Raw genomic sequence first — 120,185 nt, forward strand, 5'->3', positions numbered from 1 at the left:
CGATCTGCTATGTACGGCACTGTTCATTAAATGGGTATTGGTAAAACTGGAAAAACGAAAATGTTCCTGTTTAAAATTCTTACAAACTACATATTAGAATCACATAAATTTAGGTACAATGTAGATAATTTTATGCGAAAATTTACTTATCTTTAAGGAGCCAGCGTAGATAACTATTGTTACCTGACTCTATTTGAATTACAAATGCATTTTCTACAGTTTTCTGAGAAATTTGCAAAAAAACGCGTTCAAAAATGATTATGATGCAGCGTCTTTCTTATTATGGTTGTCGATGTAAGGTTGCCTTCCATGGTGTTTTCCACTCTCCGCTAGGTTTCACTTCGAAAACACAATGACAAGTCGATGCGATCAATTCTGTCATTTTGATTTACTTTCATTTTTGTTTACCCTTTCCCTCAGACGCGAGAGGACGTGTTATTTACTTCCGATTTCTGTAGCTTTGTCAACGCTTTATACGATAGTTCGATCAACTCAGGAGAGTGTTTAAAAAGCTTCAATAGCCCCCGGAAGTGCCCTTATCTATTTGAAGACTTCCGCGATAAGGGAGATAACCTAGTTTCGGGAACAAACTATAGCGACACTCTATATCAACATCAACTAGAGAAGAAGGTCAAGAAGGGATTTCATGACAAAACCACATGACAGACATCGGCCAGGCATTCTGTTGGTATAACATGTTTACCATAAGTTATTTAGTTTCGTTCAACCAGATTTTTCTTGTCCACATACATGACGCCAACAGAGAGAATGCTCAAGGTCTGTGATGTGGTTTTGCAAATTACCCAGAGTTGTTGTTCCTTACAATGAGAACTTTGCGTAGAGAATTTTTTTTAATATCAAAGCGAGGCTTATCAGAAATTGACCAATCCACGTCGTTAAGTCATTTCTTTTACCAAGATGGCGGCCCTGAAATTTCTTTCAACGAGCACAGTCCAGCAGAGAAAAGTTGTAGCAGTACATGTATTGAGCCTATATAAACAAACGACTACTTTTCTTATTCTCGAGTATTCTTACACACGCCCATGCATACAGGTATATTATTGATCAATAAGAACGCCTTATATATTTTACATATCTTTGATGATTATGGTAACTAAATATTTGTTTCGTGCCTTTAATATCAAACCTGCCTCCCGTGGGTGCTGAGGTCACAATTCAACGAGTTGGTCCCAACACCTCGGGGAAATAGGTTTGACTATTGAATGATAAGACAATGTGTCCGTGATATCGCATGGCCATGACCACTGATTAATGTTACGAAGGAGAACAATGTAAATTTCAATAAGCTAGTCTTCTATATCATTACTTACTACTTTATACAAACGGATTTGAAACACGGGAAATGTACATGAGATGCTAAAAGAAAATGTCACTCACCGTGTAGTTTTTGTGCGTATTGTCGATCATAAGTGCGCGTGCAATCGAGGTCGTATCGAGGACAGACAACGTGTGCTTTTAATAAACACTGCTAACGAGGAAAAATGTAGTCTGGCTAATTAAGATTAAATTGAGTCTTAACTCATTTCTAAAATGGCCAAAATAAAATATAAGAATAGTTGCTTGTTAAAAGTATAAAATATCTTCCGGAAAAAAACAAAACGTTTTCAAATTCTTGTAAAGAAATGTTGAAATAAAGAATTTATGATCGAAAGTCTTAGGGGGTCGGGGTCTTCAAAATTCATAGTGTGAAAAAGACCACTTGGCCTTCGTTAACGTTTTGGTAAATCTCACAATATTGAGATCAAAGACGTAAATCCTATCAGTTTAATAGCGTTGAAAATAACTTTATGTTTTGCCCTAGTTTTAATGGACTAGATTTTGGATGACGAGTATGTTGCATGTTGGTAAATTATTTTTTTGTGTTTTGGTAGACCACATCCAACAGAATAGATAAATATCTTTAAAGTTAAATCTAAGACGACATTAACTTTATACAACTTAAATCCGTTATGATTTTTTTTCTGGCTGCTAGAAAAAAATATCAGTAGTGAAAAATTTTCTTTCTTATATACGGTATACAGTTGTGGCGTTGATGTTTTCAATTAATAGAGTTTAGTCAAATATCAGATTAAAGATATCAGAAAATTTAATGAGAACACATAGTTTGTTTGGTGACATTTGATTTCGTGAAATATGGTATCAGTTAAAGTTTCCATAGTAATATACCAGAGTTATCGGAGCAAATGTCTTACCTCATAAACACTAGTAAGTTTAAGGGGATAAAACAATGGAACAAATATTAATGACGTCATCAATCCTCCACCCACATAGCCGATAGTGCTGATATAGTACATTGTCCCCTGTGTGTACATCTCCGCCGGTACGCCTAGAAACAAGATGGCGGACTGAAAAGAAACGATAATTGAAATCGCTGCGGGAACAAAACCAATGTTCCGACTTCCCATTAGCAGTTCTCCTGAAGTTTTCTTTCCTCCTACAAAGGCGTGATAAGCTCCAATGACTACCGAAATGACGAGCACGGAAGCAAATACTACCCAATCCCAGACACCAAAGATAGCGGCCATCTTGATTTTTCCTGGATCCGGTGAAATCGGTTTCAGTGGACAATTCGGTCACAGCACAGAAACGGAAATCAGATAGGAATAAAACACTTGTTTTTATAAAATAACGTTAACTGAGCCACCTCTCTTTAAACTTTGCAGCACACAATCTGATAGTACAATATGTCTTTTTTTTGTTTTTGTTTTTTGTTGGGTTTTTTTTTTTCAAATTCACACGTAAGCACTGTCACTTGAACATTATGAGGTATATCAATCGAGTTATGACGGTTTTGTCCGATCACTGTGGGTAATCAAAGTTCGTGAGTGTTCGCTGTAAGTCCAGTTGTCTAAACATATACACGGTATGGTGCGTGAAACCTATTATATAGCCCCTGCGCTTCACCGCGGCACAGGGTTTTGTCAAGGGTAAGAATATTAGAAGGCGAAGTCTACATACAACGTACTGAAGATATCTGTTTATCTATTTATTTTCATTTACTTATTTCTTTTTTCATTTATTCTATATCTATTACATTAATTTATTCGAATGTATAACTTTTAGAACTCAAGTGGATAAACCACTCTGTGTGTGTGGGGGGGTGGGGGGGGGGGGGGGGAGGGGTGAGTGCGAGGGTGGGTGTGAGGGTGTGTGTATGTGTGTGTCTGTGTGTGTGTGTGTGTGTGTGCGTGCAATTATCTTAAAGTTATCATTTAGAGATGAATGACAGCACTTTGAAATACAGTTTTTTCTCTGACGGTTCCTACTCGAAAGAAACAGTTGGATTGAAGATGGCATCGGGAGGTTCCCCAGTCCTGAAGGAAGTAAATGGTAAGTTTATGCAAACCTGTATACTTTTTCTTTTTCCTTCAGGACTGGGGAACCTCCCGATGCCATCTGTCAAAAACACGTGTGTGAGTCGACGGAAGTAAACATTGCCGCAAAACAGTTCGGTCTTTGTCGTAATATCACAAGATGACTAAGTTGTAATAACTAGATAACAAAGTCGTAATTATGAGATAGTTAAGTCGTAAATACGAGATAACTAAGTCGTAATTACGAGACAGTATGTCGTAATTACGAGATAGCTATGTCGTAATTACGACTTTAAACAAATTTAACTCATGAAAAAAGTGGCACTAACTGGCTTCCGTAGTTTTGCACTTTTAATTATCTGGAATAGGCATCTCAATATTGACATCAGATAATAATATTTATTTATTTATTGTCAGTGAGTATACGTCGAATGACAAGCGCCGAAGACTTGCGGACGACAGCGAAAATGATTGGGCCGTGAAGTTTACGTCATTTTGTAAAACCCATAAAGAGATGCAAATCACCTCAATTGTAAACATATTTTCATCATTTACAATGTTTTCATGTAAAAATTACTCCAAAAATCCTCAAATTTACAATTATTCTGCTACTGTAATGACAATTTTCGAAGATTTTTTTTCTCGGTTTCCGAGGAAAAAATAAAACCGCGGAAAAAAGATACTCTGAAAATGAAATAAATACTGATGAAGAATACTATCAATAGATTTTACGACTTTCGCGATACATTCACCATTTTCACTCTATCAGCAAGCTTTAGATGAAACAGCGAAGATTAGAAACATGGAGAAAAAAAGCATATTGTTTAAACAAAATGCTTGAAATTTGCTTGAATAAAAACACGTGGTCTAATATTTATATTGATCCTGTGTGAAATGTAAATGACATGTTACTTTACTTTGTTCTTGGTGTACTGCTGTTTATATAAGCGTCCATTATATGGGAATTTTGAGCTTGTTTTATGAACAAGCATGAACCTTGGCGACTTTATCAGAAAATGACATAAGAATTTGTGTTTAAAGGCCCATCATTTGCAGGGGTCACTTAGAGCCAAACTTCTTTGTTGATATCTAAGAAATGTTCGACATAAAAACGTTGTTTTATTCATAAATGCATACATGTACATATAACACAGCAGTATGAATCACATTTGAATCGGAATCAGAAACAAGTTTTACAATTTATATAAATCTGTCTCCGTTTGTAACACATGAAGTTTAGGACGGCATCAAATGGGAAAATGAATGAATAGAATACTTTGTAAATTTGTGAAAAATAACAAAACAGTAAGTAGAAAGAAGGGATGTGAAATGTATGAAGGAAAAATAAGTGAAAAGAATAGGAGGAGATAGTATAGTCAAGGTATAATCTAAACGGGAAAAACACGTGCTATCACATTTGTGCATCAGGCTAAAACCATCAATCGGAACTCTTAGAACACAGAAAGTTTAGAACACAGGAAAAGATCTAGGAGTTTTCATAATTTGTAAGCTCGCTATTACCGAAAAGGTTTAGACTTCTAAAACAACGGACGCTGAGCTAGGCGAAAAGTCGACATGGTGAATCGGACCCAATCAGAAGAGAGAAAAGAAGTAAAATGTTTGGAACTAATGAAGAAGAATGTTTAAATTTCAAACAAAAAAAATTAGCTTACTGCTTATTGAAATAACAATACAGTCGAGCCTGATTATCTCGAAGTCGGCGGGAAAGTGGGAAAACCTCGAGTTATCCGAGTATTCGATTTAATAGAGTTCGTATTCACACGGCTTAGTGTGAAATTTGACCTGGGTCGACGGAATATTTCGAATTAAATGGGGTTTTCGATTTATATGAATTCGAGATTCTGAAGTTCGACTGTATATTGAATATAACGATACATTATCGTTCGAATAACGAGTAAGAACGACATCATTAAAGGTATATTTTCTATTTCGATAAGTAGACCTACCTTCTAGATTTAATCTTTTTCAAGTCCGTGGATTATCATATTCAAGATACATAATACATAGGAATATATATGTAGCGGTTTATATATCTTTGTACCGCAAAAAATCCAGTGAACTAGCCTTGCTGATTATAAACCATCTTTTCAAAATAAACACTTGAAAGCGTAAGAATTTTCAAATTAATTTGACAAAAACTTTTTGTTAACTTTTGATATTCATCAAACAAAAATGCATGTTTAAGCTTTTTACAATTGAAGTACCAACCTACATGTAATTTGTATGCCATTTTCAGCCCGAAAAAGATCTTAAAATCAATGCCATCGCTTTAATTTATCAGGTCAGGCCAGTCAGTGCGAAGTCCTCACTAAGATTAGATCACAGATATGATAAAGAAGATACTCGATGACGTCATGGCTCAGTGAACAAACGCAAAAGTAAATCATTTGGCTTCATCCATCCCTTCCTCATCCCTCATCCATCCTTCCCTCCACCCATCCATCCATCCATCCATCCCTTCCTTCCTTCCTTCCTTCCTCGTCCATCCATCCATCCATCCCTCCCTCCCTTAATTCATCCCGTCCTCCATCCATCCATCCATCCCGTCCTACCTCCAGCCATCCATCAAAATCTTCCGTCCTCTCTCTCTCCCTTCCTCCATCCATCCATCCATCCATCCCTCCTCCCTCCCTCCCTCCATCATCCATCCATCCATCATCCATTCATCCATCCCTAACGTCCTCCCTCCCCCCTCCCTCCCTCCATCCATCCATCAAACCATCTCTCCTTCCCTCCCTCCCTCCCTCCCTCCATCCATCCATCCCTCCATCCACCCATCCATCCATTCATCCCTTCCTCCCTCTCCCCATCCATCCCTCTCTCCCTCCATCCCGCCCTTCCTTCCTACTTCCCTCCCTCCCTCCGGGTTTTCTATCATAGAAATGTTTATAGTCGACAAAACAATATCCTGACTGTGACCTACAAGTCTGATGGAAAATATCGCAATGGGGTACCTTATATGATCCTGAGATACTTATTTTTCCTTACCTCCGAATTTTCTTCGTCTCTTCATTCTTGTTATTTTGCCTTCCTTGTGTTTTTATATACTCATTTTGTAATATAAGATCTGATGCGTGTGAGGTGAAAGTAGTAGTGTTAATTCATTAATTAATTCATTCATTTCGTTTGGTGCGTCCATTCGATTCATTCGTTCATATTCGTTTTATAAATACTTCATTAAATTATTTTGATGTGATTTATTATTTTTCGTTCATTCCTTTATTTGTTCATTCATTCATTCATTCATTTTAGAGAACTAACCGAATTCAAGCATATAGAAATAGTTCCTATGTAGCTCTTAAGTACCATTCCAAATTGATTACCCTTATTTCTACGTTAACTTTGTAAGGATTGTGATACTTCCTACGTATATACCATGACATGCTGTTTGTTATTTGGTTTGGTGGTTTAAATTGACAAGAACAATGTTGCTTTACAGACGACGCTCCTTTGAAAATTCCATAACCGACATTGATCGAGCATAATGCACCTGTTAGGTAAAATATTTACTCTTTAGAACTTGGGAGTCCTACTATACGGGACAGAAATATGTCGGAATATCTCAGATCAGGTGACGGAATCCGATGTGATGAAGTAGATGGTTGTAAGCTTGGATTAACACCAGCTTTTCAGAAGAATAGCCTATTGTGAGTATCAATATAACTCATATGACGTCACTTAATTCCGTTACCTTCCCGTCCCCTAATTCTGATAAAAGCTAAAAGCACAACTCATATTCTTAGTTTTACTAACCCTGCTTGTCCCTTATTAACTATTTTTAACATCTCTCTGCAATTAACCTAGTATTTGAGCTAGTTCACGAAACAATGAAAAAATACACACACATACAAATTAAAAAAAAATAAATAAACAAGCAAGCAAACAAAAACAAACAAACAAACAAACAAACTTTCGGACTATCATCCCGTTTTTATTACAGGAATCCTCCAATTGTCATTAACATGTTGTAATTTAAGTACTTATCATAAAAATATATCTCAACCCACGCCGTCGATTAAAAACCTTTGACTTTGTTTCATCTGAATAAGCAATATGATATCTATTATTAGTAAATAGGTTGTCTGTGTTTTTAAAGCTTAATTTACCTTGCTTGTTAACATATTTTTATTATTCTTCTGCCTCAACTTTTACACACCTCCGTGAATGGAATGCGATGAATAGTTTTCTGAAACAGACTATAATAATTTTGCACACCGTGTAATTTTTAATAAGAATATTTACAAACCGTGCATTCATGGTGAATTTGATACCATCTATGTTATGTTAAATCTTTTGAAATTATGTTTCCAAATTATGAATACTAATAACGCCAGTAAATCGTTCTTTATGTATATATTATTGTATATCGACCCAAGATATTTGCAAATTATCAAGATCGATATGGCCGTGGTATCAAATTACAATGATCCCAAATTCACCTTTCTGGCCCTGAGTAAAAAGACGTATTTTGAAAGTAACAAAATGTGGTAAGGTTTTTTTCAGTACAATTATTTGCCACAAGACAGATTTTTTAAAGCGCGTAACTACTTTGCTCAAAAACAAGACTGAACATGAAAACATATTGAAACAGCGATTTTTCAGTCCCTTCAATTGTAAAGCGGGTAAAAGTCATTCGTTATCTCGAAATTAAATTTTTGTCAAATCATCGGCACGTCTTCTACACAGAGTAGAAAGTCATCTGTGCGTAACACATGGCTAATTACGGTCTATTGGTCCATCGTTCACACAACACTGAGTCTCTGGTGATTAATTACCAGTTTAAAATTATCCCATTAAAGGTTGGCTTTTTAATTAGAGTCGCCATCCTGTAGCAATGACTAACATGTACGTTAAAAAGCAGTATGTTTACACAAAACACTTTAAAAAAAACTTGGTTGAGAGCATCTTCAGGAACGATAAAAGCGAAACCCTGAAACCAGTACGAACTTCTTGAAGAAATCAGGGCCCGTATTTATGAAACCATTCTCATGCTCAAGCATAAATTTTGTGCTCAAGCAAACTTTTTGTAATTCACTTATATCAAATAAAATAATACAAATGTCAAATATAAACATTGAATATAACTTTGACTTGAAGTCCATTCAATTTTTTTTTAAATCTTTGGCAAAATCATTCTTATTTAATAGTTTTGAACTTAAACAAGGCATAAGGCTTGCGCACAAAACTCATGCTTGAGCATGAGAACAGTTTCATGAATAACGGGCCCTGATCCTCAAAAGTCAGTGAGAGACTTTTAAGGTTGTTTACTAAGGGACTATGATTAGGCACTTTGTCTGGTATAGTGTTTGGACGATGAAGTGCTAAAGTATTTTTCGTTGACAGAGTCTATATCTGTGCGTGGTTTGTTAAGTGTAGTGCTTGTACAAGGTTTACTGTAAAAGATAAAACTTTATCGCATCACGTTTTTCATGTTTATTTTTTCATAATAAAGTCATATTGACATGATCTTTAGCTTCATACAACATTTCTTGTAGCTTATCAAAAGCAAATTTTAATTTCGTTTTATTGTCATTCCGTAAAATATGTGATGTATATGTGCTTAGTCAGTAAGAACACGTGTGCTGGACGGAACGACGTGAGTACAAATGTACTTGATTGAGTACAAATGTTTTGTTGTTTGGATGAATAGACAATAAAAGAAGAAAGTAAAAATAAATTGACTTGTTTATTTACTGCCATTCGAACAGATTAAACTACTCTATCTGCGTGCTATCGTAGCCCTACCTCGTTCAACAGAAATCAACGTCAAGAAACTAATATCGTTAACCTTATTTATACATTTCGTTTAATTCGAAATTCGGATAAGTCGAAATATTTTCCACGGTCCCTTGAATTTCGAGATAACGAGTTTCGACTGTATATTACATGTAAATTTATATATGTATACAATGTATGTATTAAGGCCAGCCAGACTGTGTAAAAAAGCTAGTTCTGATTGATTGATTGATTGATTGATTGATTTTATTCAAATATCGAAGAAAAGAAAGATATTTGCCTGTTTAGCAAATTGGCCAATCCGCTATATTTGTTTTTAATCTATTACAAAGCTAGCTACAGTGTGTATCCCGATGAAGCTCGGTTGAATACATTATTCAGTCGGTGTTCATGACCCGTGCAGTCGGGAGAACATTAAACAAGCAGACATCTTGAACGAATCTGTGTGCAACTGTAATAAAATTCGAATGTTATTATCAATATCATGAAAAATATCAAAGTCTGGCAGATTATTTTTCATACGATTATTTCACCTATCGACTAGGTTCTAATGTTAGAGAAATTTAGCACCGAATTCGACTGACGCATTGTTTAAACCATTGTAATTAACAAAACACGCGTTGAAAATTTAAATGTAGATTGATTTTGTTTCGTTCAATGCATGGATGATCTTACAGAAGTCAGTGTCTAGATAAGTATCTTTCAGTTTAAACTGTGCAGCTGTCAACAACTCTGATGGGTGCATCAGTCGTTATATTTTTTATATCCCTCCATTGGTCACGTGCCATTCGTTAAATTCTACCCAAATCGATATTTTTAACTTTAAACTTTGAAAGAGTTGAGTTCATACGATACGCAAAATAGAACTATCAGCATTCGTTTTAAAATGCAGACATATTTTGAGTAAAAAGAATATGTGCATATATTGTCTAGTTGTGTGGGCGTGTTGTCACGTCACAGTTCGAATGATTAAGCATTGTTAGCTTTGCACAATTTATCACGACAAACAATTAATCAAAAGAGGTTCTCGATGTTATCTGTGTTTTTGTTTTAGCCGTAAACATTTTGAATAATTGATAATGTCCAACTGCCAATCCTTACAGACAAGTCTTCATCCCATCGATATTATTACTCTGATTAGAAAGAGTGTCGTTCCACTTTGAAGGACCCGGCTGGCAAATCGACAGAAACATTTGCTGGACATTTAAATTTTATGATCATCATGCAAGGCCTTTAAAGCGATAAAACCGGTTTTCGGCGTAATGCATTAGATATTCCATTTCCAAAGATACCTGCCGTTTAGACCAACCTCACTGAGGTATTCAATAATATTTTAATAAGACGAAACACGGTTTTGTGCGTTACCATGACAACGCTAATTATCCCCACATGCAACTTGCTTCCCAGCTGCCTCGTTTTCATACGCTAATCTTTTGACGACAATTGTCCGAACAACCTCAAATGACATTGACCATTCACAGGGCTATAAACACAAACAAGCAAAATTTTTTTCGTGTAAACTCATGTGTTAAGAGTGTCCAAGGGATAAACGAAAATACATTACCACGGAAATGAATGTTTAAAAATGTTTTTATTATAATAAGAATTGCCACGTGACTTGGTCCTTACGTCTGCGTTTAGTATATTTATTCAACAAACGATGGACCCAATGCAACACGTGTTCGATACTTTTAAGATCTGGCCCCACTTGTATAAAATATCTCAATTTCAGATTTCCTCAAGCCCAGATTTTCCTCAGCTAATATCTCCTTGAAAATATCTTGTATGAAAATTCCGCAAGGAATTTCAGGACATCCTAGCCGATGCCTTCCTCCTTTTCCTTGAGAAAATTTTATACAAGCCGTTTTTGAGGAGATATCAGCTTAGGAAAATCTCGACTTGAGGAAATCTCAAGTTAAGATGTTTTTATACAAGTGGGGCCTGGTATTTAAATCTGAATTGGTTAGTATTTACACAACATGAGTTTTGTTTTCATATCATAATACCCCAAAATATACAGTACAACAATTACACGAATATATAGGTCTAAAATCGTGGAGCGATCAAGTCCACCTGGTCAGCACCTGTATTGACCACTGGTCATTGCTAACGTTATTATGTATATACCGACAACTAGGCTTGATCAACAGGATAATCCGATTCTCGAGACTTTTCCACTCGACAGGGTCAGATCTAACCTGCTGTTACACATAAGGTACAAGATTACCTCGTAATGAGAAATGGTATTGTAAGGGTGGTATGGTTTCTTGTGTTAATCAGTTTTCATATTTAGGAATTTTTACTAAAATATAATAACAAATTCAGTCGTATCCAGGGCAACTGGCTGTCCATGGACGTAAAGCTTTGTTTACTTTACTTTCCAAGTGCTCTTGTTTAAACCTTAATATGAAAACCGTGTTACATTTGTTTGATACTTATGTGGGTAGTATTCTTTCAAAGAAATAATGATTATGGAAGCGAAGTATGGGGTTCGTGTAAAGGGCTTGATGTCACTGAGAAAATGTGCATTTGGATTTTTGTTAAAAAATTTAAAAAAAAAACTGTAACAAGCATGAAGAAGTCAGCGTGTAACAAGTATGGTTTCTTCTGAAATGGGACGGTTTCCTTTCGAATTTTTGAGAAAAAAATAGAAAGATAAAGTACTGGTTTAAAATTAGACTTTATGATAACTGTATTGTATCCAAATTATATCATTTTCTGTGTAACAGAAAAGCTTTCAATTGGGTCACTTCTAGTGATATATGGATAAATCCTAACAGTGTCACTCGACCAAATTTGTTGGAGATTAATAAAAGAATAATTGATCAAGCAAGGCAATTAAATATGACTTCATTGGAAAATCTACCGAAATGCTTTATTTATATTTCGTGGATCAAGCTTTTTGTTTCCAGATTAACGTTATTAAATATATAACAATGAAATACCGTATATGTTTTACTAGAATCAGTACGTCATGTCATTCTCTTGCCATAGAGACAGGAAGATATAGACTGAATATTTAAAAGTCACAAAGATATTGTAAAAAGCGTAACTCTGTTACGACTGAAGTTGAAGATGAATTCCTTCCATTTTTACTTATATGTAGACAATTCCACCACAATTTTAAAGAACATTTTATTTTAGGTAAATTTATCAGAATTGCGAAATCCCTAATTCTATATAGAGTCTATAACAACAGTTTTCGTTCTGTACATTGTAACGTGTATATGTAATATGTACTGATGAGCCTAAGGCTTAAAGTTGTAATTAAAGTTGAAACATAAAGCCTTTCTCTGCCAAGAGAAGTAACTCTTATTTCCTTGTGGTAAAGCTGTACTCAACTTGAGCGGCTCGTTAATACGTCTAAAAGTCCTTGCATAAGTGTTAACTTTGGGAGCGTGACATTATGTAATAGGTAACTGGCCAACACCTGTACAACAGATGTAGTTGACGAAACGGAAGACGCTTACCTCTGGAATACCTGGTCTTACATGTAGGTATTCGTCTTGTATTTGGGATGCCCCAAATGTCTCCGTGTAAATCTTCCATTTTATTTTTGGTTTTGTTGGGTTTCTAGTTTTTTTTTGTTTTTTTTTTTTTTTTTTGGGGGGGGGGGGGGGGGGGGGGTGCCGTTTCAACGATTTTGAATTTGGGTTTTCCTCATGATTAAACTTGGACTTGCTGTATAACGACCCAGCTAAAACTCGTGATAATTCTTTATCAATCTTTATTTTCCACTATTACAATACTGGGGGCGGGAGGGGGTGAAATTCATCAGGGTTATGTAAATCATGAGAAAATGTTCATTGTCAATGCTCTCTAAGGCCAAGAAGCATCAGTTCTAAAACGCTTCATCAGTTCAAACATTAAGTCTGATCTATTTCCGATGTATGTTCACATGATGTAAATACGTGCAATATGACGTCACTCATTTCATGATGACGTCGTGTCATTTCGTGTTATGTATATGCCTAAATCTTCTGTTACGTGCCGAGTCTCTTCTAAAGGAACATGTTTTCACGACAGACACGTTCACAATCCTCTTCCTTTCCTGTTTGGAATGAAAATCACAAACTCTGAGGTACGGATCCGTAAGACTATACTGGGTAAGTATTGTAACGATATCGGGGATGAATCCTTTCTGACCTACGTTACTGTTGGAAAAGAATTTAACAACCTCACAAATAAAATCCGATTGATATTATGGTACATGGTACTTTCATAAACGGTGGGGGGATATTTTAAGAAAAATCCTATCCATTTGCTTATCTCGGCATCATTAGTTTTAACACCGAGGACTTTCCAACACACCACATCTTGTTATTTTCCTAAGATTCGTTGAAAGTTTTAGTACTTAATGCCCATATTAGACAAGGTGCCATCAGTGTTCGTAACCAAATTTGGACGGCAAAGCTACTATTTTGTATAGGTTTAATTTAACCGTTAGATTTATGTCACAAACGTACCTTTTCTCTGCTTTGTTACTAACTCCCGTTTGAATGGGGTGCGTCTTGGCACGAACACCCCAAAAATTAAAACGGAAGATTTATAGTTGCTGCATGAAGATTTCCATAAGACACATATCAAACTATCCTTGACACACAAGGGGTTACGACCACTTTCGCTCTCTACACCCCTGGAACATCCCCCGCCACTCCCCTCCCCCTAACGACGGATTGTTGACACCCATGACCTTGCATATTTGTCAAGGTTATTTCATTTGAACAAACTAGATGCTTACGTTCAAATTACTCTATATAATAGCCAAGAAGAAATCAGTGACTGAAAGACAATGGCTCTGTCCCCGTGTAATTGTTCTCTCTAAGGCGGACTAATATTGAAGCAAAACGACGCAGCATATCGCTTACAGTGTTATGCAAGTCAGTCTAACAATGAACAGCTCCTATCTTGTTCAGTAATCGTCCTTTGTTGTGTACTTTACAGCAGTAGATATTATGATAAATGCGTGCATGTCTGGGTAAACAGAGGACTCGCGGTATTGCTGTCGTTGTTTGAACAGGTTGGTAAGACTTCATATAAAGCACAAAATCAAAACACACTGATATAGCTTTATCCAAGTCCGTGATAAAAGTGTGTGATTTGCACTATATTGTAAATATTAGCATACTGTACACTTATCTATAGTGTATAGCAATATGTATATTAAGATAGCGAGGTGACATAGTGAACTTGTCCACCAATGCTAAATTTACCGTACAAAATCATCAAACTGTACTGTGCGCTCTTTATATTTCTCGTACTAAAACTAAAACGACATTTTCACCATAGATTGCAAATTGTTATTCTACGGAATGTTGCATATTTCGCTTCAGAATTTAGATCCAGGCATTCCATTTAATGGGTGAAATTTATAGTGATGTCGCATGCTTCGCCATAAATTTCTGTCTGTATTATAATTGCAAACGTGGAGTCCCCTGCCGGATCAATATCCAGTTTCCGGATAGCCCCGGCGACTTACCTGGGACATTCCCGATGGTATTTTTTTTTTATATCGCTCGCTGAAAACAATTTATCGCCTTAGTTTACTGACGTATAAGTACAAGATAAACACGTGTTTGTATGCTCACGCACGGCCGTGACATTGTCTAATGATATCGACATACTTTCTTTACGTGTTACTTAAGTTAAGTTTATTTCCGGTTCAGGACTAAGACAAGTCCTCTACACCAGACTCATATATGTAAATACATAATATACAGGTATAGAAAATACACATGTACATAAATATAGCTATAGTTAAAGTTTGATTGTTGCCCTATAGTTATAATAAAGTTCTTGATTCTTCCAGTGGTTGTCCAGTTTGTTTTTAAAAGAGTTTATATTGGGTGCCGATACTACTTCTTCAGGTAGACTATTCCATATTGATACTGTTCGTATTGAAAAAAAGTTTTTCCGTAACATGTTGTTGCTCCGTTTGGGGAATATTTTTTTTGAATTTCCTCGACTGCTGTGGCGATCTGCCACATCTCTCCATAGTGGTACAGACGTGCAACAATCTTTATCATAAACATTCAATATTTTATATAATTCAATCATATCACGTCTGATTCTTCTAAAGGCCAAAGTTGGTAATTTTAACTTTTTTAATCTGTCAATATAGCTTAAATTTTGCATCCCTGGGAGACTTTTGGTAGCTCGTCTTTGTACAGCCTCGATCTTGTCTATATGTTTCTGTAAATGTGGCGACCACACAGCACTAGCATAATCCAAATGGGAATGAACAAGACTTTTGTATAGTGGAATAAATAATTTAAAATCCATAAACTGGAATGTTCTTCGTATTAATCCAAACATAGAGTTTGCTTTCTTAACTTTCTCAGATATGTGTTCATCAAAAGCTAATTCGGAATCTATTACTACTCCAATATCTCTTTCTTTTTCTGTTGGTTCTAGAAATTTTCCTTTTAGATGGTATTTTGTTTCTGTAATCCCTTGCCCATGACACGAGTTTTTGCCGATTCTCATTTGTTTGCATTTCTCCGGATGCATTCTTAGAAGCCAGGTGTCGCTCCACTCACACATTGTATTTAGATCATCTTGTAACATTGTACTGTCCTCGGCTGTTTCCATAATTCTAAATATTTTAGTATCGTCGGCAAACAAGTACATATCAGACTGAACAGTGTCCGATAAATCATTAACAAATATAACGAACATCAGTGGTCCTAAGACGGATCCTTGGGGAATCCCAGATGTAACCTTGGTCCATTCAGAATCCTCACCGTTCATTGTTACTTTCTGTTTTCTTCCTTTCAGAAAAGTACATATCCAATCGACGATCTGTGTTGAGAAATTATAAGCGCGAAGTTTGTTGATGAGTCTGTTGTGTGGAACCGTGTCGAAGGCTTTTTGATAGTCCATGTATATGCAGTCTACCACTTTACCGTTATCAAGAGCTTCTGTCCACTTATCCAACACCTCCAAAAGTTGTAGACCCGTGGATCTCCCTGATATGAAACCAAATTGTTTTTGTGAGAAGTAATTGTTTTTTCTCATAAAACTAGTAACATGCTCTCTTATTATAGATTCTAGAATTTTACACACGACTGATGTTAGGCTCACCGGACGGTAGTTTCCTGCAACACACTTGTCGCCTTTCTTGTATATGGCACAAACACGTGCCTTTTTCCATTCGTCTGGGAGATTTCCTGTAGAAAGCGACTGGTTAAAGATTTTGGTTAGGGGTCGCGATATAGCTTGGGCAGTGTTTTTGAGGAACATGGGATGGAGCTCATCTAATCCAGGAGATTTTTCAGATTTTAAATTTTTAAGTTTTTTAAAAACAACATCTTCATCTACTATTAAATCGTTCATTTCTTCTATTAATACTCTATCACTTAAAACAGGTATGGAACCCTCATCCTCTGTTACGAAAACGCTACTAAAGAAGTTACATAGTATGTCTGCTTTGCCTTTGTTTGAAGTGATTTTTGGTGATGTTTTATCTTGGGGAACTGAATACAGATCTCCTATGTCCGACTTTGTAGTTGATTTTGATTTTATATAGTTCCATATGGCCTTCGGGTCTGTTTTAGCTTTCTTTGCAATGTTGGTTTCATAATCTTTTCTTAGCTGTCTTGTAAATTTTCTTACTTTATTCCTTATTCGATTATATTCTTTTCTTGTTGTTTCCGTTCCCTTTCCTAATGCTATTTTCCTGGACAATGAGTGTTTCATCTTGATTGCTTCTAACGTCACTTCATCACAAGGAAAACTGCGTTTGTTGTTTCTCCCAATCATGATTGTTTTCCTAGGGACGTGCTCGTCTTCTATGGATTTTAATATGCTTTTGTATGTTGCCCAGTTTTCGTTGATGCTATTTGATTCTTCTAGTACCAGATCCCAAGGTATTTTATCCAACTCTTCGTTGATTCGGTCATAATCTGCTTTCTTGTAGCACGTTTTCTCTTTCTGCTGCAGTTGTACTCTTGTATGACACAGTACGTCAAACAATAGTACACTATGGTCACTTTTACCGAGCGCACTTAGATATTCTATATTAGATACTAAATTTTCATTATTACTAATGACAAGATCTAGAACATGTGGGTTATCTTTCCCTCGCCATCTCGTCGGCTGCTGTATATGCTGGGAAAGGAAATTGTCTTGCAATGTTTGTATAAATTTAAATTCCTGTGATTCTGAGGTTTCCCCTTTTGTATTCCACGAAGCCCAGTTTATATCTGGATAGTTAAAATCCCCCATTATGAGTAGCTTATCGTATCCCTTCTTTACAGCTTCATCTATAAATAGTTGTAGGTTACTGTTATTATCACCAGTTCCGGAGTCCGATCTGTATGTGAGGCCAATAAGGACTTTTTCATTATTATTTATATTTATATAAATAAAAAGGTTTTCCTGGAATGGTGTTTCCATTTTGACTTCTTCGGCTATTAGGTTATCCTTAATAAAAAGTAACATTCCCCTACCTTCCTTATTTTCAACATTTTTGCCAAACATTTTATAGTTTGGATTTCCATCAATGTTAAATTCAGAGATCTTTAAACTTTGTTTTTTTGATTTTGCTTTAACCTCTGTAATACCTATGATATCAGGGTTCGTATTATTTACTCTGATAGAAAGTTCTGACATTTTGTTTCTCAGTTGATCAGCGTTTGTGTAAAAACATTTTAAGTTTTCTATTGATTTATACTGTGGAGCTGTTGTCTTTTTCCTACATTTTACTGATCTATTTGATTTCCTGATATTCGTATTTTTGTTATTTTCCTGGCCCACGGGGGTCCCCGTACTTTGTACGTGAATTCCCCCGATGAACTTTGGTCTCGTTTCTTTTTTGCTAATTCCCATAATTTTTTCTCCTCCTCCCTCTCAGCTTTTGTTAAATCATTACTGATTTTTAAGCTTTCGTAGTCCTTATTATTTCCTAGTTCCTTTATATTTCTAAAGAGCGCCTTTTTGGCATCTAGACCGCCTAGCGTTGCAAGTAGTGGTCTATCCTTCCGCTCATTCTGTGGTTTATCCTTGTCAAATTTTCCTAGTCGTACTGTTTTCAGCACGTCTTTCTCCTCAACTCTGCCGTTGCAGCTTTGTAGAAGTCCCGTTATTATGTTTTTATCGTGCACAATCCTTTCTTCTCTTTTAGGATTATTGCATTCGGGTGCCCCATATACAACGATATTGTTTTCTCTCGATTTCCTTTCGTTTAGTTCCGACATAATATTGGTGATGTTTGATGGAGCCTGTGTCTTAGTAGTCTCCGTTATTTTTGGCCATTCTGATGGATTTAACTGTTGTGAGTTTCTCTCTTCCTTTATTATTCTCCGGACTGTCTCCTCGTCGCATTTAGTTTTGACCGACTCTTCGAGAGCCGAGATCCTCTGCTCAACAGCCTCCATGATTTCCTGGCATCTTTCCTCGATCTTTCTGTCGGTTATAATGTTTTTCTCTATAATTTCTCTGCAGGCAGCGCAGAACCACATGTAGTCTGATGACTGCAGAATTTTATATTCTTCGTCTGGCTTGCCCAGGCATCTTGTGCAATATCTCTGAATAAAGTTACTTATGATCAATTACAAATCGAAGTTGATATATTCAGTTGTTAAGTACATTTATTCAATCTCGACTGGACATTTCCAGGGAAGTATTTTGTAAGTACACTAAAAAAAAAATAAATAAATAAATAAAACGAAAATTTTCCCCGCGGTCATTCTCGAGCGAAACTGAGTAATCGTAACCCCTCTAGCATCGAGAATGACACTGAGGCTTTTCGCTATATTTTTGTGGATTTCCACAAATGTCTTTTAATTGATGTATGATATGCATATGTTTCACTTTTAAAACTGTAACATTTAGTAAAACATCTTCAGATTTCATGGTTAAATCAATAAAGCTGGAATCATTATCAAAGACGTAGGCCTTTTTACGTTATGTTGTTCGTGTATTCCGTTGTCCGTGAATAACACGTTCTGGGTTGGTCAGTTGTTGTAAAGTGACGGTTTTTATCACCGTCAATCACACCAATCCATATCCACGTGTCTGAGTGCTCGAAGTTTGCAATTAAACATCTGTCCGTGTAACGCACTCACTGGTGTATTATTTATGCGGACAGTGATAATGCTTATTAGTTCCATAAAATACTTCTACTGTATGTCACGAAGTTTAGTACACTGCATACTTGACACACACCAAGGTCTAAGCTCTACTAACGCGTTCCGTTTTGTGTATATGTCCATTATAATTAAAAAGAAAGTTAAATCTTATATATAAATATTATTGTCCGACACTTCATTACCAAACGGAAGTGACCGAAAGGCTGGGAAAATATTTTACAACTCGTAAAATCCCTGCCGAAGGCGAAAGAAAAGGAATTTCTTTCTTTCACTCAAGCGTATAGGAGATCCTACACAGTAGTAGGTCACGTGACGAAAAACGCGGGTACAGACGCTATCCACATTTGGCGGCCATTTTGCCCAAGTTTACATGATCTGTGTTTGTTTTGAAGGTCCGATTTCTACTAATACTTGAAAATGGCAAGCAAAACCGGGACACCGACGAAAACCTCGAAGAGGACAGTAACTACGACAACTTATACCCAACGGTCATCAGGGGAAGAGACCCCTTCCACGAGCTCTGCCTCGCCGGGTCGGCGCGGCGTGCGATCTCCCTCACCGGCGAGGTTGACCCGTCAAAATGAAAAAGACCAACTGCAAAATCTGAATGATCGCTTGGCATCATATATTGACAGGGTCAGATTTCTGGAAGCAGAAAATAGTAAACTGACAGTGCAGATCAAATCCGTGGAGGAGACTGTGAACAGAGATAGGTCCAATATAAAAGCTGTATTTCAGACGGAGCTTGACGATGCTAGACGTCTCTTGGACGAGACTGCTAAAGAGAAAGCACGTTTACAGATCGAAGTAGGAAAGTACAAAGAGGAATCGGAAGACTGGAAACTCAAGTGAGTTAGATTTCCCCCTTCTTTAAATTCAATCATAAATAATATGGTCGGAGTACTGTCAATGGGCTGGACAGGTAAATTTCTAATGCACCTGTATAGTATTCTCGCTATAGGCTGTTTCAAAATTGTATTTGCAATTGCAAAACGAGTATCGTGAAAGTTTTGAGCCGTTTCAACTGAAGTGAATCAGATAAAAAAAATTATAATGTGTATAAATGTAAATTGCTATAGCAATTAGAAGTATTATTACCAAATGTCAGATGTAGAGTTGTATTTTCAAACAAGAGGTCCCAAATAATGGAGTAACCGAACTAGGATATATACATGTATCTACTTCCTACTGCTTTTCATTCATGCTACGCTGATTGAAACTGATGGGTATTAGAACGAAATCTGGAGAAATCAGGAGGAGCCTATTATAAGGGCCTTGGTCGGTGTTGTTGTGGCGTGGTCCCAGCTGGGATAACACGCTCCCTGAGTCATTGAGGCCTGACACCCGATACTCTTAATAACCATCTTTCAGTGTGTGTATTCCATTTGTTGTTGAGAGTTGTGGAGTATGTAAACTAGCAATGACTTTGATGTCGATTGATAGACAAGACCAAAATGTTACAGTAAATATAGATGTAAAGGTCTCCACTGTTATATCAGATTTAGGCAAAAATGAAAAACAAATCAAATTTCATACCATTACAATACATTGTTTCCTTTAATTGATAAATTATGTATACTTGTTGATGTTAAAATAAAAATTTTGTATTTGTTATCAATAATATATTTTTAAAAAAATATATCAAAATAATAAATATGTGAACATAAGATTGATATTTGATAAAACTCTTGAGTGTTGTATATTTATATTTTATTTGCATAATATATGTGTTTTTTTCTTTATAATCAATTTTAAAATTGATATCAGTTTTGTTTGAATGTTTATTTATCATCATGTCGGCAGACAGGTTTATCCTAGTGTCATTGTGACTGTTTGTCTTTTGTTAGCAATGTGTTGACACTAGACTTATCTGGAGTAAAACAAAAGCTTAAGCACCCATAAGCAGTAAATGTATTGCACATGTGTGGTTTTGGCCATAGTAGTGTGTTCTGCACTCCCTCCCACACCCACGCTCCACTGTAGTAAACTCGGTGATATAACATTACTGGGAACTTAGTCATTCATTCACAAAATCCTGTTGTAGCATTAAGTCGCTCTCTGTGCAGAATTCTTTGTGTGAATGGAAACTGTTTTTAGTTTTCTTTCCAAACACAGGATGCTTTTCTTAATCCTGATATACTTGTGTTTATGATTTATTGGTAGAAAAAAATTTTTGATGACTTTTAGGTCTTTAATTAGAGCAAGGAAATGTTTGCAATTCTCATTTTTGAAAATAATGCACAAAAAAAAGGATATATTTTTCTAGAAGAAAATGCTAGAAATCTTTCTAAAATTTGTTTGATCCACTTCATTAGCAAACATGCTTTGTTTTTTTTTCTTTTTTTTTATTTACAGGAGTTAAAAATAAATTTTTTGAGAAAAATTGACCTTCCATGTGTAATAGATCACTATATGACATTGATGAATGATATGAATACACCTGGTAGCAGGTCTAGGTTAGAAATAAATATATATCAATTATCAATACTATATTTAAACTAAGATGTTTAAATATTTATATATCATCCAATCTTTACCAATCAGCTGGTCAGATATTAGCGATTCTGTCTGCTATAGTACTAGAAGTTAATAGAACATATTTAGGACTAAGTAATGCATATTCATGATGTCTGATTTGGATGATGGTTTCACAGTCATAAAAGAAAACAAATTACCTTGTATAGCAAATATTCTAATGAACTTATTTTAAACAGATGAAGTGTTATTCTCGGTGTGTGAAAACAGAATTTTTAATATGTTGTATTAATTAAATGATTTTTTTTACTGCCAACTGAAATGAAAGACAGTGTTTTTGGTTGTTGTTTTTTTTTTAAATAGGGAACCAGGTACACATTTTCTAACCCTGCTACTCCCCCTATCTGTCCTATGTCCAGATACTACTTGTAAACAGCCCTGAAATTTAGGAAACTTATTAATAAAAGTTGTAATTTTGTATGATGATGTATCATTGTTTTTCCAGATATCACAAAAAGGATCGAGAACTGAGAGATGCGGAAAATCAGAATACAGCACTCCTCAAAGAAAACGCAGACCTGGAAAACCGAGCGACCAATGCGGAGAACCAGAGGAAGCAGTTGGAAAAGGAGTGCAATGTATGTAATCACTCGATGAACTCCTACTTCAGGATAACCGTCTCTGCTTATTGCTGTAGTTTTTCTCACAAATTTGTTATATGTGTGCATCCTTGATATGAAAACTAACTCTTGTTACTTGTAGCTTGAAGCTTGTGCTTCAGATCTGAAATCGATGGGGTTTTTTTCCTTCATGTTAGACAATGTTATGATTTGCTTCTCTCAATGGGTTTCATTATGGAGAAAATAAAAAAAAATATCCAAATATTTCATGACTTGCACGTAACATATGAAGCTGCATCATTTCTTGGCTTTTAGAAGTACAATCGTGGTGTGGCTTGCTTTAATATATAAAGGATTCTGTATTGAATTTTCCTTTTAGAAACTTCGAAGTGATTTGGCCGCACTGGAGAGACAGTTAGCCACAGCGAAGAAACAGCTAGAGGATGAGACACTACTTCGTGTTGACCTACAAAACCGTATTCAGAGCCTCAAGGAGGACCTCTCCTTCAAAACTCAAGTGTACGAACAGGTATGCTACCCTATCAAAGCTATCTTAGCTTCTACTGCTGCCTAGGTAAAACATTTGATATGTATGCTCATTAATGAAAATGCAATAATTTTTAATTGAACAACTCTGTCTTGCTCTTGCACAATATATAAAGCTTTTTTTCACTTTTTCTAATTTCTGACATTAAATTGGGGAGAATAACACTGTGTTGCTTTGAGACTGACGATTAGAAAAAATGTCCTTTGAAACAAATGTAAGCTGTTGCTTCTTGCGAAAGCCATATATGTGTTTATATGAACTGTGAAAGATTATAAAATATTTCTATAGTGCTTAATTATCTGAATTCAGGTTACACTGTTTCCATTTAAAATGAAAGAGAAATTTGAGCCCTGTATGTAATGTTTGTTATTTAAAGTTGTAATCAATTTAATTAATAAAGGAATTGAATGAGACCCGTGTAAGAACAACACAAGAGATAGAGGAAGTAGATTCGTCTGTGCGCATGGACTATGAGGCCAAGCTACAAGAAGCGCTCCAGAGTTTGAGAGAAGAACAGGATATACAGCTTCGAGAAGTTCGCCTTGAGGTTGAAAGTCTCTATGAGAGGAAGGTAATTATTTCATGTATATACACTAAGATTATTTCTACAGTGGATATTAGATTAAGTGTGGTGAATTATAAAATGCAAGAATTATGGGCACTATTAACAGACAAAATAACACTTCTAAGTAACCAATCTCATGATTTTGGATAATTCATCTACATTATCAGAGAGGAATTTTTGTAGCCATTTGGCTTCTTAGTTCAGAATATAGAATTTAATACATATTTTCATTTTTTTCCCCTCAATTTGGAACAAAGTTCTGCCTAGCTTCCTCTCTGAAGTTAAAGTTTTTGGTCCATCGGAAAATTGAGAGCTAGATGTGTGTAATTAGTTTCTTCTCCATTAATTACAGATCGGTGATGTGCAGTCGGCCCTCGACAGGAGCATGAATAGCTCAAATGTATCGTCACAAGATCTCCTGTCGACCCGTAAACGCCTTGATGAGATGTCGTCTGAAGTGACAAAGCTTCGTGCACAGGTATATGTGATGTTTCTGTTTCTCTTTTGTGCTTTATTCGTGTTATTAATGTCATGAGTAATCAGCAGTACATTGATAAAGGAACGTTTTCTGCTAATGCATGTATTGGAGGGTAATCAGAAGAGTATTATGGCCATTTTTGATTTTGAAAATGATCACTTTTCTTTCTTGTGGAAATATTCACGATTTTGTTTTCCTTCCTTTCCATAGAATGCTGCTTATGAGGCACGCATTGCTAACCTCGAATCCCAGTTGGCACGTGACCAGGAGGAGTTCCTTGAACGTATAGCCCAGAAAGATCAAGAGATCAATGATCTACGTATAACACTGGACGAACAGACACAGGAGTATGCTGACCTATTGGATATCAAGATTAAGCTGGACAATGAAATCATGGCTTACAGGAAACTTCTGGAGGGTGAGGAAGAAAGGTATGTACAAGTATTAGATATGGGATAGATAGGAAATTTGGACCTGTAACAGAGACAGAAGATCTTTTGTGTGATAACTATTAAGACAGGAGAGTTTTGGAATCAATATCCTGTTAAGTAACATATTTTCAATGAAGGCCATTCCAGGGAAACATCTACTTCACCCTTGGACTCAAAATATAAATCATATCCTTGTTCAGTTTGCTGTCATTACTTCAAAACATTTATCACTTAAATTCTTCATGTGGTATCACTAAACAAAATTGTAGTCCTGGGAGGATTAGATGATTTATTTACTGGAATAACCAAGAGGTTGAAAAGCTATGTTTTTTTTTTCTCTCTCTCTTTCTCTCTAATCTGCAATTATTGATAAAAGAGTATCAGGGGGGATAACAATTTGGGTGATGGGGTCTGTCTTCTTGGATGAGAATGAACTCTTACATGAAAAAGAAATTTTCTTATCAAATAATTTACGTTCCGTCCTCAGATTGAACTTGTCACAGACTTCTTCCACTTCTGAGTCAACTCCTGGACGATCTGTAGCACGAGGTGCCAAGCGCAAGCGAGTTGCACTTTCTGATACTGTGGAGGAGTTTAGCCAGTCATCTTCCAGCTCTGGTTTTGCTACAACATCTTCAGCTAGCGGCCATGTGGAAATTAAAGAAACTGATGGTGAAGGGCAGTTCATTAAGATTTTCAACACATCAGATGAGGTAAAACTATTGAGCATCTACATTTGTTTGTAACTAAGGTACTCTGTCTCCATCGCCTTCAAAGTTTTTCTACATTCTCTTACTGCTGTTAGTTCTTGCCATTACTTCAGAGTAGTGGACATATTGTTATAAAACTATTGTTGAAAGATTGTGAAATTTTTACAAAATCTGCCTTTAGCCTATCAATGTAATTTAAGAATAAAAGACAATTCAAGAAAGAGGCTTTGAAAAAAAAAAAGAAAAATTGTGAAATATGATTTCCCAAACAAAATATGTTGATTCCAATATAAATTATATACACTACTGTAATTCAACATCAAGGCATGTATTAAAGTTCAAGACTTTTGTATATTCTTACTTGCAGGATATTCCTATTGGAGGGTGGCAGCTGAAACACACAGCCGGAAAAGAAGGCAGTGAAAAATCTACTCTCTACAAATTCCACAGAAGTCTACTTCTACGAGCCAATCAGTCCTGTACAGTAAGTAGGAAAACAGAAATAAACAAAAGCAAGAAAGGAAGAATATGTCAGCTGTGGTAGAAATGCAAATATTTATTGTATTGTCTGATAAAAATGATGTTGGTGACAACCTAGCCATCTGATGATGTACACACATCACAAACATCAAAACTGTTTGACCAATAGAACGCATTAACATTCATTTTCTTCCTCTAATATTTTAGTCAAATCGCCCTGTATGCATGTTATTGTCTGTATGTTGTTATTCCTTGAACAACTCTTACTATGGCCATATCTTGATTTAAGTACTTGGTGGATCTTTCAAATTTCAGTTGTTGGTTTTTCTTGGCTCCATGTTTTGCTATTTGATTTTGGGGTCGGTCAAGAAAATAAAATGACAGATTGGTGGCCATCTTGGATTTTGTTCATAGAAGTTTGTTACTGCTATTTTTGAGAAATACAAGATGGATCCTTCTCAAATTTCATTTTAAGGTTTCCCTTGGTCCTTATGCCATTTGGTCCGTTATTTGAACTCTGTCAACCTTTACTTGACCTTTGTTTGAACTGTTGTAGGTATGGAGTTCTGGTTTAGGTAAGACACACAGCCCACCTTCTGATTTGGTGATGAAAACGCAGGAATGGGTTACCAACGGTGACATGAAAACTGTCCTCATCAACAGTGATGGCGAGGTAAACTTTTAATATCAAGATAGGGCTTCTTTCAAATCCAAGGGTTCACAGGATTAACCTTGTCTCACCATGCATACATGTATATCCCAAGCCCTAAGCAAAACGAAATTGGTAACACAAACAACAGGTCTATTGATGTTGAAATTTTTAATCCAGTCTAGATTTGACAACTCAGAACATCTAGATAAAATCTAAGCAAGGATTAAAAATAGCTTTGTTGAAAATTGATAAGACATGTCTAGAGGAGATATTGCTTTGAGTAGTGTAGAGAACAGTTCTTGCACTTTCTATTGTTTACAGGAGGTAGCATCAAGAGAAATGTCCAAGACACTAGCACGAACCACACAGTCCTTTCGTACAAGTCGAGGCTTTGATGATGTTGATGCAGGCGTAAGTTTAAACAGTTTAGTCAGCTATTGGTCGTTGCATCTTTGATATAAATAGTGTAATGTATAGTGATATGTATAGAATATTATGATACACAAAATATTGAGATATGTATCAGTTTCAGACATACAAAATTGTGATGTTGGAATTATTTTCACTTTGTATTTATCGAGGATTTTTCTGTGCAATTAATATGAGAATGCAGCCTGTATGAGATAATTCATTTGCTAGAAAACAAATTATTGAGATGCAAATAATGATTTGTTTTTACGTTTGAATAGCTTTCTTTTTTCAAAAAAAAAGTGTGAAAAAAAAATGGATTTTCTTTTAACAGCGAGGAAGTGATAGATGCTCTATCATGTAGAACAGCAGGCAGGAAAAGGAGTTGGATTTTGGGAGATGTGTAGACCATGGACCCCAGGATAACTGTACACCAACATTTCTTCAAAAGTGCCAAGGATGCACGCTTTCGTTCAGGGTGGAATGGTGTCGAATCTCGTTTTTCTATGTATTTGTGTTCTCCGATTGTTTTTTGAGCATCGTGGGAATTGATTCAACAAATATCTACACCAGGTTTTGCTTTGATTAAAATGCATTCAGGGAATTGTGAAATTTACTGGATGTAAAGTGATCCTGTTTACATGTCTAATTTATTGTTATAGAAAATTCAAAATTATGTTGGTGTGATATTGGTCATGTTTTGGTAGGACATCTTCCTGCTGAATATAAATCAACCATTTAAACTTAGGACACTGACAACTTGTTAAAATTTTCACTTTTAAGTGATTTAATTTCTTTTTGAGAAGTTTTGTTACTTCATTTCTGATTTGTAGCAAAGATCATGAAAACCCATCAATCCATGTTGCTGTGTTTATTTCATTTTTTTGTTTGTTTTTTGCACCAAGTTCTTACAAATACTTACAAATCTTAACCATGTGAGAGTAGTAGTAGTTCAATCAACGTCACATCAGTTGAAAAATTTTAAATATGTAGAATGTGTTGTGAAAAATAAGAACCTAGCGTGGATGACTGATTTATGGTTTATTAGCTAGGTATGTCATTTGCTGCCTTTCCTACCTCAAACATGTTTAGAGGTAAAATATTCAACAGGAACGACATTTGATTGCTGGCTCCATTTTTTCGAGTCGAGATAAGTACTAACAAAAACACCACATTTTGCTGTCAAACACGCTGCCATTTCTGTTCACTCATTTCATTTGTAATCTATATTCATATCACTGAAATTGTTATTCAAATGTCTTCCTGTGCAAGACTGTTAAATAGTTAAATATCTTAAGGTTTATTTCTGTTTAAAAATCTGAATTGAAAACCTGACAAATTGATGCCGAAAATCTGTATTGGATATGAAAGATGGTATCAAACTGACATGTTAATTCCACACCATAAATAATTAACAACACATGTGTTGATTAAAATAGTATGCTTAAATTTGCTTACAAGTAAGGCAGCTTGAAATGGTGTACATATTTCCTGGCTATATCTGTTATAGACACAAGGTGTACCAAATTTGCCTTTAATATTTAATTCCAGCATAATGTGACGTCACTTGGCAATTTCCAGTAATCACATCAGAAATGGATACAGCACTTAATATCGCAACTCAAATTTTATTGAATATTGTGGAAAGATAAAGGGTGTTTTATTTATGTTGGAAGATTTGAAACGTTTATGATAGCAACTTGTTATTGATAGTATTTATGTGTTTGTTGATCCAGTGGACGATTCCTGCCTTGTTGATGTCGTGTTATGTTAATGTCTGGTTGTGGTTTATTTTTGTCCATTCATAGGATTCATATTCTATAAAAACAGAAATTGTGTGGAAACTTTACATGTCATATATATAATTTGCGTATAATGTCTCTCATTTTATTGATATTTACATATATACATATAATTTTTTTCATTCGAATTCATAATATTGATTTTTCAAAGCTTTCTCACTTGAAATTTGATTTCAGTTTTGTCAATTTCGCAATTTGCGCCATTAAAAGTACATGGTTTAATTATATAGTAAAAGTTTATTTGCTAGATGTCTTCCATGTAAACCATAGCTTTTTAACAAGGAAAATCTTGTTTTTTAAAAAGTGCAATAAAAAGAGGTCATTGTTCGATGATTTCACAATTTACGAGGATTTTCTTGATGAGTTCCCTGTAGGTAGGGTACCCATTGGTCTTGCTAGATGGACTGAAGCAATCCTGATGAAGTGTGGTGTCAGGGACACCATACCAATTTTTATCACTTGGATCTTCTGAACAGAACAGTTTAATATAACCATGCTATCCTTTTAGTTTCTGAACAGGATATGTTCATGTGATTGGCTTTGATTAATCATTATTCCATGTCTTTTCACACTAGTCACTTCGGTGGTCTTCGGTAACAGTGGTTTTAAGTCCAGGCGTTTCCTCTCTTCATTGACTCTCATATCATACCCTCAATAGATATTGCCATTTAAAAGTGGAGAAAAGGCAGCTTATAATAAGCTGGGGAAAAAATTGTTCTCGAAAAAAATCTAAATTTGAAAAGACGGAAAATTTGCTTCAGCATTGGTTGAATAATTTATTTAGGCGTTGGTTGAATCATAAATTTTTTGACTGTAATATTTTGATATCTGTCAGAAAAAACAAATATGCTAGAGAGGAAGCGTTGTCTTAAAGGTGGACTTTTCATCATTATTATTTGAGAAATCTTGTATAACCCTGAAAAAACTTGCCTTACATGTGTAGTACATTGTTTAGCACTAATTAGTCATTATTTTCATTTATCTTTAATATATTAAGTGTTTTAAAAATATATACTTATACTCCCTGCATGTAGACCTAATGCACTATAAAACAGTAATTTGTCAATAGCAGTGTAAAAGAACTACATTTGGCAGATTTACAATTAAAAGATCTAAGTGTGATGATGTGATTAGGTAACCGTTACAAATTTGTTTGGTATGTTTAATAACATTTAAATGTGATGTTCTATAGATGATATAGGTTTACATGTATTTCGTCATAATATTATAGTCTGATATTCTATTCTGTAGAGTTTGCATGATATGGTATCCTGGTGCATCACATACTAATTTTCTGACCTTAAACTTTCATTGTAGGAATACTTTTGCTTGTCATTTGAAATTCCATTTCATTACCTTATGCTCAACATGGTAATTATGCTGTAATTATCGTGAATTTTTCATGGGTGCAAATGTCTTGTTTGTAGACTTTGCAGCTTTGTGTACGCTACTATTATTGGTATATGCAAGGGGCCATTCATAAATTCCACATATGGTAAATGTAATGTTTCTAGTTTCGTCAATTCTTGACACAATTTTCGGGAAATAATTACAGGTTTCGTGTACTATCTGCTTGTGAACATACATAGCCTGGCTTAGTTAGCAGCTTCAAGCGAGTGACATTAACACAAATTCTTGTACCTCTAAACAATAATGGTCTTGTAGTCAAAGTCTGTGTGATATAAATGTTTAGCTTAAATACAAATGTAAACAAAATATATATATCAAACATCAGGCGCTTTTCACAGAGAAGGGAAAATTTTTTTATGATTTATGTTCTGCAGAAGTGACAGTATTGTAAAGTATTTTAAAAACATGTTTTGGTTTGCATGTTCTCATCTTCAAGCTAATGAATATCAGTTGATTTGCTTTTTTGACCAAAATTCCTGAACTTGTCTAATTTTAGATGTGATAGTGATGATTTTGTGATTCATAGTATGGTTCTTGGATTATTGCATTTGCACACATCTTGATTTCGACCACAAAAATTCACGCATGCATTTATCATGTGAGAAATAGAAACAAAAGAATCATAAGTGGTTTTCACTTCCTCTCAAAAAAAAAAATTATATAAAAAAAAAAAGAAATAAAAAAGTTTTTTGTATATTTTTTCTTGTTTTCAATTCTGATAAGTGTATAATCATGGTTTTCTTTGTTTCCAAGTGTGTACCAGTGAAATGTCGGTGTTCTTTGATAAATATTTCTATTTTGCTTTCTCCATTACTTTGATGAAGATCTTGGTGTAATTATAATAATGATAAATTACAAATGTGTAAAAGATTGTTCCAGTGAATATTTCATTGTATACATTCAATGTGAACTCTGAAGAGCATTACAAGGTACTGTATGTTGTAATAAAGCCAGGCAGCCAACACATAAGGTCTCCAAAGGACGGGTTTCCTGGCACTGATACAGAGAATGAAAATAAGTTGCCGACTGAGGTTATTACTGAACATATCCCACAATTTAGGGAGACTCGAGAAAAAATACTGAACATGCACTATGATGTTGCTGAACTGAAAACTGACAGTATGTGATGTGGACAAGATGACAGAATTTCCTAAAATGGTACTTATTACTGGTGAATGTAGCTGATGAGGATATCACAGACCAGGAGAGATTTATGCTTCCTATCCTGCAGAAAGTATAATACCAAGATATGTCTGGATAATCTTGTAGCATACTCTACAAACATGTAATGCACATAAGAGCTACCACCCTTCAGTTCAAATAAATTTAGAAAAAACAATAATAAAAAAAAACCAAAGAATTTATTGATATAAAGACGGCATGAACAGACAGGTACAAAGCGATTTAGGATTTTTTGTTTACTTTTATTTTGCTCTTCCACTGTCGAACTATTCTGTTGATGGGCTCTGTGACGCTGGAGGGATTGTTATACAACATGTGGCGGTCAGCACTGTTTATCACTATGTGTTTCGAGTTTGGGTAATGTTTCGTCAGTAAAATCTGCTCTGACTTTGCCCAAGCCTGTCAAAAAAGAAATATTAATTTATATAAAACTCACAAGTTCATCGTGACAGCATATTTTTACCAAGAATATGTTCAGTTTAATTAAATTTTTTTTTTTCTGGCTACCTGTTTAAGCCCATAACCAATAATAAACCCAATTCATGACTATTACAGTTCATTAACAAGAGAGAAAAAACGGGATCTTGGCACCCACTACTGAATGACCTTTGTTGGATTGATCCAAGACTGATGTTTTCTCTACAAGAGAATCCTATGTATGGTATTTTCAGAAGATCTTGAAGATCTGATGAGCTTTTGGAAATAAAAGCAACAGTCAAAATCCAAGATAGTCCCAATCAGCCATCTTGTGTCACTGATCATACTCAAAATGAATGGGCACAACTACAGTTAACAGAGGGGAATCTAAAAACATTTACTATGAGTATTTAGTTTGAGAAATATCCTTCCAGTTCCAGTAAGAGTAATGACAAGGATTGTTTACAGGTGGACCAGAGACGAAGGGAAATTTTAATGGTTCATGGTTATGGATATGAAATTTAATTTGACTATTCTGCAATAAGTCCATCCATGCATTAAGTTATATCAGTCGCGATGTTTTCCCCTTGGGCTTAATACAGGATAAATTTGGTAGTAATAATTTTGGTTTATCTTCACACGATTTCAAAATCATCTCACTGTGATTGGACAAATTCTGACACCATTTTGTGTGTCATGTCATACTTTATACATTTCCATGTGATAACCTTAGTATGAAACACCCTATACAGTGACTATTTTTAGCACAATTTTGTCATAAATGTGAAAAAAATTTATTTCAATAATATAATTCTGGCATGTTCACAAAGCTGACAGCAAACTTGCCAGTCAAGTAAGATATTGCATTCTTTTACTAAGTAATCGAAAAATTTAATTGATGAGCGTTTCTTATACAGAAATTACTTATGTGATCCAATGTCATTCATGAATAAGTATAAGAATTCATGGTCAGTTACCTTATTTAAGTAACTTGGCATCTGTCCATCATAGTAATTTCCACTTATAATTGTGACAGAAATATTACCAGGTAATTTTTTAATCATCCGGACAGTTCTGAAAACAAAAGTGGAGAATTGAAAGTAATTTGATTAAAAGGGATATATGTAATATCTTGATTAAAACTGTTATGCAAATTAAATATTTTCAAAATATTCAGTTTTTTTGGATTTTGAGAAATAAAGATGATAGTATACTTTTTACTTCAAAACATTGTAATTAAAACAAAAAAACCCACCTTAGCTGAGAAAATGACTCATTGATGAAATGATGTTCATCTACCACAGAGCTTAGGTGTTTGGGATGACATAGCAGATGTTTCTGAAAAAAATTTGCATTTTTAAAGAAAAAAAAAGCAATGTATAAAAAAGTATGAAAATGAGAGCAAAATAACACATGTACAAATTTTTCTTTCAATTTAATAACTTCAACCTCTTTAGAAGTCTGATTAAAGATATGCCTGTTGAGAATAAAACTTATTCTCTAGATCTATCTGTAAGGTAAATATCTGCTCAGTTGAAATTGAGTTCAACTTTCTGTTTTTTGATAATTTGAACCATTTCTTTTCCTTTCCACTACAATACGGATCATCCAAAGAAAAAAAAAAACCAAACATAGGCCAAACCTATAATAAGAATGTTAGCATCTCAATAATCAATGCATGTGATTTTAAAATCTCCATCTCTTTAGAAGGGAGATAACTCTTTAAATTTTTTGTTTACATCTTTATGTCCATTCTTGTACTTTTAGGAAATTTACATTTTGTCACATGAAAGGAGTGCTGAATTCTACAACTAGGGTCCATTTAGTAGCTCTTATATACAGAGTATTGTCCTTTTCCATATCATACCCTAACTCTTCCATCTTTTGAGCATCCCACTTTGTTACAAATAATGGTCAGAGATTGAGACCCCGTAATCAATGTAGGACTCTCATGGTTGGATAATTTACAAGACCCGAAATACAAAATCTGCCAGCCGTTTAGGTATTAGCTGATGGAATTTCACATCCCTTCACAGTAATAACTGTATAAAGTAGGCAAGATTTATAAAAAGATAAAAATAATTCTTGTTTAAAAGCAGACACAAATGTCTATAAGGTATTCCATCAAGATTCTCTGATGAACCATATTAAATCTGATCTCTTAGACTCTAGAAATGCCTGCATTTTTTAGCAAGACTTAAAATCGAGATTCACCAACAAAGAATGTAAATAAAACATTAATACTTACCTGTCGATATTTAACATCTTCAGGTAACTCTGAATCAAACAGCGGCTGATGTAGGAACCCAAGGAGTAGTGCTAGCCGTGTGAGTCCAAGTGCTGCCCCAAGTTGTAGACTTTGGAACATAGGTACCATCTGACCGTACCTACAAATATCAAATGTAATCATTTCCATTTACTTTGTCAACGTCTCCATATACTTACACACAAAAAAATGTATATATCCAGAATCTTTGATAAAAATTGGTGGTGTTATTTTAGGGAATTTCTGAGGTGCTGGAACAACTGTGAACAAAAATACTTTTGAAAACAAAATCGAAAGAGAAATCTCCGTGTTAATTCTCATACCTCTTGTAAAATACACATCTGTTACATCTGCTTTGTGATTTTGATAAAACCACAAAAATCTCAAGACAAAAATACTTACAACATAATGAAGAGAAGGAAAACAGTGAGGCATTTGATTGGTCTTTGAAGATTGCAATAAAGGTCTGACACCCAAATTAAAGCCAATCATTTTGTCTGTTTCCTTTTATATTTATCAAAGATATCACAGGTATACATAATTCCACAATAGATTCAAAAACTAGTTAACTCATATCAACTCTTGATATACAGTCTTTGCTGCAGTATGAGTTTGTTTACACTTCTTTATACCAAATCAGGAACCTTTGAATGTCACATACATGTACATACACATATTTAGTACGGGAGATCTGAACTGGACTAATTCTCTCTGTGTCTATTATAAATAAAAAAATATTTCCAACACTTACAAAATTTAAAGATTAAGACCAGAAAAAAAAGCTGCAATAATGAATGACACAAAATCAATTTGTTATCAAATACTTTGAAACTTCTTGCACTGAATAATTTTTTTTCAAATAACTCCATTTTTGTTAATGAGGAAGGAGTGTTAAAGGATTTTGTGAAAATTCAAGTGAGAAGCTTTAGCTCATAAAATTCACATGATTCGTCAATATGTGTAATCTAGTACTAAAAATACACGTCAGTTTTTAACTCTTTGTCATGGATTTCTGAATTAAGAGTACATTCCTATGACACAAAAAGAATGAAAAAAACCCAAAGAAAATTCATACTTTTACAAAAATGCAATTTCAGTAGAATGCAAAACAATCCTATGTATATTGTTTTTGTGTCTTAACTCTACTTCCTTACTTTTATGATTTGGCAATTCTTTGGACTATATGCAAAATATTTAATTGTATTATATGAATTTAAAAATATGTGATTGATTTGAAAACATTACACTTACCAGTACTGGTTCCATGCCCCGCTGTCTTGTTCAAACAGGTCATCGGAGAGAGGATTGATAAGAACCATACCTAATATTTGACTGTAAACAGAATTAAACAACAGAAATTAACTCATTGAAACTGTCTTGAAATGATCAGATGATGAATTAATGACTAAATAAATCAGTGCTAGGACAAAGCAAATTAAAACTCTGTTCATCACTGAGAAAAAAAATTTGTTAGAGATCAGAATCCAAGTCGGTACTAAAATTTCATTTGCTGGGTTAACTGCCCTGGGAACAGCCAGGGTGATATTGAGGCAAGATCTTCTTGTGGATGCATGGTGAGTACCAAAATAAACAACTTGCAAAAGGTCTACATACGCTCACACAAAAGGACATTATAATGAAATCACAGAACGGTCCGTGCTTGATCTGAGCTTGATGAGAAACACAAGCTGACACAGATGGATAGTGTTGAACCACATCTTGATACAGGAGGATTTTTGCCCTCAGTTGTGTAAGCAGACAGAGTTATCATGTTTTTTTTAACAAAGGTGTCAGAAAGTAGGTATAAATTGACTTTATCTTACATACACATATTCCAATTAAGGAATTACCAATCCTGTACTGGACATGTACAGCCATGAATGTGTAAGCACAATCTATATTTTTATCATTTATACAGGAATAATATCAACGGTTGTAGATCAAACCATCCTGAGATCATCATATGTAGGAACAATACTGTCTCTTAAAAACCTTTAAACACCCAACAAACACCTGCAATAGTTCTTTGTTCATTCAAATTTGATATCCAAAACTTCCTTACAGCAGTTACACACAATCTAAAGACTTCAAGTATTAAAAGATATGAGACGTTTACAATTTCCTCCCATCTTCATTTTTTTGTACATGACTGAAAAAGCTGAGTAAATCATGCAAAACTCTCTAGCATTTGTGAATAAAACTAATAGTGAAAGGCATGGGTCTCCCTAAGGTTGGTTGGTTTGCACCATGATTTGTGCCCTTCAGGACTTGCTTGGTTTCATCTCACTGATAATAGTCAATACTTTGTCATTGTGTTTACATACTTTTCAAACATCTGTGAGTAGAACTGAGCGACCAATGCTCCCAATTCAGCCCCCACAAAGATGAATGGCTGGGGCTCCTGGCTGCTAACGGTCAACAGATGATTAAGGTCATCAGCCATTCTACAAATAGATAAACAAGTATCTAATCTGTATACTGGGTTAAAACTTCAAAAATCTCATTTGCAGGATTAATTTTCCTTAATTCTTTTTTTGGTTAATGAAGGAGAATAACTATTCATCTCACTATTCTACTGTGAAGGAGTCCACAGTGAAGGGCCAGTTGTCATCTGTTCCTATAAATAAAGGGATATAACTTTAAATATCACCTTTCTACAGTAAACGGCTGCCATCTTTTCCTATCAACAAAGGTGAGATAATGAACGTTCAACAACATCTAATAGTTACAGTTGGAAACTATTGACTGCTATGAGAGATGGGAGAAAACTTTAAATAACATTTTTCAGTAAAGGGTTACCATCTGTTCCGATTAATAAAGGGGAGATAATCAACATTAGATAACACGTTGCTAGAGTACAGGTTTGCCATCTGTTTTAATTAATGAAAGGGAGTTAACTTTCAATCTCACCTTTCTACAGTAAAAGGCTGCCATCTGTTTCTGTAATTGTTTTTAGAATCTTTCCCATCTTGGTCCGTCACATTCTGAAAGTTAATAATACCATAATTCTTACGCTTTAAAATGTCCAAACTTATAAGATTCCACTGTACTTTCAATTCAAAACAAAGAGTCAAAACTGACTGGGTTCCACAGTACACACTTTAAAAGTATCTACTGTACAAAGATACTGTAGTATCACAACAAAATAAGGAATTCTGATTAACAAGGTTCCACTGTACACACAATCCAATATGCCCAGACAAGTTACAATGCAAATACAAATAAAATTATACAAATGACACTTGTAACTAATACAAACAAGAGGCCCATAGGGCCTTTATTTCAATTTATGGCTGAAATTACTTCATCCAAACTTAAGGAAAAGGATTTCTAAATTTCCATGCACACAAAACAGTTTCTCCATTTGGCCCCACCGATAAGTCCTTAAGGAGTCAGCCAAACAATTCATGCTTCATATTAAATTGGGTCAGAATCATGTTATTCCAACAGAAGAGTTTCAAAGGTTTTCCTTAATTTCCCATTCAATGAGTCCTACCCCTCCCATTTCGAGGGGCCAAGACCCACTATTTATACAAAACTTATTTCAATTTACTCTAGGATGAGTCAGATGGAATTTAGGCAAAATTCATACATTCCTACAGAAGAAGTAGGATTTTAAAGAATTTGAACTACTTCAAATACCCTCCCATCACTCGGGCCCCTCCAATGACAAGTAGCCAAAACCCATCCTTTACACAAATTTATTCCCTGTCACTCAAGAATGCTTCGGAAAAGTATTTGGGCAAAATCTTATCATTCCTACAGGAAGAGTAGCATTTTAAAGAATTTGCTCTATTTCCCCTATTGGGCCCCAACCCTCAGGTCCGAGGGGGCTAAGACCCACCATTTATAAAACTTTGCTGTCTTCCCCCAAAGAAGGTTCTGACCAAATTTAGTTAAAATCTGCTTGGTCATCCATAACTAGTAGCCATTTGAATTAATAGTCGATAGATGGACAGTGGATGGACAACAGACACTGCAATATGACATAAGCTCATCGCTCCCTTTGCACCAGGTGAGCTAAAACTCCATTCTATACAACACCGCAGACAAACTGACCAGACCTAAAAGTTTCTGCTTAAAGCAAAGTCCTAGGTTTTTACATTAATGTCTCAATAACTCAAAACTTATATACCAATTTGCAAACATGCTGATTAACATTTTAATGTAAGCAATTTTTCATTAACTCATATTTACATAATCAAACTTGTATAGTTTTTATCACCTACAATTAATGGCCTCTCGCTGAATCCCAAACCAGCCCGATCATACACACAGACCTGAAAATTATAAACATTTTAGTATCATCCATGGACATAAATATAAGATAAAGATACTGTTAATGTGCATATTTTATTGGTAATCACAATTTACCACTTTTCATGCTGAAAATAATGCACTCAAATATTATTTTGCTTTTTGGAGTTTCTCCTAATTCATTATTGTGCTAATTTGTCAAAAGAGGAATTTGTACTAAAATTTTATCACACCAAATTAATTATGTTTACAGTAAGTATATATATTTTGTTTGACTTAATGCTGAATTCTAATCTACACACTTTAAGTAATATTACTATATGATTTACCATATAAAGCTTTCTGATATACAATCATTTTGCATTTATGGTTCTAAGGAAAGTATTTTATGTATCAGGAACAACAATAAAAGTGTATTTACTTTAATAGCAATAACAGAGTGGCAATGGCAATGACAACCACAATAGTGAGACCTACCCTAGCATTCTTAGCCACGTTTGGCCAGATTAATGCCCATACATCGGACGTCTGTCCTCCAGGTGCATCAAATATCACTGCAACCAAAATATATGTATACACAGTAATAACAACTTGTAAAACTAAAAGAAAAAGAGACATATGTAACAATTTTGCAATTGACTAAACTTATAAACAGTACTGTACAGTGTACATGTACACAAATTGAACTAGCTTTTTATTATACTGAATATTTTTCCAAGCTTAATTTCCTGTTAATCATTTTTCTATATCATGGAAAAATGAGAAACAAACAGCTCCTGTTTTGTTTACTGTTTCCTTACAATTTACACTTAACATGCATCTATCACCAAACCTCTTTATAATTTTATACATATCCAGATCATCTTATCTATCTATTACCAAAAGACATCATCTAGAACATTTACCTGTGGGAGGACCCTTCCCCTGACACATTTTAAACATCTTCTGTCCCCAACCAACATCATAAAGTTCTCCTGCAAAAATAAATATGTAATGCCAACTAAATCAATTTCACTTATGGTTTTTAATTGAAATGAAGGAGATGTCATAATATGCATAATAATGCTTCTGCAAATTAATCTGGGAACCTTCAGCTTACTAGATTATAGTGCTTCAGCAAAACAGTTAAACAGAAAATTTCCAAAGCTTTGTGTCTCGATACACAAGAAATAATTCTGTTTTTCTTACGCAAATAACACTTGTTCAGTATAGGGTAAAATGAAATCTGGCTGCGGACCACTCAACCCATAAGATACCACTCAAATCTCCCCTACATTTGCACTGATTTGATCTACCTGGTGTAGGTTTTAGTTCCTTGATTTCTTTCTGTAAAGATGCATAGTTCAACAATGGAGGGACAATAACTATGAGAAATAGAACTTGGAACACTTTGATCAAAATTCGACATCTGCGACTTTTCTCTTCAACCTGCTTTCCTTTCTTTGCCTGTACACCAGTCTGCAACGAAATGACAAAAATGTGAATAATATTATAGGACGATAGAGTGTGTACTTATCTGATATCAAAACGTTACCAAATATCAAAATAAAGACAAAATTATCTCCCTTCATTTAAATTAAATTTGGCAATTAAGTTTTCAGTACTTATTAAATCATCGAATACTTTAAACTCAACTTCACTCGTTGATGTATCATCTTTTGTCATTATCAGGCATTCAAAGGGAGTCGATGTCCAAGAACTGCTGCTAAGATCATAGGACATAATTTGGGACGTTTCACTTAAAAGATATTATCTTCTTACCAGTATACAACCGGCATAGTGATACACAAATTATCCCCCGCCCACTCTCCTCGTGCACTTTATAATTACCTTCTTTGGTGTTTTGTTGTCATCAGTATTAATGTCCTCTGATGATATATGAGGTGGTCGCATCAATGTACGCCGTTTCATTCTAAAAGCCGGTTAGATCTACCGCTTTGATCGAAAATGAACATGTGGATCACACTTCCTGTTAAAGTGAAAGTAATGACTTCCGGTAGTGTGGTGATCGTTTTTGTGACTGATAAGAACCAGACGCGCTAGTAATTGTGAAATTCAGGGAGATCGACATCAATATTGCTTAGTACGTACAGTTTTTTAACGACACAAATATTAGCTTTTTCAGGTCTTATAGTGTTGGATTAAATAAATGAGTGCTGAGCTTCCAATTGCTGTAGCGAGTAGATCCGTTCTTACATAGCCAAGTAACGTGTGACAAATAATTATTAATAGGAAATGATGGTTCCGGTATAATATTGTTTAATAGAACTGTTGTAATACACAGACAAGCATCTGTATGGTAAGTATTTCTTGTAGTGTGTCGGCTTCCGTAGCATGTATTGTAAACATCTTGGTAAGAATGTGAATACATTTAGATGTACTGCAGGACAGTGTATATACACTACATGTATTAGTCCAAATTATTCTGATGTTCTATCTGCTTTTCATATCGATCTGGAGTCGATCGTGAACTATGTTTTAAAAAAACTTGACAACTTGAGAATGATATCTAATTTTCCTCAACTGCTGTTGGTTCACATGTATCTGTTGTCCTGGAGAATATGTCAAATTGTATCTTAGTTTGCATAGCCCTGGAGGTCACTGTCACATAAATCCAATCAACCTTGGACTTTTTCTCCGCTACACATGTAGAATGACCGAGAGAGCCCAGGTCACAGGTGACTTTCTATCAGCAATGTTATTTTTTTGTTTTGGTTTAGATGTGGCAACCAAAACAAAAACTTGAATTACAGATAGGTAATAAGAACCAGTTGGATTAATTTTTAAGGGGATTTTCCTTTATTCAATTGGTAACCCTGTGGCTAGAGACAAATAGGTCACTAGTTGGAGTCCTTGAAAGAGAAAGAACTTTTTCATAACTCCTTCCTGTTACACATATCTGCCATTGGAATGCATGCATGAATGGCCAACAAAATACCATTCTTTGATCTGAAAAACAGAGGCCTAGCTACATTATCTCTTACATATATATGTTTAACTTCTGTCATTTATTTCATGTCTCAATTTGTTCTTATACTTACTGTTTTTCTTTGTTTTAGGGAGGAAAAATGTCAAAAAAACAGGAAAACTCATATTTAACAGCCATCGTTATTGGTGCAGGCATGCGAGGTTCCGTTTATGCTCAATATGCACAAATCTATCCAGACAGATTGAAGGTACATAAAAGGACACAGGGGCCTGCATATCATCTTTAGACACTAAAAATAGTGGGCTATTACAAGACAACACATTGTATTTTTTGTTTTCAGATTTTCTGAAATGACAGTAAATGTTGTGAGTTTATTATTAGACAAGAAGTTGCTAAAAAAAGTTGATAAAGAGGATCTCAAGTTAACTTCAGTTTCATGTCATTCTAAAGGGAGATTTATTTTTTATTTATGATGTGTAAGGTTAGCATACAAATATATCACTAAGGATTATACATGTGTATTGTATCTAAAACAAATCACCACAGCCGTAAGATAACAGAGGAAAGTAGACTTAAGTTATTTTTAGCTGCCCCTATGGATAGGAGAGCTTAAACCACAGTGTCCAACTTTTTCTAATTACCCCTATCACAGTCATGAAGACCAAGCAGATTTTGACTATCATGAAAGGTAGTCAGTTTTGGGCAAGTCCTTTGCCTGACTTCTCTCGTGGCCCCAACAGGGGAAATTGAGGTTGACCTTTAAAGTCCTTCTTCTAATGGGATGCAGGTATTTTGACCACATTATAATTTGCATTGGAGCATTTTTGGGTGAGGCAGAAATAATTGTGTATAAATCATGGATCTCACCCCACTAAGGCTTAAGGGGTAGTGTGCAATATTGGAAATAAAGGATTAAGCTTTAAATTTCTTTTTCCTCTATAAGAATGATAGGATTTTGTGAGATAATTGAGAGAGGCAGGGACAAATATAGAGACCATTTCATTTCAAAAATAACTGAGAATATTATTGTAAACAAAATATTTTGATGTGATTTTGGTAATATCCATGTGAACAATACAGGCCATATTGTTTTTTAAAGTTAGGTAATATTGTTTAAATGTGTCTTAAATGATTTATAATTTTAGATCATTGGAGTGGCTGACCCGAGGAAATTTTATCGCAGACAGCTTCAACAGCAATTCAATATCGAGGACAAGAACTGCTTTTCAGGTAAACTGATGATCTTTTGTTGCATTCATTATTTTCTATAAAATTCTATGATGAAGCTATTTTTTATTGAAAGAGTTTTTCCCAAACTCCAAAAACAGTAACCATTTAATTTAATAACATGTTTTGTCAGAGGGTTTTATAGGTTTTATGTAGACTTTCTAGATTGTATATAAGTAGTAATGACAATGTAATACCACATCAAACATCCGCTAATAAGCCCATCATATGTATTACTGTTCAGTAAGTAAATTTACATACCAGTGCTGTGTCAGTGCTCTTTTAGGGCGTTGGCTGATATAGCCTCAGATGAAATTCCGAGGTATGTGGCTTGACCCTCTCCCTACCATGGCCGTTTGTGTTTCTCAGGAAGCTGAGAAATGGACTGGTCTGTGCTGATATGGTTATGTCCTTTGACAAGACAGCTTACCCTAATTGCTCAGGATTCCATGGGATAGACCTCTCATATGTTGTTCAGCAGGGTAGATGCCAGCTGGGCTAAAAACAGCAATACATGGCAAACGTTTTTTGTAACTATTTTCTTAGATTTCCAAAAGAAATACTATTAGCATTTATGATTAGATGAGGTAATGAGAACAATTTTTAGAAAGTTTGAAGTTTAATCTGATCCCGCTTGTTTGCTTGCAAATACATTAATATGTAAATCATATTAAAAAAAGTATGAAAATATCTATCATGCCAACATTTTATGGTAATCTTCAAATGTGTGGGAATAACAGGGGTAAAAATAAAGATTATAAATTTAAAATAAATTAAAATTTGACCAACATAAAGATTTTTAAAATTTGTGTTAAAGACTTGCAATTATGTTTTTCACAGATTGGAGTGAGGCCAGTGAGAGAGATAAGATGTCGGACTGTGTTATCATTACCACCCCAGATCGTCTACACAAGGTACATATATTTCCTTCATGAAAAAAGTTGTTTACTTTTTGATGTAGGATATATCTTGAAGAAATACATTTTATTAAATTTATATTTTCTATCTCCTGATCTACAAAAATCAAGAATAAGAGGTTAAAAAAATATACTGTGGATTCATTTATTTTCGTTGGGTTCAATTTTGTTGTTTACTACAAAAAATCATAAAAGTGGATTTTTTATTCTGAGGAAAAAAATAAAAACGTTAAAAAAATATAGTAAAGTCATTCATTTTCGTTGGGGATTTGTGTTGTTCAGTCACAAATTCAAATGTCCACAAATTGTTGACATTGGTAGACTAGGTAGATTTATTACATTGATTTCCTGTGTACTGTAAATCTTCATGAAAAATTAACAGGTCTAGGAATTGTTAAAATAAGTATATGTAATTTTTTTAAACCACATAAATTGAACCCTACAAAAATGTATCGTTTTACAGAAGTCAGTCTTGATGTATGTACAAAAACATACATGAGAAATACCGCCCAAACGTAAGAAGCAAAAGGATATATTTTTCATGTATTAAAACCTGAAATGGACTTTTGGGCAAAGGGTAAATGATGACCTCTGACTCAAAAAGTTGACAAGAAAAACAACCAATTAAAAAGGCCTGTACTTTATAGGGATGAGGGGGGAGGGGCACAGACTCTCGCACATCTATGATCATATGTTGAACAAAGTTTAGCGGAATTGACTACAGTACATTGTTACCATCTTGTTTCCTGTACTCTATGATCAGTTTGCTATCCTGCCACACTTTTTCAACTTTATTTTACTCAGGATTATAGTACAGACAATAAAGATGGTTGATTCCATATCATCTTGTACAATACATATGTCAGTGCTAGTACACTCTTCACTGGTCATTTGTCTGATAAAGGTGACAGTGTAGTCATCAAAACGTCACACTCTAATCCTCTACTGGTTGTATTATAAGAACTTCTGTTCTTTTGACGTTACCAACCTGAAGAAATGGTTCCGGAAAAGAAAAAAAAACTGACTCAATGTCAGCAAATGGGCTTATTAAAAAAAAACAATAAAATAGGTCACATGGTAATCCTGTGAAACAATGCTTGATAGATAAGGTTATTACAATGACCAGACTTACTGTCATATGAATAAAGGTAAGTTGATAAGTAAGTGTGATGTCGTTAGGGATTATTGTTACCTATAATTTTGTCGTGTACTTTTATTTTCGAAGGATCCTGCCATCGCTTTTGCGAAGAAAGGCTACAACATTCTCCTGGAGAAACCAATGGCAGTAAGTGTGTTTATCACTCTTACCACGATTTACCACAGTGAATTTTCTGGTGCATGAAACTCCTTAAAGAAACACCTTATTCTGCCAACATCACCCAAAGTCTCTTTCCTCTTTCAATTCAGCTGGTGCATTTGCGTTGTTGTTTGTCTTTTCCTATCAGTGTATTAGTTGTTCATGTTTTTTTTCCAAAGCCATGGCTGATATTACATCATCCTATTTTTAGACATATGCTAAATTATTCCTAGGTCAACTTGTTATATTGATTTTGTGATATCTATATATACTGTGAAAAGTCGTTATCTCTAACTCATGTAACTCGAAGACCCCATTTAATTCGAAGTTTCGTATGGTCCCACTGACTTCAAGATTATGAGGTTCATAAGTACATGAATGTGTGTCTTTCTATTAAGTGGTATGGTTCAGGGTATATTGTCTTTCTTTGCGTTATTCTATTGTTTTTACCTTGTAGTCATGACATTTTTGTTATACTATTGAAAAGGTAAATGAAGAGGATTGTCGTGAAATTGTCAAGACTTGCCAAGAAAATAATGTGACTTTGACAGTATGTCATGTGCTCAGGTACACACCATGGGCCATTAAGTTAAGAGAACTGATTGACAGTGGCATCATTGGAGAGGTTGTCAATATCAACCATACTGAACCTGTGAGTTGAAATACTAGTCCCATGAAAACCTTTTTTTTTTATTCTGTTGCAAGAAACTTGTCAAGATAAATCACAAGAGATATTGGTAATTTGTAAATTAATGGTAATGTCATCTATCTAAGAATTGCATTGTTATGTTTAATACGTGTAGTTTGTCTATCAAAACTTTCCAAACTTGCTGAAAGTGAAATGCTTCATAACAAAAATACATGTTAAATAAAAAAATGCCTAGGATTATGTAGAAAACAGTTAATGATATAGGGACATAAGTTCCACAACGGCATACTGTAAAGTTTGTTTTGTGTTGATTCAAAATTTCACAGATCTACCATAAGCTTGAAGTAAACTTACAGATTTAACTTCACCAAGGTTCATAATCAGACTTTGATATTATTCATTAAATTCATTTTCAACATATCCATGGTATTATTTGTTCAAAATTGAACTGTTCGTACCAAAAAAAGGTTGGCTTCTGGCACTTTGCTCATTCCTTTGTTCGTGGCAACTGGCATAATGAAGCCAAAAGCTCCAGTTCACTGCTAGCCAAATGTTGCCATGACATCGATCTGATAAACTTCTGGATGGCAGGAAGACGATGTACAAGTTTATCCTCATTCGGACATTTAAGCCATTTCAATAACGAAAGTAAGGTAAGATAACTCAGTGTCACTTTGCAGACTCTGAGTTGCTAGATGTCACTTTCCTACAATATGTATCTTTGGTGAATCTGTCAAATGTGACAGATTTTAGATAATGGCTTGTTGGGCTTGCGTAGTTATACATCTCCTTCCCCCGTCGATCTAAATACCAGCAAAAACATGATGACAAAGAAGTGAAAGCACAACAGAAATCAAACAAAGGAGTGGAAACATTATATAACTTTCAGTTCTTCACTTCCTTTCCATTTTTATAATGCTCCTTCAAGTTTAGGCCAAGGGAGAGAACTGAGGTTCCAAAAAATTGAACATGGTTATAAGGAACATTGTAGACTGTTTTATCAAGTATCAGCTTATTGTTCAATTAAAAGAAGGCATTTTATAGCCTAATCATAAATTTTGGCTGGTTTGTGAAATGATGACACCCATCAAAGACTTATCAAATGGTTAGATACATCTTGTGACATGAGACAGTGACATCTAGTGAATAAAGTGTTTGTAAAGTTTTCAAGTGTAAAAAAAAAGGGCAATAACTTGTTCATGTACATGTTGTAGGTAGGGTTTTGGCATTTTGCTCACTCTTTCGTGCGGGGGAACTGGAAGAGAGAAGACGAGAGTTCGTCTGCACTCTTGCAAAAATGTTGTCATGACCTGGACCTTGTTAATTATTGGATGATCGGCAAGAAATGTTGCAGTCTGTCATCTTTTGGGTGTCTTAGTCACTTCAAAAAATCAGATCAGGTTAGATTTGATAATTTTCTATCTAGCATGTACCCTGGACTTCTGGTGAGAATTGTTTAATTTTCATTGCGTGCTTGTTGTCTGTTGTTTTGGTGGAAGGTCTATACTTTTCATATCATACTCTACAGATATGTTATATTTTAAATCATTACTAATCTTGGTATCGGTAATATTAGATACAAATGTGTTGTGCTTCCTCAAGTCTGACTGATCGCGTAATGGTTTCTTTACACCATTGGTTCTGAATTGATCAGTTACATTTTTTTTTGTCAGTGAATTATTTTATCCTGTTCCTTGTCAATTTGTGTGGAATATTTCCCAGGATTTATGTAAAAAATAGGTAACCAAATCAAACTGCAATAGTCAAGATTTATGGATTTATGAACAGAAGTCAAGATAATGCTTGTTTCTGATGAAATAGACACTTGAATGACAGACCTTTGTTTTTGGGAAAAGACTTTGATGCTCTCTGTAGAATATGACTGGAATTTTTATAAGATAAAAGATGATGGTGTGTAGTTGTGAGGCTGTAACATATTTATAAGGTTGTCTTCATGGAATAAAAGTTGGAAGTTGCATTTAATGTATAGAATGTTGAAGATGGTTATAGAAAAGTTGCATGTACCACTAATATTGGCACTTTTTTTTGGTAACAAGCCCACCCACATCAGCTGCTGTTCAACATGAACTGTACCAAGTATTGTTTCAGTATCCAGTTTAAGCCCACCCCCTTGACTTTGAGTCAGAGGTAATGCCTTGGCCCCTTTGAGGGCTGTAATAAGCCCACTCCCTTGACTTTGAGTCAGAGTTAACACCTTGGCCCCCTTGAGGACTGTAATAAGCCCACTCCTGAATTTTAGTCAGAAGTACTGCCCCCTCAGATCCTGTAATAAGCCACCCCCACCCCTGACTTTGAGTCAGAGGTAATGCTTTTGCCTCCTCAGGTCCCGTCATTACCCCACCCCTAACTTTGAGGCAGAGGTAATTCCATGGCCCCCCCAGAGGACCTTTGATAAGCCCATCCTTTGTCTTTGGGGAAGAGGTACAGATAATATGTTGGACCCCCGAGGTCATTTCAACTCTTTCTGTCTTTCTCACTTGTTTTTTTTCCTGTTTTATATCTACTTTCCATGTCTATGTTTTCATCTTTCCGTCGCTCTCTAACTCTGATCTGTTAATCCATTTATATTTTCAATTTCCTGACTTATTGGCATCTTCCTTACTTAGCCTCCTGGAGCAGCCAATCGTTGCATGGAGTGTCCAGCTGATGTAGAGTCCAAGTGTCCTTACTCGGCCAAAAAGATTTATCTAGACCAGATAAAACAGGTAAGAACTTAAACTTAAATAATTTCAGGAAAGATAAATTTTGACAAAATTCCACATAAATGCTAACTTTAGGAGGAAGAATTTGTAAAGTAAATGTGTGTAAGAGGATAGGAAAAATGTGAAAACTTCTAATTCAGTCTGTTTAAAGAGTCTCTAAATGCTCTTATTCTAAGTCCTTTGTCTGGTTTGATAAATCCAACTTGATGGCGGGATGTTTAAATTGCCCTTTGTCCATAGTCAGTGGTCTATTCATAAATATCCTTGTTTTTGCTTGTTTTAGAGAAGTGGTGGAGTGTTATTATTCAACTTTGTTATGTTGGTTTCACACAGTCCCTAGTTTGTACCCATGTGATTTTGAGACTATCAATAAAACAAAATGGTTGACAGGCCATCTTTGATTTTGACAGTTGAAGTTTGTTATTGCTATTTCCTTAGAAGAATTGGAGGAACATTTCTCAAACTTTTTGTTTCACATAGTCCTTAGTTGTCCCCATTAAATTTTGAGACAATCTATGAAACAAAATGGCTGACAGGTGGCTTTCTTGTATTTGAGAGATGGGGTCTGCTATCTCTATTCCTTGAGAAATAATGAAAGGATGTTTCTCAAACTTGATCAGTAGGTCTACTATTTCATATTGTGCACTTTCAGTCTTGCGTCTGATTACTGCTGTTATTGCTATTTTTGGAGTACTGTAGGGATATTTCTCAAAATTAGTATGTACATACCTGTGGTCCCTTTTTATGTTTCATTCAATTTTTGATCTGATCAGAAAAAACACACATGGATTTTGATGGTTGAGGACTGTTAACGCTATTTCATGAGAAGTACTGGAAATTTATTTCTCAAACTTGTTCTGTAGATTTCCTTGATCCTAAATTTTGCCTTCTGTGTCTGCTCAAGAAAACAATGGCGGACTGAAGACATTCTTAGATTTTGACAGTTGATGTTATCGCTATATTAAAGTTCTTGTTAGATCGATCTTAGATTTCACAGGTAGGATTTCTTTGTAACCAAGAGATTGAGAGAAAAAAGAAGAGAAAAATAAGTGAGAAAAGAGCATTCTTACTGAGAACCAGTAAAGATCATTCAATGGTGGGTGACATGATCCCTGTGAGATTTCTTATTGAAATCAAGTGTTGATCAATTCTTTTATAACTGTTCTTATTGTTTTCAAAATCAGAAATACAAGTGATCAACCAATGAAATCCTTTACTGTATCACTAACAAGAAAGAGCACCGATTGAAATATTTCTTAGTGTAAAAACCTGGTAAGGATGTTTATGAAAATACATAATGTTTTCGTCTAGGGAGATACAGGATTCCCCGTATGTGTGATTGCTGAAGAGCCAACGATGGAGAGTGTGACGGCAGCTCTCAAAACCGGACCTTATGGTGTTTGTGTCTATGACAATGATAATGATGTCATGTCCAACCAGGTGTGTAGGGTTTGGGCTTGATGATCAACCAGGTATATAAGTACATGTAGCTTATAAAGGGATGACTAACCAGGTGCCTGGAGGTAAGGTTGTGAGGGTAGTGGGGGATAAACACACAGGTGACTGGAGGTAAGGTGCCAGGGGTAGTGTGGATGAACAACCAGGTGACTGGAGGTAAGGTGGTGGGGGTAGTGGGGATGAACAACCAGGTGCCTGGAGGTAAGGTGGTGGGGGTAATGGAGATGAACAACCAGGTGACTGGAGGTAAGAAGTGGGGTGAACAACCAGGTGCTTTGAGGTAAGTGTGGATGAACAACCAGGTGACTGGAGGTAAGGTGGTGGGGGTAGTGGGGATGAACAACCAGGTGACTGGAGGTAAGATTGTGGGGGTAGTGGGGATGAACAACCAGGTGCTTTGAGGTAAGGTGGTGGGGGAAGTGGGGATGAACAACCAGGTGACTGGAGGTAAGGTGGTGGGGGTTGTGGGGATGAACAATCAGGTGACTGGAGGTAAGGTGGAGGGGTAGTGTGGATGAACAACCAGGTGACTGGAGGTAAGGTGGAGGGGTAGTGTGGATGAACAACCAGGTGACTGGAGGTAAGGTGGTGGGGATAAAATATATCCAGTCCCTGTCTGTTTGGTGGGTTGGGTACTTAGGTAGAAATCGATATTTTCACTCTGTAATCTGGTAAGAAGTCTGTGAAGGTATCACTTAAATGTTAATATAGAAACTTTTTATTACATATTTGTGGTGCACTATAAGAGTTTAAGGTGAATTATATACCAAGTAAATGGTACCTCCTTGTGGGAAATTGACTAGTTTTGATATTTTGATATCAGCACATTTTCAATGAAAGTATCAATTCTGATAGAGACAGACCAAGATAAACATAGGAAACTCACACTTCACTTTTGTGTATTGATATGTATGATTTGTGTTGGTGGAGTAATAATGCTTAGATATAGACAGAACAGCGTATTTAAACTGACAGCAATGGAAGGTGTTATTTCTCATCTTATTATCTCAATTGTATCAAGGTGGTCAACATGCAGTTTGAAGGGGGAGCTACGGCCACTCTGACCATGATGGCCTTCACAAAGTCTGTCTGTACACGAGAGGTCAAAGTTTACGGTACCAAGGTAAGATTGCTAAGTTATATTGATCTGGTTCAACTGTTTATAAAGGTCATTTGTCTATAAAGGTCACCTGTTTAAAAGGCCAGTGTCCTGTTCCAAATATAGCATGATCCATTGTTATCAAAACCTGTCAAATTACCGCAAATGCAAAAATACAGCTGCCGAACAGAGCAAAAATATATGTGGCAAGCATATTCCAACAATGGCAGTGCCATTTGCAGGATAAAACATATTATAGTGTCAGATTGAGATGATAACATGATGTCACACATTCCCTGACGGCAGACTGAGGTAACAAATGAGACTATATAGATATAGAGCCAAAATTACTTCAAATTTGAGGTGGTTTTGTCATAAGTTACATTTAAGCTTTAATAGGAATCTCAAAGCTTATAACTAATTTCTTTTGATAATTCAATAAAGTCACGACGCATAAATAACAAACTTTTCCCTGATAAATTCATAACTCATAGGTGCCTACATCATTTATTGTTTGTGTGCATTGTAAGATATTTTGATATTTTATGGTGTTGCAGTCCATTTCTAATTTACATTATTGACTGACACTGATTCACACACCAGGTGAATGTGTAAATAGATATTTCATTCATACGACAAGAAGTTCCATGCAACAGACCTGCTACCACATGGGGAGTTGCCATAGATGGACTCCCCTAATCAGGATTAATTAGGCAGAGCTAGTTTTTTAAAATCAGGAAATGAATAGAAAGACAGAAAGCTGCATTTTGTGTACCAACAGTAAAACATTTATTTCATCAAAGAGAAACTCATATTAGATCCTATATGTATTTCAGGGAGAGCTTTCCTGTAAGGCAACAAGTGCTCCAGTGATCCAGCACTTTGACTTCCTGACTGGAGTATCCCGTAAGTTTCCTTACAAATACATTGATTTTTATCTGAACATGAAGTCTTGGATCAAGTCAGTGTTAGCTACAATTTTATTTAACATAGATTCTACTTCAACAAACTCCTATAATACATGTACATGTGTATATACATTGCAGCTTCTAATATTAATAACTCAGGACATACCACACTTCGTAACCACAACACACTTTCCTCAACCTTTAGCAATAAAGCATTACACTTTGCTACTTCAGGCCACACTTGTATAAAACATCTCAACTTGAGATTTCCTCAAGTCGAGATTTTCCTAAGCTGATATCTCCTCAAAAACGGCTTGTATAAAATTTTCTCAAGGAACAGGAGGAAGGCATCGGTTAGGATGTCCTGAAATTCCTTGCGGAATTTTCATACAAGATATTTTCAAGGAGATATTAGCTGAGGAAAATCTGGGCTTGAGGAAATCTGAAATTGAGATATTTTATACAAGTGGGGCCAGGTGTAGATGTGAGATGGGTGTTTGATCCCTATCTCAGATGGTTTTGTGTGTTTCAGGAAGTCAAGATCAGCAACCATCCAGACCTTGGACCACTTTACACGAATAATGTTATTGATAGCATCCAAAACAAAGAAATGTTGACTAATTATTTGGGGTCCTTTTTCAGATGAGTACCAAGCAGAACCACAAATGGTCAAGGGAATGATGGGACATGGTGGGGCTGACTTTCACTGCATACATTCCTTTGTCAATAGTGTGGCTGTAAGTTATCATACAAATTTTCATTTGTTATGCCATAACATTTCTTTTTTATGGATATCCCTTCTTTTCGAAGACGAAATGAAACTGGAAAAAACGTTTTGAAATCTATCATGTCTGTTGCATGATTTCCTTGAAAATGACCTCCTCTTTGCTTCAAGTTTTTTTTACATACATAAAAATTTGAATCTTCCAAAATTCAACAATACAGTACAGTATTGTTATCATTTTAGATCAGTTAGGAAGAGTGACATAAGTAGAAAAAAAGTCCTCTTTTGTCTATTGTTTTTTACAATTTTTTTTCTCTCACTATATATTTCAACGATACAGAAAAATTCTCCTTTCATATTTGTGTAATAATTGTTCCATGTTTTTATGACATTGAACCACCCCAAATGAAATATAAAATTGAATCAAAACATTTCTGTTCATGTGAGATGCTTTTTTTATAGTGAAGCTGAGGCAGGAATATGAAAAGTTTCAAGCATAGAATAAATATGAATATTAAAATCTAACAAGAGAAACTATGGATATTTATACAGGTGAAAAACTGTCACTCTTCTTTCTAAGTATCTGTAACACTTCTTTTTAAGCAATTTAGCCTTCTGAAAACTAAATCTCTTCAGTCAAACTTGTGATATACAATTTGGGTCCAATATTGGTGTGTAAGAATTTTGTACTGTACAATTATCCTGATTTCGTTTTTCAGAATGGTGATAAGACAACCATCTCAACAGGTCCCGAGGAGAGCTTGGGTAGTCATTTACTGGTGTTTGCCGCTGAAAAGGCAAGGAAGGAGAAACGAGTTGTCATGTTACAACCTGATGGCACGTACAACTGACCAGATAACTGACCCGACAACTGACAAGATTATGGCCTGGCATCAAACCCATGTTGTTGGGGTTTTTTTTAATTCATATTTCTTTGCTTCACTTAACCATAATGAACAAGTGAAGCAGTTCCCTATTTTTATACTAATAAACCTATTTTCACCAACATTCTTTTCAAATTAACCCGATTCATTCATTTAAACACAACATAGGTAAATAACAAAAATTTATGTCAGGGATGGGGATATTTTAGGGCAGGGCAGGGGGCTTCACTTTACCCTGGCCAAGGTAAAGTGAATAATTTCACTATTTTCTTACTAATCAACTATTTTCTTTAAACACATAAACAATAAAAAAAATATTGTAATGATAAATTGAAGCCCCCCTGCCTCATCCTAAATTTTCTAGCCCCAGACATATTTTTTTTGTTATTATGTGTTTAAAAGAATCAGTCTTAGAATTTGAAAATGAAAATTGTTGAAAAAATGTTAACTAGTAAAAAGAATAGTGAAATTCTTCACTTTACCATGTCCATGGTAAAGTGAAGTCCCTTGCCCCACTCTGAATTCCCTTGTCCCACTCTGAATTCCCTTGCCCCACTCTGAGTTCCCTTGCCCCACTCTGAGTTCCCTTGCCCCACTCTGAATACCCTTGCCCACTCTGAATTCCCTTGCCCCACTCTGAATTCCCTTGCCCCACTCTGAGTTCCCTTTCCCCACTCTGAGTTCCCTTGCCCAACTCTGTATACCCTTGCCCCACTCTGAATTCCCTTGCCCCACTCTGAGTTCCCTTTCCCCAAACTGAATTCCCTTGCCCCACTCTGAGTTCCCTTTCCCCACTCTGAATTCCCTTTCCCCACTCTGAATTCCCTTGCCCCACTCTGAATACCCTTGCCCCACTCTGAATTCCCTTGCCCCACTCTGAATTCCCTTGCCCCACTCTGAGTTCCCTTGCCCCACTCTGAGTTCCCTTGCCCCACTCTGAATTCCCTTTCCCCACTCTGAGTTCCCTTGCCCCACTCTGAATTCCCTTGCCCCACTCTGAGTTCCCTTGCCCCACTCTGAGTTCCCTTTCCCCACTCTGAATTCCCTTGCCCCACTCTGAGTTCCCTTTCCCCACTCTGAGTTCCCTTGCCCCACTCTGAATAAAGTATATAAATATAAATGGCATATAATACCACCATAAGAGAAATTGATTTAAGTCTCTGTAATTATTAAAAATTGTTGACAAAGAAATATATGTTTCAGAAACTGAATCAATGTGAAATCACATTTCCATGGTGGCACTTTGGTTCATCATCTTACTCAAGAAATGGACGAAAATATTTTTAAAAATCACAGAAATTATGGATTTTTCAGTATCTGACTATTCTCTATTCAGAAAGACAGTTTCCATTTTCAGCTGTTTAATTACATATGGTATGGTTTCTGATACAGTCATATGAAGTATATTTGATACTGAGATATGATGGGGATCATTAACTGACATAGAAAATGTAAATTTCTAGTCAAATTTTGATTCTGTAACAATTCATATTTGTGTTTGTTCATGTCTTTGATGTTTCTTTCATTAAAATTACATTTAAACTTACAGTCAAAGATTTGAGTAATCTGCAATATCATAACCTTTACTTTTATTTTTTTTCTTACATTTCACTGAGTGATTCAGTCTCTTATATACAGCATTCTCTGGTCATATAGATGGTAAATCATACAGTTATGAAAAAGATATACCCAGATTGTCAGATTATTTAGAAAAAGACAGGAATTGAAATATTTGTATTTTTGTTAGACTCAAATTTTGTGTGTTTTTTTTAAAAGTCCTTTTGTGTGGTCATATGATTAATTGTACTGAAAAGTATTTAACAAGATCAGTAACACTTCAACCATTCCTAGACCTATGAATTCATGAATTAAAACTATCCAAGTCAAAAAAACAATGATAATAAAAAATTTCATGAATATTCAAGAGTTCTACAATATTCATTACTTATCAGGTGTTGTTTGTGATGTTCTCATTTTACCTGATTTTAATTATTTTCCTATTTATTTATTTGTTGATTGTATTTAAATTCTCTGTAATTGTTGTATGTTTAAACCAGAAGATATTCTAGTGATCTGATCTAGTCCTGCCTAGTACATTCTCCAATAATCACAAATTTATTTATTTTTATATCTCAACATTTCAAACATAATCTTTTTGAATTTTGCTTTTTGTGAAACATATTGTTAAAAAAGTTTAAATTTTAGAATGTGCAAATTTATTGCTTCATGTATACTGAAACATCTAGTTAGAAAGAACACAGCCTTATTTACATTGATTTAAATAATATTACATATCATGAATTAATGTCATGTCAAATATATTTTACAAAAGTTTATTTTTGTCTGTTACAATACATGTATTTAATTTTAGTGAATATTTATTTTCAAAGATGACGTCAGAAATAAAAGTGAAATTGATTGTTTACTATGAATGTTAAAAAAATATTGAGAAATAGCTGTAAGCAGTAAATAGAACTGAATAAATGCCAAATGATTTTGTGAACAAAAGTATTTGTCTTTAAAATAAAATCCTAAAGGGCCGAAAAAATTGTAAACATACGTCAACTTAAAATATGGACATCAGGCACTGCTGGAAATATGGATGTGATGCTGTTGGTTTAACCAAATTAAACCATGTCCATCAGGTAAATGTCCAGCAGGAGGTCTGTGACTCTCGTTATCATTTCAAGGCAGTTTTTTATATTACTGGGTTCATCAACCACTCAACTGCCAGGTTCGTTTTGAGACATGAAATCCTTACAGTGGCTAGTAGCTACCTTGCTGAAAGTCATGCTGGAGGCCCGTCACATGCCATTCAAAGCATTTACGGGTAAAATGCTAAACCCAAGGATATAACCCTTGCAGTACAAGGAGTATGTTTACCCGGCTTAAAAAACATGTAAACCCTAGGAATGATCATCAAACCATCCACCTGTGACCTTTACCTGAGGGTTATGAAACCCGATGCTCCATGAACTTAGCTATTGCTTCCCTCTTAGTTTTGGAACTGTTTTGCTGAGCATACACTTGTTACACTTGAGAGTCCTCCTATGCAAGTCTCATTTTGAGATCATTTCTAGTAGTAATAAGTGGCACTTTATTTTTCTTAAAACAGTTTTCTGGTTTTGTGTTTTTTGTAATTCTTTTTCCGTGATATGAAGGGAGATTATTCTCATTAGTAATGAAATATCATCATAATTTTTTAGGTAGAGAAACCATATTAACACTGATGCAAACTTTAGTTGACTAGGGGATTCTTTCAATCTTTTTAATTTATATTAGCCATATTGTAATGATCCTGCTATGCTCTGTAATGAAAGGTTACGTGAGAGTGTTAGTGCAATTTGTTCATGTTATATCGAACAAGATCCAACTTTGTTGAAAAACAAAAACTTTTCCTCTGTTTGAGGAAACACTGGTACAGCTTTGATGTAGCCGACTGCTAGGAAATGATGATGTCAGACATCTTTGATCTTTGATTGTTTTCTGGACAAGTGACAAACCAGAAGGTTGATTTTCTCCTACATATGCAAAAACTTGTCTGGATGAAGTGGCAGTTTCAGAAACCCCTATTGCTTTTCAGCAATCATGACTTCGCTTTTAACATGTTCCTTGCCATTGCAGTATATGACTGTTGGCCATTTTGGAAATACTACAATACCCGTCGACATCTCTTGAAACCTAAAAGGGAGAAACCAATCAGTATTATGTTCTGATAATGGCACTGGGAATGAATCAGCTGAAGTTCTAAAGTTCAGACATCCTCGACACATGTGTTTGAAGTAGTAGATTTAACTTTTATACACAAAGATGATAAATTAAATACTTCGAGCATAAGCTTAGGTCCATATTAACCTAGTCATGTATGTACATGTATGTTTAACTTCTGATAGTTTTTTTGTCTCAATTTAGCCATCGTTATTGGTGCAGGAATACGAGGTACCATTTATGCTCAATATGCACATTTATATCCAGACAAATTAAAGGTTAGTAAAGGAATACAGGGGTCAGCGTACAAAATATACTGGGCAACAAAACAGAAATTGTTGTCATTTTTTTCTAAAGCTACAATAATATTCATGAATCTGTTTCAGAGAGGAAGATTTTTTATACTGAAAATTTTGCTCCATATCATCTTCAATGTTGGTCAAATTTGCATGATTATTTAGTAATTATAAATGACTACATAAATTTCTTTAGTTTGTCTATTTTTACGTCCAATGAATTAGCGGTAAAAAGAAAGAGAAGAGTTTTTAACAATATCATGTTATTTTTCTTTCAAAGAGATCTTCCAAACACAAATCTTGGTTTTAGAATCATCTGAGTAGAGTTTTTCTTAAAGGGAGAGCATTTAATATTTTGTAAATATTATATGATTTTTTTCCTAAAGAGAGAAGATATTTTATAAATGTTACTAGTAAGATTAAGCATAAACCATAAGATTACAATTGACTAAAGATGTGTAGTGTAGATTTCACAACAATAAAGGACAAGCTGTAAGCCATAACATTATTCTTTGGGTGAGATGCAGGTATTTGGATCTTTTGGTAAATGGGAAATCAGTTTTGTAAAGAGATGGGAAAGGGCCCCTAACATGCCCTTTGGTCTGAAGGCAGGACGTTATTGGATAAAGGTAACTGAGTTTTGTTTGAAGCATTGATATCCTTGTCCGCAGGACTGATGTTGAGAGGCAGTCTCTGGCTCCTTTTGTGTATTTGAGATCAGATGTCTGACTGTGATATCTTTACTTCTCTAAATTGTTTACATCAAGTAGATCTGTATAAATAATAAAAAGGTGGGTGTCGGGGATGTCGTGGTGGTGTAATGGCAGGTAACCCCTTAACTCCAAACTACGCATATCTACGCATTGTGACGTCAGTGTTGGGAAAACAGTCCTATCTCCTTTATTTGTGGAGGTATTGATCTACTGATAATATCTCATAAATTTGGGGAAAATGCTGGACAACTTTTGTTCTTAGTAAATTATTTTGATCTGGTAGATATTTTTTTACGGGTTGAGAATACAAGGCAATTTTTTCCAAACATCTTGAATTGATGACGTCGTGTGCACGGTGTACGTAAATGTCTATTCGCGGATCCGGTTTGTATTCCACATATATGTTCATAAAGAACGCGACATTTAACTCGAATTTCAATACAAAAGGGGATATGTCCCAAACTGAAGATTGTACAAAAGGCACAATTGATTAGCACCTTTAAATACAAGTTTGGAGTTCGATAGAGAAGAGCCAAACATTTATCTTAACTGCATCATACAGCAGTTTCGTCCTTCTTGGAGCCTAGGAGGCAAAAAGGTGAATCCAAAATACTTAAAAGATTAGTCCAAATCTAGATAGGAAGGTGCACTAGACACATAATTGCATGCTGTTTAGCTGAAATTGTTTTCAGCGTCGCGTTCTCACCTCCTGTTCATCGCGTTTTCAACACCTTGACCTTGTTTAGATTACTACGATTGCGCATGTTATACATGATTGATAAGAAATAAAACAAATATAACAAACTGCCAGTTTTAACTTACCAATGCTTATCTTTGGGTTGCTTCCAAACCTGCAGGAAAATGCCCTGAAAATCTGGTGTCAGATTTGTAAGTATCTTAACGGAAGTTTCGTGTCTGAAGAGTCGAGTTTACCCAAACTAAGACACTAACCCTTCAAAAAATAAGTAGTTGCCATGGAAATGTCGCGAATCATTTTGATGGAGTATGTGTCACATCTTTTGTCGACCTCATTGTATGAGATAGCGAGACATTCCTCATGACGACAACGCTTTGCACACTCCATGATTCTAATTATTTGACTCGAGTTTATAATATGATTTGTAGGAACTACTTTAATTAACCTGATAAAGAAGACACGCCTCGTCACAACTGTTGCATCTATGGTTGTCAAGACTACCACCAAGCACTAAAGTTCAATTAAACAGCCGCTAAAATAAGTACGTGTAGAGTACACATATTCCATAAATATAAGCAACCACTGGGTGGATTACTATGACTCATAACACAGTTTTTTTATCATGTTATAAAGATGAACATCCCCATGGAAATATTTTTTCTCACATTCCAAATTCGGAATTTCGCGGTATTTTTTCAACAAGTAGAATAGCCGAAACCATCACGGAATGTTGCCTCGTGTTTTTTTTTTTTTTTTTTATCATTCTTGGCAATAAAGACACAAATATTGATATTAACATTATATTGCATCAATTAACATACACATTTCACATTTTCTTATATTTTTTCAGATAAAGGGCGAGTATCATTGAGATTTCCTCAAGTCGAGATTTTCCTCAGCTGATATCTCCTCAAAAACGGCTTGTATAAAATTTTCTCAAGGAACAGGAGGAAGGCATCGGCTAGGATGTCCTGAAATTCCTTGAGGAATTTTCATACAAGATATTTTCAAGGAGGTATTATATTTTCTGTGTCAGTCAATGAAACTTCAAAATAAAATTCAAATAAACAACAACATAACCATACCATGTTACAGAAATGACATTAGACACTATCAGTCTGAACTCATAACAGGCTGATGATGTAAAATTGTTTATTTTGTGGACTTTTTTTGTTTTGTTCATCTCATGAGAATGAGTCAAAAGTCGCCAGTTTGGACCTTAAGACAAATTCTCTGCCTTACAGACGTGTCTGGTCAGTTGTACGGTCAGCTGGTCGATTAAAGAGACTCGGTGGTTAGATTTTCATTTCATATCTGATACAAAGTAATACAACATTTAAATATCTCATAAAAATTTTGCACTTTCTGTTAATTATAATATTTAAAAATTTGCATAACTATCTTAATTTAAACATCCAAAATTAAAATCAAATGGACCGAACATTCATTCGTATAATTTTCGTTCGGATAGTGTAAACCATGTATTTGCGCAAGCGCGATGTGCGAAAATTTAGAAATCATAACAAAGTGGCAGCGAAAGATCGCATGATAAATTGATCCAAACAGGCAATAGGCACAACAGCTTGTATCGAACACTTTTAGTTTATACCTGATGACATAAAATAAGATTTCTCAAAAAACTACTATAATTTTGTGAATGGTCTAATTTAAAGTATTACAACACTTGCCCGAATCAAACACATGGGAAAAAATAACGAAATCTAACAATTTAGTCCCTGTAATTGTGCAGTTAGTTTTTTATTGTCTGGTCAGTTGTACGTGCCGTCAGGTTGTAACATAACGACTCGTTTCTCCTTCCTCGCCTTTTCAGCGGCAAACACCAGTAAATGACTACCCAAGCTCTCCTCGGGACCTGTTGAGATGGTTGTCTCATTATTCTCCTGTAGAATGAAATCAGGGTTAAATTGAACACACAGGATAAAACCGTCTGTAGAATGAAATCAGGGTTAATTTGAACACACAGGATAAAACCGTCTGTAGAATGAAATCAGGGTTAATTTGAACACACAGAATAAAACCGTCTGTAGAATGAAATCAGGGTTATATTGAACACACAGGATAAAACCGTCTGTAGAATGAAATCAGGGTTAATTTGAACACACAGGATAAAACCGTCTGTAGAATGAAATCAGGGTTATATTGAACACACAGAATAAAACCGTCTGTAGAATGAAATCAGGGTTATATTGAACACACAGGATAAAACCGTCTGTAGAATGAAATCAGGGTTATATTGAACACACAGGATAAAACCGTCTGTAGAATGAAATCAGGGTTAATTTGAACACACAGGATAAAACCGTCTGTAGAATGAAATCAGGGTTATATTGAACACACAGGATAAAACCGTCTGTAGAATGAAATCAGGGTTATATTGAACACACAGGATAAAACCGTCTGTAGAATGAAATCAGGGTTATATTGAACACACAGAATAAAACCGTCTGTAGAATGAAATCAGGGTTAATTTGAACACACAGGATAAAACCGTCTGTAGAATGAAATCGGGGTTATATTGAACACACGGGATAAAACCGTCTGTAGAAGGAAATCAGGGTTAATTTGAACACACGGGATAAAACCGTCTGTAGAATGAAATCAGGGTTATATTGAACACACAGAATAAAACTGTCTGTAGAATGAAATCAGGGTTATATTGAACACACAGGATAAAACCGTCTGTAGAATGAAATCAGGGTTAATTTGAACACACAGGATAAAACCGTCTGTAGAATGAAATCAGGGTTATATTGAACACACAGGATAAAACCGTCTGTAGAATGAAATCAGGGTTATATTGAACACACAGGATAAAACCGTCTGTAGAATGAAATCAGGGTTATATTGAACACACAGGATAAAACCGTCTGTAGAATGAAATCAGGGTTAATTTGAACACACAGGATAAAACCGTCTGTAGAATGAAATCAGGGTTATATTGAACACACAGGATAAAACCGTCTGTAGAATGAAATCAGGGTTAATTTGAACACACAGGATAAAACCGTCTGTAGAATGAAATCAGGGTTATATTGAACACACAGAATAAAACCGTCTGTAGAATGAAATCAGGGTTAATTTGAACACACAGGATAAAACCGTCTGTAGAATGAAATCAGGGTTATATTGAACGCACAGGATAAAACCGTCTGTAGAATGAAATCAGGGTTATATTGAATACACATGATAAAACCGTCTGTAGAAAATCCGAAAGAGATTTTATCTTGTCGGCACTAGAATCATGTTACATTTTCACTTCTTGTGCTCATGTATTACTTATATTCTATATACGGATTATTGAAATTATTGCCTCAGCTTCGCGGTTATGATAAACATATGACATGATCAGGACATACCTAAATGCATTTCAAATCTATTTTTCTGAGTGACCCGATGATCATTTTAAGTTAATACATCTTTAGAAACTATGTGTCTTCTACGTGGATATACTTATTTTTTGTCAGCTCTCAAAACAATATTGGCGCCCGCCAAGTGCTGGAAATATATTTCTCAAACTTGATGTGTAAGTTTATACTGAGTCCGTAGTATTTCCTATTTAATTAAATGGGCACTACTAGGGATCAAGTGAGGCATCAACGTCATATTTCAGAAATATTCAAGCACTGCCTCTCGAGAAATAGCGATAACAAACTTCACCTTTCAAAAATCCAATATGGCCGCTTCTAAGACATGTTGTTTTCCTGAGCAGTCAGTACAGGGAATGAACACAACTAGGGACCAAAGGATACCTACATGTGAACCTTGAAAATATCCTTTCAGTACTTAAGAAATAGTAACAACTAGTCATAAATTGCTAAATTAATGAGAAAATGTACAGATTTTCGATTATTGAAATTTTCACACTTAATAAAAAATCTTTGAAGCAAAGAGAATGCATTTTTTTCAAGGAAATCATGAAACAGACATGATAAATTTTAATATCAATGTAGTTTCCTCACAGTTTTATTCTTTCCTTGAAAAGAGTGAAAACGAGAATCGATCGGGGAAAAATCTACAGTATAACCGATGAATGATTTAGTATTATTAACTTACGGTCACACTGCTGACAAACGAATCCATACAGTAGAAGTCGGCCCCACCATAGCCTTTCATTCCTTCAACCATTTTGGGTTTTGCTTGATACTCATCTGAAAAAGAACCCCCAAATCTTCGTCAAATATTTTCGATACAAGCAAAATACCACTTTTGATTTTTTTGGTTCTGACATTTATTGCTAGAAAATCTACTCGGTGCAGTCATAATTTGTAGAATTCAATAGTCACATTTTATTCGTGGAACTAGGCATTTAATCTAATAGTATTGGTTTGATCATTTTTAAGCACAGTTCAGATTTTTTTCAGAACATCAATAAAGGTACAGAAACGATAATACCAAAAAAAATATTAATCATCGCACGAACCACCCAATTTTCATAGACTGTAATGTTTGCAAAAGCAATAGTAAATGATAAATAATGAATTTTGAAAACTCACAAACAATGACTTTCATTTACAAGTATGATATTGAGATAGCGAACTTCAGGAAAAGATTATCACAATTTACAGAACATAAAAATTAACATCTATTTGTATTTTAATTCCAGTAGTAGCTGGTGTCGCCATTAAACATCATGTTGGAGACCAGCTGGATACTATTAAGAGATACAGAGGTATTTATCTTGCCAAAGGACAGTCAGATCAATGATCGTGACTTCCCAAGAAACACAATCCATCCCACATAGGGATCAAATCACAGACATCATAATATGAAAGGCTGGCGTGTATATATAGGTATTATAGGCATTTGTATAAGTAGACAATTTTTAAGAAATTGACCTGAACTGAGACTCTGTGTTCGGATAAAAATCAATGTGTTCGTAGGGAAACTTACGGGATTTTCCAGTCAGGAAGTCATAGTGCTTGATCACTGGATCGCTGTTTGCCGTACAGGAAAGCTGTCCCTAAAGTGTACATATACATTTTCATTATGTATGAATATTACATTGATGTATTCCTTGATGTACAACCTCATTCTTACTGCATGTATTTAATGTTCACAAAAACGGTACTCGACATGAATAATCATTTTTACATTACTTTATATTATTCTTTATATGTGGATTTCGTGAGTACTGCTATCTTGAGTATTTCTTGTTTTTCTTAACAGAGTATTTGAATGTCACAGAAATATGACTTAATATTATTAGTTTTTACTACGTACCATCTGTATATGCAGTAACATCTGTCTACGAAGGCCATTTAAATGATCAGATTAAAGTGGCATTTATGTAGATATGACCTCTTTACACAGGTAATCTTTATAGAGAGGTGGTCTTTATAGACAAACCACTTTTTATTGACATTTATAGACACGTGGTTTTTATGTTTACTGACATGACTGACTGTACTTAGATTATATAACTTACCTTGGTACCGTAAACTTTGACCTCTCTTTCACCGACGGACTTCGTAAAGCCAGCCATGGTCAGAGTGGCTGTGGCTCCCCCTTCAAACTGCATGTTGACCACCTTAATACAATTTTTTGTGGCATTGAAACATCTGGTTTGTTTTGCTTTGTTTTGTTCTAACCAGGAGTGTAACACACGTATATTAACTTTCTTTATATTATTTAATTATCAATGTCTTAGATGTGAAATTTGTATATATTATCAAGACAGAGAAATGTTAATCGATACTTTTTACAGAGAAAGTCTAGAATAAAAGTAAAATAAAATAACATAGTGTATCTTTGATGAATATCTAGGGTGGAAACGTAGATATTTTTTACTTGAGGTAATACCCATTCTTTCATTTTTGTCTTGTAATTGTGTGTGTGTGTGATGTGAGGGACCCTTTAAAACTCTTAACCTGTCTCTTAAAAAACATACGTGACTTTGTAACATTCCAAACTTTAATTGATCTGGTTTACAACTAATCCAATTTCTTTGAGATGTATTTGTATTCGCCCATTCCAGTAATTGACCGACACGTTTTTAACGACCATGATATTAGTTTTTAATTGATTATGATTATCACTATCCCCGCCACTTGACTTGTTATCTCGCCTTATCCTATTTCCGAAGACCTATATCTGATCAACCCAATTTCCCCTCACCTCTAGGTACGTGATTTGTTACAAGTTTGTTTCCTCAATATCCTATAACCCTATCTACACTTGTAGTCCCTACCAAACCACCTCCACGGTTCTAACTTTCCTTCCCCATCATCTCCACCTACATGGACAAGTGAATAGGCATCCCCACTATCCCCATCACCCAACCTCACATCTATAGACCTGAGACTTTACTCACTTTACTCCCTCCACCTCATACCCATAGACCTGACCATGCCCACTACCCCCACCACCTCATTCTTACTAGCCTAGTCAGTAACCCCAACTACCTACATATATACCTGGTTGATCATCCCAAACCTACACACCTGATTTGACATGACGTCATTATCGTTGTCATAGACACAGACACCATAAGGTCCAGTTTTTAGCGCTGTCGTCACACTCTCTATTGTCGGATCTTCAGCAAGCACACAAACAGGAAATTCTTTGTCTCCCTTGAAGAGAAAACGAGGTATATTCGAAAAAACTCTTCACAAACATTGTAATTAAATTGTAAATGCCCTTATCAGTATTCTATGACGCTAGCTATACAATGACATTTAATAAAAAAAAATGATTTTTTTTTTTAATTTCTGTTCCAAAAACTGATTATCCTGGCAACTCTTGAATTGCTTTGCTGTTTACTTGGAAAGTCTCAAATAAAGGAAAACAGATGATGATTATACAGTATTTGTAACCAAAACTGTTCTATAGTATCATATTCAGTTTGAATGCCAAGAATCCATGAACACTTTCGATTTGAAAAATTACTACGGCAGGACAATGACGATGAATAGGACCATTTACCGCATACAACTTCGACCGATTGATTAAAGCATACCGTGTCTTTACCGTATCCTGTTACATACATTTGCTTCATGTTTCTTTCTCTATGTTTTAAAAGTGTGCATCCACATTTTTAAGGTTGAAGTTCTTACCTGTTTTATCTGGTCTAGGTAAATCTTTTTGGCCGAGTAAGGACACTTGGACTCGACATCAGCTGGACACTCCATACAACGACTGGCTGCTCCAGGAGGCTAAAGAAGATAAAGAACAAAATGTAAAGAAATAGAAAAAGTCCAAAAAAGGACAGAAAAATAACAGAAAACATAACTACATATAGAGGTGGAAAACAGAAGCAAGTTATGAAGTAAAAACGAAATACCTAAAGTGAAAGATAGATGGTGGGCTTACTATATTACATCAGGGATGGGGGACACATTACATCTTAGTCAGGATGGGTTTATTACACAACTACAGAAAAGCTTTTTTTAGCTCAATATTTTTTATCAAATCAAAAAGATTTAATGGGAATTTGGTAAAAGGCAATGTCTTTACAAGCCCTTTTCCTTAGAACCTCTACATTACAAACAGTTATAGTCTTAGATGTATTGGCGCTTGCTAGGACCTTTAAGTAGTTTGGTTATACATGAATATATATTAGTGTGTATTTCAAGTAACCGTTTTTCAAATCTTTGAATTTTCTTTGAATGTACAACTTAGTGTTCAAAGCCAGTGCTAATATGTTAATGACTACGATATAATTATATTATTGTTTGCATATGGAATCCGCGTGAGATTTAGTGTATAGACATTGTTTGTCGCCAAAGTGTCCCTAAATCTTTTTTATTTCATATTTTGTGGAGATGAAAACGTTTTCCTTTGATCAATAAGTTTGATAAAATCAGAGCACCATACAAACCCATCCACATCCATCCAAATTCTGTTGTAAACAAGAAACGTTTTTTTCGCTTAATGGCATAAGACTATATTTTTCATCCTTGGTACATGATGAGATAAAAATCTTCTGGGAAAAGACATTCAACAGATTAATATTGTAGAAATGTGACATCTTGCAACTTAGAGTCTGTAAAGTGAAACAGATTATCTCACCTTACTTTCCTTATTGAAGTGGCTTAAATGCCCGAATGAGGATATACTTGTGCATCGTCGTCCCGCCATCCAAAAATTTATCAGGTCGACGTCATGGCAACATTTGGCTAACAATGAACTGGAGCTTTCGGCTTCAATATGCCAGTTGCCACGAACAAAGCAATGAGCAAAAAACCAGAAGCCAGCCTTTATTTTGATAAGAACAGTTTTTTTTAAACATTTGCTGTACAGGTGTTATATCTACTATATATTTCGCAATTTTTAGAAAAAAAGTAAGATTTATAATATTACCATAGTTACCTTAGAGATATGTTAAAAAATCACAAAGTGGCATAAATTTATGTAATGTAACGCTTGAAAAAAATAAATAATCTATTTTTTAGATATATGAGATTTCAATCAATTTTGATCTTCAAAATATGAAAGTGTTCATGGAAACATTAAACACTTAAGTTTTTATCAACTCACATTTTCGATGTGGTTGATGTTGACAACCTCGCCAATGAGTCCACTGTCGATAAGTTCTTTGAGCTTATTGGCCCATGGCGTGTACCTTAGCACATGACATACAGCTACAATCACGTTGTTTTCTTGGCAAGTCTTGACAATTTCACGACAATCGTCTTCATTGACCTTTTCGATTGGGCAATAAAATATCATTATAGCTGTTAAAAGAACATATTTATTCTACAATAAGCCCAAGGAGCCAACTCATCACTTTTTTAAAAATAAGCCAGGCCGTAGGCTTATTACAAAAGTCAATTAAACAGCTTTGATTAATAATTTAAAGAGAAATCATCTTATCATATGATTGCCTCGTTTACATTTAACTGACTGAAAATGAACCGAGTAATGATTAAGATTTGATTAAAGTGCAGACGAGATCCACACCCGAGAACCAAGATGAAGTCAAACCGTCCATAGGTAACGAAATAAACCATCGGAGACATTGATAAGAGAGCACAAACATTACATTTGTCACACGGACAAAATTTGCCTGCTAAACTGAAGGATGAGAAGAAAGTAGACTATGTCTTAAAGTAGTTTTAACCAGAGGAAACTGCATCATAATACATAGGGGAAAAATAAGTAAAGCACACTTACTGCCATCGGTTTCTCCAGAAGGATGAAATAGCCTTTGTTTGCAAAAGCAACGACAGGATCCTATGAAAAAACATATATGAAACGATTACTGTTAATTATAAAGCTTCTTAGAGATGTCGAATTATCGTTTGCTCATAGTAGCAATATTATGCTAAGATACATATTTACCGTATTTATCCGACAATAAACCCACGCATAGTAATAGAATAGAATTATTTTTTAAAGTGACGAATTACATTCTATATGTTTAGCAATTTTCTAGATATTACTAACACAAACTAAAAATAGACAGAAGGAATGCAGAAACGTATGACTTTTTTAATGATATAGATCTACCTTGTGTAAACGATCTGGAGTAGTAATGATAACACAGTCAGACATTTTATCTCTTTCACTGGCCTCACTCCAATCTACAAGAAAAGACAAGTGCGATTGTTCACACACATTTTTTAAAATTTGCACTTAATCACCCTTTTCTGCTCGATATTTTCACTCCTTTCGAAAACAATTTTAATGTATTTTTTATAATTACACTTTTGATGGATTGAGAAGTGAAATCTCTTTATTCATTGTTTCCAATACATAACATTTCCTTGTCTTATGAAATCCAACAAATATCGTTTAAAAATCATCCTTTTCTCCTTAATCTAGGGCAGATATGCACTATATTTGAAATGAAATCTGAAACTTATTGATGAAATTATAGGTAAACTTTGAAATGAACATCCTTTTTTTTCAGACCATTATGTATAATGGTACAAAGCATCAACATGACCGCAAAAAGAAATGCAACTTGTGGCTGTCAATTGAAACTACGGTCTGTAAACTGTCTTACTAAATCGAATATTTTAATGTGAATATCAAATTTGTCTAATCATTGCAACTCCGTACAGTTTTCTGTAAACTTATATAATCCCGACAGGACGTGTAAAATAGATAATAGATATTTCAATTACAAAGCCATTGAGCACAGAACACAATCACAATTAGAATATGATTTTAAAAACTAGAAAAAAAGAGAGAGAAGACGTAAATCGGAGCCTATATCACATATGAATGTATAAACACAATGTTGGTAAACGATTTGAAGAAACAGCATTTTTATACCGTTTCTGGGAATTTCACAATAAAAATGAGGTTTATCATGAAATGGAATAGATATAATTCATTCAACAAAAAATCGTGAAATCAGTTTACCAGAAAAGCAGTTATCGTCCTTGATATCAAAGCGCTGTTGGAGCTTCCCACGATAAAATTCCCTTGGGTCAGCCACTCCAACGATCTAAAATTATAGACCATTTGAAACTTAAAATATTCTTAACACAATTACCTAACTTTTCAAACAAGAGTCTATAAGGCCTGTATCGTTCACCTGGATATTTCAACAATCACATCAAGCCATTTCTCTCTCCATAATGTTGTTATTTATTTCTAAAACGAACGGGAATCTTAATAACGAAAACAACTATTGGTCCATATCCCTCTGCCTAATTGGACAAGGCCAACAAACATGAATCCTATTCACCCAAGAATGCTCAGGTTCAAAAGCCATCCATGACTGAATTATTTTGTCTGGTCCTGTAGTTCAAGAGCGGCCAGACGCTGCCTCTCAACATCACTCCTTTGTGCAAGGATATCTATGTTTCAAACAAAACTCAGTAACCTTCATTCAATAATACCCTGGCTTTCAGATCAAAGAGCTTGTTAAGGGCCCTTTACGAAACTGATTTCCCATTTACCAAAAGATAAATTGGTCCAAATACCTTCATCCCATCAAAAGAATAATTTTATGGCTTACAGCTATTCCTTTATTGTTGTCAAATCTACACTACACATCTTTTGTCAATAGTGATCTTATGATTTATGCTTAATCTTACTAGTAACATTTAAAAAATATGTTCTCTCTTTAGGAAAAAAATATTTATAATATTAAGAAAATATTAAATGCTCTCCCTTTAGGAAAAACTCTACTCAGACGATTCTGAAACTAAGGTTTTTGTTTGAAAGATAACATGATATAATTAAAAAAAATCTTAACCATTAATTCACGTAAATATGGGCAATCATCTGATGGACAAACTGAAGAAATCGAAAAAATAATTGATGTATACTCAATAATACCATGCAAATTCGATATACCTTTGAAATGACAAGGCAGAAACCAATATCATTGTAGCTTTAATAAAAAAAAATGACAACGCATTCTACATTGTCGCCCACTCTATTTTGTGTCTGACATCATACGCTGGCTCCTGTATTCCTTTACTAACCTTCAATTTATTTGGATATAAATGTGCATATTGGGCATAAATGGAACCTCGTATTCCTGCACCAATAACGATGGCTGTTAAAAATGAGTTTCCTCGTTTTTCCGACATGTTTTCGCTCTAAAACAAAGAGAACAGTAAAGTTAATTAAACATACACCTTGATGTACAAAAACAGTGAAGCAAGACTGTTTATATACATTCGTATTGATTTTTGTGGCAGGTCTATTTTCGATTTTCCTTCATATTCACGGAACAGGCTTTAGCTCGGTTTGATGGTATATTTTATTCTTTGAAGAGGAGTGTAACCTATAGGTTGACATTATGCAATTTTAATCTCCAACTTCGGGCTTCATTTCGGAGAAATCCATCTTATCTGATAAGCACGTGTAAGAGGAGGATTTTCCTGTAGCACATTTGTGTTACTGGAAGGAACAGCGATGAACAACATATTGTGACCCCTATGGTGCTCGAAATAGCGACTTTCTCGAGCTAACTAACTACCTCTTGACTAAAGGGCAACCCCATGAAAATTTATTGATCAAGCGGGTGATTTTTGGTGATGTAGGATGTTGATATAACTAAAATATATAAGTAAGGGTGACTGTTCTTATATACGTTAATGGCGTTTCTTTTGAAGATGTGGTGTTGACCAATTTGATATTTTAATACTTTGTAATTTTGAGTTTCTTTTTTCAGCAAGCAGGTGTACTAGATTGGGAACGGAAGTTTATGAATGCAGTATATAAACTATCGATAAAAATGTCGTGCTAAGAAATCGTTTAGTACTTGGAATTTATATAGATTTTCAGGGCTCAGTGTGGCCAATGTTACACAATTGATGTCGTGATTAGAAAAAAGATAAGGAAAAAGAATTAAGAGCTTTCTATGGTTCCATAACTTCCGGTTATTCAATCACACACTACTGTCTATTATGTCGACAATGAATGAAATGTTGTTAGAGCATATTATTAATCAAACAGGAAACAATCTATAAATATGTATTTCAGTAGGAGAAATGACTAATGTCCACAACGAGAAAATTTCGATTCGCCATAGGACTATGTTTGACTGCAGTACTTCAATTTTTCAAGTGTGATAAAAGAAGTTTGATTAAGACTAATATTTAAGAAAATAAGCAATTGACGTTGAAATGTATATAAAAAACATTTGACTTATGTATGTACCGATTGACCAGTGACCTTTCACGGTTGTTTCTTTACCATTACCATAATATTACATTGATTTGTGTTAAAGATATTGATAATAATTCGTGAACAAGTCACTTTCCCAAGAACCGTTAATGGCCAGCATTACACAATATCTACAAATGAGTCAAGAAAATACCACGCATTTCTGTTAATGGACAAGACAGATTGAGAGTGAAACATCATGCATAATTTTCATTTTATATGGAATGTGACTTTTCCTGTTACTGTTACCGTCATGAAATGACGTTTTCATACATAACATGAAACTATACGGGTGTACATGTCAAAACAGTGGACCCAGAACACGTTCCGTTTTGTTTAAATTGTGACCATAAATGGTTCATCCATCGATCCATCGATCCATCCATCCACCTCTATTCTTAATTCATATTTGTACAAATATATTCACAATACATACTTACGTGCTATTCAGATATATGCCTGGGTAGTATAACAATGATATGTAAACGTGATTCGACTTCACCCCATGTCAAGGTCAGTCAGACTCGCCTAGTGTACTGAAATGTGCGATTATCTTAAGTTCAGTTCACATGTTTTCCCTTTGCTCTTTATCTGTAAAGTCGAGTATTTAACAATAGGTATTTGCCCTGATTAGGATACCAGAAGGGAACCTCCGAGATAGTACTTGACACTGTCATATCTGTTATACATTGACACTGCAGTCACTGGCATGGAAAAGAAGGTAAAAGGATGGCAAGTGTTGGCAATTAAATCTAAGCATACTTGAGGACATGGTCAAGGCTAGTGTCTGGATATATCAATCTATATCAGTTTGTGACGACGACATAGATAGCATCTAGGCCTGCTGAATGACAAGGTGGGGTGGGATTTGGGGGTTGGGGTGGGGATGGGGTCGGGGGAAGAGGGCGTCGAGGGCGAGACATGAGTACGTTAAAATATGTACTGTACTGATTTCTCTTCCCTGTTATGGGAATGCCAACTCAACTTAATCCGACAATCGTGTTTTGGGAGAAGTCCTTGAAACTGGTCATATGGGTATCTGTGACAATAGTGCGCCTGCTATTAAATTATTATTCGGAGGTGATCTCTCGAAAAGTTTCAAAAGACACGACATGCAATTGGTATGGGAAGAGGATGTAACTAATACTCTTAAAATGTGGAAAAGATCGAGGGACCACAGTACTCCAATTATAAAATAACACCTCTCACAAAAAAAGATGTAAACGGAAGGACTGATGCGACACAAGTGTCAGCGGAAAAAGGTAAATACTGTTTTTTATGTATACAAGTTGTTGTTAAGTGGGCAAACTTCAAATTCTTACTCTACATTCTAATGTCGAAGTTTACAATAAGAACTTTTTATTCTTATCTTGACTTACTACTAAGTACTATGATTGTATAGTGAATTTAAAGAATATCGGCCTCCCTAGGCCTACTGACAATGTACCCGACGGATTCCAGTGGCCGAAGTAATGTGCGCTCTTGCTACGTCTCTACGGCAACAAAGCAGTCAAAATTCTTTCCCAACTTGGAGTTTAATTACAAACATTGTTGACCGTCGTTAGATTCAGTCACTTAAGCATGTATCAACACAATTTGATTATGCAACTTACTGCATTCAATATATTTTTGCGTTTTATAAATCAACCGTAAGGCACTCGACGTCTGTTTGTGTACTACTGACATGTTTACTCTCAAATCCCCGTAATGACGAAAAAACGAGAGTAGCTGTTTCGCCCCACGTCGCAAGACAACTAGTTATAATATTCACTTGCTCTCACCTCGTGGAGTAGTAATAACAAAGCATTTCATCAAGCAGGACGATAGAGTCATGATTCGTCAAGTGAAAACGAAGACGAGAAGGAAGTGCAGCCTTTTTTCCACGCATGGAGAAGAGGGGGGCATAGCAATGGATTAAAATCTGTCTCATTTTTTTTATCTAGGTATTGCGATGAGACTACATTTATTAAAGGTATTTCCTGCTCAGAAATTTTGTGAATGCAAAAATATATCTTTTGTGACATTATCTGGCTTATTTGACAATCAAAGATTTTATATGTCAGTATTTAAAAATGATTTCTCCGAACCTCAATTACGATTGTAAGTGTATTGTCTTGCGTCTTTGTTATTTGTTTTGAAGTAAAATAAGTTAAACTGTCTTAGAACCCTTTTTGAAACTTGTCCAATCTCTATTAGTCTTAATAAACACTACATTGAAGTCTGTCGTAATACAAGATGATGTTGTGATGTAAAAGATAAATAAATCTTATAATGGCACTTGTTCAGAGTACTTGAAAATAAAAATGAAAACAAAACCAAACTATTTTACATTCCATCTTGTTTTCTGTCATTTACTGATGCTCCTCTTGGCCAAACAATGTGAAAACTTTGCCAAGGGAAGAAATTCATATCGTCTGTAGAAAATTTCCGTGTAGTGAACTGTAAAAGATAACAAGTCGCCATATTAGACTCCGTTAGTGGGTATTACCTTTTTGTCTTGCGGTAGAGTGTCCGACTGCCTCGGTAGGGGCAGAGTGTTTTTCGTTACTCCTACCACGCCGAGAATCTCTAAACGAGAAACCAGTTACTAAGTATTAAATAAAAATGGATACACAAAATTAGAAGAGAAAGTGCACTACTTCTGACAAGATTCCCTCCCATATAGCGCGAATTTTATTGATAACACTGATCTATGATATACAAAACAGTTTTGTTTCCTTTCGGTGTTGTCAGCGACATGCCACCATATTTTAGCCCGACGTCAAACTTTGGTCCTGTCAGCGAGAGCAACTGTTAACAGTGGTGTAGTGTGACTGTTCAGGAACAAAAATTACGGTAGAGATTGAGAAACGTTTGTATTTTGTATTTTAGCACGTGCATTAATTTTACATTACTACTTTCTAACTTAAACATGTCATTGAAAAATACGAACAGCTGTTTTAACAAGTTATTGTGTTTGTTTCTTAAATTCTTAAATCATGTTCTTTTATCTTCCATCAATATTTCTATGATTCTCGGTCGATTTAAATCTATTCAACATTCGTGAAGCATTGTTACAAGTACACGAAATTTGAAAAGTCTTCAATTACTAATTACTGTCAGTTACTTATTAATATGTAATTAATTACAATAACGCGATTGCAATTACCCCACGTCTAATTGTCATGTCTGATTAATGAATATAGCTATATCAAATACCTTTATATAAAGAGCGGAGTAGAGTGACGTTTATCTCCCCATGAACTGCCAGTATCATACTGAGACAGGGTCTCGTTTAAGTAGCCGATGGCTACCCCACTGAACAACAAACGGGAGACCCGTCGCATGCCACCCAAAGCAATTATAGTAAAGTGTCTTGCCCAGGAACACATTCACGACAGCACAGACCGGTCCGTTTCTCAGTTTGCTGGAAAACAAGAATCGTCACTGGCACTGAGCAACGCCTTCGGATTTCCACCTGAGGTTACGATCTCGGTCACAGTGAAGACTTTGATTCGGGATGAAATTGAAATGGTGTAGCCATGAAATAGGACCTGTTTTATGTCTGATGGAATATAGACTTCAGGAGTATCTTTATTAAATACGAATACAATGAAAATAATGAAATCGCGGAGCTTTATTAACATTTTATACAATTACAAAACAAATCTGCCCATTTAGTAACTCCATTCGGAATACATTTCAAGTGTTCAGCAGATCAACCATCCACGGAAAGTTTGCCACAAAAAATATGTTTCTATGCGGTAATATCTACGACAGGTAAATTCCTGAAGGACATAATCATCTATCATAGTTTGGGAAAACCTTTAACGGTATTCGTTATTTATTTTCTGTCATATAATTTTCTAGTAGGCTTTATTGATCCAACAGTCATAAAGAAATTAAAAGACAGATTCTACGTTTTAGAATAAAATACACCGACTAGGTACATGACATAGCTTATGTAAAATATGCCTCTGTATGGTGAGATTTGTTTGGAAGGAATGCATTGAAGTTCAAATTCGGGACGTTTTATAGGCGTTGTACGGAAGGAATTTACTGAAGGTCAAACATGGTACTTTGTATGGAAGAAAGATATAAAATATCAAAAGTGTTGTCAGGATTTAATGTTAGAATTGAGAAATTGTTGAATAAAACAATGGAAACACACAAAACTACGTTACTGTTTGAAAAAGGTGTATTCAAATAAAATTATTTAGCCAACGAGCAGATTTTCCGGAATCAAAGTTTCTAAACTCCTCGCTACGTTGTCGATGGACCTTGGGATGACCTGAATGTGAACCTGTGTCTTGTGACTCGTTCCCATGGTTCCCTCTACACACAGAGCCTCGTCACAGTACTCGATGGTGCGTATGCTACTGTCATAAACGCCGCGTGTAAAATTACCAGACCCTCCGGACATGACGTCAAACATTGAACTTGTATGAGCACTGCTCGGTACGATCCCCACAGCTAGTTTGTTGTCATAGAAGTCGAAGTTGAATGGTGCCTCCCACATCACTATCACCCGGCGGTTGTCAATCAGCCACGAAACAGTTCCTTGCGTACCAGTGGCGGTATAACCGGTTTTTCTAGCCAGCATGACTTCCCGCTGACCCGGATGTATCTCACGCGGTGAGAGAGTGATCACTCCCCTATCGGGGTAGGCAATTGGACTGGTCATCGCCCATTTACTGTAGTTGTCCACTTCCATACCCACCACATTCCTGTAATGAAGTGAGTCCATCTGAGCATGGAGGCTGGTGCCCTGTAGAGAGGTCCCGTCCTTGATACCGCCAGTAATGGCGGACACAATCTGTGGATCTAGCTTCCCGAGGACTAGTCCTGTGTAACAGAAATGTTTTTCCATGCAGTTGCTCATAAAAAGTAAGCCACATGATACTGTTCGTTAATCTAAGATATTAGATACTCATTATTCATGTATAGTGAACACTTGATAACGTTCTAAAGTTCCAGCTTTCTCGGAAATCAATGAAGTTACTATACTAGTACTACGGCCTTGCATGGAAGCTTGTGTGTAGCAATCTTTTTAGGACTCATTATGGTCAAAACCGCTTACACTCCTAATAGAGATTTATCCATAAAGTCTAAATTCATGTTACTATAAAGAACTTTGGGTTTGAGAGTGTAACCAGAAACTCGTTAGTCGGGTACCTTTGGGATGATATTTTGATTGGCAACAACCAGGGTCATTATAGGTCGTGCCAGGTTTGGGAGGTGGAGAAAAGCCGGAGTTACCTGGGTTTGAATAGCAAAGGAGATTATGGGCCTGTTTGTTTATGCGGACAAAACGGTAACATTTCAAGCCAATAGTTCACGAATGTCTTTACAAAGGCTGACTAGAAAGCTGATAAAGATCGGAAGAACCGTCGTTTATCAGCGAACAATGCGATCAAGGAAAACGGTCCTAGATAAAGACTTAAGAAACAAACAATGATATAGGAAATATGACTGGTTTAGGAAGTGTTACAAAAAGCAAGAGGTAGAGAGTATAGCGAAAAATAACTATTCCAGATAGTATAGCAGGTAATCTTTGGTTAGAGAGTAGAACAATTAGAAATGGTGTTAAAAGTGAAAGATGGAAACCTTGGGTTAGATAGTATAACAAAGACACAATAGTTTGAAAATAAAGAACATCGTAGGGACCTATGGGTTTGAGGGTAAAGGATGAACTAATGGGTAAAACGGTAGTATCACAAGGAGACATTCGTTTGTTTGTAAAACAATCGGTTGTAGAACAAAGATCAAGAAACCTTGGGGTTAAGAATTCAAGGAATCTAAAAAAGAAGTAAACACAGCAAAGGCTTTTGGAAATGAGTGAACAGCAAATAAAACCCCAGAGAGTTCGATGCTGTTGTTCTTGTATTGCTTTACAAATTCATTATTTTGTGCTTGGCCGTATAAATCTTACATATTGATATACGTGTCTTGAAGAAGTATTGGCGATGTTGTGACGTCATGACGTCAATGGTTTAATGACAAGTTTAGCGTATTTTAACGATGCTAAAATTCAGAAAATGGTTGCTGTTATGTTATTCGTTACAATTCTACCTTATTTAATCATTTAATTTAGTTGTTTGTCTATTGTGTATTATGAAACATTGAATTTAGTGCTAGGCTTTGACATTTAATCGCACCAAATTTGATATGTTCAACAATTTAGGATCGCTAACACTTAGCCCTGGTAGGATAAAGCAGCTGTTTAATTTTTGTCTATTTCGTTTATTTCTTACCCCATACTGTTTCTGGCTCTATGGTTCTAAATTTGTACAATCTACAATCTTATAACGTCTCTAAGACATAAGCAAACGAAAAGACAAAACTGCAGAAACTTTCGATATTACGACGAGTTTTATAAGATATTACATCGCAAAACCCATAACCTGTAAAACAAGATCATAAGCTGAAGAATATACTTTTCAATTGACTCACCCAATTGTCCTATTGCAAAAAGCACGTACACAGTGTGACCGATCATTTTGACAGCGTTTTGCAGCGTCCGACTTGTTCAAATGTATAGAATGATTATGCTTCAAACAGATGGTCCGTTCTCAGGATCAACTTGTTTTCTGCGAATCAGAAATTCTTGTCTTGGCTAAAGCAGAGGTGTTACAGGAGCGCTTACAGTACACACGACTCTTACGTCACAACAGTTCGAAAGGTGAGCACTGGATTTTTATATAAACTCTTATCATTAGAAAGAGTTTGGGCGGTACTGGAATGGACAATATGTCTTCAATGTACGAATTCTTAATTCAAACTCGTCAAGGACATTTCTACACAGTACACTTGCTAGCTGTGTTACAAAGTCAGAGTGAGGCTCTACACATTACATATGATATAGAGAACTAGCTTATAACCTTACATGACAACACTCCCCCAACCCTCCTTACCTCCATCCCCTTTGTTGGTTCACCAAACATCATTTATGTTATCATCGGTATTAACCAGTCTTTTTGACTAGAGCTTAATACAAAACAGCATAATTTTTGAAATCGAAAATTTCCATATTCAATGTTCAAAACAAAAAATAAATATCTTGTGCACACACTTATTCACATACATGGGGAATATATTTCATAACATCAGACCTCGCTTTTGTATCAACGTTACTGATTGGTTGAAAAGTATCATCTAACAAGCAAATAGAACACCATATGTCGCTGGAGATATGTCTCTATAGTGGGCCTATATCATATTTTCCAAAGTTATCGCCCTTCCATTTGTTAACGTAAGCTGCAAACGAGCAAATCTGGAAACGACATAACAATATGAAAGGTATTGGAATCGACGCAATAAGGACAATAAGGATGAAAAAAAAATACCAAGAAAACGAAAAATGTGTCGATGATCATGAACTATTTCAAAACGAACCTAGCAAGACCCCGATATTAAATCGTAAAAACTTGGATATTGTTAACTTATTAATGCAGAAAACTGATTACATTGTTCATGGTTGTTCATTGAACAATGCTAGTTTTCTTCACTCAAAAGGTTGTTTTTTGTTTTTGTTTTGTTTTTTGTGTTCTTTTTACGTGTAAAAAACAATCGTTTGCCCTAGTTGTAGGGAAATATCAAATGAATGTTCCTTGAGCTTTGCCCTTCGGACATTCATATTTCTCAGCAACCATTCCATTTCTGGATAGCCTGCATCTCCAACCTATGATTTTAACTTTTCGTAGATTATTCAATATTCAATGTCTTGTTCCAAATTTCACAATTTTCGTGTAAAAAGTCTGCAGCTGACTGAAAAACTCATTTCACAAGGTTTTGAGAGATGCAGGTTGATGAAGATTTGGAGAGATTTCAAGGTTGTCATAATGATTTCTTTTGGATTTTGAGTTTGGTGTTCTCCAATTTGCTTGGTGGTTCCGTTGTTGTTTAACTCGTTCTCGTTTGGGAACATGACATTACTTAATTGGTTAAACAAATTTAACTTGGCATGAAGCAGAAGACGTTCATCTTTCCGCGACACCTGGCCTTATTTTCCTTATATCTTTTCCTGAGTCTCCATACAAATATTTCTTTCGTTCATATCATGCCCTAAATCACTTAAGTATTCTAGTCAATCTTCATTCCAAATCAGATGTTATATGAGACAACGTATTTGACCATTTTGATGTTATTTTAGTGTCCGTTGACGTCATACTGACGCAACGACACTCTACTTCCTGTTTGTATCGATTTTAATTGATTCCGTTCTGGCAAAATAAACACACATGTAAAACAACAGACGTATATTAACGATGGAAATTCCGTTCTGGCAAAATAAACACACATGTAAAACAACAGACGTATATTAACGATGGAAATTCCGTTCTGGCAAAATAAACACACATGTAAAACAACAGACGTATATTAACGATGGACATTTCCGTTCCGAAAGGAATTATAACATGCAATCTTGGATATTTTGATTTTTATTATTATTTTTTTTTTCAATTGTAAGTTGTTGCTGTTTTCAATATAATGAAGTTGACGTAACTTATCTGTTCTTTGTAGACAGAATGCGACACTAATGGTTTCAAACATATGAATAAATTACGACATTACGGCAATTATAGCTCTTAAAATTCCCATTCAAACTACAACACGAAATTCGAAAACTTCGAAACGTAACATTAAACAATTAAAGTATGTCTTCGTTGATAAAAAAATATCATTTCTAGCATTTCAACCTGACAGTGCCATTTATACATTATGTATTTCTTCCATACAGAGTCCAAAGTTTTGACTTATTTCCTTCAAGACAACGTCACGAATTTGAAATTCAGTACACCCCTTCCAAACAACGCCCCAAGTTTGACATTCGTTGTCCTGAATTTTACTATCTAACACTGTAATATCCATTCTAAAACTTCAGAATTTGGTTTCTAGTTTCTTTATGACTTCCTGTTCAATCAAGCCTTCTAGAAAATGATATGACAAAACAAACCGCACCTATACCGGTAAAGGTTAAGCTAAAACTTGGTCGGATGATAAAGTTATGTCCTTGAAGACAGCACCTGTCATGGCGGTTATAGTTACTGTATAGAGGAACCAATATCCCCACCGCTTTCCGGTGTTCATTGATCTACTCTGATTTTGAAGTGTATTTAGACTGGAGGTACTAGTAGGGGTTTCCAAATCGGTCAGAATTTTAAAAAAGTAATTTTGTTAAATGGTATAAAAGCTCCATATCATTATCTTGTTTGTGTTCTTAATAATCGATACCGTTGTAATCTGTATTCCAACGGAGACCGTCGAACACTTTTATTACGTCGTGATTCAAGCCGCGAAAGCTCAGACGGGTAGAATATGTGTCTACCTAACCCCATCTTGGATACTCAAGCGGTTACGCTCTCTACATCCCTGGAACATGTCGTGGTAAAAATGAAGATTCCATGTGCGACATCTCGTGGACAAGACAATACTAGTTTCATCCTTTGATATATCAATGTAATTATATATATATTAAACGAATCTCGAGGTCGTATAACGGTGTATTGTAATGCTTTGAAATTGGGTGTCGCTCCTTTGTAATCTTCAAAAGAAGCGTATCAGCCTGTAATTGGTCAGTGTTTTCTCTTGGAACCAGTAAAATTACTTCATTATGCCTTCAATTTTGCTATGACATGTTCCAAGGGTGCAGAGTGAAAGTGATTGTAACCCCGCAGTAGTTTCGCGGATGACGTAACATCAGCCCGTAGAGGCGTTGACGCTCATTACCCGTGGCAGTTCGTTTCTGAGGAAGATAGGAAACAGACCAGTCTGTGCTGTCGTGATTGTGCTCTTGGGCAAGACACTATATCTTTATTGTCATAAATATCATGCGACGGGTTTCCTGAATGGTGTTCAATTAGGTAGCAACCAGCTGTTACAATAAGGATAACCCGCCTCAAAATGATTCTGGACAATTGATCTCTCTACCAAGTTCTTTTCTGATATATGTACATATATCTTGATGTTTGGTCAAACTTTACACAATAGTAAGATATGTATGTGTTCGTGTTTCAAGGTTTCTATTTATAGAAAATAAACTTTATTAACTTCATTTCTCAAGGGATTTCTTTTGTCAAACTCTTCACAAAGGACAGCTATGAAATAACTCGAGCGTGAGTATGTATCAGGGAGAATGTCACAAGTTTGCTTTTATTTCAATGTTATGTTACTAGTTATTTATGAATGTTTGTAAAACAATTTTACAAATGTGAGTCAAGGTAATTAAATTGAAGAACCTAGGAACCCCTTCAGCCTAGCAAGCTGCAGCCCAAATATCAGTACCCTGGACCTCTTACTTACTGAGAGATTTTAAAATATTTGACCTATGTGACCTTGGAAGAACTTCAGAGCCCTTCAACTTAGCATGCCACATTCCCATTATCAGTACCCTGGGCTTCTTAATTATTGAGAAGATCTTTAATAAAAAAAGATGACGACAGCTAAAACACTTAGGTTAAGAGAGCAAAATATGAAGTGGCAGGGTGTAGTGTGCCTTTCTCTTCCAAGGTTGACTTTAGAAATATTTCACACCCTTGGATAGGTTAGGATGATCTAAATCCAAGGTAGATGTTCTTAAGTTTGCTACACAAGGCGTGTCAACATAATAATCCTTTCCTGGGATTTGAGATTAAAAGGATTTTTATGTAGATATGTTTCATGGACAGGAAAATCTTAAAAGCAGTGAAAAAGAGCTAGGCAAAGCAGACGGAGACTTCCTTTTATCTGCCTTTGAAATACAGAATAATATTTCCAGTTCTGTACCAGTTCTGAGGGGAAAGAACAAAAGAACATTAAAAACATCTAATATTTTATTTAAAAAGGAAGAACATACATAATTATATAGAAGACACAATGATGCTGCTCTACAAATGAGGTTGATAATGAGAAGAAGCCATTTTAATCCAAACTTTAGGAAATTGGTAAATTTACCTCCAACTCCATGTTTATACATCAACATTTAATGACAAATTAATAAATTGTTTGATATCCTAATTTTTTTCTAAAATTTATTTTTACATCAAAATAGTAAACATTTCTTAATTTAAAGCAGAAAGCCTAATGTTGACAGAACTGACATTAAAACAACAAGTCTTTTTCTTCTCTCCGTTAATATTTTTTTTCTTCTTTTCTGATTGAGATTTTGTTCTTCTTACTTCCAAATAACTGAAGTTTCTGTTGTATGGATATGAGGATATCACAGTGATTCAGTAACAACACAAGCTGCATATTAACACACTAAAGCATGTGGACACAATAGCACTTATAGAAATATAACTAAAACACAAACTGTCCACAAACAGCACTGAGTATTCTTAAACATGTACATTTATAACAAACGAAAGGGAAAAAGTTCTACAACAAACTCTTAATTGTTATAGTGTAAATTTTTCCCACACAAAATAATATTTTATAACATTTGTAATAATCATTATTTCAAATCAATTATTTATCTTAATGTCAACTCTTTGAAATTCATACAATATCATTGATTTATGCTGGAGTTCTTTACCTTTTAACAGATGCACAGCACCATTATCAAAACTGCTAAATATTGATAAGCTTCTTTCAACATAGAATTTTATTTATTAGTTCCTACCTCTACATGCGATAAGCCATTATTACACAGAAGAATATTTTTCAACCACAGAATTCATTTTCTGTTTGTTATTGTTCCATATATGTATATTTTGTAATATGCTGTTTGTAGTTTGTAAATTATCATAAATATCTACTCTAAATATAATGCATTTCCTTATTAGGAAAATCTCATAAAAATTCAATGGAGAAAAAAACATTCTACCGTAGATTTAAAATTCGGATTCGCACTTCCCGAATGATGTCTAGTTCCTTGGCTACTTGTCATGTTTTGAAAGGCTGTACCTGTTTCTTTTATGGTATAAAGTTAAATACGATTCTAACGTCTCCAACACTCAGATCTTTGGTAAAACAAATTCTTCCCCTAAAATTTTTATCATACTCAACATGGAATATTACCATGAAACACCAAGCATTGATGAATGGTAATGAGGTCTACCCAACACATTCACATCAACATGAACAAAATTCAATGTCTTCTTTACCTCCTGCAGTAAAAGTCATTCTTTGAGTGTGATGACTAAGACTTTTGGAGTTATTCCCCTTTACTAAAAAAACGTAATCCAGCTTGTTGCTAGGTATGTAGATATCAGGTGAGCAAGAGACATTTTATGTACCATTAAGTTATAATGAGGAAGTCTACCAATAAATGAGTCCTTATGTTTTTCTTGTTATGTCAGAAACATATTAATGAAGAATTTTACTCTAACATCATAATATTTGTGGGGATTTATTTTCATTGAATTCGTGTTAACTCTTAATCCATTGATTCATATGTCCACAAAATGATAACTAGATACAAATTACAATGGATTATGTGCCAGTGGATTTGTTAGATAAGATTTATCTATAAAATCAAGTGCAAAGATACAAATTTTATCACACCACGAATTTGGAGTTCAAAGAAAATATATGACTTCACTGAAATTGACAACATTTAATTTGTATCATACTGCTTAAAATCAGTTGCCATAAGAAACCCTCAGGAGTATCAATATACCAGATCCAACCATTTGTAGAAATACCTTTAGTACAGTAACAATCAAAGCTTGGATGTCTCAGTTCCCAACCTGTGTATTCAGTTTCCTTTACACCTAAAAAATCCCAGTAATCTATCATTTCATGATTCTGCCAAAAGCTGGGGAAGCAAAAAAAGGATTATTGGTACATTGAAACAGATTATAATAGAAGCTTTTACATCATCTGAAACACTCAGAGTATACACAAAGATGGGTTCTCATACAACAAGATGAATATCAATGCACAAATAGAATGTTTCTGGAAAAGGCAAAAAAAGAAAAAAAAATTAAAAGACAAACTGTGTAGATTGTAAATAATTTCAAAATTTATAGAATGCAATTCAAAATGTTTAAACTGTAGACAAAAAAACATTAAACATTTTCCAAATAAATTTTCTGCATATGTTTTTACTTTTCTATAGCAATGCACATTATATAGCATTTGTTACAGATGAAGTTCAAAGTTTTCAGACTAAAATAAAGCTACCAGTCATCAAGAGCTTCTATCACATTGAAGAAAATTAAATTCTAAAATTTGAAATAGATGACATCCTATATCAAGATCAATGATAAGATATCACTTGCTGGTTCTAGCACACATCATTTCAGCATTTTGTGTCATAACATTGCATTGCATCATACAAAATTGATCGATTCTCAACTTGCATTGTAGATAAATAAATATTTATGTCCATATACAGTGCATTCGAATCTACATGTGAATACAACAATATTTTAAAAACACAAGTAGACTTGGTCTGTTCACAACACATAAAAGACAAATACTTAGCTCAAGAAACTCTAATGTAACAAGACCAAACTTCACACTTGTCAAGCTTCCATGGCAAGCTATTAAGGTGGAATGGTGTCAGCATTTTATCAAGAATTTTCAATTTCGGCAGTGACTTGATGTTTCATAAATTCTCCATTCATTTCAGCGACTAATTCTCTCAAATAATCCACCAATTTTAATATTAAATGAGCATTAGTTCTTTAATCAGATCTCTAAGGTTAAAGGGGTTTTTTTTGTTCAGTAGGACATCCTTGCTTAATTCCCTGCTATCATTAAACCTTTAATTTTTCAACATTAATAATCAATTTCCTTCATTTCTTGTTTAACTAAAAAAATTGCATTGCAAGAGAATATTTTCCTTTGTTAATATGTGATTCAATCATGCATGTACCAAGGTTGCATAGTGTCAGAACACTTGCACCAAAAAGTATTGCAAGTATTTCTTTTGAATGAAGGAATCAAGATATGTTCTGACCACTTAATACACAACCTGCATGAATAACTCCTGATTACAGACAGTTATAGAATATTACACAGCAATCACACACATCATTCCTTTAACTTCTGATGCAGATGTTTTGCCACACTGACCTCCTACACCAAAGTACAACATCCACGTTGTTAGTGCATTGTACATCCTATGTATTTTCCAAAACATGATTTTTCAATAATATACTATACATGAAATAATAAATTTTCTACCAATGAAACACCAATCTTTTGGTATTATACTTTTCTTTATAAGTTTATTTTAAAAACCGATAATTCAGATGTTATGTCAAGTTTACAACTTGGAAAATATATATATATACACTGTAATGAGTAAAACCTTTGTTTAAGTTGACCACTTAAGTTATCTCCCTTGTTTTTAGTAATTGCCCTTGCTTTTTTTCAACCTTAGTCTTTTGAAATTGCAGTGATTTTCTGTTTACACCCGTAGACCAGAGTTGGGACCTCCCAGGACCTCATATCTCACTTCTTTAGACCTGCAGAACAGGACACAGCTAGAGATCATTCCCAACACCTGTAACAGACAAAAATATCGTCTACACTTGTATTAGAACAAAAGTATCATCAACAACTTTTATAGGACGAAATCAAAATGTCAACAGTTGTAACAGGACAAATAATGTAAGTGTCAGAGCTGGACATGCTGACAGGGATACAATGTCCATTTTCTGACATTTAGAAATGAATAAAGAAGTTACCTGGATCACAGCAAAGGCCACAGCGATTCCAGCTATGTATCTCAAATTTGTCAAAAACTTGTTGTTCAGCTCAGGCAGACAGGCCTTAAATACAAACATGAAAATCTGATTGGATGGCCATCACAACAGGAATATCTGATGGATAAGGAATAATACAATGGAGGATCTGATTAAATAAGCAACTGATAAAATAAAATATCTGACTTCATCATCTGTAAATATTTCAATGCCAAAATAAAGCACCTTTCCCTTTCATAACACATTCCCTTCCAGACATCACATTTAATTCTACTGACAATATTTACCTCCATGGATTACTTTTCCTTACATAAAGTATGCACTAAAAACACATGACACTTATTCCCACCTTCTGAAAGATGTCTGTTCCATTGATGTTCTGGGTACAGTTGTTCTGGTGTATACAGCAGCTCAGTGGCACCTTGCCAGGGTGAGACAGGGACCATACTTTGGCTGTTTCCCAATCAGACACATTGTTGACACCACAACACTTCAACTAAAGAAACCAATACACAGCAGTCAGCATGTAGCTTTGGATGTGTGTTAAAGCTGTATTTCTATTTTAAACATCTGGGTAATGGCCCATGTCAACATATATCTATAAAAGCAGTAAGTCATCTCACCGATGAAACGAAAATATCTTTAAACAGTGTTAACTTTAACAAGGACATAGCCATCAAGATCCCCTGCCCATTTTCATTTGTAAAATATATACATTAAAAGTGAGCAACATAGAAAACTAGAAAAGATATTAGCCATCAGGTTACAGCAGCATCGTTAAATATGTGCAGAATTTGTCGATAATCAAACCTGAACAGGGAATTAAGGTAATAAGTCTACAAAGCAAGTTTCCTAAAAACCTTGTCATTCCTTCAGAAGATGATGTGCAGAAAGATTTCACATAGAGTGATTAAAGAAATCAGTAAATTAGGTCACAGCAGCCTCATTAAAAATGTGTGAAATTTGCTGTTAATTAAACTATTGCAAGGGATTGAGGTAACAAATGTACCAACCAAGTTTCATCAAAATCCTACCAGTCCTTCAAAAGATATGCGGAAAGCTGCATTCGGACGGTAGGACGGAACCCATTTGAATATCCTCCGCCAATAATTACTATGGTAATTTTGTGATCTTTTTCTTTGAATACTTTATCAGATTTTCATTCACATATCATTGAAATAATTGCCTTTGTATAAATATGCAATATTGTTTTTAAATAGGGAGCATCTTTGATATCATCAATTTATCGTGTACAAACTTAGAACTGAATCAGCAAAGCAACTTTTTCAAGCATATAATTTAGGGGAGAATCTAATGTCAATGGAAAGCAATACTGAAAGTACTTGTAATGTGTACCTCTTTCTGCAGGTACTCCATCTGGTGGTCACTCTTTGTTCCATTGTACTTATCAATGGCCTGGTTCAGACCATCACGAACTGATCCCTCCATCTGTCAATCAATATATATGATATAGCATTGAATGTAGGAACTCTGCAATAGCTTGGGAGTTTTTACCTTTCATGATTTCCCACATTTTGTGAAATGAAAATGTTTGCAACCCTCACATCACAAACTTTGGCAATCTTGGATAAAAACATTTTCTACAACTGAAGGTGGGTTACAAAATTCAAAACATCTGAAGATTCATTAAAAACCAAAAAGTGGTAGGGTTATGTTTAATGAAGGGCAATAAATTGAACAAAATAACATTTCTTTGTAACTTTAGTGTAGAGGAATACTATGACAGTGGGGGTCTATCATCATACATAGGCTTATTACAATGTAAATAAACATGGACTTACATCATCTCTGAAAGCATATCCCAAGGACCCTGCGGCTATTTCTGCTGTGAGAATCACAAGGAGAATAGAAAACAGCTGCAACAAAATCATTTCAATATATGAAAGTTATTGCTGCTACTTTTTTAGAATGACATTTTTAACTTTTTAGATATTTCTGAATAAACCAAATTAACAAATACATACAGGTTGTAGATCTAGATTTTAATAATACAATGTATTTATCATTTCCTAGAAAATGTTATGAAGATTCTGGTTGTTTCAAAGCCAATTGTAAAGAATGTTTGAATATTAAGACAATTGCATTTTAGAGATATTACATAATGGACATCATCAAAACACGATACGTACAACTGCCAGAAGACATTTGTTTTCTTTCATTGAAGATGCGCAGGCAAGGAGTCCAACGATGAACATGAACACACCCACTGCTATCACAATGGAAGCAGGGATAAGGGTCAGATTGGCTGTTGTCAGTTCATTGAAGTGCTTGTATGTCTCAAACACCCATCCTCCAACAAAAAAGAGACCTGCTGCAGCACCCTGAAAAAATACATAAAAATCCCAACATAAATTTTCACTCCTGTAAGTATCCACAGGGATAGTATGGCTCAATTGGTTTTTACATTGAAAACGTCAGGATCGTGTCTTAACTCGATTTCATTACACCGTTCACCTGGTTAACATATACAGTTAATTATATAAGTAATTTGTTACTTATTGTTTTTATGGCACTACAGTTGAAATATGTCATCAGAGACTTTATCTTTTAGTTCCAATGACTATGTAGTTTGACAGTAGATCTTGCATTGCACCAAACATGTCACACCACCAGCCATATCCAATACAATTTTGCTATGATAAACGTATTCCATACAAGACAAGTGAACACAAGGTATGTTTATGAAACACTATGCCCCTGGTTACAAGAAAAGTCTTAAGTAGGACATTAAAACTGTACTGTGTAAGGCATGTGCTAATTGCATGCACACTTTGTGAAACAAGTATGTGTTCATTGTGGTAATGATTTTACAGTTTTAGTTCAATAGTTATGGCTATTGTTAAAACTGTCACAAGGAACACACATGCCAAATATGAAAGCCCTACCTCTTATGATGCAATAGTTATGGGCAAGATTCAAGCTGACATCAGACAAACAAACAAACAGCACAAGAACAATATATCCCTGATCTTTCAATCCACTGGGCATTGAAAAATATGTATGGGGTGATATATGATTGGACATCTAGTGTATAAAGGGGTATTATATGCATGTATTATAGATTTGATCATATTTGACAGTATTGGGTAGTATTCTGCTTGAAATTATAAGATTTTCTGGGACAGGATTTTACTAGACAGAATTACAAGTATAATATGTAATTATTTAGAGTTAATACTCCATAATTTCATGTTAAGGACACTCTTAGACACTGTATATGAGGTACATGGACATAATGGAATAAAGGATGTAGGTATATCAGTACATAAAATCAGAAAATAATTGAAGACAATTGAATTTTGGATGTATAAAAATGATCTCCAATTATTGGTTATATTGATATATATATGTATAAAGGTTCCAGACATATACTTAAAGTATGATCTTCATATGATCATTTTGGTGGATGAATGTGATTGGAGTGGTAATAATTGATCATGCCCAGTCAAATGGTTATAGAAGGTTGAAAGTAGTGAACTTCCAAAAACGGGTTGAATATTTTCTCGTGTATTGGGGATGGGTAGGAATTTCAACATCAATTATCATTTATTATAACTGGCAACTGACAACCGATCAATTACTTGCTTAGCTTGTATATATCCAATTACTGAACACAACAGTGGCCAATAACGTTTCATCAATTCACAGTTTGAGCAATGCATATTTCAAGTTCCCAAATATAAAATATATGTTTTAAATTGATCAGTCCTACTGATACTAGAGACTGTTGTATTATAGAAGATGAGGGTAGTCATGGTTACGTTTCTAGTCTTGGCTAGTGCGAATTCCTCTTTAGTCTAATGGTAAATTTCACTGTATAGCCTCTGCACCAGAATCATCTGTATAAATGGAGGTGAAAATCACAAAGAAGAATTCAAGTTAAAGGCCTAATTCAAGCCCCAACAGGAGCCATGTTTTTCAATACTCCTGCCAATTACCATTGTACACATTAATCAGATGCATCATAATTTAAGAAGATCTAAATAGTTTCATTTTTAAGTAAAAACATAAACCAATCATGTTCTCAATTTTCAGATACTATCAACAATGACAGTGCAATTGGTTTCATTTCACAGGAAAGAGTTAATAAATCCTTGCATGCAGTTGTATACACGCAACATTATCACACGAGTGTATAGTGTATACTTGATTTCAGTGACTGATAAGCTGGAAAGTTAAATTGTTTGGGAAAATGAATTGAAATATTTTAACTGCTTTGGCACTTAAAGTGAAAGATATACAACAGTTAGACTAGGATACTGCAATTGAAAATTATTGAGGCCAATTTAATTGGCAAAATCGTATTGCAAGAATCAACCAAATCCTACAGATTAATTGATTATGTATGCAACTGATGTCCCAACACTAGTAGTTGGGTCTATTTTGTGGTGTAATATTCGATCCACGCTATAAATATTCTAGCTAGCCGCTGATATCGGTAGTATCTATATACACAGAAAGTATCTAAAAGTTTTGAAGAAAATACAGTTTACATATCTCAGATATTACATCATTTGCAATTAATAGTTGATATTGGAAGTATTTCAGTATCAAGTTGGTATTGGGTATTGAAATATGCTGCTGGACACTGATGTTTACTTCATTAATAGATAGAATCTAATTTAAATCTTGGAAGGTTTATCAACTAAATATAAGTGTACAAATTTCCTTATCTAAAATAAAACCACATGAGATTCAGAATACTATCTGATGGACTCCTCAGTATCTTTACAAAATAAAACTAGTTATTTTATTCCAGGCAACTGATTTAGCCTTTCGATTTATGCGACAGATTGTCAGACTGAAATACTGTGGTAAATGAGTGCTTTAACAACATCCTTACCAAATCTGTAGGAATCTAAGTTTCATTTGTGAAACAGCATGACAAAGATGAATGATATTGCTTTCTTGGCATTAGCCCTACATTTTTTATGATTTCAAAATTTCAAAACTTCATCCTATAAACATAAACTATTATACCACATCGAAAGCATCAAATTACATTATTTTTAACACAACATCATTCACTGATCAACCTTACAATGTCATCAATTATCAGAAAATGCGTCATTGCTGGATCTGTCGAAATCGTGAATAATGACATGGACCGATCTCCATAGATGATGCGGTCCAAAACGTAAACACTAATTTCGTGACGAGTTTAGAACAACTCCAAATGACAAATACCATTTTGGAACAAGAATACTCACCCAAAATATCAAACCTATGAAAATCAAGCATATCTTTGACGGTAATGTACATCCTGACGACATTTTGATGGTTTTAGTCTACGGTTTTTCAATCTCTCATACAGGACTCCGTTCTCCTTCAATGACAGTTTGTCATGTGATTCGAGATATTGTACTCTCTAACCTAATTTTATCAAATGTTCTCAAATAAAGATTACATAAATATGACCTCAGATTTAATGACAAATTTAAAATATATCAGATAGTTTCTGCGAAACGTCGAGTTTTAAAAACGTTTTTCTTAAAGATATCGAGGTTAAAGAGTATGCTCACGATTTTTTTAAAGGAATAATGAATATAACGAAACGAAATTTAGTGATAACCAAGAAATTGATATCAGTATTTATTTATATGTACTAGACACTCAATTTCTACCTATAAAACTATACATATTTTTAATGAACCATTTATATAATTTGAGTTATATTCAATCCATTCCGTAATAATAATAATCATTATTTCCCATCTTCGCTATATGTGTCATGTACAGAAATTTGTAGACACTATTTGTATGGTGCTGTTATGGTCATAAATAATTGAGAAAAGAATAAGATCACGTGTTCCGGAAGAGTAAGCGTTTTCTGCTTCATTGACGAAGCCAGCTATGCATTACAAGAGTATTTATCCGCTACGGTATGAAATTTCAGAAGCCATCTATGCGCTTCTCTAGATCTTACTCAGATAATTAAATTTGAGTTATCGTTAATATTGTACACTTTCCGTATTATCTGCATTTAAGTTTCTTGGTGGTTAAGAAACTTTGAACCCATTTGATTATTTCTATTGATAGCCTGTATGCGTTTAATTTGATTATGAGTCGTAGATGTGGGACTGTGTCGAACGCTTTCATTAAATCTATGCAAACTGTTTGATTTTGCATTTAAAAAGTTTATGTCAAGCCCAAGATATTAAACCTCATATTATTGATAAGACGATTATATCATATATGGGATGTTTAAAGGGTGTTGTAATTAATTGCATCGCCTAACATTTTTACGTTCAGTAACATATTTTGTAACTGAATATAAAGTCAATTTCATATAATTTAATTAACATCATATTACAAAATACATGCAATTAACAATTACATTTCAAAAACACGCTTCATTTATGACTGAAGATGATAGGGTAAATTTTCCAGCAGCATAGTTTAAAATATGGATTTCCCTCAATGCAATACAGAATTATTCTGTCGTTTATAAATTAGCTTTCATGAAAAATTCTATGCAAGTCGACACACAACTTTATGTTCTTAATATAAATTTTCCATTGTAAAGGTTATGTATTTTTATTAATATCATCCTTGTAATGGAACATATCCTGATATATTTAAGGATGTAAATTGAGAGAAATATAATATTCGTTTCGTTTATATTTTTGATTGTTAATTTGTAGAAGTTGATAAACTTCCCATCAACCACCATTCAGGTCTCCCGGCGGCCATTTTATTGGGCTAGCACGAATACACACCACCGCAAGCATGCTTACGGCACGGTTTGCATCTTCCTTGGCTAGGCAGCTGCCAAGAACAGCTACAAAGGTAAAAGCATTCGTGTTTGATAAAATTTATTTGAAGAATTGGAAAATTATTGTTGTATTTACAAAGTTATTCTGATTTCTTTCTCCAACCTTGAAAGCCCGGTCGCCGGTGTGCTTGTCCTATCAAGCCGGTGTGGTAGATTTGGTTCGTCCCAGGAGCTGTTCATTAGAATATAGAATGACTTGCTGCATATTTCTGTAATCTCTTTCTAACAAGCATCAAACGAGATATTCATCTGGTGAATTGTGCGTTTCCAAAGTCTACCGCTGGTTATTAGAAAAATCCAAGGTGACCAATGCCAAGGTCAAAGATTTAGAATTTCAGTTTGTCAAAACTAATATAACATTTCACTAACTGTACTATGACAATCATTGTAACGTGTTTTGATAAACTTGATGAAACCTTAGACTTGCATTCATTTTTCATGGTCTAAGTAACAGGTTTTGCAGATAAGATTTGAAAATAGTTTTAACCTTGTTTACTGCGCTGATTGACTGAAGAACCGAACAAATCATTGACAGTTGACTAACGTGATATATTCGTCTTTCGTTTCGGTTTCATGCATTTTTTTCTTTGAGCAACTCTGAAATCAGCATTGACATTTGGACCAGTCATCAAAAGTTACATTCTTTAATATTTCAGTAATATTAAACATTGTGAAGGAAAGTCATTGTCTAAAGTGAAGAAAATGATTAAAGGACAATCAGGAAAAAATAAGTAAGATCTAATGTAAATATGGTTTAGGAAACAAGAAAATGTTTTTCTTGTCAAGCAAATATGTAAAGTCTAAGCAGTAATGTACCTTCATGTGTGTGTTTTTCACAGGTATCTAGACATGCCTTGGGAGCTGGTTTGGTTGCATCAAAGAAATTCACAACATCTCCTGTATCCAAAGTAGCTGGTAAGAAACAATATTGATAAATTGTATTTTATATAGATGGAAATAATTATTTCAACTCCCTTACCCATTTGTATTATTCGCATTTAGATAATAAATGGCTCATAATTACCTATTTTCCTCCTATTCATGAAATTATTCAATAGTTCAATGACATTATTTGAACAATGCTGAACATTTCCTGAAATATAGGTTTTATATCAAAAGTAGAATACGAAATTGAGATTTTTTCAAGCCCATGTTTTAATAACAAGAACAATGAAGAAGTGATAAATTCTATGCTGAAGTTAGCAATTTCATTTTGGGAATTTTATCTCTTAGTGATCTCAGTATTAAAGATCATCTTTGAAAGTCAAGGTTTTGTATTACATTCAACCTGACCTACTCTTTATATTGATTTTTACTTGAAGGTGGGGAAGTGTCTTCAATTTTAGAAGAAAAAATTCTTGGAACCTCTGCATCACAGGGAAACATTGAAGAAACCGGAAGAGTACTGTCAATTGGAGATGGTATTGCTCGTGTATTTGGACTTAAAAACATTCAGGCCGATGAGATGGTGGAATTTTCCAGTGGTCTCAAAGTAATTGTTGAATTACAATGCATAACATATATTAATGCCATGGAATATGAATTTTGTTATTGCTAGGGCATAGCATATTTTTTCTGTGATTTTCTTTGATATGGTTTTAAAAGAAGAAGAGATAAGATTAATGTTAGATTCAATGTTTCTGTAATTTGGGGTTTACTGATTTCTGTAAAATTTGATTCTGGTCTTAGTTTTTTCAAATCTATAGACATAGGATTTGTGTTAAAAACATTTCATGGTGTTTTTAGGAAATTTTTGTTCTGGCAAACATTTTATGTGCAGCACATGTGTAAAATTAGGGAAGGAACATGGAATAAGAATTTCTGCATTTTGTGTTCTCGTCAGAATTTGACAGGATTTAAAGATTTCAACAATTCTGATGACTTCATTCCGTGATAAATCTAAATGCGAGTCCCAAGTCCTGTACTCTTATAGTTTTGATGGGAATAGTCAAATTTCTGGAACTAATGAAATTTTACATTGTGGGACCCTTTGTTTTTTGCAATAAAGATTTGTAGTAAATTAACTTAAGTGTATGCTAACTCCTTTGAATGATTTAATTGTACAAAAGCGGTACAATTCCTGAAACCAGGTTCCAGTTAGTATTTTCTTCTTTTGTCTACTGTGCTTGTAAATGTGTCTAAGATTGGTAACCACTGACTTTATTCGAAGAAAAAAATTAATATTCCTTTTAAGCAAAACACAAATTCTTGTGTACATAAATAATTGTTGGTGATGATATGGTTTTGCAATGCGACTGTCGTGACTGAGTTGGGGTTGTCACATTGATAACCAGAGATTTTCTGATATTTTGATAAAAGTGTTCAAATTTGTGATAATTTAAATCCCACAATTTGGCGAGTAGATGGAAAATTATAAGACTGAATTTAGCACTAGCTTACTGAATTGAAATCTAAATCTTTCTACATAGTGTATTTTATACGTAATAACAAAAACTTTCCTTCTTAATTTTGTACTTGAAATATCCTTTTTCATTCACATGTATATACGTCTTGCCTACAGTATTTTGTGTTTACGTTCCTAGGGTATGGCCTTGAATTTGGAACCTGACAATGTAGGTGTGGTAGTGTTTGGTAATGACAAGCTCATCAGACAAGGTGATGTAGTCAAGAGGACTGGTGCCATTGTCGATGTTCCAGTCGGAGAGGAATTACTGGGAAGAGTAGTGGATGCTTTGGGAAACCCCATTGATGGAAAGGTAAGACTAGTGGTATTTTGGCAGCGAAATTGCTTAGCAGGGAAAGGGGAAGTGTGGTAATATTTCAAATTGGTAGGGATTGTCATAGAAAATAGTTCCTAGCATATTCAGTAGTTATGACATGTATAATTTGAAGCCTGAAGTTACAAAACAATGCAAAATGCTGGATCTTTCAAGTAGATACTTTTTCCTTCTATCAATATGATAGCGTGTCTACAAATAAAACATTTTAAAAACCCACTATTAAGTATATCACCCAGTTAATCATGATGTTTTTTATTAATTCGAAATTGTAAGGGCACATTTTCATTATGTATTGGAGAATGCTATGTAAAGTATACAGAATTAACAATATACTAATATTTGTATGTTTGATCTTTTGACTACTTTAACTTCATTTACTTGTCAGATTGTGTTCTTGATATCAGGTTTTTAATTTTAAAACATTAATCTTGCTCTAATTTACATTCAACCTTTATTTACTTTTTATAGGGTGCCATTACCGCTAAACAGAGGGCTCGAGTTGGAACAAAGGCACCTGGTATTATCCCCCGTATATCTGTAAAGGAGCCCATGCAGACTGGTATCAAAGCCGTGGACAGTCTAGTGCCAATTGGCCGAGGTCAGCGTGAGTTGATCATTGGAGACAGACAGACTGGGTATGTATTAAGTTCATATCGAAAACACTAGAAGCTTCCTCCTTTAGTAACTATGAAAAATACAAGATAAGAAATTTCATTTAATGGAGAAGCTGGTTATCTTGTGATGTTTCTTGCAATATATATGTATGTCATATTAATTGTTATTATATTGTAACAACAGTAAAATATGAAATAATCATACATTAATTGGTGTGCATTTTATTTAAATATATCGTGTGTTTATCTTAATTATTTTCAAGTAAAACTGCTGTTGCTATCGATGCCATCATCAACCAGAAGAGATTTAATGATGGTACTGACGAGAAGGCTAAGCTATACTGTATCTACGTTGCCATTGGCCAGAAGAGATCAACTGTTGCCCAGATTGTGAAGAGGCTTTCAGATGCCGGTACTGATGTGAAAAATTCATAGTGCTTGTCATCGAAGATCAATGCATCCTCTAGAGTAGTAAAAAGAGGGGAAAAAGTCTTATTTTCAATTTGTGACTTCTAGCAGAATGTTTTTTTTTTATTAAGCAAACACTGATGTACTGAGTTTTGGATTTGTAAATTAATTACCTTGTGCTTCATACAGTATTTTCTGGGGGTAAAACAGCTCTTTATTAAAATCATACATCTGCTGTTAATAAGGCTTTGATGTCGTTTTGTCAAAGGTAAGAGAATGGCAGTCATAATTTCCAGGCTGTGTTAAGATGGTAAACAGTCTCAGGAAATCCTTGTGTTTGTTTCAGATGCTATGAAGTACACCATCATTGTAAGTGCCACAGCTTCAGATGCCGCTCCTCTTCAGTACCTAGCTCCCTACTCAGGATGTGCTATGGGAGAATTCTTCAGGGATAACAACAAACATGCTCTCATCATCTATGACGATCTGTCTAAACAGGTACTTTTATTTTCACTGCCTGATTTAATTGTTTTTAACATCTAACTGGAGTGTAACAACCATTTATTATGTTTCCTTGTTCATCAAATTGGTCACTTGGAACTCTTTTTAATTGTTGTGAAACTTTTGTTTTGCCTTAGCAAAGCTACTCCTTTCATATGTAATCTTCCCATTACTTCTAATGATGAAATGAAACAAAGGCAACTGTGAAGAATAACAATAAGTAGTACATGCAATTTGCCCAAAAGAGGACAGGTGAATTTTGTGAAAATAGAAAAAATATTAAATGTTGCAAGTTATTTGACTGAAATTGTATGTTTTAAGTTGAAGGTTACAGGTAGAATATTTCCCATCTAAACATTGTACAGTCGGAGACATCTGTCAACTCACTGTTTCTATTTTTGTGTTAGGCTGTGGCTTACCGTCAGATGTCCCTGTTGCTGCGTCGTCCCCCAGGTCGTGAGGCCTACCCCGGTGATGTCTTCTACCTCCACTCTCGTCTGTTGGAGCGTGCAGCCAAGATGAATGATGATCACGGTGGTGGCTCCCTTACTGCTCTCCCTGTCATTGAGACACAAGCCGGTGATGTGTCCGCTTACATCCCAACCAATGTCATCTCCATCACTGATGGACAGATCTTCTTGGAGACTGAATTGTTCTTTAAGGGTATCCGACCTGCCATTAATGTGGGTCTGTCTGTCAGTCGTGTAGGATCTGCTGCCCAGACCAAAGCCATGAAACAGGTGCGGAAAGATTCTAGACGTTTTGAGCAGTCAATGAATAGATATTGTAGGAAATAATGGTTTCTTGAGCCAGAATTTTATTTCTGTTTTTAATAAATGAGAAAAGAGAAAATTCCTGATGAGTAATTTAAGTAACAACAAGAATAAAATCATACCTCATCATCTAACATCATTACACCTGACTGTGATTCTGTTTGTGATAGGTGGCTGGCTCCATGAAGCTCGAGTTGGCCCAGTACAGAGAAGTTGCTGCCTTCGCCCAGTTTGGATCTGATTTGGATCAGGCTACACAGAACCTCCTTAACCGAGGTGTCCGTCTCACAGAACTTTTAAAACAGGGACAGTATGGTTAGTATTTTATTAATTGAAAATATATGATGATGATATTTCATATGTAGTCTTTGTATTTTATCCGAGTTAGGATAATTAAAAAAAAAATTGTGATTTCTGCTCTATATGATTACTTCATAAGCTCCCGTAATGGATTGTGGTAGTCTGCTAAAACTTGATAGAAACAACATGATTCAATGAGCTGGAAAATGTTTTGAAATTATAACACTATTAAGACTAGATCCAGGTGGCCACGAAGTCTCAAATATTCAGTGAACCCAATTATGCTAGTTTGACTCATTTCATGAGGTACAAACTCCTTTTGGCCAAGTTTATTTGATTCATAGTTAATAATCAGTTGTCCATATTCTATGATGCACACAGGAAGTGATTGCTCAAGTTACTTTTTGCATTTTCCTAGTTAAGTATTGATGGAGTCTGAATAATGTTTGCTTCCCATGGTAGTGATTTGAACTGTTAATACATGTTTCTATTTCAAGTACTGTGATTGTTAAGGTAGTTATTTGACATTTTCTGTATGTTTCAGTTATTTTGATTTTGACCTATTTATGTTTCAATATCCATGACTTTGACTTATTCATTGATTTCAGTTCCTATGGCTATTGAGGAACAAGTATCAGTCATCTATGCTGGTGTAAAGGGACATCTAGATAAACTTGACCCTTCAAAAATTACAACTTTTGAGAAGCAGTTCCTGGAACACATTCGCTCCTCACAACAGAGCCTGTTGCAGAAGATCCAAAAGGAAGGACAAATTTCTGAGGAAACAGATGCCAAGTTGAAACAAGTAGTCACAGACTTCCTTGTTGGCTTTGAAGCTTAACATGTTTTGTGACTATTAGGAACTCATTTATATCACAACAATAGTGCAGACGGTTTCTTTTCTTACGCGCAACAAAGTCGACAATGTGAAATCTGAGACATATTTATGGGACAGCGAGGTTGTTAGCGGTGTGTGTGTTTGTAAACAAAGGTAATAAGAAAACCAGGTACATTTTGTACAAGTGGGATTTCTATATTTCAAATGTGCTAGTGTTTCTTGAGAAACATTCTTGTGAATCTGGACTCCAAATGTGTGTCCTGACAATTACCAGGAATCTGTTGAATGATTGAATTAAATATTAACATCCAAAACTTGTGTGTCTTGTCTGTCTTTAACACAGGTTGACATTTAGCAAATTGATATGAAAAGATAATTTAGTTAAAGATGGAAAGGGCCTACAATTTTAAAACCAAATAAACTTGCTCTCTGGGCCCCTTCAGAAAGAATTCCTTGTAGATGTGTAGATATGCCAGTGATGAGAGGGAATCATTATCCTCATAATGATATATTTTAATCTCCAGGTCTACAAAATCTGGGACCAATTATCTAGGTTTTAAACTATGAATATGTTAGGTAAACAAAACATTAACATCACCATACTTTAGTCTGACCAGAATAAATCGTGTCATGTTGGAATGTTTGTTAGGTGGTAGATTTTTTTGTTAATGCTAGTTGTTATATCCCATCTACATAAAAGCTAAACTTTATGTGAACATATGATGATAAAAGGTGAACATAAAAGTCTGAACCGACTGCCAAAATGTCCAAACTTCTGCAATTCAAGTATCAAAGCAATGTACCAGTCTTGTATAAAAAAACATGAAGAATTTAAAAGATTTTCTATTTTTATTTCATAATAACTTAAATGTAGTCTATAAATAAATGAATGATAGAAATGGATTATTGCACAGAAAACAGAAAATAATAATATACTTCAGAATCCAAATTCTAATCATCCTGGCACAACACCAGTTAACAACTTCAACGGCAAAACAAAACATCAAAGCACTGAAGCACAGGAACCTAAAAGTTTTCTGAAAGTGCTCTATCCCCACCACATGAAATGCTCTCCCGAGTAAGCTTGAACAATCTCAAATTGCAAGCTCACCCGAAGCTACTTGCAGGGAAAAGATGTACATCTTCAAATCAACTAGATTCATTCTTAACATCAATAACATTTCTTCACCCTAGGAATAAGTCCCAACAGACATAAAGGCTGTACAGTTATATTTGGGATGCTAAGTCTACAAATTGATTGAAGGATCCAGCATATCTCTAATAAAAGAAATTTAAATTTTGACTTTTTATAAGGGCGACATGTTAGGACATATTCTAAGGTTGCAAAGAAAATATTTCTATGAGAAGTGTAACCTGTTGAATTTGAAAATGGCTAATGTTAAATACAAATAAATGTTGCGATAGTTCCAGTAGAGTTAACACACAAAAAATAAATATTGTGTACCTATATATACACATGTAGCCAATATAAACCTGTGTACATGATGCTGCTTCTTTTCAAACATGTTTTTAAATATCTGAATGAATGCACATTTCCACACTGAATATACAAAGCATGTATTTTTAACACTTAAAAGCAGTATTGCAAATATGTACAACTTAAATGTTCAAAAATTTGATTATTAAAACTTAGTTTAGTTTCATCCATGAAAAATATCTCCATCTCAAATTCAACAAAGAGTTTTACCACAAACCAGCCTTTTGATGTTAAAAACAAACAAACAAAATATCTCATTAACAAAAAACAATCCATAAAGAAAATAGCTTGAAAGCCATTAAGGCAAATTCTCAAAAATAACTTAAATATGCCCAAGAAATCCACATGTAGGTCGAAAGCTAATCAACAGTTCTTCTGCACAGAGAGTATGTTGGATAAAGGTAATGCCTCAATTCTTATCATTCTGTATTTAGGTGTTTTAGAACTAACAAGTTTGTGATATAGCTATAGGTACCAGATAAACTCCTTACATCTCAGAAAACAATGTAACAGTTAAGATATGTAATGAAATAGCTGAAGTTATCTCCCTTCAATCAGTCTATGAAGATGACAAAATGGAATCTTTGTAATCATGCTAAAAATATACTTATTCTCTTTATATCCTTATAATATGCCTGTTATAAAGCAATAATTAAACTTAAGTTTTTAAATTTTTTTTTATTAAGAAAAAAGATATGGTGTTGATATTTATTTCTACCACAATAGGTTGATGTTATTCAACTATCAAGGCATCAAATAATAATTCTAACTTTTGTGAATTAAATAAACATATATGTTATACAACGTGTGGTTTCACAATTTTACATGTTCCTATTGGCTGACAGGATGAATTTTGTTCGAAATTGCACTTCATGCCCTCACAGAAATTCAAGCTCAGAATAAAACAAGTTTATACTGTTCTTTTCATCATCTAATTTTTATACATTTACTGTATAACAGATGGACTTAAAAATACTAATTTGTTAATTTCTTGTTATAAGCTGTAATGAATTAAAAAGTTCTGGATTTGTGATTTTTGGAAATAAATTATCGGCGTTTTACTTCTGGTCATTCTATTGCACTGCAACCAAAGCTAGTAAACAAAGTCAATAGATTCTTAGTGTAGAATTTTTTTTCTTGTGGTAGAAGCTGGTCACACAAAGTCATGCTTGCTGTTCATAGTATTAAATTCAATTTTGTCAGTTTATTTTTCAGAAGTTACAAAAAACACAAGCTTTAAACTCACTTAAGCTAAATGAGAGAGAAATAAATACCATAAACAACATCCATGAGTTTGTGTAACCTCAGTTTCTACCAATTTGGAATTATTTTGGAATAAATTGTAATTCACAATATCCATAATAAAAACTTAATCTGACAAAAGATCAAACCAGATTCAAATCTTCATGCAACACCAGTAATTAAAAACTGATTCCCATAATAACATTAAGTAAACAAAAGAAAGCTATGTAGAAACTTTTCCACCATTAGATACGTTTCACCATGGACTTTGTAGTCTATGGTTTCACAAGGTCAGCATTCCAACATCTCCACATTTCTGACAGTGCATGATTAAAGCTAAAGCTAATTATAAAACATGTAAAACTATAAAGCTATTTCTCTAGACATTAAAAAATATATCTTTAAAAGCAAATGATGTGCTAAAAGTCTTTCAAAGACTCATAAGAAATGGATGGACTAGCACTGTTGTGAATACTGAAGCACTTTACAATAACCTACCCACCACTTAACAAATCAAGTTTGTGCCCTTCTCATGCTGAGATTGTGTTCTAATGGGCGTCTAAGCTTGAGAAGGTCTGTAAGAATGGACATTATATTTCTTTTGGTTTACTTGGTGTGTAAAACAAACACAATGACAAACATACTTTGGCATCGTTAATGTGAACATAACTCTACATCACAAACATTTTCACAAGTATGAAACACACCAAATAAAAATCCAAACATCAACAAAATTTTTCAAAAAGTGTGAAGGAATGATGAAAAAAATAAAAAAATATTGAACAGAATATTGTTCACCAGCAATTTAACTCCAGTCACTCAATTCTTACATTTTTCCAGAAAATATTACTGGTTTTACCAAATTATCTGAACAGCTGAACTGCCATATTGGAATTTATCAATTAAGCTTACAGAGAGTATTGAGAAAATGCCTGTTCAATTAAAATCTTAAAATGAATGAATGTAACCCTTCACATTAATATCAATGAAGGTGTTTAGTTTTAAAGGCTACTGAAGCATCACATATGTCATAACCCAAAGAGATCTGAATGCTAAATCACTAGATGTATCAGAATCGGTTACATGTACTTATCAGTAGGTGTATTAAACATTTCAGAACTTTGAGAAAAGGGAAAGGGAGAATGAACAAAAGGCAAAATTTGATCTGGCATCTTTCATGTCCATCTGAAACTGAATACCTTTCTTTTCAGTTTGTTACTGGTGAAATGCTATTTTTATCAGCAAGTTAGCCCGTGCTCACAAATATGCACCCTTGTTAATGTTTGTAAAATAATCAATTTTACAAAAAAAGTATCTGGGTAAGCAAAGTTTACGAAAAAAGTCCTACCGAAACTTGAATACCATCATTTTACACCAGGGGCTTACTTAAGCATAAATACTATATTATATTTATGACTTTCTTGCCTATTCAGGAGAAAGTATGTGTTTGGAGATTTTATCATACTTGACCTCTGTATCCTTGAAACAAGGGTCAAGATAATTTATCTTGACAAATGCTGTAACTCTTTATCCCAACATGCTACAATAATCCCAGCCCTTTGTTGATTCTGAGGATGATCAATGGAATATAGTGGGAAGTCAAACAGACGAAAGTCGTACCACTTGCCCTTCAGTCAAGCAAGCTACTAAAATTTGGCATTCAATGTATGAAATTTGGGACATGTCCACAGAGGAAGTAACACTTATTGCGAAATTTTAAATACACAAAAAAAAAAAAAAAATCAAGAATTACAAATTTATGAATGGAAGTAACTTCTTTAGGTTGCTTTTGCCTAATTCAACTGTAGAGTTTTATAAGAAAACACAAATCAGAAAAAAATATTTCTGTATGTAGTTAAGACTGTTTTGTACATTTATAAGGTAAAGTGACCAAATAGTTTAAACAAACAAGTAAGGACACAAAATTACACACCAATGCTTTTTGTTCGACCATTAACAATCAACTTGGATACGTTTATATCATACATACTTTAAGACTATGACATCAGCAACAAGAAACGATCACATTGGAAACAAAACTTTGTTGTAGTTGTCTATTTCATATAGAAACCTTTTCTACAATGATTCTGACTATATTTCCGCTACATATAAAACAATCACAACAAAATGATATGGTGTCCTTACTACCCTGCTGTCTATTCAAAATACTTTGATTATATTTCTTCATATTCATCTTTACTTTTTTCCATATTTAAGGTCTAAATAATGTCTTCTTAGTGTAAAAAATCAAAATTGCTGTAAAAGTAAAACCTACTACAGACACCAACATAATTAACACACCTTAATATCAGCTTGTGATACCTAAATAACTCTGGGTTCAATTCAAAAGTTTCAGTTTTACAAACATTCTCAACCTCGGAACGTTCCTTAAGTTTAATACAAGATAACATTATCAGTGCAAAGAAACAAATCACATATGAATATTCTTTTATATGTTAACTTTTGAAGCATTCTTTGGAGTGTTTTCCAAAAATGAATTTTCTTTAATTTGATGTTTGTCAAAGCTTCAGTCTTTTTGGAGTCTGACTAGGATTTCACACATATCTCACTAGCACACTTACTGTACTCAAATGACGCACACACAAATATACCAAACAAAATAGTAAAGCATTATGGAGCCCAATCTGTTTGCATTGCTGTTCTAGGCTTCATGTGTGTGAACGGCCAACATTTCTGCTGAGGAGGGAGGACGGAGACAATCCTGGATAAATGAATCCTCAGGTGTTAGGTGACCGTGACCCCTTTTTGAACACATTAAGACGACCAAATACCGAGCCCAGACGACGAAAACCTTTTGGTTTATGCGTTGATTTGTTTTCAAGTTCCCAAGCATCAAGTTCTTTTCGTCGGATCTCCTGCACAAGTTTGTGAAACACATCATCCACACATTTCCTTAAAACTGCTGACGTCTCAAAGAATGGACATTCTAGCTGTCTGGCCAAAGCTAAACCCTCTTCAACAGACACCTGTAAATATAAACACATATCTATCATTTGGCAGGCCTTATCAATTATGTTACATTTGTTTGTTTGTTCTTTGCTTCATCACAATTAACAGTAAGAGTACTTTTGAGGCAGGGTCTCCATATAGTAGCTGGTGGCTACTTCACTGAAGGCCCCTTGCATGCCATTCAGAGCAAATTGGTTTCTTGCCCATGAACACAACCACGATGACAAAAGACTTATTTGTTTCTCAGGTTGCTGAAAAACCACAACTGTCACAGATAGGGCTTGTTAAACCACACACCTAGTGTCTTCATCTGTTGAATAGACTATTGGGGACCTGCCATGTTATATGTCCAAGTCACAGATAAAGGTTAACACACATGTTATTTTAATATTGTGCTTTCATAAATAATTAGGTACCAATCTAGACAAAGAGCTTATTACTGAATTACTATCATAACTTTACTGTGTTATTTACCTTTCTCTTTTCCTCCAAGTCACATTTGTTGCCAGCTATTACTATGGGGATATCCTCTCTACATCGTACCCGGTTGATGAGCTTTTTGTAGGTGAGGACCTCGTCAAAGCTACGACGGTCAGTGATTGAGTAACAGATGATGAAACCCTCACCTTTTCTCATATATTGCTCCCTCATAGCATTGAACTCCGGCTGTTGGATAGACAGAAATGATTTCATAAATATGTTTAAAATCATTCCATATAACATGTTTGTATTGCAATGTTCATATGAACAGTAAAAAGTGCTCAATATCCTGTGTCATTTGTCTAAAGAAAATGTGATAATATTTGGAATGTGACATTAAAAGTTAACATTTTAAATTAAATGTCTAAATGCAGCACCTCTTGGGGAGCAACACATTACCTCTTTGGGAGCAACACATTATCTCTTGGGGAGCAATACATTACCTCTGTCTCAAAGTCAGGTAATGGACATTTTAAAAAATAATTGCTTGTTTGCTAAGTTTATCACTGAGCCATGATTATTTTAAGGCACAGTTTACCTTGCTAACTGTATGTATATTTTAAAGGATTTCACATTTGATAGGATTTCAAACTTCACTGATCAGTTACAATCAACTTCATATATTGGTGAGGTTATGGGGGAATAACTGCAATTGAACTCGAATAAATTTTACAAGACTGGTGATTATCCCCTGCTAACCTAGACAATACAAAAGTTCAATCCTGATCTTTCTACTGTTTTCCTTCATAAAAATATGGTTTTGTTTTTATTGATTCCAAAGCTTACACACACAAAAATAACAAGAACATTTAGTTTGCTAACGAACAATTACCATCATTGAACAGACAATCCTTTCTGTCTTTCTGATACTCCAGTGACAAAACAAGAAATTTTGTAAAATTTCACATATGTTTATACATCATTTGCTAAATATATTAATGCTTATCTTATTGAGATTTCGTGAAAGGAAACATTACTAATTTGATAAATATTTGCATAAGGACCATATTTCAATTGGTTTTTGTTTCATGGAGATATTTTTAAACAGCTGAAATTTAGGCTGAGTGTGTTAAGATGTACGTAGGAGTCCTTTATAACATAAGATTTCTCTGCAAGTGAGTGAGACTATTTATCAGTGTATAATGATAACTACAAATGTTACTGGTTACAGAGTCAATTACAACTGTAACTGTACATATTTAAGTATTTATATAAGGATGTCTCACCTGACCGGCTGTGTCCAGGATGTCAAGCTTGGCTGGTTCTCCATCAATCCTTGCCTGTTGCTGGTATGCATCCTCTGTTACAATAGAAACAGAGCTCAGAGTACAAATGCATTGCTAACCAAATTTTACATTTATTTGACTAAATAAGATCAGAAACAGTTTAAAAGTATGAGAAACTTTCATACACTGTGGTCTGTGAATCCAGTTACCTGGGACATGAACAAACATAAACAGAAATAAATGGATCATGTTTTGATAGGACAAATTGACTCGTAATTCCAAACAAAACAGAAAAACAACCAAAAACTGACATTTGGTAAGAACTAATTTCAAATTTCAAACTGTTGCTTTTCTAAAAATTAAAACATTATTTCTTTTTTAGGAAACAAATTTTGCTTATTTGATTTAAATTTATCGAAAAAAATATGAGATGAAATATATACAATCAAGAGACATAAAGTAGTGATAGCTTGTAATAAAATTGCCCACTGATATTTATATGCTACATTACACATCTGCACATGCTTATTATATACATGAAATAAAATATGTTTGAAACTAACACTGTAACTTACATTGAAAACCACAGATAAAAGGCCTGAAATCTAAATACTACTATGAAAATGACTAATACTGAAAACTTCTCATACATCTCATGTTACCGGGGTGGGAGATGTAACTGGACTCTGCTGAGAAGGTCAGACAGGTACAAAATTTTGTCTCCCAACACACCTGTTTATGCTTTTCTACCAGTACATAACAAGGACTTACTGCCTGTGGAACTCAAAGTAACTGATACTATATATTTTTAAAATTGCAAATAATTTACTTATTTTTTTCAGTACTTTTTATTCACAAGAATTCTCAGTTGCTTTCTTTTTTTATGACTAAATAGTACACATCAAACAAGAAAACAAATGAATTCATCATTCTTTTTCCAAAAAAATGTTTTAAAGTGAAATAATCATATTGGGATGAAATATTGCAGGGCAAAGGAAATGCATTTACATGTATTAGCATATTTATTGCTTCCTATACAGTGCCAGAATAGATATAGGTAAACTGATAATGAATAAACAGAATAATGAAAAAACATGTTTGTATTACTGCAGACAAGAAATAGATATGGATGGACTTCAATTATAATATTACAAGATTATCTGTTTGTGTTACTGCTTAATGGAAATAAATATAGGTAAACTTATAGAAAAAAGAACAGAAACAGATAAGGATGAGCACATTACCAGATACGGGTCTGTTGCCAGACATAACAAAAAATAACACAAAACATGAGAACATTGAATGCATAATGTTTTATATTATTTCTAATTTGTGTACAGTATATAGCAGTGAATAAGATATCAGAAAAGTTTGACAGGTCTAGTTTCCGCCTACACTACCTACAGTATCAAAACCCACGTACAAAACATGACCTTGATTCCATGACTGATTTGATTTAAATAGCAAAACAAGTTCACACGAGTCAGTTTCCTTTATTTTGCCTCCTCTCTGATTTACGTTGTATATCATCATAACATATTACACTGACACCAACCCACTCAAAATTCTCCTTATGAAATTTGATGAAATTCAAACATGTTTATTCTAAAGTAATTTGTTGAAAATTCATGTATGTACATTCTTTGTAATTTGAAAAAGATACATTTCTTTGATAGATGTTTGGAACATGGTTTTTGATGGAAAAATGTTGAATAAAAAATTATAATTCTTATCAGGCCAAGTTAGAAACCTCTAAACACTGTTACTGTGTGTGCACTGCTCACAGATAACTTTATACATGTTTGATAATAAAATTCATGCTGCACCAAAGCGTTTCTACACTAATAACATTTCCTGTTATATCATTCATAACTTATTTCTGAAATCATGTAAGATAGCTTAAAACCTTCCAAGAAATGAAACAGAAATGTATAGCTCAGGAAACTAAAACACACAAAATTTTTCATGGTGTCTAAAGCTACAGCAGAAATGCTACAAGACACTTGTCAACATAACATATTCAAACCGAGGAAGAAATTAGTATAATGCCTTATCTCTCTGAGAATAATAAAAATTTGTTTTCTGAATGGAAGCAAGTTTAAGGAATTCTACAAAAGCAAAGTTTAACAAATTAAATGAAAATGAGGACTCTCGAAAAATATGGAGAGTTGACACATATGGCTTCTGTCTAAATATTAAGTATCTGATACAAGAAACAACAGGGTAACATCACATTTCTCATCTGTCAAATACGTTTGAGATAAGATTAAAATCAACAACAGAATTTTTTCAGAAAGTCACAAAAGATGTCTAAATATCAACAACCTTCCGACCACAAATATTCAATGTCAGAGTAAACAGATAAAACGAAAAGGAAGAAATGTTAAAGGGCATTTGACACATCAATGACATTCAGGTAAATTTTCAGAGTAAATATGTAATGACTAATCGTCAAACCGGTGGTTTTTTCTGCTTCTATTGTCTGAATAATTGACTTTTTACTCTGTGACCTATGTAAAATCTTTGTTTCTTTTCCCTCCAGGTGGCATGTCATGAAAAACCTCTAACTTTTGAAACATGAGACAATTTTCTTATCTTGTATTTAAAGTTTTTATACAGAAAACTGTGGTGTCTACAAATTCAGTGAGTGACCTCATCACATAGGCTTGAGCATTAACCATGAGAAAAGTGACAAGTTTTAAGTGTCTCAAGTTTAAAGCATGTCAATTGCTGAGATAGACCATAAGGTATATTTTTACTAACATACATACATGTACTTCAGTTTATAAAGGTCCGATTTTACAAGTACCCATGGCCAAGTCCTATTGTCATAAGGTGTATGTGTATCTTACATTGCCTTCTGCCTCCATCCTCTTAACAAAATCAGAATGATACAATTTATCATCATGTTTGGCTTTTTTAATAAAAACACTACATGAAGAAAATCAGGAACTGTTTTTTTCCCTTACCTTTATCAAATAAAATGTGAATAATTAAAATGCCTTTGTTGCAAAGAACACATACTATAATGGTATGTGTTGTACAACACTGTGAAACACTATTTCTCATTAGCTAATCCAACTACCTGGTATTTTTTTTAAATATGAAATTTGAAAAAGAAAAAAAAAAACAAGAAAATTTAGATATATGTATATTAGGGAAAAAAAATGTATACAGTATATATATATATATTAAAAAAACAAGAGGCCTAGTGGTCTTGACGGTCACCGATAAGCAATACTGAATATAAAGGTTAAAAAAATTGTTATCAAGTGTCATGAAACAGAAATTATGACACTGAATACAGACAGTGTCAATTCATGCATTTTATCAAAACTCATCCTATACTGATAATTCTTATAATGTTATATAACCAATGTTATGCTCAAAAATACAATTTTTCTATGAAAATAACAGTGAAGTCAAAAAAAAAATTCCTCCCCAGGAAGAAATATGAGACTCATTTTGGTAAATAAAACACCTTATGATGCTTCCATTTATGAAGAGTATTGATTCTACCATATTTGGGTCTTGAGAAGAAAATTAAACAAATTATACTCAAAAATCCAGTTTTCCTATATAAACTATAGTAAACTTTACCCCCCTTCCCACCAGGAAATGTAAGACCCTGGGGGAATGAAATTCACAATTTTGGTAAAGCACCATAAGATGCTTCCATTCATGAAGGGTATTTGATTCTACCATATGTGGGTCTTCAGAAGAAGATTTTTGAAATCTGAGTCAATTTGACACCTTTTGGCCCCGACCCTCAGGTCCCTGGGGGTTGAGGACTGTATAATTCACTATTTTGGTTCATCTTAGGCCAGGGAAGGTTTCTGAAAAAATTCATTGAAATTGGATCAGGGATTTTTGAGAAGTCGAAGTGTTAAATTGTTTACGGATGCACGATGCACAATGCCAGATGAAGGGTATTAGGATAGGTCACCATGAGACTTTGTCACTTTGTTTTGTTTTTGAGGTGTTGGATGATAGCGTAGTATACTTTTAATTTATGAAAATTATTCTACAATAGAAGTCTTCTTCGAACTTATTACTTGAATAATATGGGATCCGATGAGACAGGGTTTCACAACAATAACATTATATGTGGGTGTATATATAAAACCGCATCAGGAAGCTCATTATTATCTCTGCTGGACAACAGTGATCCTTCAACACCAAACAGAATGACAATGCTTTCCGCTACACTTATTTTTACATCTATAGCTTATAAAATTCAATGGACAAAGGTCACAGGGATGTTGTGTGAATGAAAAAGCAGGATATTTATCTTATCCTTATATCAAGTTTTACCTTGAAACTATTCACATCTGTAGTAATACCAATAAACATAACTGTTAAGATCAGAGTGCTTCTGTATATGTTTTTTGTAGCTGTACATGTAATCAAATTTTAATCATTGAGATATTTAAGTATCAGCAGTAAATATCCCAGCAACATCTGACTTGATCAAGGAAACATGACACATGGATATTATACTGGGAAATTTGAAGTACAAAAAGGGGACAGAAGGAAAAGAGTTATCACCGGTTCTATTGAATATAGTTAGTAACAGTTTGGGAACAGCTGACCAAGAACCGACCAGTAGTACCAGTGTAAGGGCTTTCTGATGGACAGAACACAGATATTTACAAGTCTGGAGCCTACTGACAGATTACACTACTGTAGAGACATACATCTCTAGTCCCTCTAAAGGTACTGGTCAAGATAGGAAAACAGACAAAGGGGAGACCTCGTCCCTCCAAAGGTACTGGTCAAGATAGGAAAACAGACAGAAGAGAGACCAAGTCCCTCCAAAGGTACTGGTCAAGATAGGAAAACAGAGGAGAGACCTAGTCCCTCCGAAGGTACTGGTCTAGATAGGAAAACACACAGAGGAGAGACCTTGTCCCTCCAAAGGTACTTATCAAAATAGAAAAACTGGACAGAGACCAAGTCCCTCCACGAGAGACCTAATCTCTCCAGAGGCACTGGTCAAGATGGACAAAGAATTCTTGAGTCCCTACAAAGGTACTGGTAAAGATGGACAGATTGTTATGGTCAGATGGGCACATCATATACCTAAAGTGTGGAGGTACAGGTCATGATAGACAGATAAGAGACTGTAAATCCCAATGGAAGCACTGGTCAAGATGGACAGATGAAAGACCTACAGTTCCTCACAAGATTCTGGGCAATATGGATAGGTTACAGATCACTTGTCTCCTTGGCCTGTGGCACCAGTCGCAAAATCAATGACAACCGGTTTCCTGTAGTCAGGTCTAAATTTATTTGTAAATTAAAATCTTGATTTACCTACATGAATGTAATTTCTAATTTACTTTATAGAGAGAGTGAGATAATCACTTTGATCGGTATCATGGGAAACATGGGACCTAAACCAACAATAACAATGTTGTAAAACTAAACACTTACAGAGTCTATACACCAAATACATTCTCACAGAATGTTTGATGAAAAACTCAAAACTCCCAGACAAATAAACAATTTCAATTTTATACACAACACTTAACATTTACACCTGCAATTTCACATCCATTGAAATTCGGTGAACTGTGAAAACATTTAGCTGTAATACCACAGGTTCAATTCTTCTACATGTATACAGGACTAGACACGGAGACCTGCTTTGGCACTAAACATTGATTAAGCCTTAATAACATCTGTATATACATACAAGTTAACGTCACACTGGGTATTTTAAATGCTGTATAAATATAAATTAAATATTGACAAGAAAGCTATGAATTGCTCCATAACATGTATTTGAACAGTATACCAGTATATATAGTCAACAAACAGCTTTTGATCACAGTAGGGAATAGGTAGTATGAACACATCCACTTAACAACCAGTGTTGGTGTGTATGAGAACCTACTGCTTTTATTCCTAACACTTTGATTTAAGGCACATTTTGCAAATCCTGTAACATCTAGCAAATTGTTACAGGAAGAAGTATTTTAAATGAAAAAGACATGTTCTTCCTCTATTGGGGGTCGAACTAGTGACCTCTAGCTGGACACTCTACTGTTAGACTCATGAGAAATTCCCACTCACCGTGGTTAACAAGGTGACTTTATCTATCCCCTTCTGCACTACTTTCTCCTTCATAATTTTCACAACTGAAGATGACCACAACCATGGTTCAATATCTCAGTATGCATTGCATTCTCTTTCACTCTACTCTTGGAGTGGTCAAGGACACCAAATATAACCAGAATTTGAACGAGTAATGAAAAACGTTTGAGCTCTAACTAGTAACCCTTCTATCTCTTGCCAGACACTCTACCCCTTCACTTTAGGGTAATTCCCAGTAGCCAAAGTTAGTAACCTGACCTGCACTTTCAAATTCTATGATAAAACACTTATCAGAAAGAGGGCATTTCATACATGGGACTACATTCATATTATCTAGACTTCTAAAACAAGAATTGATGCTTTTGAAAAAAGTAACTTCTTATGAAAAATAGAAATTTCAACCTTTCATAGGAAAATTAAGCATTTGGGTGATATTAAACAACAGACATAGAGCAAGCATTGCATTCAAGTCATATATCATAAAAAAGTTGACATTATCTTTATAATGTTAATGGGTGTTGAGAAATTTACACATCATAGCATAAAAATTTACCTATGTAAGGACAGTGTGTATCCTATACAGTGGTCAGTACGATTTACCTTGTTAGGACAGTGTGTATCCTATACAGTGGTCAGTATGATTTACCTATGTAAGGACAGTGTGTATCCTATACACTGGTCAGTATGATTTACCTATGTAAGGACAGTGTGTATCCTATACAGTGGTCAGTATGATTTACCTATGTAAGGACAGTGTGTATCCTACACAGTGGTCAGTATGATTTACCTATGTAAGGACAGTGTGTATCCTATACAGTGGTCAGTACGATTTACTTATGTTTGGACAGTGTGTATCCTACACAGTGGTCAGTATGATTTACCTATGTAAGGACAGTGTGTATCCTATACAGTGGTCAGTATGATTTACCGATGTAAGGACAGTGTGAATCCTATACAGTGGTCAGTACGATTTACTTATGTTAGGACAGTGTGTATCCTACACAGTGGTCAGTATGATTTACCTTTGTAAGGACGTTGTGTATCCTATACTATGGTCAGTACGACTTACCTTGTTAGGACAGTGTGTATCCTACACAGTGGTCAGTATGATTTACCTGTGTTAGGACAGTGTGTATCCTACACAGTGGTAAGTATGATTTACCTATGTTAGGACAGCGTGTATCCTACACAGTGGTCAGTATGATTTACCTGTGTAAGGACAGTGTGTATCCTACATAGTGGTAAGTATGATTTACCTTTGTTAGGACAGCGTGTATCCTACACAGTGGTCAGTATAATTTACCTGTGTAAGGACAGTGTGTATCCTACATAGTGGTAAGTATGATTTACCTTTGTTAGGACAACGTGTATCCTACACAGTGGTCAGTATGATTTGATGTGGTTTGATGGTTCAAATCTCACACAATGGTCAGTGTGACTTACCTATGTTTGGATAGTGTGTATCATTGTGTATCCTTCACAGTGGACAGTATATTTGGCTTATCTGCATTTAGATGTGTGTATCCCAGAGAGTGGACAGAGAATCTGACTTACCTATAGTGGGATCATGGTATTCCAAAAATCTGTGACACACAAATTGGATCACCAGAGCTGTGAAGAAAAATGACAAGAATTTATATACAAAATAACTTCTATTAAATACCTAGCAGTAATGCTCAAGGCTGCTTTCACACACAATCTTGATAAACATTTTTTTTAATCTACATATATGTTTATATTTGGAAATATACTTAAAGAAATATTTTACCTAGGTACAAAGATATTGACATATGTTATTTTGTTAAATTAAACAACCATTTTCAAGTCAATCTTTCGATAATTAAATTGTTTCTGCATATCGGGGTCCCATGTTATCAGAGCAATTCTAAAATTCCTCAATAAAATAACCCCAAAACTTTCCATGTCAAAACATGTTTGAATAATACAAGTAAACCAAAACAAAGGTGAAACTTTTTCTCTAGATTGGTGGGTATATACAGAAAATGAATATTTTTATTATGACCAGTAAGAAATTATCATGTGATGATTTCATAACTACACTGTCAGCTTAATCAGAAAAAAATACAAAGAGTACAAAACAGAAATGAATCCACATGACTTAACTGTCCCTTAGTCCAATGTAAACTTCACTGTAAAAAAGTGTGACCAGATGGTGACAAGATTTCCATGAAAACAAGATGAACTGGTGATTAGTTCGTAATTATTTATCTGAAAATTTGGTTTTTTTTCACACACTTCATGCTGATGCCAGAGAGACAGACTTTTTGCCCACTAAAACATGACCAACCCAGGAAAACCTTTACTCCATGCTCTGTTAGCTGATTGACAGAGACCTTATTTGATAATATTTGTAATTAAAAGCTCTATAGATTACAACTTAACTTCTGTTTCAACAAAAAATCACAGATTAATACATTCAGTTGAGTATCAAGGGAGTCATTCCAAAGCAATCGATACACAACAAGTGATAAATTGGGATAAAATATTGTTTTATTAAATTCATTATATCCTACCTTCCCAAACTCTTATTCAAATTTATGCAAATTGAAAGCTATCTGTTGCTAATACCAAAATGAGTGGGTTTTTAAATTCTTTCCCTCATTTGTTCAAATGTGTTATATTTAAGTCTGTAAGATTGATTTCTGTTCCATGGAACAGAAATTAATCACTGCTTATGTACAGCACAGAAACAAAGCATTCAACAGTCAACTTACTAAGCAGATACTCTATATCAACATTCTTTTTAAACATTTTTGTAAATCAAGAACAGTCGTTTGATAAACAGTATAAAAAATGAGACAATAACTGGTGCAATTATATATCTGTCCATTGCCATGCACACTGTTTTTTTTTCATTTTATTTCTTGTATAATACTGAGTGACTCATAGAATGACAAGGAGAAAACATGTATACATAAGTATTTGTTAATGGACATGCTGACAATAACCTGTGCTTTTTTGTTTTTAAAGTTACATTATGTAAGTAAAAAATATAACAAATTTGGTTAATGCTGGAGATATAGCCAGCTAATGATGGTAAAAAGTATGTCCCAAATAAATTATCATAATTCTGTTTAAGTTTGGTGTCCACATTGTGTGCATCAAATGGACACCTGAAGCAAACACACTTGAAGCAAAACGTGTAAGTAAGGGAATAAAGTTTGGTTATGCTACAGACACAATTCAATTCATATTGTTGACCCATGACTTAATCAGCTAATTCTTGGCCATGTGTCACTTCAGGTTTACATAATTACAAAATCTGAAAGTTTGCAATACATCTTAAATAACATGCTAGAGGGTTATTCATGCTCTCTTTTTTATCATTATTTTTGTTATGTAAATAAAAGTGTTCCAAGTTGTTTAAATCTTTGAGAAGAAGTATTGACTATCATGGGACAACAGCTCAAAGATCTTATTCTTAAACAAAGATAATAGTCCCAGTTAATTTACAGACGTACAAACATTGTGTTTAATTACTAGACCAATCTAACACTTGAGCTTAAACTTATCATAGATCGCATAATAACTGGGGCAAAATATTTGGGTCTTATAACTTTCAGATAACACATGTATAAATTGGACCATGTTCCTGATATATTGATTTGCTTAAGACTAGAGACAATGCATACACTGATGAGCTGATAGGTTTATGATCATGTTATGATCTATTTCGGACATCAAGCGATGCACCTGGGGCTACATACGTCACAACCATCATCAGTTTTCTCGCCTACCCAAAGTAAACAACAAACATGATCAACGTATCATTTTATCGACTTATTGTTTAGAAAAGAAACAAGAATTGCCGTGGTTTGGGAATATTCTATGACTCACAGACGCTAAAATGTTGATACAAACATCAAAGGATACACAGTTACTTTTTGACACTTACCACTTTTTCCGACTCCACCATCACCCAAGATGACAACTTTGTAGTCTCGAACTCCATTTGCTTTGGAAACTGAACTCGATTCCGATGTCGTCATTTCAAATCAAATCTGTCATTTCCAGACACGAGATCGTTCTCGATATTTAAATGTAAACTCTTCCTCTCAGGTGTGACAAACAATTGTAAATAAACCGTCACCGATTTTAGCCACAACTTATATGACAAGGTACCCTGCTAAAAATAAACTCAGGGTTCATTGGTGTGATAAATGAGTCATGTGCGTGTTTGTTAACATGAACGCGATTGGCTACTGTTTATTGTAACGATCGTGTTGATTGGTAAATTTACAGTCAGATCCAAGCTCTGTTCTGTTCATGGTCGAATACACATCGACGTACTACAGCTCGACACTACGGCCAAATAGGCTGCAATCTTAGATAAAAGCATTTTTTCGCTGAATATTTCCGCGCATATGAAGAATTTTATAATTTTACGAACAAAGCTAAACAAGGAGTACGAGTATATCCATATGAAAAAAAAAAAAAAAAAATAAAAAAAATCTAGAAATATTCTGTACCTTAAAAACAAAACAAAGTTTATTTTATTTTTAATATGTTACACCACAAATAAATAGTTCAGTGTCGTGTTTCATGTTCAAATACTGAAGCATTACAACAAAAAAGGAAAATGTCATAAATTCTTCAATACTCAAAATTAACCTAAAAATACTACACTTTTTTAGCAGGGTATTTCTTTCTTTAAAAGGAAAACTTGTCACTGATATTTTAGTCCTTGTTTCAATATGACTAAACTGAATCTAAAATGAACAGAACAAACGATAAAGACTTTTTATTATTTTTAAATTTCTTAAAGTTCTTACGATATGCTATGAAAACAAATAGAAAGAAATCTTGCATAATCTATTTGATGGAGTCAGATATCCATTCTACAATGTAACCATTTCATTGGATTCACACTGGTTTATTATATTAGAAACTGAGCAAAATGCAAAAAACTTCAAAGCAACCCTAATTTTCTGAGATGTTTGAAGATACTTTGTAACCGATAGATATGTTGTGATGTCCCTTATGTGACCTAACTAAAAAGGTAGGTTTTACACCTTCATTAGTTGAGAACTTGGAACTAAATGCAAAACTTTAACCGAGTGAAGTGTTGACGAAGACTCCTCATGACCATCACTTTAAAAGTATTCATGTAACCGTGGTAAAAATACTAGCTGCAACATCCTTCTTGGCTAGAGCGAACTTCTCTTTAGCTTGATCGGTTGAGCATGACTAGTAAGCCAGGGGTCCCGGGTTCGATTCCTATCGGTGGCATTGAAATAAATAATGACATCTGTTTCATTCATATAACACTATAGTCTCGCTAAAATAAAACCAGTTAAGCAAATCCCTTAAATTGTTCAACATGATTCTCGAAGAGATTTTGAGTTTTGAATTTTTTAACTATATTTAGCTTAGGGCTATGTGCATTTGGAAACACTAATGAAAATAATCAGATTACGGTTCCATGACAAAATTCAGACATAACATGGCGACATGTGGCTGAAAAAAACTACAACAGTCTTGGTTAAGCATAAAACTTTTAAACAAATGTATATTTACACGATAACACGTAGGAAAATCAAGCCACATTCTTGTTGCATTTTAAGTTCTGTTTTCAGCTCAGAATCATAAAATGGCGGAAAGCTACACAAACTGTGAAACTATTAATTTGGCAGTCAGTTATTTTTATCAGTTGAAACATCAAATGTTGAATCATTTATTTTATGACCCGTTTTGGCAGCAAGTGCTTGAAAATTAATGTAGTTGAAGACTTCTCACCATTAAATACAAAACTTACATAAAAAACAATGTACAATATGGCGACCAAATTAAATTATTATTAATGTGAGAGAGTCTATGGGCCCCTCATACCAAATTCAGTAGAAATTTACTAAAAGGTAAATTCCAAATACTATAGAGCCAATTTTAAAGATCATTCGTAAATCAAATTGTCTCTTTGAAAGGACAAGAAATACAAATGGCACTCTGTGGCAGGGTCAACATTTAATAGAATGTGAAATATCTTGTCTTTGTAATTGTTAAATCTTGTTTATTAGTTTATGTCTATACTGTATTGTAACAGAGGTCATTTTTCATCTCGATGCCTCCGTTAGGAATTGAACCCGTGACTCCTGGCTTACTAGTCTGATGCTCAACCAATCTAGCTGAAGAGAAGTTCTCTCTAGCCGAGTGGTATATTGCGGCTAGTATTTTACCCGGGTTACATACTTCCCCTCCAGGAAATAACTCATCCTCAAGTTTCCAAGTGTTACAGCGATGCTGGTGGGGCATGGCGAAGTACTATTCCTGGGTCCCTACATGGGCGCCAATGTGACAGAGGTCATTTTTCATCTCAATGCCTCCGCTAGGAATCGAACCCGGGACCCCTGGACTAGTCTGGTGCTCAACTAATCGAGCTAAAGAGAAGTTCTCTCTAGCCAAGTGGTATATTGCTAGTATTTTACCAAGGTTACAGTATCTTGTTCATTCGCCCTGTGTTTACTTAATTGGTTAGTCTCGTTATTGCCTTTTTATATAATGTTGTGTGGTCATTGGTCAGTTAAATTTTGTCTTATGTCACAGTCTTATTTATTGTTCTTTTGATTTTGCAGTTTTTTGTAAGTTACAGCCATTGTTTGATTGACTGATGGATGGATCAGATGGTGACAGTAAGGTGTGAACCAGTAAAGCTTTACCTTTACGACCGTCAATATCAAAATGTAGACGAACTTCGTGCCACACACAGAGTTCATACTCTTTCAGTAAACTATGGTCAGAACTCTCAACAGATTTTGTGTCTTTATTTGAACATGGCTTAGCCAACCTGTTACAACTCAATATCTATGTGAAAGAAAAGAAGTTTTGATGATGAATGGTTGTGATTTATCATTAGATTTTAAATTGCATGAATTACTGCAAAACGAGAACATTTCACAGCTGACTGCAATTCCAAACAGCTACAACCAAGTTTTCAGCGACTTGAAACTGTTTAGGTTGCTCAAATGGTTGTCTGAATACAATCAAAATAAAAGATAAACAAAAGTCACATTTCATTGTGTATCTCTGTGTTTTGTTTTGTAATTTTGTGGGTGAGGAAATTACATGATTTAAACATTTTGAACCAATATTTTGTCTTGACAATAAACCATGTCAGAAACATGTGTTTTAAGTTGTATTTAAGCAGAACAATCAAGCAAATCATTTTGAAGCATACGTCGTTTGAATGTCATGTTCGGATTTGATATCTCTAGTTTGGAGTAGTCAGCCTTTTATTGAATCTGAACAGGTTATAACATCGTTTGTCATGTTTATTATTTCTATCGTTGAAGTGAAGGATTAATTTACTTTGTTCAGATGTGTTACTACAAAAGGCATAAGCATTCAGGTATTTTGTTTGTATTTGCATAACGCCCTTGAGTTAACTACGATATTTCCAAAATCGCTTCATTGCAAATGGACAGATTTTAGTGTTATTCGAACAAAATATTGAAGGATTTAGATTCCTGTCCATCAAATCTAATGTTTTCTCATTATGTCTATATAAAATGAACTACATAGGTTATAGTTCCTGATAGTTAAAGAACATATTCTTCCACTCTGAGCACATTTTCTGGTGTTTCAAACATAATTATTCAATTTTAAAACAAGTCACTGACCAATTTGACCCAAAACATGTCAGGTCCAGTTTGAATTCTAGTAGAAGTACTGCTCTGTCAAAGTCACATTTTTAAAATGGTGGAAACACTTATATTCCACAGTTACTCACCTTTCCTGTATACATCTTAATAACTTTTTTCTAGGACAGGAGTGTCACCCAACACTTTAAGGGAACACTCAGTTACCTCCCCTTACAATATGTAACTTGGGGATAAGCTATCATTATAACTTCTCTTTCTAGGTCTGGACAGCTACACTTACACTGAAAACTACCCTTTCTAGGTCTGGACAGTTACACTTACATTGAAAACTACCCTTTCTAGGTCTGGACAGTTACACTTACACTGAAAACTACCCTTTCTAGGTCTGGACAGTTACACTTACACTGAAAACTACCCTTTCTAGGTCTGGACAGTTACACTTACATTGAAAACTACCCTTTCTAGGACTGGAGTGTTACATCTCCTTTTCTATTTCTAGACTAAACACCAGTAACTCAGCTACATCAGGGTACTGCCACAGTTTACTTTCGGTAAAGTTTGTGACAACAGTTTTTATATAGGGAAAACTCCAAAACCACCAAACTTCAGTCCTTCAGAACATTCATTGCACAGCTACCTCAACTCTTTACTTTTCTAACTTTCATTCACTATTATTAGATTTGGTAGCAAACTTGATTACGGTAAACAATAACCAATCAATGTCGTGCTTCCAAATGTCCATGATAACACATTGCCAGGCTGTCT

At 34.6% G+C, this 120,185-nt stretch overlaps 9 protein-coding genes across 10 annotated transcripts in view; 3 read left to right on the forward strand and 6 right to left on the reverse strand.

Annotated features, from left to right (window-relative positions):
* Positions 1–2,546, reverse strand: part of LOC132543076 (sodium-coupled monocarboxylate transporter 1-like) — a 12,382-nt gene extending 9,836 nt beyond the window's left edge. Inside the window, exon 1 of the mRNA XM_060206531.1 lies at positions 2,214–2,546. Within this exon, the coding sequence (XP_060062514.1) occupies positions 2,214–2,546 (333 nt within the window). The remainder of the gene's footprint in view (positions 1–2,213) is intronic.
* A 16,980-nt stretch (positions 2,547–19,526) lies between these two features.
* On the forward strand, positions 19,527–30,427 carry LOC132543096 (lamin Dm0-like). The gene is made up of 11 exons (XM_060206551.1): positions 19,527–20,031; positions 22,164–22,296; positions 22,658–22,807; positions 23,226–23,396; positions 23,743–23,868; positions 24,079–24,299; positions 24,787–25,012; positions 25,377–25,493; positions 26,046–26,162; positions 26,463–26,552; positions 26,884–30,427. The coding sequence occupies exons 1-11, from the start codon at positions 19,601–19,603 to the stop codon at positions 26,911–26,913; spliced, it is 1,812 nt and encodes a 603-aa protein (XP_060062534.1). The 5' UTR covers positions 19,527–19,600; the 3' UTR covers positions 26,914–30,427.
* Positions 30,428–31,141: 714 nt separating this feature from the next.
* Positions 31,142–39,795, reverse strand: LOC132543120 (uncharacterized). Its single transcript, XM_060206580.1, has 12 exons — positions 39,714–39,795; positions 39,179–39,341; positions 38,789–38,857; positions 38,361–38,437; positions 37,856–37,906; positions 36,537–36,610; positions 35,951–36,070; positions 34,878–34,958; positions 33,609–33,747; positions 32,616–32,698; positions 32,338–32,434; positions 31,142–31,342 (listed from the first exon to the last, which is right to left on the reverse strand). The coding sequence occupies exons 1-12, from the start codon at positions 39,792–39,794 to the stop codon at positions 31,166–31,168; spliced, it is 1,212 nt and encodes a 403-aa protein (XP_060062563.1). The 5' UTR covers position 39,795; the 3' UTR covers positions 31,142–31,165.
* Positions 39,796–39,888: 93 nt separating this feature from the next.
* On the forward strand, positions 39,889–54,949 carry LOC132543103 (putative oxidoreductase YteT). Of its 2 annotated transcripts, none has more exons than XM_060206561.1 (13): positions 39,889–39,966; positions 40,943–41,059; positions 41,958–42,042; positions 42,880–42,953; positions 44,182–44,241; positions 44,741–44,905; positions 45,370–45,555; positions 47,530–47,628; positions 48,937–49,065; positions 50,105–50,206; positions 51,019–51,088; positions 51,733–51,827; positions 52,534–54,949. In XM_060206561.1, the coding sequence occupies exons 2-13, from the start codon at positions 40,952–40,954 to the stop codon at positions 52,663–52,665; spliced, it is 1,305 nt and encodes a 434-aa protein (XP_060062544.1). In that variant the 5' UTR covers positions 39,889–39,966; positions 40,943–40,951; the 3' UTR covers positions 52,666–54,949. The 2 variants fall into 2 exon arrangements, with proteins under 2 accessions (XP_060062544.1, XP_060062543.1); XM_060206560.1 differs by lacking the exon at positions 45,370–45,555 and adding an exon at positions 46,117–46,302.
* Positions 54,950–59,881: 4,932 nt separating this feature from the next.
* LOC132543104 (uncharacterized) lies at positions 59,882–69,622 on the reverse strand. Its single transcript, XM_060206562.1, has 12 exons — positions 69,515–69,622; positions 68,442–68,526; positions 67,581–67,654; positions 67,245–67,304; positions 66,609–66,773; positions 66,141–66,326; positions 65,186–65,284; positions 64,574–64,702; positions 63,559–63,660; positions 63,024–63,093; positions 62,187–62,281; positions 59,882–60,013 (listed from the first exon to the last, which is right to left on the reverse strand). The coding sequence occupies exons 1-12, from the start codon at positions 69,620–69,622 to the stop codon at positions 59,882–59,884; spliced, it is 1,305 nt and encodes a 434-aa protein (XP_060062545.1).
* A 5,276-nt stretch (positions 69,623–74,898) lies between these two features.
* LOC132543117 (tereporin-Ca1-like) lies at positions 74,899–77,181 on the reverse strand. The gene is made up of 2 exons (XM_060206578.1): positions 77,136–77,181; positions 74,899–75,527 (listed from the first exon to the last, which is right to left on the reverse strand). Exons 1-2 carry the CDS (start codon positions 77,179–77,181, stop codon positions 74,899–74,901), a joined length of 675 nt encoding a protein of 224 aa, XP_060062561.1.
* Positions 77,182–81,480: 4,299 nt separating this feature from the next.
* On the reverse strand, positions 81,481–90,675 carry LOC132543060 (tetraspanin-3-like). The gene is made up of 7 exons (XM_060206514.1): positions 90,550–90,675; positions 87,469–87,660; positions 87,121–87,195; positions 86,675–86,767; positions 85,668–85,814; positions 85,301–85,384; positions 81,481–85,116 (listed from the first exon to the last, which is right to left on the reverse strand). The coding sequence occupies exons 1-7, from the start codon at positions 90,610–90,612 to the stop codon at positions 85,021–85,023; spliced, it is 750 nt and encodes a 249-aa protein (XP_060062497.1). The 5' UTR covers positions 90,613–90,675; the 3' UTR covers positions 81,481–85,020.
* Positions 90,676–92,022: 1,347 nt separating this feature from the next.
* Positions 92,023–98,603, forward strand: LOC132543061 (ATP synthase subunit alpha, mitochondrial-like). Its single transcript, XM_060206516.1, has 10 exons — positions 92,023–92,128; positions 92,954–93,029; positions 93,437–93,606; positions 94,658–94,831; positions 95,324–95,490; positions 95,733–95,881; positions 96,224–96,375; positions 96,786–97,118; positions 97,322–97,466; positions 98,060–98,603. The coding sequence occupies exons 1-10, from the start codon at positions 92,069–92,071 to the stop codon at positions 98,290–98,292; spliced, it is 1,659 nt and encodes a 552-aa protein (XP_060062499.1). The 5' UTR covers positions 92,023–92,068; the 3' UTR covers positions 98,293–98,603.
* A 516-nt stretch (positions 98,604–99,119) lies between these two features.
* Positions 99,120–115,945, reverse strand: LOC132543132 (GTP-binding protein Rit1-like). The gene is made up of 5 exons (XM_060206594.1): positions 115,721–115,945; positions 113,359–113,415; positions 105,706–105,779; positions 104,474–104,665; positions 99,120–104,016 (listed from the first exon to the last, which is right to left on the reverse strand). Exons 1-5 carry the CDS (start codon positions 115,812–115,814, stop codon positions 103,768–103,770), a joined length of 666 nt encoding a protein of 221 aa, XP_060062577.1. The 5' UTR covers positions 115,815–115,945; the 3' UTR covers positions 99,120–103,767.
* Between the last annotated feature and the right edge of the window lie 4,240 nt (positions 115,946–120,185).

The sequence above is a fragment of the Ylistrum balloti genome, unplaced genomic scaffold (genome assembly GCF_031769215.1).
Source record: "Ylistrum balloti isolate Yb309-2 unplaced genomic scaffold, AGI_CSIRO_Ybal_v1 Utg369740, whole genome shotgun sequence".
Classification (NCBI taxonomy): Eukaryota; Metazoa; Mollusca; class Bivalvia; order Pectinida; family Pectinidae; genus Ylistrum; species Ylistrum balloti.

What these genes read in the sequence shown, in the direction of transcription:
- LOC132543096 (XM_060206551.1), top strand. Translation starts at nt 19,601, where the DNA reads ATGGCAAGCAAAACCGGGACACCGACGAAAACCTCGAAGAGGACAGTA. An exon ending in CTGGAGGGTGAGGAAGAAAG is followed by an intron (nt 24,300 to 24,786) that starts GTATGTACAAGT and finishes TTCCGTCCTCAG; the next exon opens with ATTGAACTTGTCACAGACTT. An exon ending in GAGCCAATCAGTCCTGTACA is followed by an intron (nt 25,494 to 26,045) that starts GTAAGTAGGAAA and finishes GAACTGTTGTAG; the next exon opens with GTATGGAGTTCTGGTTTAGG.
- LOC132543120 (XM_060206580.1), bottom strand. Translation starts at nt 39,794, where the DNA reads ATGAAACGGCGTACATTGATGCGACCACCTCATATATCATCAGAGGAC. An exon ending in AAGATGTTAAATATCGACAG is followed by an intron (nt 32,699 to 33,608) that starts GTAAGTATTAAT and finishes AATTTTTTTCAG; the next exon opens with AAACATCTGCTATGTCATCC. An exon ending in GAGTCATTTTCTCAGCTAAG is followed by an intron (nt 32,435 to 32,615) that starts GTGGGTTTTTTT and finishes TTTTGTTTTCAG; the next exon opens with AACTGTCCGGATGATTAAAA.
- LOC132543103 (XM_060206561.1), top strand. Translation starts at nt 40,952, where the DNA reads ATGTCAAAAAAACAGGAAAACTCATATTTAACAGCCATCGTTATTGGT. An exon ending in TCTATCCAGACAGATTGAAG is followed by an intron (nt 41,060 to 41,957) that starts GTACATAAAAGG and finishes TTATAATTTTAG; the next exon opens with ATCATTGGAGTGGCTGACCC. An exon ending in ATTTCAATAACGAAAGTAAG is followed by an intron (nt 45,556 to 47,529) that starts GTAAGATAACTC and finishes TTCCTTACTTAG; the next exon opens with CCTCCTGGAGCAGCCAATCG.
- LOC132543104 (XM_060206562.1), bottom strand. Translation starts at nt 69,622, where the DNA reads ATGTCGGAAAAACGAGGAAACTCATTTTTAACAGCCATCGTTATTGGT. An exon ending in ACTTCAATAAGGAAAGTAAG is followed by an intron (nt 65,285 to 66,140) that starts GTGAGATAATCT and finishes TATCTTCTTTAG; the next exon opens with CCTCCTGGAGCAGCCAGTCG. An exon ending in CGTTTGTCAGCAGTGTGACC is followed by an intron (nt 60,014 to 62,186) that starts GTAAGTTAATAA and finishes TTCATTCTACAG; the next exon opens with GAGAATAATGAGACAACCAT.
- LOC132543117 (XM_060206578.1), bottom strand. Translation starts at nt 77,181, where the DNA reads ATGATCGGTCACACTGTGTACGTGCTTTTTGCAATAGGACAATTGG. An exon ending in TTTTGCAATAGGACAATTGG is followed by an intron (nt 75,528 to 77,135) that starts GTGAGTCAATTG and finishes TCTGTTACACAG; the next exon opens with GACTAGTCCTCGGGAAGCTA.
- LOC132543060 (XM_060206514.1), bottom strand. Translation starts at nt 90,612, where the DNA reads ATGTCGTCAGGATGTACATTACCGTCAAAGATATGCTTGATTTTCATA. An exon ending in TCATAGGTTTGATATTTTGG is followed by an intron (nt 87,661 to 90,549) that starts GTGAGTATTCTT and finishes GTATTTTTTCAG; the next exon opens with GGTGCTGCAGCAGGTCTCTT. An exon ending in GAACAGACATCTTTCAGAAG is followed by an intron (nt 85,385 to 85,667) that starts GTGGGAATAAGT and finishes TTTGTATTTAAG; the next exon opens with GCCTGTCTGCCTGAGCTGAA.
- LOC132543061 (XM_060206516.1), top strand. Translation starts at nt 92,069, where the DNA reads ATGCTTACGGCACGGTTTGCATCTTCCTTGGCTAGGCAGCTGCCAAGA. An exon ending in AATTTTCCAGTGGTCTCAAA is followed by an intron (nt 93,607 to 94,657) that starts GTAATTGTTGAA and finishes TTACGTTCCTAG; the next exon opens with GGTATGGCCTTGAATTTGGA. An exon ending in ATGACGATCTGTCTAAACAG is followed by an intron (nt 96,376 to 96,785) that starts GTACTTTTATTT and finishes TTTTTGTGTTAG; the next exon opens with GCTGTGGCTTACCGTCAGAT.
- LOC132543132 (XM_060206594.1), bottom strand. Translation starts at nt 115,814, where the DNA reads ATGACGACATCGGAATCGAGTTCAGTTTCCAAAGCAAATGGAGTTCGA. An exon ending in ATACCATGATCCCACTATAG is followed by an intron (nt 105,780 to 113,358) that starts GTAAGTCAGATT and finishes CTATTGTAACAG; the next exon opens with AGGATGCATACCAGCAACAG. An exon ending in TCCTGGACACAGCCGGTCAG is followed by an intron (nt 104,666 to 105,705) that starts GTGAGACATCCT and finishes TCTATCCAACAG; the next exon opens with CCGGAGTTCAATGCTATGAG.